At 42.4% G+C, this 125,338-nt stretch overlaps 4 protein-coding genes across 5 annotated transcripts; 2 read left to right on the forward strand and 2 right to left on the reverse strand.

Moving 5' to 3' along the window:
* Positions 1-10,415: 10,415 nt before the first annotated feature.
* Positions 10,416-56,632, reverse strand: poc1b (POC1 centriolar protein B). Its single transcript, XM_069686689.1, has 12 exons — positions 56,546-56,632; positions 55,874-55,958; positions 55,347-55,518; positions 54,911-55,090; positions 54,370-54,477; positions 53,818-53,933; positions 53,437-53,570; positions 53,215-53,283; positions 52,921-53,073; positions 51,836-51,913; positions 12,903-13,208; positions 10,416-11,172 (listed from the first exon to the last, which is right to left on the reverse strand). Exons 1-12 carry the CDS (start codon positions 56,558-56,560, stop codon positions 11,014-11,016), a joined length of 1,575 nt encoding a protein of 524 aa, XP_069542790.1. The 5' UTR covers positions 56,561-56,632; the 3' UTR covers positions 10,416-11,013.
* Positions 56,633-57,463: 831 nt separating this feature from the next.
* On the forward strand, positions 57,464-64,855 carry cep41 (centrosomal protein 41). Its single transcript, XM_069686668.1, has 11 exons — positions 57,464-57,504; positions 57,849-57,912; positions 58,013-58,060; positions 59,193-59,254; positions 59,432-59,501; positions 59,635-59,779; positions 61,232-61,398; positions 61,468-61,535; positions 61,641-61,755; positions 62,003-62,221; positions 63,478-64,855. Exons 1-11 carry the CDS (start codon positions 57,472-57,474, stop codon positions 63,603-63,605), a joined length of 1,119 nt encoding a protein of 372 aa, XP_069542769.1. The 5' UTR covers positions 57,464-57,471; the 3' UTR covers positions 63,606-64,855.
* A 1,080-nt stretch (positions 64,856-65,935) lies between these two features.
* cpa5 (carboxypeptidase A5) lies at positions 65,936-72,869 on the reverse strand. 2 transcript variants are annotated; one of them, XM_069685899.1, is made up of 12 exons: positions 72,720-72,869; positions 71,625-71,708; positions 71,015-71,096; positions 70,698-70,832; positions 70,468-70,572; positions 68,903-69,004; positions 68,707-68,808; positions 68,501-68,611; positions 67,768-67,858; positions 67,250-67,449; positions 66,976-67,060; positions 65,936-66,311 (listed from the first exon to the last, which is right to left on the reverse strand). In XM_069685899.1, the coding sequence occupies exons 1-12, from the start codon at positions 72,746-72,748 to the stop codon at positions 66,124-66,126; spliced, it is 1,314 nt and encodes a 437-aa protein (XP_069542000.1). In that variant the 5' UTR covers positions 72,749-72,869; the 3' UTR covers positions 65,936-66,123. The 2 variants fall into 2 exon arrangements, with proteins under 2 accessions (XP_069542000.1, XP_069542001.1); XM_069685900.1 differs by having other exon boundaries at positions 71,625-71,825.
* A 2,581-nt stretch (positions 72,870-75,450) lies between these two features.
* tes (testis derived transcript (3 LIM domains)) lies at positions 75,451-88,982 on the forward strand. The gene is made up of 7 exons (XM_069686325.1): positions 75,451-75,630; positions 81,329-81,414; positions 82,675-83,296; positions 83,619-84,392; positions 86,214-86,429; positions 86,568-86,726; positions 87,407-88,982. Exons 1-7 carry the CDS (start codon positions 75,604-75,606, stop codon positions 87,596-87,598), a joined length of 2,076 nt encoding a protein of 691 aa, XP_069542426.1. The 5' UTR covers positions 75,451-75,603; the 3' UTR covers positions 87,599-88,982.
* Positions 88,983-125,338: the final 36,356 nt, after the last annotated feature.

Genomic DNA, 125,338 nt, shown 5'->3' on the forward strand with positions numbered 1-125,338 from the left:
CATTGCAGTTAACAGTTAAAGATTCACTGAGTCTCGCACTGTCCGCAGCCTGCCTGCTTGGACCAAATCAACACTGTTTTGCATGATGCACCCATGTTTTGTGTCGTTGTTTATCATTTTAATTGGAGGATGCACACCCACATAGACCTCTCCAAAAACACACCAAATTGCACAGGGGAAATGACAGCTGTACTTTTGGTTATGGCCAGGATGTACAGTAGGGTTGTTTGGGCATGTAAAACCACTAAGAACAACATCCTTTCCCTCTCCTTACAACAGTGAGCAAAGTGTATTAAAGAGTGGAAACAGTGTGAGAGAGATCAGCAGGTAAGGACTTTAGTGAAAGCGCTTCACAAACAGCAGAATGAAAGCAGGCAGGTGTCCTGTCAATCCAATCAGTGAGGGTAAGGATAAGAGAAGGTGAAAGAAACGAGGGATCAGTGCAGTGTGGTGGCAGGAGACACTCCTGTCACGTACAGGGAAGTGGGCTACACCACAGGTGCATTGTGGGAGGTGACCCAGAGCTGAATAGAGGACTTTAGCTTAGTGCGGTGCTGAAAGTACTAGAATGGACAAAGTGAACTGCAGCATCCATTCAGATTTATCAACAACCACAGAGTGCTGTTATAAGGTATTATTGGATCATATAAACTGTATAACGCAAAACATCTCTTCACATGTCATTCATTACTATTTAAATAAGATTATTGTAGGCTGTAATTTTGTATCCAATGGGCTTAAAGTTAGAGATGTTCTGTCATATTTTGTATCTTTAAAGGAAAGTCTTATTGTCAAAGAGTCTGATTAAAACAGTTAGGAGAGAGGCGGGGTGCACCCTGCACCGGTCGCTAGTCGATCACAGGGATGGGTGGTTTAGTTCGACGACAGTGTATCTTCTTCGCCATGGAGTTAAGATTAAGACACCTTTTTAGAAAGGTATTATTTGTTTTGTTTAAACATTTTTTTTGTTTATGTTTTTGTTTTGTTTTACATATACACAAACAAACAATATATGCATACATGTCTACATACATATTCTACATACATTTGCATACATACAAAAAAAATACAAATACAAATATGAATAAATAAAAATAAATATTTTGTATATGTATGTATGTATTTTGAGTCTAAAGTTTATTCACTCTTTGAACATCAGAAAAAAATACACTGGAATTAGTGGAGACAAAAAGAGAAATTAAAAAGTGTATATTAGACTTAAATTGAATAAGGAGTCGGTTTTAAGTGGTTCTGAGTTTTATTTTTTTTTAAAGTGTTACATTTTTTTTCTCAATCATATTAAAAGTTACCTTTTTATTATTTTATTTAAGTTATATAATTTGTTTTTGTGTTGTATTTTTGAAATGACCGCATCTCCATATCCTGTATTCTTTTCAGATGTGCCAGTAAAGCTATTTTAATATAGATGTAGCTTTACCCTCAGAGTGCCTTTATATATTTTTTTCAAATTTCTTCTTATTAAACTTCCATTTGTAGTGCACGTCAACAGGAACGACATTGATTTAAGTTGTCTCCATCTCACTGCTCTAAAACCTATAATTTCACACATTTTGACATGATGAAAAGTTGCAAAAATGCTTCATTTTCAGCCCTTTTTTGCACTTTGACTCATTAAACATCTCTGACTCCTCACCACGCAGGTAAAGCAGAGGAGTGTGTGGGAAAAAACTTTACCGGCAGCATGTTTATCCCCTCCTATCCTCACTGAGAGGTGGACCCACTCAGGGACAGACGGTGACAGCAGGCTTAGAGGAAAAACCATTAACCAGGAGAGGATCCTCGAGTCGGGAGCCAAACACATGACTGAGCAGACACATGGAGGCCTGACGAGAGGGGGAGGAAGGGGTTAGGAGACGGCAAAGAGGGGACACAGGGACGGAGGTGATCCAAGTGACACAGTTACTCACATGAGGAGAGAGAGGATCTCAGGATCTGTCAGGCCGTCTGTCAATCACAGCGTAAGACAATGTTTGAGTGAGAGGTCTGTTGTTGACATCCAGAAGCAAGCTCAGGCAAATGGTTTCATATTGGACTAGTTCATAACATCATCAGCCAGGACCATAAAAATATGGTGTTTTTCAGACCATTTCTCCTTCTGGCACAGGGCCTACATGTACCAGCATGCATTGTGTTTGAGATTATCAATGGAAAGCCGGTGAGCATGTTTACCTGACTGAGTAAGCTTCTTAACACAACTGCCAAGGGAAGGAAAGTCTAGTATAGAGTAGTATGTTTAACATTACAGCATAATAACAAGTTGTGTAAACTGAAACAGAAAACTCCTGAGATAAGGCATGGTCAGAGGAAACAAGGATTTTGTACATAAATCAGCGATGATGAGCATTAAATTGACCGTGTGTGAATTAGGCATAGTGTGTGTGCATGTGTGTGTGAAGGGTAAATAGTGCCAGTCACATCAGCCACCCACAATCCAGATGGCACTTCCTGTAAATCTGTGTTCATCAGAATCCACTGGAGCCAAAACACACACTTCTGAGAACGCCTCGGACACGCACATCTCCGGCTGTGCGCTGGACCATGTCAGGACCTGATCAGAGGGACGTTTTCTAGAGTTCTATGTGAAAACGGCTTAGTACTATTGCCTTATATGCTTCATAACAAAAAATACATTTCACTTTCTTCATTATGTGTCCTTTAAGGTCCAATTCTCAAACTTTGAAAGTGAACACACTTCAAAAACAAGGATTAGAGCTACGATATTACTGAACCTGCCCAAACAGGTTGTGGAGGGCCAGGAAGGAAGGATGTGTGATCCACCGGAGTGACCTTCCACCTAAATGGCTCTGGACCAAAGCACACCAAAATGTCAGGAAGTCCAGCACTTCCTTATCTGAGGAACAGAGACCATTCCCACGTTTGGTCTCCTATTCCAGAGAAAGAGGAACCAGAAAGAACAACTGAAAACGGAGCCATGTCGGAAGCAGGGCAACATTTATGGGAAGGGAGTCGGAGGGATTTGCGATGTTTTTTAGTTTCTAGGAATAAGTCATTAAGTGATTGACTCAGTCTTAGTCTTTGAACATTACACAGAATATAATGGCATTGGAACATTTTCCTTTCAAAGCTTTGTTTATAAGGATTTTACAGAACTAAAACCCGGCCTTTAAATGCACTTTACTTATTAATGTTTTAAGTATGTAGATGTGCAAGTCTTACAAGTTATTTTTTTTTAATAGTTGTTGGATTTAACTTGGTCAAAACTTTAGGCTCCACTGCTAATAACGATGTCTTACCACTCCCTTCAGCGCTGCAGCCAGAGTTGAACTGCCAGCCTTGTTGATGTGTGCACCTCAGCCTCCCCCCCTGAAAGTGGTTGTGGTTTAATTTAAATGTTATTTCAAAGCCTCAGTAATGTGGTGTGAAAGCTTCAAACAAAGCCAGCAGTTAAGCGTGTCTTTGTATCCAGATCTCAGCTGTTCACCATCATGTCGCACAGTAAATACTGCGAATGGCTTCATGTTCATCTAAGAATTTAAATGAAAATTGTCCAAAACAGTTGATCTAAATTAGAACTACATTTAAGTTCTGCTCATTTACAGTTGTTCCAAGATCATGGTTGATTTCCCAACACTTAAAGCTCCTGTGAGGAACTTTTGGTTTTGATTTTGGCGCCCCCTGTGGCCAAAGCTGCACCTCTTATCTCTTTGCTGATTTTGTCCTGTACATGCTTAAGTGGTGGTTTTTAACAAAAAATACACATCCTGCTTTCTTTAACAGTCACATGTATCACTCACTTTTTTGCCTTGAAAAATGTAAACAAAGTTGATCGCTTCGTCTGACACCTAGGGGACACCAACCCCCCCCCATCAGCTGTTTCAGGCATTAAAAATAACTATATAGAAATAATCTATCTTGTCGCTGATTGTCTGGTTTGTTTTCGTCGGTCATATAGAGTCATCAGAGTTACGTTCAGTCTGTTTCATAACCGCAGAAACACTCCTCACAGGAGCTGATGATGATGTTATGTTGAGTTTAAGGTCAAAGGTCATTAAGGTTTAAATAAAAGTGAAAGTTTCTGAGCCATTTTCGGTGAAACAATGGCCATTTTCAAACAGATTTAACCAGTACATAAACATGACATGCAAATCAAGCACTATGGGTAGCTAAGTTAGCTGTTTGCTCTCTGCAGTAGCATGAACTGTTTGCTGACATTGCAGAAAGCAACCAGCATTCAGGAAGCTTCTCATGGTCACTGGACGTCTTATGTAAATATCTTAAAGAAAGGAATGTAAGTAGGAAAAAGGCATTCAGCGATTATTGCAGTTAATTACTTTTTCCTAGAAAATGACCAGGATTGGAATTAGTTAAACTCTTTTTGTGGCTTACTGGACTGTAAGTCGGTTATGGACATTAGCCGGTTATATGTCGTGGAAGTAGAACTATTTGGGGTTCAGTGCACTGTGTGTCCAGGATACAGGAAGTTTGAGGGGAAACAAATAACACTTTATTGGCCCACAAAGGAAGGGAGAAGGGTGAACCTGCAGCCAGAGGCCTTGTGTACATGCATCCCTCTGTTTCCTGTGAGTGAAAGAGAGGAACAGGAAGGCCGAAAGAGACACAGAGAGAAAATCAACTCAGGGATCAAATGACAACAAACAGATCACGCAGGAGCGGAGTTCCCTTTGAACCTTCCCCGTGCGGAAGTCAGCTTTTTTTTCCCCCTGTCCTCGCTCTCTCTTTCCCCTCACTTTTTTTTTTTTTCATCCAGCGCTCCCCCCTTTCCACCGGAGATGAGCTTTCAACACGCTAAGCCTTGTAAAAACAGGCCACGAGTGTTTAAGCTGAGACCAGTCTGCAAAGATGTCCCAACATGCTACGCTGCATCAGGCTGCTGCTGCTCAGGGCCGCGTGTGCCTGAAATAATGTGCTTCCTTTGGCAGCAGTCCTGGATTTGGCTTCATTGTGTGCAGCAGATATTGTGGGGGGAAAGCAGACGTCAGAGTCTAACATGTTCTATCAAAAGTCATATTTTGCCAAGACAAGTGTATGGATGCTGCTCACAGGTGACTGGGTGGGTTTAGTTCTCGATGCATACCAGAAAATGCTGTTTTAATCGTTACAATTTGCGCCATAAGATGTGTGCACTTTTGCTCATTGTTTCTTCGGTTTTAAATGTTAACATTTGCTGTGCATATTTCTCTCCCGTTGGAAAAACAGGGATGTTGTTTTACCAGATCAGCAGTAAGAGCTTTAACGATAATGTAAAAATGAAAACCTGTTGGGTTGTTTTATGAGCGAGGCAACGGAAGCAGGTAGTTAAACCCTTCTGGCAAACAGGAGGCTTTTTATCCAGGCGAGGAAAAATCAAACAGAGACATAAAAAACAAACAGAGGAGCCACTAGTTGAACAATATTTACCTGTCCTCCTCTGCACCTATTTGAACAGGTGTCGCTGTGTTTGAGTGTGTGACTAGATGTGCACATTAGATAACCTACAATCAATTATTGCTCAGGCCATATCCTGAGCTCAGAGTGAGACTCACTGTAACTCAATAGGCGTGGGTGCCGGGTCTTCCTCTCCTCCTGCCTGTCTTCCTCCTCTCCTCCTTTCTCTCTCTCCACTCCCTGCTCCTTTGTCCCTGGTCTCCGTTTATCGCATCATCCCCTGAAGGGGGTTAAGGGGGAATTTCCGAAAAGATAATCCTCCTGTTTTTCAGAGACAGGCAGGAAGCAGCAGAGAGGAGGAGAGGAGGGGGAGAAGGAGAGAGTCTGTTGATTCAGTTGGGAGCGAGAGATAATGTTTACCTTCTGTCTTGTGCCGGCTATGAGGCCTTCATTTTACCATGTGGGATAAAATGATGCTATAAAAGCTGTGGCTGGATTAGATTCTGGATTCAGAGAGAAATATATTTTTATAGAAACAGTTAGAAACCTTCTTCTAGTCAAGGTCTAAAAACCTCTAAAACCGAGTCCAGAACCCTGAGGGACACCACCACTTTCCACTGAAAGTCAGACTCATAAAATTAATCTGTTGGCAGTTAAAGGCCCATAATGTTGTTTTCAAATGTCATGTTCAAAGCCACAAGCATCATAAACAATTTTCTAAGTGCCTCCATTGTTCAGTGTGTAAGCTGAAATCCTGGACGAATAAAACCGATATCTGCTTGGCTAGAGACCGCTGGTTGAGCTGACACATGAAGTGAACAAAACAAAGCTGAGACAGATTAAAATTCCCAGGCTAATCTTAACTTTGTTTTCCGTCTCTTTCATGAACATCCATCACAACAGCTGCAGACAAGGGCCAGCAGATAACTCATACCTGATAAAAGGGCAATAACAGTAACTAAAGCCAACAGATATCAGAGCATTGCTTCCGCAGCCTGTAAACTGAAGGGCAAACATATAAATACGAACACACACAGTTCAGCAGTAATCTGTGGGCATGCGCTCGCCCGGCGGCAGGAGCTCCTTCCTCAATATCAACAGGAAGCCCCTCCTCCAGGAAGCTATTAACAGCTTATGGGATCATGTTCACAACACATAAAAGACACGCACACACACAAAGAGGAATTTACACCATACTGGTGTGCGTGCACTGTAAAACAACGCCTGTGTGCACTTAATGAGATGGAAGTGGAAGTGAGGCTGGAAATTGGTCGTTTGCTCGTGCCTCTTTCTCCTGCTTTTTGTACACAAACGGTTTTACAGCCGAGTTTGTTTGTCTGTTCTTGTGTTGTCACTTGAGTTTGAGGCCTTCAGGGGATGTCTGCACAGTGAGGTCACCTTCTCATTTCTTCAAGGAGTCACTTCAGTTCACTTTTACATAACCAATCCACAAACATGTGCCTAACATACACAAGACTCTGACACCCTCTGACATCTTTAGACATTTCCTTCACAGACTAAGATTTTGCAGTCGCTGTAGCTGTGTCCCGATTCAGGAGCTGCAGCCGTCGAAGGCCGTATTTGGAGGCTGACTGCGTCACAGCGGCGTGTCGAAGACTGTCCCATTTCAAAGGCTCCTTCAGATGCAGTCGACAAATGCGTCCTCCTTATCCCGGGCCATGAAGGATCCCGAGATTCATTGGGCGCCAATTCAAATGAGATTGCAGACTCTCGTGTGGCCGAGGAATAAAATTTTAAATGTAAAATGTTTTGGTTTCAACTCAATCGAATAGCTCGCGACATAAATGTGACAAAAACAAAGGGTGCCTTAAAACAAATTCTCTTTAAAATAATAGGTTACGTGACATTAGTTATGATAGCTAGTTAGCCTGCTAGCTACCTGTTGTTAGGCAGCCGGAGCTGCGTTTGGTGACTCAAGGTTAAGGGCGGGAACAGCTGGTGATGCAAACAGGAAATCCTCCGTAGATCAGACCGTCTCATTTCAGTTCGGCTTTAGTGTCTACACAGGCTACCAATGGCACACCCTCCGTAGACCGCGGCCTTCGTAGGATGCAGCCCATGAATTGAGACACAGCTTGTGTTTCGTGCTATTTACAAGACCACAGCTAAATTCCTGTTGAGATTCTGTCCCATCATGCTGCTGATGGAAATTTCACAGAAAACAATTGAAAAGAAACAGAAGCAGCTTTTGGCCTAGCTGCCCTTGTGTTCTGCAGTGATTAAGGCCGTAATGTTAGCCGGGTTAGCAGTAGTGCTAGCAGTCCACGAGCAAGTGATTTCCTTCCTCGATACTTAAACTTTTACTCGTTCACTGGAGCTAACTGCTGTTTTGCTAACACCATACCTTAACAGCAAGTGAGTATTTAACTATTCAGTGAGGTAACAGCGACAGCAGCCCTGTCTGTGAAGAGGGCAACACCTCCACAGAGTCCCCTCCATGTCTAACCTGTTTGGTTCTTCCTGTAGGGAACCCACCTATTGGTCATTGAACTTCACTGTTTGCATGATAACACCGACAAAAAGGCAAAAATATTATGCATCAAACACTACTAGAGCCTTAGATTAAGTTCCTGAGTCTTTTGTTAGTATTGAAAAAATGGTGCCTGTGAGGAGTCATAAGTTATTTGGACTTTAGGAATTGTGTTTTTGTACTTCACCCATTCCTGCATCGTGTCTTTTTATTACCGAATGAAGCCCCAGGTCTTCCACCATTCCAACAGAATCCCCTCTCTGAGCAGGCCGCACAGCTTTATGTAACTGGCAGAGAGTAAAAAAAAAAAGAGGCAGGAGGAGGAAAACCAGTAAAGCCAGAGAGGAAGCGAAGGATGTGGTGGGGAGAGCAAACAGCAGCCAGCGGAGAGCTCCCCCTTTGTGTGGCTTTTTTACTGCTTCCTCCCGACCCGGCCGCATCGCTCACCACATGTCCGCCGCTGGAAAAACATAAACAGCTAAAGTCTCCACGCTGGGCGAGAGCAAGACAAAACATATCACAGTCAATGGTGGAGACAAGAGGCATAATGATACGGGTCACGTGAACAAGCTTTTACAGGATAACACCCAAAAGTCACATGGCTGTATTGAAGCTCATGACCACCCACAAACTGAAAACTACAGACTAGTTAGGGATGAAGGAAACCTAACTTGAGTCAAAAGCACTGTAACCTTGTTACCTCTGGCGCCCCAAAATTGTTCATGTACTTGGCCTTGGCATTGCCTTATATCTTTCTGATCACCTGCCAAACGAAGTGCATTTTGGGGGTAAAAAGTATCATCAGCATGCATGACTTTGGGTATAAAAATGACCTTATCAATACACAAATGAGGAATTACACTCTGTGAAAAAGAAGTGGAGAGAGGTCACTCTCATGGCTGCGTCAATGTTGTGGGATAAGTTTGAATTATTTAGATTTTTTTTCATTTGCTGGACTCACTTTGTAAAGTAAACAACAGAGGATAATGTCTGCTTTAGGGAGCAGGAAAGCTAATGCGAGCCAAGGATGACATGTTAATGTCATCATTACTTACCATCTCTGTATTTCTTGTCAGTGTCTGTTCTGACATCCTCTTTCCCTGGGTAATACCACTTTAAACAGATCTGTGAGGTAAGATGTGTCGAGAGGGCAGAAGCAGACCACAGAAACTACACTTTAGCCCACTGACACCCAGCCTTTTTGCTTAATGGGAAAGGTTACAATCGGCATTCACACCCGGGTCAAATGACTATGCAATAGACCCGGGTAATTATCGCCTTGGCTCCGATCGGCATTGATGGGAACACAAAACCTGTGTCAACACGCTAATCTCCTTCCCCTTTCCAGTGTGATGCTATGCTCCGTGAGTAACTTCTGCGACTCCTCGTCATCTCAGCTACAAATTCCGCCCGTCTCCGTCTGAGCAGCACTCAAACATCGTTCCAAATTTTTCGGCGCCGAGTTTGATAAACAGACTGAATGAGTAATAGATACAATAAAGTCCTAACCAGCGCAACATCTTCACTGTTTACTAACCCTGTTTCGGGCGTGTTTGTGATGTCAGACGGTGAGGCAGCAGAAAAGGAGTACACTCCACTGGCAATGGGAACAGAGACAATTGGCATCTATAAGCTGGTTTTCCTGGGTCTGAAAAACTTGTGTCAACGCGCTAATTTAGGTGGGAAAGGGGTATTACTGTGGCCTGCTGAGGATCAGAGTCAGATTTATATTAACTACAGTTATCACAGTGGATACTCAAATACTAAAATGTGATGGAGAAGGGGTGTCGTGGCCTGGGGATGCATTGTGTATTTCTTAATGTCAAGTCTGATGTGCAATCGGGTTAAGGTGCTCTTTTAATGTCTAGTTCTGTGTGTGATCTCGTGTGTGTTTGGGGGGTGGGGGATGTACTTTGTTCTCTTTTAATGTCTAGTCTTCTTATAATGTCTGTGCCTTCCTATTATTTTATTATTTTACTGAGTGGAAAGTACCATTTTGCTAAAACCTGGTGCAACACATCTCTCCTTGTTTTCTTAAAGGTTAATGTTCTTTGTACATCGTCCCTGCTGAAATAAAGAAACATAACATAACATACAGTTACTTCTTTATAACAAAGCAAAATGAAACTCTTTCACAAGTTAAAACTGATTCTTAGTTATAACTAAATTTTGACCAAATTGTAGTTACTGCAGTTCGCCCTTTGGACAGAGGAAGTCATAATGAATAAAGTATATTTTATGAGATACTGGGCCCTAACTATCTCACAAGATAGAAACTTAATATTAGAGTTCCCTAATCCCTTTAAACTGGCGTGACCAGCTAATGTTGCATTTGACCATAAAAGAGATTTAAATAGTAAGATTAGATTTCAATGTGCTTAAAATTAAAGAGCCGAGACATTAATTTTTATCAAGTGAAGCCCTGTGTGTACGTGGTTCTTTGCTGGACAGACAAAGAGACAAAACTAATAACATCAGTGCAATATAGTATATCATTTATTCATATACATATTATTAATATGATGCATATTCGAGGCTAAATTTAGCACAACTCGGTTTTAAAATGACAACAAAGATGCAAACAGATCACAATTAAAGATTGCAAGAGCAACCAGCGGCTAAAATATGTGCTAATACACAAATGTACACATGTAAACACACACGCACGCACACACGGGCACGCACACACACACATACAGAGGTCATACAGCAGACAAGCACCGTCTGTTTTCATAGCTGCAGCTGTCCTCATTGGATGTAACACCCATATCGAGACACACACAGAAAACAGGCACACATGCACGCACACACACACACACACAAACACACATACACATACAGACAGACAGACAGACGCACACACACACAAGTGGAATGTCCCAGCCAGACAGAGCTTGGCTGTTCATCTGGATATCTTTAAGAGGTGGAGAAGGACATAGAGAAAAAATGTCAGTATCGCACACATACACACACACACACACTCATTTCAAGCCCTGCCCCAATCCTGATTAACCCACTGACCCCTGAGAGAGACCACCAAGGTGGACATTGAGAATCACAGACATATGTACATAAACACACATACACACACACACACTGCAGTCTTTGGGTTAAGCAGTACAAACACGTGTCTGTGCTGCAGTCTGAGGGAGCCCTCAACTGAAATCCTCCGGTGATCCGTCCGTCCCCTCGCTGTCCGTCCTCCGCCTCTCCTCCGACGATCGCACGTCTTGAAGAATCTGGGACTGGTTGAGGAGACACTCCTTCAGCTTGTCCTCAGTCAGGGTGAGGCGCTCCTCCAGCACTGAAACGGTCTGTGTGTTTGAGGAGGTGGGGAGGTAAAAGGGGGTTGCAGGAATTATAAAGCAGAATAATTACTGAAGTAGAAATTCAGGAGAGCAGCAATCAGCCCGAGTGCCTTGAAATCAATCCTGACGGCATCATAAAAACATAACGTAAGAGCTAAGGAGAGACAGAGGAGCCTTGTAGTTCTTTTAGCTTTTTCAGGGCAGCAAACTTTGACCTTGTTGAGGTCATCAGCGAGGTTGTATTAGGTTGAGGAGTTAAGTGTATCATTCTACCAACGGTTCTACCAAGCCTTTGCTTTTAATGAAACAGAGTGTCTGTACATTTTATTAATTTTTATGAATTATCACCTTTTTTTTAAAGATGAAATACAGATATTTTATATGGTTGGTAAAAGTTGCCTCCTTGTCACTTTCATCTGCTAATAACAGACAATGATGTGTGTCGAGAAGCTGCTGTGTGGTGGAATATAAAATAACCCAGAACTGAGTTTTTATAAGAACCAGAACAAAAGAGTTAACCCTTAAGAGGACAAAAACTGATAAAGGCAAAAATACATGAGGCATTAACAGGAAGGATGTGTTAACTGTAGGATCCCAACACTTGGTCAGACAAACTGTAGAGGTTTAAACTAACTAAGCTACAAAAGGCCTGGTTTTGATCTCTGTTAGGTTAAATGAGCATCTCACCTGGTGGTTAATTTAAATAGTTGTAAATATTAAAGTATTTCATTCAACAGGATCAATCAAGAATAACAGCTGAATTACAAACTGAAATCTTGTGTTTGAGCTAGCTACAGTCATTCTGATAGGGCGTTTTCCCCCTCTCCTCTCCCCCGCTGGTCAGCTTTAACATTAATAATTTTGTTCCGACCCGAGTACACTTGCGGTAGGACTCCGAAGCAGAAGGTGGCGGTAATGCACCTCGAAAACAAGGAGACGAAGAAGAGAATCATCAACTACAGAACATTGTTTATGTTGTAATTCCAGTGTAGGAAAGCGTGCGAATCACATGATCCCAAGCCCATACAACTGAGCCGACCTTCGCACTATGCGAAAACATTAGTTATGTTTTGAATAAAATCTCAAGAACGACCCACTCATCTACACTCCTACTGTATCAGCCGTGGCCGTGCAGTTCAGAGGATGAGATCGGCGGTGCTGCGCTCATACGTGGATTTCAGAGGAGACATTATAAAAAGCTTTCACATCTGATGCGCACCCTATCCGAGAACACATGACCCGTACTTGAGACCACCTTTTCAAAGTGGACCCGGGTACGGATCAAAGAACCGTGCCCGAGTACGGAACACAGTGTTCACACTATTCAAACGAACTGGACTTTGGGGTCAAGAGTACTCACATCCGGGCCCGGGTCCCTAATGTGAAAGCCCCCATAGACTTTCAACAAGACAGTTGTTTTCGCTCCTGTGGGCGTGGCTTTCAGGTCATGACGCCTTTTGCTCAGTCAATCAATTCAATCAGAATAATTCTAATTAACAGTTCTAATTATATAGCGGCAAATCATAACCAAGGTTATCTCAAGACACTTTACAGACAAAGCAGGTCTAGACTGTACTCTTTGTTATATCATAAAGAAAGAGAGCCGACACTGATGGAGGATTATTAACTCTCAACATCAACCTGTTACTTTCAAAATAAGCTCCCAGTCTTTAGGATGTTTTTAGACGTCACACTGTGCCAATGTTTGCCTTGACAGAACTTCATTAGCAACTGACCTGTGTGAGAATATCCAGCTGTTGAACAATGTGCCGCAGGGTCGAGTCCAGACTCGATGGATGACCTGAGCGGACTTCTAGTGGTTGCGTCTGCGCTCTCCCCTCTTCATCTTCCTCTCTCCATCCTCTCCCTCCCCCGCCGGCTCCGGTCTGGCTCCCAGCAGTCGCACCTGCCCTGCCGACACTTTCGTCTTCCATCCATCCCTCTAATCTTGAACTGGACATGTGACTCGCAGGCAAACCATTAGAGTGCTGACAGTTGGTGGCTTTCTGCGTGGGCATCGAGTGTGTCTGACCGTTGAAGAGCTGCAGATAAGAGCAGAGAGAGAGAGAAAGCCCGATGCTCAGCTGATTGATTTACAGTGCATTGTTCTCTCTTTACATTCAGTGAATTTTAACCTCATGAATTACGAAGCCAACGTTACATCAATTCTTCACTGAGACACATTAGTATTTGTTGAGAACATGACACAGAAAATAGTTGGTTCTCAAAATAATACCCAATTATTGGTGCCCCTTAGTGCCCAGCCTGCGTCTACACCCTGCTGTAAATGCACAGGAAGCAAAGAAAGAGTGAGTGAGAGAGAGAGAGAGAGAGAGAGAGAGAGAGAGAGAATATACTAGAAATGTCCGTGTGTGAGTTGACTTGTTGTCAAAACATTTGCAAAACCTGAAATGTCTTAAAATGTAGAATATTTTTAGCTTTCACAATCTGTTTAACAACTGAATTCATAAAAGAAAATGAAGCAAATATTTTAGTCAAAGTGTTGAATGTATTTAAAGTTTCAGTTGAGATGTAAGTGCTGAAAGGAGTTGAAGGGTCACTCTCATATTAAAGTGGTAATCTTGAAAAGATCTCAGTTCGGTTCTCTTTGGCGGCACCTGTGTCGATAAACGGTAACTGCAGGAGCACACTTCCCAGATATCCAGACAGTGCTGCATATGTGACGTCCACGGTTGGCTCCGGTTGTAACTCTTGATTTTCCTGGCTGACGGTCACTTTCCTTTTCAGACTGTTTGCTTCATCTGAGCGTCGAGTTTGTTTCTTTTTCTTTGGATTTTCACTTATTGTTGAAGTTGTATCTGTAGTCATCCATCTTTTCTTTGTTTGTTCAGCCATAGTAGATTACTGTTTACTCGCAACACTTGCAGAGAGCGGAAAAGCAGCCGCTTAGCTCCGCCTACCCTCTCTGGCAGACCAACCACTGCTGGCTGATGGAAAACGCGTCACTAACTGGGCGCTGCTTGTGATTTTTTCCATGAAATTCAAACCCAGTCTGTAATACTGCAAATACACATGCTTTCATCAGTAGGCCATCGGCTCAATCACCATTGTGCAAAGGAAGAGATTTGATCACTAAAAGGAGTTTAATTACACTTTAAGTGCGAGGACTGAGTGAACCAGCTGACTACAGCGGTATTAACTCAGATTAACAGATTTACCTGATTTAATTTGCTTTAAGTGAAAAACAATATTATGAAAGAAACATTAACTTCATCATGATGCAGGCTTTTGGTTTGCTTGTTGTTTTTGAACGGACTCTGGAGGGACCGTTTCTCAAAAACCTCAAAAACATCTGAACAAAGACGGGCTTTCACGATGCAAAGTTGCGGCTCAAATGAAAAAGTCACCCACTGTAAAAAAAAAAGAGTATTTTTGTGCCCTTACACTGATCATGTATCTAATCGCTCCTTGCTGAATTTCTCTTGTCCTTTCTGTGTGAACACACCTTCAGTCTAAATGAAGTGAAGTCAAAGTGTAAACACTGGATGGAGTTAAAAGATAAATTGAAGTGTAGCCCTAACTCGAGTTAACGCTTCAGTTGCTTATAGTCATCACCATAAATGGAGCCCTAAACATACAGCATTTAATTACTTCCATTTTTAAGGTATACAGGGATCAAAGTGGAAGGTTGAATAAAGCAAATTTTAATGATAACATGGCAGGAGTGATACATAATGCTCTGCAGGGTGAGCCAGCAAAACATTCCTCCTGTCTCATTGTTGTGTGGAGTAGGCCTTGAGCCTGTTCTAACTTGGCAGACTGAAGGATGTGGATGACTCACGCTGCTGGATTACTGACTTAACGGCTGGCTCTGTGAACGACTGACTAACCTGCTGGCTAAACACAAGTTCACAAGGTTATTTACACTCCAAGGCAGAGGCAGAGCTGAAGGAAGACTTTTTATTTTATTTGATCAATACTTTTGTGCTTTTTCATGAGTGAGAAAAAGACAGATGGTAAAGGACACTGAACAAAGAGAGAGAACATAGCGTTCAGTTTAACCAGGGACAAATTCTTTGTTCATCATTCCTCCAGGCTCCGGAGACAACTGAGCATGACTTCACATTTATACACTCTCACACATGCACAGCAGGAGCTTCACCATCGAGGAACAGAATCATACTGGGGGTATTGTTGCTTGAGAATGTCACAACATTTTGTGTTTGCCATTCAAACCGCTGTCTGAAGTTTTATGCTCCAAATTGGACCGACTTGAGTTTTCTTACTTTTGAGCCAACTATGGCAAGAAACCCCAAACAAATCTAAAAGTTTTTCAAACGCTTTTTAAGTTTATTCATTTATTGATAAAACAAGGGACAAATAAAATAGTAAACCAAACACTGAAATATACTTCTTTAGATTTCAAAGTCAGGTCCCTTTTTGTTTTAACTGAACTGTATCCTTCAACTGGAGATCGATGAAATCAGAGAAAGACGCTGAGCTACAGTAAGTGCCAACTTCGCCTGAAGCCCCACCGAGGGCTGTCTTTACCAATCTAAACGACAGGGTTCGTTTATTGTGGAGAGACAGTTGGCTCCTTGGGCTGCACGGTGGTGCAGTGGTTAGCGCTTTGGTCTCACAGCTAGAAGGTTCCTATTTCAAATCCCAGTTCGGACGTAGGGAGCCTTTCTGTGTGGAGCTTGCATGTTCTCCCCGTGCTCTCCGGCTTCCTCCCACGGTCTAAAGACACGTTCGTTATGTTCATTGGTGACTCTGAATTGTCTGTAGGTGTAAGCGTGAAAGGTTGTCTGTCTCTGTGTGTCAGCCCTGTGATTGACTAGCGATCAGTCCAGGGTGTAACCCCGCCTCTCGCCCAATGACAGCTGGGATAGACGTCAGCCCCCCCAACGAACAGGATAAGCGGTATACACAATGGATGGATGGACGGATGGAGTTGGCTCCTTATAAAAATCTTAAGACAAGGAACAAATGCTTCTCACCTAAATACAAGCTGAGCACAGAGAAAAGCTTCAGCTTCAAAAAATGTTTTTACTGGTTTTAATGTGTGTTTGTTCTGGAGAGGAGGAGACCTCTGCGGATAATTCAGCTCCTCGTAAAAGTGTAATAAACAGTGAACACTGAAGAGTAATTTTAAGAGTTTGTGGCATGCTGTTGTTCTTGCATAACTCTGTTAACAATGCTGCAGCTAAGAGCTTGAGATCTGGTCTGGATGATTTGAAGCAAACTCACTAGAATTGTGTTTTTATTCAACTTTGAATTCAGATTAAAAGTAAAGAATAATTTCCTTTAATCTATAAATCTGTTTTTGATTAATCACTTATTTTTTTGGTCTAAAAAACAGAAGAAAGCTGTTTCTGTGTACAAGCTGTATCTCGTGGAAATGAAAATAAAGACAGTCTAAGCCAATTACTGTTTTCCAGGGCCAACAGAGACGTCTTCCAATCTCTTGTTTTGTCTGATCAGTGTCTAGACACCAAGAGATGAAAAGTTGGGGTTTCAACAATGTGTGTGAAAACTTGTGTGAAAGGTGGAGAGTAGCAGGTGGGGTCTGGAAAAAAGGAGAAAAAGGAGGGGAAATAAATGAGGGATGTGTCAGGAGGATGGAGGAGGAAGGAAGAGGAGGCTGAAGAGGAGGAGGGTGTCACACATTCCTGGCCTAATGCATGGAGCAATCGATTCCGGCCTGCTTCCTGCGCACTGTCCTCACTTCAAAGGGAGCTCGGAGGGAGGCAGGAGAGGAAGGAGGGATGGCGGGAGGAGGAGAGGAGGAGTATGTGTGTGTAAAGAAAGGAAGGGGGAGGGAGGGGTGACGCTTAACTCCTGAGTTGAGGTGAACAAAGCTGTCAGTGTGTGGCTGGCGAGTCTCTCTCGCTATCTGTGTTCATTGCTCTCTTTATTTCCCCCTCTCTTTATGCCTCCACATCGCTCCTCCTTCACGACATCTGGCAAACATCTGCTCAGCTCATTTACGCTCCGCAGATCCAGACCTCCATCCCTCTGCATCCCCCCCCTCCGCCAGGAAGTTTGGGTGCAATCAGACATTAACAGGCAGGATACCCTGGCTGGCCTGAGAGTCAATAAATGCAAACATATAAGCTTAGTCAAAGACATTAAAGCACACGCCGTAGATTATATGAAACTATTGAAAGGCTTTCCTGAATACTCCATTCTGATCATATCAGTCAAAGGAGAAAGAAGTGTGGTACGTTAAATGTTAGTGTGAGGGCACTCAACCTTTCGGCCCTGTGAGAGTGGTGAAAGAATCAACTCACTGCAATCAGGTGTGTGTGGCACTGATTGGCTTTGATTAGGCCCAGGTGTGGGGAGTCTTCATATACCCTGAGTCTCCAGTGCCCTGTGCTGACTCATTATCTCACCTTCAGAGGTAGTGAGAGGTTCTCCATGTGGCTTCTCTAGTTGTCGGGGTATCTGCAAACACCAACTCAGAACTTTGCGTGTATTTGTGGTCAATTGTTTCCCAGGGAATAATTTGGGGTGCTGGAGGGTTTGTGTGACTCCAGCCTTTTGGGTTATCAAAGGCCTCCCGGGCAGCCTTTGCCTTCAGCTTCGAGTTTTCTGGGTCTCCTGGACAATTGTGGTTTTGAGTCAGCGGCTTGGCAGCGGTGATTTAGTTAATCATTTTAGTGCTTTATTTCATTAAGGAAGCCTGTAGCGGCTCTATACAGTTTCGCTGTCTTTTTCCTCCCCTTTCCAATCTATCGCTACTGCGATTTTGTGGTTATCCCTCTGGGATAACTTTGAGACACCCCTCTGTCTGCACCTGCGTCCCACCCCCCCCTTTCCTGACAGTAAGTTTATTGACAGTTTGTAGAAAAGTAAAAAGTTGTTATGCGCCATGGTCGTGTTAATCGAAACAGAAAATATCAGAGGACTTTGACAGTTACAAGGCAGAGACCTTGATCTAGTGCTGAGGTGATCCATGCTGTCCAAGTCACTTTGTGTTACTTCAACATCAAAGGAAATGTTCAGTTTGATGTGAATTATTAACCTAGGTGGGCTTATTTTGAAGGGGCCATATCTTTGAATGGATATTCTCATATTTTCATGGCTTTCACATGTTTGGGTGTTTATTGTTCACAGTGAAAAAGTGAAAACAGCATAATTCTGTGTTTTTCCAGACTGACATGTTTAAAAAGGTCGCCTCTGAAATGGGCCGTTCAGAACAGCTGCAGGTTTCTACGTAGAACCTCGCTTTTGCTTAAATTGACCAATCGTCATTCACCGTCGTTCACTCCAGACTGCCTTCTTGCACGAGCTTGTAGTCAAGTCGTTCTCAAGATTTCAAGATTTCGTACATATAAGGTCGAATAACCGATCCTAGAGCAGCCATGTTTCTACAACTTTGGAGTGACAGTGCAGTCGCACAAACGTGTGGGAGGGGCTACGTGGTCACTCCAAATACTTTCAGCCAATCATGGCTAAGGTCTGACCTTTGAATGGCAGAACGGCTTGTTCGCTTCAGGAGGAAGGAAAAATAATTAAATTAAAATATGTATACAATATTTAAAAACGAAACACATGTTTGCTGTATGGATGCAGTTTCATTCAACAGAAAATTCTTTTGGTAGAAGAAAAAAAATCAAATCAAAATTAAACTAATAAAATGATTTCCAAATTAATATTTTTATATTTGTAATAGTAGCCATGTTGTTAGCTGTTTGAGACACTTCTTTACTTCTGCAATAATGACCCGTGCGCTGTATACTATCCCTGACTTATTACCTATTAACCTATTCCTTATATATTCACTGGTGTTGTTACACGTCATAACAGCAACATTTTGAGAATTATCCAACAAATAGATTAAAATAAAACATCTAAGATATTCACAGATTAGAAGTACCTATATGGAAGCTAAACAAACGAAAGTGCTGAACCCTGAGAAAGTCCACTTAATCAAATGTACTGGCTAAAGCCGACATGTCCATGTGACACTATGCTTCTTATGCAAGACAAGTGTAATAGGAAGTAAATTAGAATACCATACGCACATAGAGTAACAGTATCTATCTATGTAAAACAGAAACCTCAGTATTATAATCTCTGCTAAACTCCGTGGAATGTCAGGGGTCACGGCTCGCTGTAACCGCGGTCAGCAGTGACGGGAATGTAGCGATGGCGCTCTGCCAGCCAGGGGTTTATGTGCGATGGGAGAGGAGTGGGTGGTGAGGCTTGGGTGGCGGAGCACAGCGGAGCAGAAAGTATCCGCTGTGATAATTGGAGGGCGGTGGGAGTGACGTGACAGAGCCCCACTGACGGCTCCGAGCACACAATGTCCGCGTTGTCTCTGCGTGACGATGTGACGTTGGGAACTAAAGGCTGTTGTATATTCCTTTGGATACAGAGGTTTAGTGCAGAATGTTTGGTGATAGGTTACCAGGTCAAGAGTGAAGCTCTCTTCTGCTCTCCGCTTCTAGTCTATCTCCCTCTGAGGTGCTGCTGCTCAGATCAGTTGTAGGCTCCATCCCATATATTTTAAGGGAGGTTGGAGAAGTCAAATCTCGCTCTCCCAGATGGCAGCCCAATGGCCAATCCTACGTCTGTTAATTGCTTCATATTTCTTAGGTCATTTGTTTTGAGGATAGAGATGTGGCAGTCTAGTTTTCACAGCTTTGTTTCTTAGATTAGCTTCTCCGCACTCTTGATATTCTAGAGGTGAGGAATACTTGGTCCAACCAATGGTCTCTTTGGGGGCTAGCCCAGAGTTTCGCCATTGTTTCTTCTGTTTGGTCAGACCTCCAAACCATCATAGTTTTAGTTTATTCATTGGCAGTTTGTGAATAAAATTGCTTGAAACTGACACTTGGGTACGACCTCCTCTGAATATGTTGCCGCTAAGGAGGTTCAGCCAAGTGGTCCTGTTGTGGTGGCCATCAGAGACTCATGATCGCATGCAAAGTGAGAGAGGCACGACTGCAGCAGATTTACCCAACATGGCGATGTCTTTAGAAGAGCAGCCCATGTAAGAATGTGAACAGTAGCTGTGATGTTTGGGATCAAAAGGACCCTCCAAAGAAAACGGATCAAAACTAGCCCTTCCTTCATTTCTAAATCAAACCACAGATGTCTGATCAAATACATGATTACCATCAGCTCCAGAATTGGCTTCCTCTCTCTCTTGGCAGGAAACCTCTCGCACTGTGACCCTCACATAAAGAAGCTGTTTGATCTTAATTGAAGGGCCTCTCTGATGTTGCGCCTTCCCACTCCACCTCCCCTGCTCTACCTGACATCCATACTCATCTTCAAAAAAACGACCTCGTGATTATTACTTAGAACTGAACATCCTCCGTAAGATCAGGCTGTTCTCATCCACTGTTCCTACTCCTACGTGCAAAAAGGACTATATAACTCACCTCTAAGCCATGCTCTGGGTGAATATTTGATACTGACTGGCTGCAGGGTGGCAACAAATCCCTGACAATTTAAAAGTTCCATATTTACTTTCAGCCAAAGTATAAAATGTTATCGACTTTGAATCTTGCTCGCATTACGTTCACTTTCCGGCTCATAGCTGACCCAAAACGCTCAATGAGCCACGCTGTATCTAACATTCGTTCTATTTACTCCATTAGTCAACAATGTTTCCACTCAGAAGAACCTTACGGGGTGGTGATAACTTGTCAAACCCTCAGGCCTTTAAGGGAAACTGAGTTACTACTTGTGACGTAGGACTTTGTCCCAGTAGACGTAGCAATTTTGATGAAATATGAGAAAGAAGAAGCCTTCCACTTTCTCTGTGTGGGAATGTGATGCTCTTACAGCACAGATGACTAAGAAAGACATTAGTACATGGTAAAACAAAACACTCATGTAGGCTGACATAGTTGTAAAGTGTGTGGAGTAGAGTGTTTAAATAAATAACAGAAACAGTGCCAGATAGGGGCGGTAAACTCAAAATGGTAGACGGTAGAGGACTGCAAGAGTATCATCAGTTGGCCCAACCCTAGTTTGAGGTGAGCAAACTTAAACTACACTTCACATTATCATCAGTAAACAAAGTGTCTGATCTTGTTTTGGAACTTTTAGCACTCATGTATTTTGCATACTCAACCACATACATGCAAACTATTATCAGGGGATGTGACTCTTATGCTCCGTGCTTCTTGCTAGAGATTGCTTACCTTTTCAGTGAAACTAAAAGGCTGAAATCTGAATTGTAAATATAAATCAGCACGGTAACCACAGCTCACAAGGTGGCCTGTCACGTTGGTCAGAGCATCCCGGGGGAAACAGATGGGATCTCAAGCCTCGTGATGTTTAGTATTCACACTGCCTGCCTCTCCTATTGCCGAGCACTGACTGTGTTTACATATTATGCGATATTATGGCAGCGTGACTGCACTGGGTGGCACTTATCAAATGATCTATGTGACACGGGGTTAATGGATAAATTCAAATGGAAATGATGGACAAAATAGCCTCTAGCTGCAAGAGCTGTTCAAGGCTAACGCAGGCTGTTCTTAATCACTTTTTATACATATATCGCAGAAAGGTTATGCACTAGAAGTCCAACATAACCCACATAGTTGTGAGGCAGTTTGGACCAATCTGCTGAGATATTAGACAATCAAAGCAACTGCTCCAGATATTCAGAATGTAGTAGGTGACATAAGATAGCAGACAGACCATATAGTCGGCTGTAGAAGGAAGGCGATGGATTTAATTGGTCCAACAACGCAGGACTTTCAGGAGACTCAAGTTTGAGTCCTGTGTGACACTAAAAGTCAAGGTTGAGATATTATTTAAACAAATAATATGTTTCCTAACATGAACCAAGCTAAGGCCTAACCAAACCAACCATTTCACATCAACCATGTGAAGTGAAGAAAAACGACCTTGGAACGCTGAGGGTACCTCGAAACAGACGCTCAACAGATGCTTCCTTCTGCGTTGGTATGAGACACCAAAGGCTTGCCGGGAGAAAGTATCTGTATTTGATCAGAACCCATTGGATATTTATAGCATGGCACGCCACGATGGACGCCATGAAAGTGCCCTCATCGGATGCCCCTGTCGTAGATTAAAAAATGATAAAGTGCCCCCATGGATGCCCTTGCAATAGATAAATGATACACACACTCATCTGCACACTCCTACGTGAGACAATGTGCCCTCATGGTATGCCTCCATAGTTAAAAAACACCCACGTTGTTTCACATCACAACTTTCTGCGTTTAGAGATTGATACTTTAGCAGTATAACCAATGAAATGATTGGATGAGAAACCTATTGTTGCTTGCTGCACTCAGGAATCACACTGTTGGTAGCTTTCATCTCCTCCTGTTAATAGAGTGGTAAATAAACCACTGCTTTCCTTTCTCCTGAGCTTTTTATCCAGAATGTCTTGATGACATGTCAACATGCCTTTCAAAAATTATTTATTTGAGAGTATAATGGTGAGAAGTCTTTATAGGAATGTTCTGGCAAGAAAAATATTTTAAAAAGAATATATTTGGACACAGAATATCCGGATCTGCCTTTGAAACTTCTTTTAAACTCCTGTGTGAAACCATCAGTTGACCTCGGCTCCTTTCCTGTATGAAATGTTGTGATGAACTGAAATGTGATGGCTGGGGGTGGCGGGGGTTTCCTGGTCACAGGATGCCATGTAATGCTGTTAATAAAGCAGGCTTCATGGACGGAGGAAATCCTTGTTAAAAAAAAATCAAAGGAGCGCTGGCCCTGACCCTCCACCCTAGTTTTACTCTTCTATTTTTGAAGACACACGCAAATGGCTGCCCTCTGGACACACACACTGTTGGCTGCCATCTGTACCAAAAGCCACACACACACAAACAGTTAATCTTTCAACAATTACCACCACACACCACCAAACAACTGCTGGAGTCACTCTCCAGGATCCTTCCCTTGATTATTAACAGGAGGCAGGAAACTACTTTTCTTAGCGATTTCAAAAAGGAACATCTCCAACTCCCATACTTGTTCCGGCGACTTACCCGGGGAAGTACCTGTCAAAAAAGTCAGCTATTGTAAGCCGGGGTCAGTTTGCCAAGGTCCCTGCCTTTGAGAGCGCTGCTGGGGCCCACATTGCCCACAGAGGACACAGGAAGTAGGAAATAATCCTCCGTCATGTCTGTTTACAACAACAATTCTATGCAGCAGATCTTTAAAGCACGACAAACTGCATTACAGATGTGGAAGAAAAACGATCCCTTCAGGCAACATGGCGGCATGTAATTACAAGAAAATTGTGGTCAGGTTGTCGTTGTCGTTGCAGAGGCAGCAGCGGCAGTTCTAGGCCAATGTTCAGACCGTAATTTGGGGCCCAAGTAATCAATTCAACTCCTTCTTTTTTTATCTGCAGTGCTGTTTTTGATCTTTGTTGTAGCTTAATCATTCATACTACTACTACCAAGATTAGTAGTTATGGTAAAATCACCAGTAGCAGTAACAGTTTAACTTGCAGAAGTAATATGTAGTAATAGCAGCAGCAGAAACGAACACTAGTAGGCTAGTAGTGTAGCTGCATTATACTCCATGTACAGGCTGACTGCTAAAAGTGGAGTCAAATATAAAAGGAAACACGCCTCCAACCTGAACAGAAAATACTCAACATCCTCCTCCCCTCCCATCCGCCCATGGCCTTTAACCTTTGTCAGGTGGCAGGTAGAACTGGCATGAGATCTGAGGCGTCTGAAGGTTGCTTCCTGTCGGTATTGCCAAGACACCACATCAGAGGATTCATTTTCCATTCATCTCTGTCACACCTAATTGTCATGTACCCAGGTGCTCTGTCCACACCCGCACTGTGGCACTGTAGCTGCTCAAATAAAAACGCACATTAACGATGTTCTCACCCACATACAGTACAAACACACAAACCGAAACATCAGACAGGTAAGCACACAGTCACATAAACGCACAGATAGAAGTCATGTAACTATAACTCAGCTGGAACCGCTGATCTGATCTAACCGTATCTTTGTCAGAGCAGCAGGACCGCTGATGTTTTTTTAAAGGCCTGGGCTGAAAGACGAGCAGGAAACAGAGAAGAGGTTCATGTGGCTTTGAGGAAGTGGATACATCCTCTTTATTTCTCACCCTACCTTCCTCCTTCCCTCACTCCCTCCCTCCCTCCCTCCTTCCTATCTGTCTGTCTCCGACATCCGCACAGCAGCCACCCACACACTGAGACGAAAATATCCTGCTTGGCGGCGGATTGCTATTAAATACAGTGTGTTTTTGACCGCATCACACACACACACACACACACACACACACACACACACACACACACACACACACACACACACACACACACACACACACACACACACACACACACACACACACACACACACACACACACACACACACACACAGGACGGGAGACAATAAACACCTCGACCATGGGTGAAGATAAAAACACAAACCTCCTGCATGATTCAATGTCAGCTGAGCCAAATATTAAAAGCACTGGTGTTCACACATGCAGACACAGAAACAGGATAAAAGCACAAAAACACGCACTCAAGATTTCCTAAAAAAAACACTCATTTGGGCTTTAAAACGCACACGTACAACATAAAACGGACGGTTAAATATATAATACCTTAAGAGAAACACACACAAGTTACTCACACACGCACACACAATTCAACCCAAGATGGTGTGTTTCTTACACATCTCAAGGACACATGCAAGAAAGCAACACCATCAATACACACTCTATTGCATGAAGCCAAAGCCATTCATGACAAATTATCCTCACTTTGAATGTTTATGTAAAATAGGCCCTCGTTGACTCTGCAGTTGTTAATTGCATAATTGCTGCTTCTGGGCAGAAGGTGTGCATTCAATCAATCCAAAGAGCAAAGCAGCATTTTTGAAAATGTGTGAAAACTGGCAGAAACATTGAGAGTTTAAGGAATGCAGATGTTTCATTATAAATGGGAGGTAACTCCCATCGTAAAACCATCCAGTCGGCCATTTTGCTTCGCTTATCTGTGGTCAGGTTGCGTTGGAAGCAAGCTAAGCAAGTTAGTCCAGACATCCCTCCCACCAGCAACATTTTCAAGTTCCTCCAGGTGTTCCTCAGGTGTTTCAAAGCCACATGATATATAATCCCTCCATCAACCTCTGGGCTTTCTCCCCAGTCTCCTGCCAACTGGATGTGGCCCGAAAACATCCACAGGGAGGTGTGAAGGAGGCATCCTAAGTCCTGATGTCGGAGTTCTCTATGTATGAGCCCAGCCATCCTGCAAAGCGAACACATATTCGCGATATCATCCTTTTGGTCACTACCCTTCCCTACTTCCCTATCAGCTACTTCTTTACCAACACATTTCTGTCCTACAAAAACAAATAATAAGGACAGGTGGATTGCTGCAGCTTCAACAGTAATGCCTGTCGATGTACTTTCCAACCCTAAGTCATACGTTTTATATGGTGTGATAAGTTTGTTTCACAGGCGGGCTGGGATCAGCCTCAGAGGTAGAGTGAGGAGCTCAGACATCAGGAGGGAGCTCAGGGTACAGCCAGTGTTCCTAAGCATTGAAAGGTCCCAGCGTCTCATTAGGAAGCCTTCTCAGAGCCTTTCTCCAGAGCCTTTCCCGCCTCGTCTAACTGGTATGAGGCCCAGAGGCAGACCCAGAACATGCAGGAGGAAATGTGAATCTAGCTTGGAAATGCCTCAGAAGAAGAAGCTCAAAATGTTGCAGGAGAGAGAGACCTCTTGACTAACATAACATATAGTACAGCATGTTGCATTAACTGGGGTAAACATGCGCTGCTGACCAAATAATGGAGTGGAATCACCGTGGTCCAATAAAATGCAATGAGGAGATGGGGGATAGAACTGTAATCCATTTTTACTGGTTGTCTAGTGGAATATAAAATACTGGAGACAGAAAAAGAAACAAAAAGAATCTGAGTGAAAGAGAGAACAGTCTGACAGGATGGAGGTATAAATGAGATTGAATAAGAGAAAGAAAAAGAGAGGACGGCTGTATATTAGCGTACATGAACTCGGCACCCTGACCCACTTCTGCAGGATGAATGAGTTAGCATCTGTCGCCAGATACCACCAAGACTGACGATGACTCATCGCCTGGCTCTGCTTAGCTCACAGAAAGAACCGGGTGGTGAGTGGTCAGAAAGACATCGAGAGAGAGAGAGAGGCGCGACATCGTCATCTAATCAAGAGTTTTTCGCTTATATTCAAGATCCAAGATAACTATCAGAAGAAATGATGAACGTATGGAAAGATGTGGCCCTTTGTACAGTCTGATTCTACTACAACATCACTTACTTCATTCATGACTGAAGACCTCCTGATATGAACCAAAAATGCTCCGATATGATTTTTTCCTTCCCAATACCGATTCCATTACCTATCGTAGGCCTAAACCGATTCTGGTAACACATTTTGGGCTGTATCATTGACTTATACTGATACTGTTTATCACATCAGAACAACTCTAGTTTATTATGACCTATTTTAAATAAAACAGTACATCTTACACTGTGTCCTAACAGCAAGGAACCATCCAACTATTGCGCTGCATCACATAACATTGGATACTCCGTGTCCAAACTGAATCCATTGGATAATTTTCATGCAAACAAACCACATACCGGAGACTAGAGGTCTTCACGGGTCTACTGGAACAACCCGGGTCAAATAATAGATGGATCCGGGTCCCAGCTTTCAAATAATAGACGGCTGCGGTTCGGTTCGGGGTCGCACAATTACGGGTCTCTGAGGGTTCAGGCCCGAAATTTTGGACCTGTGAAAACCTCTACCGCAGATATGAGCAATCAAGTAAAAATGGGTCAGTTTGCTATCATTCACTGCTTTCTCCTTAAACAGAAAACAAGGTTATATACTGTCTGGTGACATTTACCACTTGATGTTGTTTGATGCTTTCACTGCAGGCTATAGGAGTAAATAGAAGTGACCATGAGCATGACTCAGAATGAATGCTTACGTTCATCTGTGCATGCAGTAATTGTATATAGGCAACTCATTTCTAACATGTTCGCTATATCAACTTTAAAAAGGAGGTACTACTACTACTTAATATTAAAGCTTAAGAGTGTTCTCTGGAGCCTATCCCAGCTGTCATTGGGCGAGAGGCGGGGGAACACAAGGCTGACACAGAGACAGACAACCTTCCACGCTCACTGTCACACCTAAGGGCAATTTAAAATCGCCAGTTAACCTAATGAGCATGTCTTTGGACTGTGGGAGGATGCACGGGGAGAAAGGCCCCCAAAGTCTGAACCGGGATTCGAACCAGGAACCACAGAATTTGAAACCCCTCCGGATATTAAGACCACCAAAGGTTGGGTCTAACTAATGGAACTATATCTCATCTAACAGATGAGCAAAGTATTAAATACTCATGATGATGTAGTTTTGCTTCTAACTATCAGGGGCAGCTGACGGTTTTAGCTAAAATTAAATGTACTTTAGGTTTCCTGTTGTAGCATAATGTATTTTATATTTTTAGATAAGATAATAGAGCAGCAGTGTTACATAACATATGATGTATTCAGTCTTTTGTGGCCTAATGAGTAAACACAGTACTTACATTGACCGGGTTACAGGTTCCCACTCATGCTAAAAATGAATGCACCGTTAACACTGGAGGACTTTGGATGAAAGGATCCTCCCGAAAGGTTTCCCTGTGTCCATTTATTATGGTCGAGCACTTGCAGCGTTGGCTTGGAAACAGGCTTTGTTGACCATGAATTGGATTGTTTTGGGACCACAAGAAGCCCACCCTCTCTTCATTTCCCATTTCTGGTCTTAAGACGCCCACAATTTATCTGCTCCCATTTAAGAGGAATGAGTCACACCAGAGCACAAGTCGTGATCTGGACCACTGCCTGTTTAAAAGCTCTCATTATAAACAGTTGTCTAGCTCAGAAGAAAAAAACAACACACTTATGTTTATGATTGATTAGCTCAATTCACGGCACGATCTAAAGGAGAGGGTTGATTAACAGTTTCAAACGGCTGCAAATGTCCAAATATGGAGATGAAATGTGTGAAAGTGTTTATCAGTGTCATTGGTTAGCTGTAGCCACTGACACTGCCAAGCTCATGACTCAAATGCATTATATAAAAAATAATTGTACGCAGCACAGATTGCAACTGGAATACGATCCAAACTGACAGACCATATGTGCAGGTGGTCTGGTGAATATGTAATCAGATCTCAGTAATTCAGCCAGGTGCAAGTAGTCCAGCTCGTCTGCCTTCATTAAAAAAGCGTCCGCCTATGACCTGGTGTCCCTGTGCCCAGTTTTAAGAGAACACTCCATCCGCTTATATAATAACACCATGCCAAAGATGAGTCATCGTCATGGGACACAGAGGTTAAGCTTCCTGCAGCTCCAATGTGAAGAGCACTGATACTTTCATTTAAGGGATGCAACAGGAAAACGTTCACAGATACAAGGACGCAGAACAACGTATGCAGGCACACCTGCAAAGAAAAGCACAGGTCCACAGACATACGATAAGAAGCAGCAGTGACGTCCACATTAATTGCTTCATAACAGCAGTTAACCCACTTACTGAGTTTCTGTGTCAAATTCCCAACCACTAATGGTGCTACAGTGCAATGCTGTGATAAGATTGTCGTAAGTCTGTTTGTATGTTGTAACACACATTCCAGAGAAGCCGGGAGTCATGTCGATAAGTTACAGTGGCATTTACCTTTTTAAAGGCCGACCATGTTTACAAGGAAAGAGAGACAATATGACATTGGTTTCACACCATTAGAGTTGGTGCTTCTGGATCTACTTCTGGATTCTTAAAGACTTAAAGTCCAGAAACACCTGTTGTGTTATCAACAGATTGACCCTTTTGGCTGCCAATCAAATGGAAGTGTTGCTGGAGTTATTACTCTACAAGTCAGTTGCACACTATTCTTGCAGATGACTGTAGCGGTTGCAACGTGCCGAGAAATGGTGAAATATGCCAGCAATGGAAAGGAAGAGGGCTGAGAGCCATTATAAACTAGGCCTGCAACTAACCACTAGTTTCATTTCACTTAATCACCTGGTTATATTCTCGATTTTCTCATGAGTTGCTTGGTTCATAAAATGTCTTAAAAGCTGTTAAAAATGTTGATCAGTGTCTCCGAAAGCACAAGATGATGCATTTAAAGGCTTGTTTTGTCAACAACCCAAAGATACGGTTGATGATGCAGATGGTTCATTGTCATACAGAAGGAAAGAAAATCTTTACACTGAAGAAGCTGGAAATTTACTTAAAAGAAAATTCTCAAATTGATTTGTCCATTAGCAAAATAGTTGGTGAATTATTTAATAGTTAAAAGCTAGTTGATAAATAGTTGCAGCTCAAGTGTAAATGATGCACTCTTTGAATATATGTTAAAATCTGTCTTTGTAAATGTTTCATGAGGAAGAAAACTGCAAACACACAACAATATGAAGAACAGAAGTAGATTTTAATAAGTCGATAGTTTCATGTTTACCTCTTAGTCAACATAAGTGTAAATAATTGTCTTCTTCACGTCATTTTGTAAATATATAATTTTGTCAATGACTACATCTGAATTAAATGAACTATGTATTGCATGTTTGTTTGTATGCACATGTCACAAATGAGAAAGGTCATTCATGTAACCTAGGGGTTAGGCATGCAGGCTGTGGCGGAAACAAACAAGCACGTGTGGCAGTATGGCTATATTACATGAGAGCAGGAAGTTATTAACATGGCATTACCAGACCAACGAGGGGCAGGAAATTTAATTTGACGGCCTCTGCAAAGGTTATGTCCCAGCCCTCCCCCCGTGGAGGGTAATTGATTATTATGGCTTACAGCTCCCGTGCTCCTACATATCCACTCAAAGCGTCCATATAATCTACATTGTGAGACAGCACAGACTCATCACCATCTCTTTTTGGAAATTAAACCAACTGACTGACCTGGTCAAGCACTTGACATAAAGGTCAAATAGTCTGACAGCTGAAAAGGAGGAGGACATACACTTTTAAACATAACGACAGTCATAAAATTTATTATAAGTTAGATGTGTGGTCCTGTCTATGAACGGGGAAACAGGAAGCCAAAGTTAAATGATATGGTTGATTAGATTGGATGATTTCACACATAAGTAGAGCTGTAACTTCTCTGAATTTTGTCTAAGGAATCAGATTTGGCTTTTTAATGTGAGTCTTCAACTATTTGATCCTTTCAACATTGTGACTGATGTACACTGAAGGGTCATTTTGACATTCAGTTTGAAGAGTTTGCTGCCAAACAAAAGTGCAGATATTACTGACAAAATCCAATCGACTCAGGGTCTCCTTGACTGATGATTCAAATCATCATTTTTCAGGGGGCAGCCCTCCACATAAGTAAGTATTATTAGGTTTTTATAATTTGGTTTCACAATAATGTTACTCAGAACAACTCTTGAGTCAACTCTTGGGACAATGAAACTGCTACAGGTGTAATGCATATTAGCACAGAGCAGTAAATTCACTTTTCTCCTGAAATCATAAACGCTGAATTACATAATGATGCTCAGTCTACCTCTGACTATCTATCAAGCTGCAATTATGCTGCTCCAGCAAAGGTCAGACGTACTTTACAGCAATTCTCCTAAAAAAAAAGATGTTGTAAATATTACCTGGCACAAAGCTTGTTGATGATTAACACAGCCCCAGTCGTGTCACGACTTTCTTCACACCAAGATAATGAGAAAAAGTAAACACAACATACAGCTAGCTGGATTCTAAACTTGATCCAAAAGGCACCTGGAGTCAGTTTCACCTCTCATTCGACAGACTCATTCGAAAAGGATGCAAAAAAGTGCATTTCTATATCAAATATGATGTTGGTTTTATGTAACATTACAGTAACGGAGTCAAGGACATTACAAGATAAATAAGGTAGGTCAGAGGTGTCTTTGGAAGGGGCATGAAATGAAACTTCACTTCAAGTTAAATCCTACAATCAAAACAAAGATGGATGTCGACAATGAAACAAAAGGTAAAGGTAAGAGATAGAAAGGAGGCCTACTATTTAACAAGAGTACTATAGTTGAGGTGGCGTGCTTTCCTGAGTAGACTGTATTATACTCTACAAACACCCACAAAGCAAACACACTCACTGCACTTTGGACGCTCGGATGGATGCACACAAACGCTGTCACACCTGGCACATCGGTGCACACACTCATACACGATCACACCCTTGCAAATACACCCACACACCAATTGTAGCCGTTGTCCTGATGCTGTTAATTGTGTTTACCGAGAGATACAGAGCCTCTGTTTTAATGTGTTTAACTTATACCAGGTTTTTTTTATTTGCCTACTTCCCCTCACCTGTGACATTGGACTGTTGCCACGATGAAGACAAATGGCCTGTGCCTTTAATATGTTTTTATGTCAGAGTCTGGAGTCCCGTTTAGCCTCTGGCAGTCTGGTCATTACATATCAGTTTCTATCCAGAGTAATAACTACTAACCTCCTGTATCAGGGCCCTGACATACAGACTAAGTAAAAAATTAAGCTGTTTGGCCTACCAACCAAATGTTTTTGTCACATCCCATCTTTATTTAAATGTTATCCAATGAACACTAGATGAGGGCTACAGCCAGCATCCAGCTGATGAGTGAATACTGCATGTTGTGTGCCTGAATAAGAGGAAATAACAAGTTTATAGTCTGTGTTGGTGAGCTAAAAATAAAACTAGAATGGGCACCATCACAAACAAAGTCTAACCATCAGCTCTAATGTGCTGCTCATCTGATGGAAAGGTTTTGAATTAAAGCATCAGCTCCAACAGTCAATAAAAGCAGTGAATAACATAATGTTTATTTCATTTCTCTATACTCATACTATTCGTTTAAAAAAGGTTGCGCAGATGGTAAACCGCATAAGAAAAATAATTCTGTTTTGAAAGGGAACATCCTCTTATTTCTTGCAACTGCTCCTCAGGGAGGTCAAAGGTCAGGGTCGGCAGCAGAACAGTACCACTGGAATAATCGCTCAAGGACATTTGTGCAGGATGTTTACTGTCACGCGGATTTAAACATGAAACATGACTCTCCATGTTCGCTCGTTATCAGTCAGTGTTGCACATGTGGTCAGGATTTAAAGGTAACCTCTCTGCCAAAACATGGACCCCACACGGGGCAAAGCCCGACTTCATCACACACGATTAACAAAAGTAACACCAACAATTTGTGTCATCAACGCAGACACCAGAGAACAGGGTTCTTTTTAGACCTTATCGTTGAAACTTTCGGTTCCTTTCTTCCTTTGGCTCTTTCCTTCTTTGTACATCCTATGAGTCAGTCAGCAACTCTGGTTCCTCGTATTTCGTCAGTCCCTATTTTTTTTCTCCCCCCGTGTCTAGCTCACTTCTTTTTTATACTTCCACTTTCCTCTCTGTTACGTGCCAAGTGGCATGAGCTCGTAGGTTATTATCTGATTTCCAGTATGAATGGGTACACCCTACAGTCTTTGTTGGGTAATCATCAATGAGGGACACTTAAATGTTTGTGATTAATGACTGTTGTTGGTCATTGTCATCGCAACAAAGTAAAACCATATTTAGAAAGCTGCTGTGAGTCACATTAAAAGCTACATTTTGGGCTTCCTCGTAGGCTTCTTGCCGTTTTTAATGATTCTGCAAACTTGTTACATTTTTTGTATTTGTCTTGGTTTTAAGTTTTATGTATTCTTTAAAGTAGGCATCAAAATCTTTCAGCATGTGTTCATAAAAAAGTCTGAGTGGTTAAACGGTCTCCTGAAAGGAATCCGTGATTACTCTGACACTTGATGCATTAGCTTATACAGTAGTTAAGGACAAACACAGCGAAAACTACGTTGTGTGTTACTTTTACCCCTTTTCCACAAATATTAGCGCGTTGACGCAGGTTTTTCAGACTCGGGAAGACCCACGAATAAATGTTGATTGTCTCTGTTCCCATTGCCAGTGGAGTATACCCCCTTCGGTCACAAACGCACTGGAAACAGGTGAGGTGTTACGGTGGTTAGGTCTTTATTGTATCTATTACTTATTCAGTCTGTGTATCAAACTCGGCGCAGACAAATTTGGAACGATGTTCGAGCGCTGCTTGGATGGAGACGGGTGCATCACGCCGGAAAGGGGGCGGAGATTAGTGTGTCGTTTTGTGTTCCCATCAATACCGATTCGGAGCCGAGGCGATAATTATCTGGGTCTACGGCAGAGTCATTTGACCCGGGTCTGAATGCCGATTGGGTGTAAGCAGGTTTTTTGACCAGTGGGAAAGGGGCTCTATTGTAGACGTTCAGTTGTTGATGCTAGGCCATTAGCTTTAGCATTCTTTCAAATGAGCCTTGAATAGACTGACATCATCCAGCAGAGTTCCCTGAGAAAACTCTCGTTAGAGAGGAAATTAGGCTTTCGGTAACTTATATCCCAACCTGAGGTTTTTCTTCAGCTTCTTTCCCACCAAAGTCTCAAGTGGAGGTGAATTCATTCACAGTGAGCAAGTGAATGAGCTTCATTGTGGCTTTGCATGGGATTAGCCCATTTTAAAGCCCCTTAGTAAGATTTACCCACATTATTCACATTTTAATGGACATTCCCTCCCACACGTACGCATGATGCCGAAAATCGTTGCAAAGAATAAAGCTGCTGGAGGCTTATTGCAGGGGAAGAAATTTCAAGGTTCATTGACCTCACTCAAGTCGTGTGCAGAAACAATGAGAGTATTGAGATTATTACAATGAGGCGAAACAAATGCAGGCATTGCACCTGTTTGGATGAGCATGCAAAAGTATGTTGAAGTGTGTAGGAAATATAGCACGACGTGTCAGGTGCAACCAGCCTTTCTTTCAGGACTTTTCCCCGTGGAGACACATGGAAACATTACTGCCAATCCATCACACCTGGACACCTGTCCCTATTCCTCCCCTCTGGTAGGTGCTACACAGCACCGTACGCCAAAGCAAGCACACACAAGAACAGTTTCTTCCCACAGATTATCACTCTGATAATTACGTACAGAAGTCATACATAGTGTCAATAAAGCCACCCTCTTAATAAGTGATTACACAGAAGCCGATAATTGAAGCAATAAAGTGAAAGCTATCTTCATTGTGGCGCAAAATTACATATTGGGCTTGCTAACTGAAATGTCAACAACAATCCAAAGACAGCTCTAACTCCCTCCAGCCCCCCTCCAAAATGCCAACCTGCGGGGGAACACAGATAGCGGGTGGCTAAATGAATGACAAGAAAGGCCAGCTGATTGGCCTACAGAGGCCTTTCATAGAGGAAGTAGCTAGCAGTGCAGCATCAAAGGGAGCACAAGAAGAGAGAAGGGAGGGGGGTTACTCGGCTGATTGGCAGCTGGAGCAGTGGGGGGTTAGAGGTCATGCTGTGCCTTTGCCCTTCACAGTACAGGCAGGAGGGAGCAGAGGAAGCTGCAGGCCCTGGCAGCCACAGGTGGGCTTTGTGGTCTGTCATCATGGGCCCTGTAGCACCAAGCTGCTTCTCAGCCCTCTACCAGATAGACAAACAACACGCAGGCTTATCTGTCCACATGAGAGTCCACATATTTCCATATGTATGTCTGCATGTGTGCATCTTCCCAGTTGTGCTCCAAATCAATAAGAAATTGCTTTTGTATCCATCTGTAACAGTTCTTTTTAAAGTTGGATGGAGCTGCAATGCTCATGATGGTTTGTCTGTGAGAAGCTTTGGATATTTTGTTCCTCGTCCTCATTTGGTGCATCATCTTTTTGAAAACGGCCTTCTCTGCTGGCAGCAATGAGGGGTCAGATTTGACCTCGGCTTGAAGAGCATAATTAGGCTGACATCTGCTGCTAAGAACTTACACATCAAATATTGGGATGCATTAGGACTGTGTGTGTGTGTGTGTGTAAGCTAGTATTCTATGACAAATCAGAAACAATGTGACCTAAAATCATTCCCAGAAACCTTTAAGCTGCAGATCTCAGTTCAGACCTCCTCTTCTGAGATGTTTGAAACATTCAAGATTTTTCTTCCTAATTAATTCCTCTGCAGTTTAAAAGGAAGTCCTGTCTGGACGATGGTAAGCCTGTATACTATGTGCTTCACAAGATTACCAAAAACAAAGAGATTAGCAATTTAGTGGTGTTTCCAAAGCTGATTAATCCAAATGGTAAAAGCCACGTTCAGCCCGTTAATCAAAGCAGACCATTGCCACCATCTAGAGTGGGACTAGCAAAGCTGAACGTGGGTGGTGGAGGTGGGTGTCTCTGAGGAGGAGGACTCTACTTTATGAATTGCTGGAGACGTGATGAGATTAGCTGGCAGAAGAGGCATTCTTTTTGGTAACGCCATTGACTTTCCTGCGCTCACCCACATCCTCCTTCGACCAAGTCAGGTTTCTATGTCCAGTCTACCTCGCACAAGGGATGGTTACGCAAGATTACATTCTGTGTGTATTAGTCATTCACTTCTGCCTCCAAGCCTGGACAAGCTCGCTTTGCCTTATTACTTTCATTTATATTGTTTAACAGGCTAAACTGCTCCTTTAAGGTGTCTGATCAAAGTTAATCAGAGCAACACACAAACAACAGTTCAGTTTGCACCTGCGAGGTTGATTATCTGCTCATTTGGAGATTATTCTGTGATTTTTGTGCTTCTACCATGGATGAGTACACTACTTAATTAAAAGTTCTTTTTCAAGATTTCAATGTGTTGTTGTTATGAAAACGGAAAAAAACGGGAGTCTGTACCGGTCTGAACATGGTGTTTTATTTTGAAATGACCGGATGCTGTATGCTGCTTTCATGTGTGACTTCCTGTTTGGAACGATTTGCTGTGTTCAGCTTGACGCGTGCTTGAAGCGGCCTCCGTCAAAAATAAACCCGGCGCGTATCTTTAGCGGAGCAGAGCGGAGAGACGCTTCTGGGACGCGCCGGAGACGGACCGTGGCGCGTGCTTTGGAATCACGAGCATTGACTTGAATGGGCGCGATCGACTCTGGAGGTCGCGGCGCACACGGAACGCGCTGGAGACGGATCCTGTGGAATTTGAGGGTAAAGGTACAAAAGCTCAGGAACTTGCTGTCTTGGAGCGCCGTTCGTTCGTTAGCATGCGCCTGTTGACTCCAGGCATTATCAATCAGCTGTACAATCAAGTGCTTACACTAGCATAACGGGTAAGGAAGAATAAAAAACTAATGTAGTTGACAAAGACTTGAATATAATAAAAATACATCTCTTAATACAATACCTCTCCTTGACTTTCATCACAATGATCATCTGAAAATGCAGGAATTCAACAGGAACGTGTCACTTCCTGGTTACCGTTGTTCATGTAGCCTTGACAAACGCCCAGTGACTACACCCACATGCATCAAGAGACATAGAGTATGACCACGGGTCTGCATGTAGTTCCTCAGGAAGGTCAAGTTAAGTCAGCCTGGAAAAGTTCAAGAAGTGGGAAGACATAAGGAGATGGTGTGCACTCGAGCACAACCTGGAAAAACAACTCCAGCTGCACTCAGGTGCGTTGGTGTGTTTGTGTTAGTGGGGGAAGCTGCACAAGGCAACATACAGACCGGTAATCTATGTCATATTGTATTCATTTGTTATTTTAAGGAGGGAGAAATGCAGACCACAGCTTTAAAGACGACTTTGCAGAGGAGGGGAAAGACTCCAGAGGTAGAGGTCCTACTGGGCAATCTTGTGAGAAAAATGTGAGCGAAAAGGAAAACATTTCAGACAGTGGATGCCTTTTTGTCATTTACATTGTACCACCTCCACAAGGGCGAGGGGTTAACGTGGAAGGAGCCAAACCTTCCAGCCCGCTCATTTCGAAACAGGTGGATCAACAGACTGCTAAATGTTTCCTCCTGGGTGCTGCTAAACACCAGGGCTATTGTGCTCTATAATGAGTGTGGAAGAAACAGGAAATGGAGTCTACTGTCAAGGCAGCGAATTCCTACTACCTCAGACCATAGACAGCAGGAGGGCTGTTTTAACAGAGCTCTGAAGAGAACAATAAAGACGAAGATAACTGGTGTATGTACTGTAGGAGCAGTAAGATTTCTGGTTTGGGAAGCCATATTGTTACAGGAAGTATTCTTGCTTGAGCATTCAGTTGGTTTTGCTGCTACTCCTTCGCAGCCAAAGGAACCAGATGGGATGGTTTGGGTATTTAATTACGATGCTACCCCAATGCTACACATGATGTTCTGCCATGCTTCAGGAAGTATAGGAAGTATTAAAGCATATGCACTAAATAAATTCAAGGGGGAATGTAAGAGTAATTGGATTCATGAAACCTAATTCAATTGATCTATGTAAAAATTCAGAGACATTGATGTGTCAGCCAGATTACTGGACACTTCTTCTCAAAGGCCACGGCCGTCAGTTCAGGCCGAGGCCTTTGAAGTAGTGCAACTGATTTATCGGAGCAGCAAAGGGACTTATCTAAGAATAACTGAGGGAAATAAATGAGTGACTTCCTCTCATTAGGCTCACTTAAGTGTTCCAATATAGCTGGTCACAAGGGGACTCGCTGCACAAAGGTGGCATGTGGACACTTTGAAAAAGAAAGCAGTGTGTGTGAGCGAGGATGGTTAGGATGAGTTTGTTCCATTTGTGCGGTTTATTCCCCAAAAAATGACTACAGCACTTAGTCACAGTTTATTCATAGTTCAATAGTTCCTGCTTACACCCAGCTTTTTTGCTTAGTGGGAAAGGCTACAATCGGCATCTATGAGCGGGTCTTCCCTGGTCTGAAAAACCTGCATCAACACGCTTATTTTGGTGGTAATTTCGGTATCTGACTCTAGGGTATTATCACTACGACAACACAAATGCTGTAGTATTGTACCATGCAGCTAAAGGCTTTGTCATGTAAGAGGTATTGCCAACATTTCTTTTGGTAAAAATGAGAGAAGAAAGATTGCTGCATAACTAGTGTGACAGTTCAGGCCCAATTTTTAACTTTCCTTAATTAGTACGTGGAAACCAAAAGAACATTTCCTAACAAGTCCTGATATTATAAAAACAATTCAGATATTAATTCAGATCCAACTCTAGAAAGCCAACCCAGTGAGGCCCTTCTATTTCTGGTGAATTAAACTCCACCCACCACTGAAGGAACAAGCAGCCAACCGTAACACAGTCCATTCACAAGTTGTACTGTTCCTCTGACAGGCAGTTACATAACACTGTTCTGCTAGACTGAGAGTTAATACTTAAACAACTGAGTTGTGACTGAACAATAAACATGAGAGGAAGAATGGATGCCGGGATAAGACAGGAATAGCTGAGAAGAAAGTGAACACTAAAATTTTAAAGATGATTTATTTTTATCTTTAGAGATGGGAATAGTTTTGGTACCTGCTAAAATGTCGGTGCATATTTAATCCCCCCTTCCCCTTGTAGTTCATTTAACATCTACACAAAGACAATCAGGATTTCTGTTTAAGGAATAACTGTGTTAGATGCATGTTGGATAGTAGGAGGTTAATCTTTTCGACTCATATCAACCTGGAGATTACTGTCAACTCAGAGACAGAGTGAAAGAGAGGATGGACAAAAAACAGACGTGGTGAATGAAGGTGTCACTGAAAATCCTGTTCTTTGAGGTTCATCTGCCAAGAAAGGTAGAGCATGAAAGAACAAATCCAATATGAACTAAAGCAGCTATTAACCTCTTTATCCTAACTGCTCACATGGGTGGGCGGGTCGTAGCTGTGAAGCCAAGCTAATCCAAAGAGCTCCATTGTAAATTGCAGTGGAGATCCCAAATATGTTCTTCTGTATTATATAGAACGATGCGCAAGACATCTACATCTTTGGTGTTTGATGTAAGCCATAAAAAATGGCATCTCGACTTTGACTGCTTTACTCAATGTACGTGTAAGGTAGCATTTCAAAGGCAGAGGCTCTTGCAGGAAATAGCAACAAAATAGCAAGTATCCATAAAGAAGATTAGATTGAGCTGCATTGCCACACAAATACCTGCTAATCACCTTCAGCACTTAAGCTAATACCAAACGGACAGCAAAGTACCTGTGGGAAACTCATTTGCCATTCAGAATAACCCCACTGCTAATTGCTAATTGTCCCACCGAAAGACAATGCGAGCTCAAGGCTAGCCCTGATCCCCCTCTCAGACTATGCTAGCAAGCTAACCTTTCCCACGTTCCCACACATGCCGGGCTCGCAGCCACCGCAAAACCCTTAAGCGTCTTTTACCAAGAGCATTACATCGGATATTTAACAAACTGTCAAACAATAATAATGCAACAAAAAAGTATTGAATCAAACAATATGAACGTTTTTGTTTGGACACCATAATCACAACTTTTTGGCATAAAAATCGCATTCTTTGCAAGCCAAGGTTTTATCTGATTAAGACGAGATTTTCTCTAAAGATCAAAAGGCTTTAGCAAAGAAAGTCACAAACAATCTTAAGCTGTGTGAAAAGTGTTTACTGTATACAAATCGTCAAGATGGATTGAAAGAGGTTTCAACAAAAGGGTCAATTAGATTGGCATGGGTAGCCCTTTAATGGTCCAGAGAGTACCTGGGAATGTGAATGTATCTGACTCACCAATGAAGTGCTGGGCAACCCTGGGTTTTAGCCAGAGTCCTCTGCATGTGTGCCAATTGTAGTGGTCTATGTGTGGTGAACGAGGATTTAGCATACTTGAAATGCATAGTAAGGGACTGTGCAATGAAGTTGCAGATGCTGGAAAGGTTTCGGGAAAGATGTTTGGAGTTGCAGGGTTTCATCAGCTGTGCTAAAGTTCAACCATGAGTCTGCGGTTTCTGAAGTCTGACTTCATGTGCTTCTTACATTTCCAGGCATGCACCAGCTAAAATAGTTCCAATGTAGGCATAAGTCTTTTTTCCCCCCAACACTAATTCATTCTGTGTCCCTGGATTATTTTAAGAGCCTCTCAGTCATTGTACTTTATGAAGTGGCTTGTTTTAAGGATGCTTAAAGAATATCTTCTCTTTTAGTGATTGGATTGGTTGTTGTTAGCTTCAAGGTCTGAGAACACCCTTGACCCAAGACTCCTATTTATTGCTGCAACAGATTCATGCTCCATTGTATTGCTACATTATGTGAAACGGAAATGGAAGTTAAGTTATGAGGTAAGTCTTGAGCAGAGTAAAGAGAGCGGATTAGATTTGGTAAAGAAAGAGGAAGCGAGTGGATACATCAAACAATAAACTCCCATTAAAGCCGTCCATCAGTGCGGCTGTGGTCAGAGGTGGGGGATCCAGTTATCCCTCTCCGGGGAACAGAGAGATGAATGACTTCCTAACAGGTGGACTATGAGCTTAACACGAGAGGGGGGGGCAGCAGTGAGAGGAGGTGAGGTTTAACCTGGGACTGAGGGAGTGTTGGGTTACAGCTGCACCTCCGGAAAGAAACCGTGACCCCATGGCTTTCTCAACTCACAGGAAATGGATTTGTTTTCCAAGCCCTTTCCCAGTAATCCCGCCTTCACTGACACACGTAAGGGTGTGTAGACACAAGTCTGACAGAGGGGCGCACACATTTTACACGTGTGTGCAAAGGAGACAAATGTACTGCTGCTTTCAAAGGAGAATAAATAGGGGTTCATATAAGGAGACGTGACAGTAATCTGCAGAAGAGCTGTTCCACAAACAGCTTAAACACAGCTTAACAGAAAAATGAGACAGCACTACTCCCTATGGCAAACAAATGAGACAGACACGACTTTCTCAACCCACCACCCACCTAAAAAATGGCATTAAAAATCCATTCCTATATGTGCTAAAAGTCTACTCAATGCATTGTTCTGTCTCAGCTAACCTTGGGCCCAATCCTTCAAGGTCTTCGAGGGAAAAAAAAGGCATAAAAAAAAATCAATAACTTGTTTTTCTGCAACCGTGATGAGCTGTACAGAAATAAGCCCGGCCCGCAACAGAGCCATGAGGCGTCTGATCTGCCTACGCGGTTCACCGGGCCACATCCTCTCAGCCTCCACTCGGGGAGAAAATAGCATCAGCGAGCAACACTGCCAGATACTGAGGTAGCCTGTTATTTCCACAGACACACATACACACCAGTGGTTTGCAAATGTTGTTGTTGCAGCAGTTGTCTAGCACATTTAGAGGATCTTTAATACAGTGGATTAATCGTTTCTACAATCTACAACGGTCTTTAGTCTTCGAGTAACTATCCAGTAAGAAAACATCCTTTCTAACTGGAGCATCTAATGAGGCTCCGACTGAAATTCTCAAACTGGCGGTGAAAAACAGCGAGAAATTTCAACTTGGATTTTCAGTCAGAGAAGCAAGTCTGTTTTCTCAGCATTTTCTCATCCAAGGTCGCCAAAGAACGATGCTCTGAGACACGTGACACTTGTGTGTCCCTCCCGAGGTTGTGTCTGTTGAGCATCTGGTTCAAGGTACCCTTTAGCAAGGTCTGTTTTCTTCTTTTCTAATATGCAGTTAGGACTGTTTTAAGGTACCATTTATCATCCGTGATCTTTCTTACTTAAAGAACACCTTTAAGCAGACCTAACCATGTTTAACGCCTGTTTTCTCCCTTCCTAAACCTGGTTGGGTCTCTTCTACAGTACCTTTTACCTTCTGTTTTCTTCCTTACCAACATGAAGTTAACGAGATTAGGTTAACGCACACACACTACTTGTTATGTTTAAGAAACACATCACAGTTTGGGTTAAAATTAGAACTAACTTTGCACTTTTTGTTTAACACAGGACTCCATGACCATGACCATAAGCGTTGGGTTGTGACCGAAAGAATGAGATTGCGGACACAAGCGGATGAAATGAGTGCCCAGACACGGGGTGTCTGGGCTCAGCCTTAGAGATAGGGAAAGGAGCTCAGACACCCGGAGGGAGCTCGGAGTAGAGCCACCGCTCCTTCGCATAGAACAGAGCCAGTCGAGGTGGTTCGGGCATCTGAATAGGATGCCTCGTGGGCGCCTCTCATGGAGGTTTCCCGGGCATGTCAAACTGGGAGGAAACCCCGGGGTAGACCCAGAGCCAGCTGGAGGGATTATGTATCCCACCTAGACTAACTTGCTTAGCTGGCTGCCACCGCGACCTGACCACGGGTAAGTGGAAGAAAATGGATGGATGGATGGACAGGACTCCAACCCCGTCTCCAGGGTGCACAGAATATGATGTAAGAGGTTTTTCTTAGGCACATTTGCAGGGATGCTAGTCAGCAAAGTCTAGTTTTTTAGTATTAGTAGTATTTAAGAGTATATTCAGGTTGAGTCCAATGCATTGTCATTGTAGTTTGTTTAAAAGCAGCATTAATCTTGCACTAAAGACAATAAAATAATGTTTTTCATCAGTTTTCAAGACCTTCGTTAGGTTTAAAGCTTAAAAACGAGAGAATAAAAAAGGAAAATAAAGTCTGAAAACTCAAAGAGGAGACCACAAATTCAACAAACAAGCTCGGAATCATCAAATAACATGATGACAAGTGGAAGGCAAAGTACAAAGGATATTTTAGCTTCTCTCTCTCTCTCACGCTCTCCCTCTCTCTCTCTGTCTCTCTCTCTCATAATCAAATCTTGCGTCTTTTTTTATCTTCTCAGACTTCTATTTTTAGCTTGCATCCCAGCCTCATCCCATTTCTCCGGGCAGGGATAACGGCAAGCAGGGAAGATAACACAACACATCATCATTTGCCTTTCAGGTGTCCCTACTACCTGTTGTAGAGCTGCCAGTCTATTTTTAGCCCCCTGCACGGACCGACTGTCAGCACGTTCCCACTCGAGGCCCCTGAGGACAGGAGCTGTACCCTTGAGAGGGCACTGTCAGAGGGCTGAGGGGAGGGCGGATGTAAGGATGGTGACATGGAGGGAGGGAAGCCCTTAGGAGTATGGGAATGGAGGTAAACAGCTTGTGTTGTTTATGAAGAATACTTTCAACTATATGATGGCATGCTCATTACTGACATTATATTAAATTGCCGATCAAAGAGATGTAACACCAAATGACCCCTGAGGTATCAGGGGCATGACTAGCTGCAAACCAAAAACTTACTCATGATATTAACGTTCTTGTTGGTATATACCCCTTTAAGAACAATAATCCAGTTCTTACTGGTACCCTGATCATTCAGCCACACACATCCACGTCTCACCTTTGTTTTATATTTTTACACATTTAGAACCAATCAGGTTCTTTAAAATGACAACATCTAAAGGGACTCCAATGTCATTGAACACTGTAAAATACAGTGAAACAAACCTATGAAATAATATGGTGCAGAGTATCCATCCATCCATCCATCCATCCATCCATCCATCCATCCATCTATATCGCTTATCCTGTTCAGGGTCACAGGGGGGCTGGAACCTATCCTGGCTGTCATTGGACGAGAGGCGGGGTACACCCTGGACAGGTCACCAGCCAATCACAGGGCTTATTTTTGTCTGCAATAAATTATAATTTTCCGATTCATTTTCAATGACTGTTTTTTATGAACCAATTAATTATGTTGTTTTTTAATCATACAAAAGAAAAGGTTTCCCTCTCACATCAACTCAGATTTTAGATGGCATTTCCAAGTGTTCATTCTGTCCATCCTACTGTACGAAACCAAAAAATAATCATTAACAGTTGTCTAAAACGTAGAAGTGCCTACACACTATACAACAAGTTGCTGTAAATGGTAAATAGACAGTACTTATATTACACTACGTAAAGTGCCCAACTGTCAATCAGTAATCATTCACACCACGGGGAGCAATTTGGGGTTCAGGGTCTTGCCCAAGGACACTTCGACATGTGTCTGAGGGAGCTGGGGATCAAACCGCCAACCTTTCGATTGAAAGACAACCGACCCTACCACTGAGCCACAGCCACCCTGCCCTGCACTGATCACATAACATGACTCTCTGTCTTGTTATGACTTCTCTTGTTGGCAACAGGAGGTCACTCATTAAAACATTTGACTTGGGGGAATTCATATACAGTAAGTCTTTCTGGTTTGAAACCATGTGACCACACGTGAAGGATGATACGGGAAAAGACACAAGATGACGCACAAGACCGGAATTCCCTCAGCGAGAAGCTAGCGGTCAGCGCAGTTTGTGCGCTGATTTGTAGGCAAGAACCAAGAAATAAATGAAGTACTTGATGTGCTGTGGCAGGTGTTGAGTATCCTCCTCGTGACATTTCCCTTGCCCCTGGATCTCATGCTCTCATTGGCTTTAGGTTATTGCTGCTGCCATTGTTAGTAAAAGAAAAACTAAACTACTGGATTTGGACTCATTCTGGACTCCAATATGTAACCTGTTAGATGTGTCTTGGGCCTTTGCACTCTTTCTGTACATTTCTCATGATGTGTCTTAAAATTCAAAAACACCGGTTAGTCTCCGATATGGGGCTTTTGTTGGCAATCTCCAAAAACTGTCGGTGTGTGGACAAATCAAAAAGTAATATTGAAAAGCTGCGTCTCGAGATGAAAAAGCATCTAACCCTAAAAATGGAGATGAAGCCCAGTTTTAATACCCAAAAATCCAGGGTGGAATAAAATCTTCTCCCTGATGAGCAGAGAATCACAAAGTGCACACCACAGCCCTCAAAGAACCAGCTGCATCCTATAAGCGAGTGTTGCGTAAGGTTCAGATGAAAGCCCTGAGTTACAGGAGGAGAGAAAGGGGAGAAACAGGATGGACGAGAGAGGTGAGGCAGGGGAGGGCATGGGAATCCGAAGAGAGAATCCTCTTGAATTAGTGATAAGGCTTGCCCTCCTCGTGTATCTTTGATGAGGAAGATCAAGTTTTTGAACACTTGCATCCAGCGCCAAGAAGCCTGGAAGCTGCCACAGAGGGAGTCACACAGCAAAGAGGAGCATAACAGGAGGTACGACGTGTCCCGAGACGGGTTTCCACTTCGACTCCGCTGTCACTGTGGTGATCGATGGGTCAGGAGGTGTCGTGTCATGTTTGGGTTACACAAGGTCACATCAAAACATCATCGCAACACTCACAGCTGCACCGACCATTTTCTGCCCATTAAAGTGAGGAACTAACGCGGCAGTTGCAGCACCCAATTAAATACTTGCTGGTGCGTTCCAACACCAGTGTCAGAAATGTCTAAGATACCTAATCCCACATTTTAGGCTTATCAATTAGTGTTAGTGTTCAGTGTTCATGAGGACGCAGAATCATCTGCAGCGGTCTCCCTCTCTCCAAAACATCACACCCAATCATTAAAAGTGATAAAAACACAATAAAAAAAGTTTCACATTAAAAAATCAGCATCACTTCAGCGGACACAACACAGAGAAATATATTAACATTGACCGTCGGTCCTCATTCAGAGCGCTTCTCGCAGCGCTTACTGTTGCTAGGTTACGAAAGTTGTCAGGCGGCACTTTCTTCTTCCCTTGGTGCTGATCGTTAGGTTTGTTTGAAATTGCTCTGTATGCTTAATAATTGCTTTTGTTCCAGGAAATGAAGGAATCGTGTCCTGGCATCAGCAGCAGCTCTACACCTGGAAAATGATACCCTTGAAAAAAACAAAAGGATTAGCTTCTCCTCCGCCATTGTTGCAGACAAAGTTGATATTGGAAGTCTTGATTTTGATTGGTGAGGGAGAAGCGACAGTGGCGAGCGTAGCGGTGTTCCAAAACTATTTTCAACTGAGAGGCTGTGAGCGACAAAAAAAGGGTGTATTGGTATTGGAATGTCAACCATGTCAGTGATTTGCCAAATCAAATGATGAAATTATTTTTGCTTTAACTTCCTTGTGTTATAAAATCCTGCATTGTTGTTAACAATCCACTGTGCAGTGTCTGAAAGGCTTTGAATGGATCACTCTAACTGGTGATGATGGATTGTTTTCCAGTTGTTTTACCAATAAGTTTGAGCATCACTTCACAGCAAGTTGGGAATCAAAACAATGAGCTAAGAGGCCAAAAGCTAAGTTGACTCTCAGTGTGTCCAGCGCTGTGACTGATCCCCTCAGATTACATGAAGCCATTTGATTCGGTATTAAAATATAATTCTGTTGTAATGTCCATATAAGGTGCAAACATGTTGATGTTCTGTATGGCTGCATGTTTATCAGCTCTGTGAACAGTGACTAGTGGGAGTCTAACAGAGACCACAGTATGAATGAGTGTGTGTGCCCGTGTGTACCAGTGTACTTTGGTGTGTGGGCATGTGTGTGTGAGTGTGAGGGTGTTATGCAGCCTCTGGGAGCCCTTGTCCTGGTAGAAAGTGAATCCCTCCCCTCCCCCCCGGAGCTGTTACTATCTTTAGCTCATTTCCGTCGTGTCTTGTCACTCGTGTTCTCCTCAACAGCACTTAAATGTGGTATCTGAACCTCCGGGCCATCCAATATCCTGTACTTCCCCTGAACAGGAAGCTCGAGAGGACTGGGGCCGCGCCAGTCCGTGTAAATGGAGACACGTACACACTGCAGTTTCACAAACATGCATGGCTTTACCTATTCACTGGTGATGGATGCACCTGAGCAGAGTCACTAAAACAATTTTGCTCTCATCTTCACACATGATGGAAGGACAAGAAATGTACACACAGAGGTCTGTGGCAGGGGACCTGTCAGCAGAGGACACCTTGTCTGGTCAAACTGGCGTCACAGCTAACGTCTGCAGAGACACGAGAGATGGAGCAAGTAACCAAATCTAACCTTCTGCTATCTAATCACCTCTTAAATGCGTGCACGCATGCACACACACACACGTGCACTGCTTAAGCTTTGAGGACTGTTTTTATCTGCAGAATTATTAAAAAACCCTGAGCCTGAAATCTTTATTCAGTAACTAACCTTCACTTCAAACCTGCCCTTTGCAGAAGTTACATCTAGAAACCTGCTCTGCTACATTTCAGTCCTTATAAAGATAGGCACACCATGCACACACACATTAGGACGCTCTGCTGTCTTCCTTGGCCTCATTTCACGCTTGCCATTCTTCATGTGTTTCACAGCTGACTTGATATCTGTCCGGTGCAATGGGTTTGACACTACGCGCGCCGTCGCCTACTCTCTGCTGCCACTCATCTACAGGAGAGGCTCAAGCAGCCGGCGAGACCGTAATACATGTTGAGAGACGTCCAGTCACACAATTCAACAAACGTATACATCAGTGAAAAATAAACTATGTCAGAGTTTGAGCCTCGCTTGAGAAAAAACTGAACAATGCCACATGCTATAATTAGATATTAATGCTTGTGGATCGATCTGTTATCCAGAGTAGATTCTAAAGACAGCATGAAACGTTTCCGTGCTCAAGGACACACAGACAGCAGCTCCGACTGTTTGAGATACGTCATCTCGTGGCTGCTGGTGTGTCTGTCAAAGCTCTGTCAATGTCAATGGAGAGTGAGGGCACCACCCTGGGCCTCTGTGTGCTCTGTAATGACACAGTGTTTGCTGATAGCACTCCATTCAGAAGCACTGAGCCCTGCCAGTGCCGCTAGCTAACTGCAGAGCTGAATGGCTAATGTGGAGAGAGCGAGCGAGACAGAGAGAGAAAGAGAGAGAGGACAAAGCCACAGCTGATGCCACATCAGTGTCATCGTGTCATTACTGACATCACCTGTCCGTTTAAACTTCCTGTTATATGCACAGGGCAGTGTGATAACAGGTTTGTTATTTCAGTCGACACCTCAAAGACAATCTGAACTGTATGACACTGACAGCGCTCTGGATGTTGTGAGAAATGGAACATTTAGTGCCGGTAAAGTAAAAAGAAACAATGCATAAGTGATAACAGGAGAGGGCCTAAATTAGGTACACAAAGGTCACCGATGGGAGCAGGAAGTAACTTTGTGTGCAGGAACCACCCCATCCAGCCGCCCACGTAGCCCCTCGGGCCATTTGCATCTCCCGTCCCTTCCTTCTCTTAGTTTCCGCCTACGCTCGGGCCCATTAGGGCAATGGGGGGGAAACACGGATGCAGGGGCGGAAGGGAAAGCTCTTAGAGGACATCAACAACGATGGAGGGAGGAGGAGGAACGTGTAGGAAATGACCGGAGGGGAAGAGGAGAGGAAGGAAGAGGAGAGCTCCTCGGTGATGGGAATCAGAGCTGACAGGAGGAGTAGCACTGGGGGGGCTCCATGCTCCGAACCGACCTCAACAGGGATGACTCTCACACGCACATTCACACTCCAAAACTCAGTGACTCATGTATACACACACTCATGCACATAACCTGGCACTTCAGCACATGTGTTTAAATGGACACACATGCAGGCTCGTTCACTCATTCACAACCGTGTACACAGAGGCTGCAGGAGGCATGTATAAGAGATGGACGTGCATGAATGAATCAGGAGCTCTGGGTGTGTATTTTTAATTTCAGTGCATTTCATTTATCTGATGCACTCCGAGTAGGCATGTTAGTGCCGAGCATTCGTGTTGCTATTTTTGGCGTAGCTAAAAATGATGTATATGTATTAAATGCGCGTGACACCAGGGTGCAGCGAGTTGTTCAGTAAGTTAAACAGGCAGGCACAGCTCCAGCTAGTCTATTATTAGAGCTGCGGCTGCTGCGGCGGCTGCTCCCCGGTTGGGGCCCCCCTCGAGGGCCCGTGCACCGGCACGTGGATTTTGGCACACTCCCCCCCCCCCCATCTCTCTGATCTCTATTCCTCCCCATCTCTCTCTCTCTCTCTCCCTCTCTGATCTCCCAGGGGTCTTTCCATTCAGGCATTCTCAATGCGATTCATGTAGGGAGCGAGGACGAGCTGCTTCAGCAACACAGAGAAGCGTGAGGAGAGAAGGAGGAGGAGGAAGAGGCGGAGAGGACGAATGAGAGATGGAGGCTAATCTGAGAGAGACTCTGCTGTTTACAAAGCAGCAGTGAAAGAATTACAATATTTACTTGCTGAATAAAATGCTTTTGCAATTACAGGCGTCCGAACGGTTTTTCAATGACTCTGTTGTCTTCATCTGGAAATCTCTCAGTTTCATTTCGGCTCCATTTTAGATGCTAACTACTAAATACTGCAGGCTTTTAAAGCGGAGTAGCACCTTACTATTCAGTATGTTGCAGCACATTTTCCTAAAATAGACACATTTATATTTTATATTAAAGCTTTGGCATTAGATCCACATGATCCATAAAAGCATTCATGAACTGTGAACTCTTTAATGACCTTCCTTTATTTGATATTTTACCTGAAATGATTCCAAACTGTAACTCATCCACCTGACACTCCAAACCCTCCCTGACACTGTCCATTCATCTACACACTGCCATGTTAACATCAGAACAATCCAAGTTATGAATGGCCGCTCTGCACGCCAGTGTTTACTGGAGTCCTGACCAGAACAACTTATCTGACTTGGCCATCCTGACGCTAAATGACTTCCACTTGGCTTGGTCCATTCATGGCTTTTCCTCCTACACAGCGGCCAGCGGCAGAGAAGGACACACTAACAGAAATAGCGCAGCATGCTAGGCCATTTGAGCTATAATTCATGTAGACTCAATTTTTCAACAGTTTTCAGGGATGAATAAGAGAGGAGACTATTAAAAGTTCTTACTTTTGTATCCAAGAATAAATGTTATATTTCTCCGGCCAGCATAACAAAGAACACAAAAACCTTCACACGGCCTTTCTGTTAGTTTCCAAACAGTCACGGCCCGAAAGAAAAATAACAGCGTTCAACATTTCACTTCAGAAATTAGAAGTTGACCTTCTACTACCACTGTCGTGTGCCTGCTGAGGGTTTGGCTGTAAAATACAAACATTACAATGACTCATCGAAACTGCTTTGATTATTACATTTGCAATAAACCACTAATCACAGAGATATAATTGCCTCAATTTCCTCATAATTCATTGTTATGATTGTTGCACGGTGTGCAGTAAGAGTGAATAGAGGTTTAAAGCTATTTAAATACATGTCCACAGTTCATGTCTAAATAATTAGCCAGTTATTTGCACTGCCATCATCTTGCACAAACCTGCACAGCTCTTTAATTACACCTGGTGTAGATATTTTGTATTATATTGCTTTTTTATATCTTATAGTCTATTGTGTAATAGCCTTTTACTTATCTTTATTCTCCTTCTGTGTCAAGTCAAATTCCTTGTATGTGTGAACCTACTTGGTAATAAACTTTATTCTGATGAACATCAATAAATCATGTTGGACAGGCAGATAAGGGACCAGAGTAGAGCAAACCTTTATCTTAATAAAACCTTATTTTTCAACCCTCAGACCGACAATTTAATGTGATTCTTTTATAAAGCAGTAGGGGGCACTGTTACATGTAACCTTTCTGGGATGCTGTGTAAAAGGGGGCAGGCTTCTGTTGCAGCTCCTTCTGCTACAAAGGGATGACACGAGGGACCTGAAGCATCTTAACTGTGATGCTGTAATGAATGCATTTTAAATCGAGGCAATGCATTCAAATGATTCAAGATGATAAGCTACAATAAGAGAAACAAAAAACGGTTTGTGTTTTGACCATGTTTTCCTAATACATATTAAATCCCTGCATTAATACCCACCTGTATTAATCTCATGTTTCCACACGTTTATCAAGGATCAGTGTTTGTGGAGTAAGCGGATAGCACTAATTCACATCCAGGATTTTACCTTGCAACATATCGTGAACTTGGCAGCTACTTAAGTTCAAGGCCGGGTCACTGCCCTGCAGCCCAAGATTGGCCCTGCTGAGCAACAAGAAGAACTACAGAGAGAAGAAGCATGGCATTTACAAGGTGGTTGGGTGGGAGGAAAAAAAAGCAAAAGGGCAGCTGAAAAAGTTGGAGAAAAAGGTTTGTATATCCCTCCTGCTGCTCTGATGGAGCCTGGACGAATGTTAAAAAGAGACATTTCAACCTGACCCAAGAGTTTCCCTCTTGCTGAAGTCAAGTAAAAATAGATACCTAAACCATATTCATATTATAAATGTAATCTCTGAACTGTTGTGATGCTCTGCAGCACCAGTGTGTAAAGTGCAAAATTTTAGGATTAGATTATAATTAGTGTATTTGTAAACATGACGCTGAACAGAGTGTTTTAAGGATAAACACAAATGAAAGAGCAAACACAGACAGCAGAGTGTTCCTTTCTGCTGGCATTACAGTTTCTGAGACACGTGAATGTGCTGTTGTGCTTTAAGGCAGATACATGTGCTGCAGAGCGCGGGAAAGACTGGTCTGCACTGCCACCTGCTGGTCATGCACCACCCCCCAAATAAATACAACTATATGACGTGTTCCATGAATAATAACAAAGTGTTTTCAACAGACACAAACTTTTAATTTCAGCCTGTAAATATAGGAACAATCTAATTCTTTGATTTCCTCATCTTGAGAAAAGTGACGTTTGTTTTTGTACAGATAAAAACGAAGAGACGGAAAGATAGAGCGGTTACAATATTCTTACATGTTTTTTATATGTAGGACTTTTTAAGTAGCTAAACTGTGTTTCTCGTTACCCTGTGTATAGCAGTACGTAGCTTAGCTTCTGTGTTGGTGCTCCAGCCTGCTTCTCCAAACAGGCCATGCTGACCGTCATCTACTGTGTGTAGTACACTTACTATTAATAAGTACCTCATACAATCCCACTTAAAAAAAATAAAACGAACTATCCCTTTAACTAACATGTTCACATATCCTAAGTGTGCTTTGGGATGTTTCTTGCTCTCATGCAGCTGTTTGACAGTGGATGTGTTTTGCCAGCTTACCGTGGTGTTGTGACCAGCTTGGCCCAGCTCTATGACATGTGGATCAGTGGACTGAGTGTCTGCTACTGTTGGACTGATCTGTGAAGAGAAAGAAAAGAGGATGGTTTTAATGTTTGTGGTATTGCTAATTTTACTGCTTTCATGTTTGGCCAAATATTTTGGCATTTTTTTACTTGAATGCTTTGGCAAAATTGTTCTTTAAACTTAAATGCCAATACATCCTTTGAAGTGAATTAAGAAGTCACATAGAGCTGCTCTGTTTATAACCTTTTAAACACGTGCTGATTTCTCACCTGTAACATTTAATGTTCAAACAGATTTTACTAACTCAGTGTCAAGCAACCTGTTTGCTTGTCTGCGTGTAAAGGAACGTGAAGTAAGGCTTGGACAGTGGTCCGTTACAATAAAACAAGAGATTCTGATTGTTTGTAGGCCAGGGAACTGTCCATCATTTGTTAGCCTTATGTGGTGCTTTTGTGCCATGATCATTTTTTGATTGTATTCCTGGATTGCACAAGTTGTACCTTATTCCTAGTTGTTTCTGTGGCTCTGTAGATGTTGTAAAAATACAACACTTTGTTTACTATGGTTTTTAAAATACTAAACTAGCAGAATATAAAGCAGAATTCAGTATAAGCTTAAAGGTATCTTGATTTTCATATTTAAATAAATGTCTGTAAAGTCACTATCTGTCACTGAATGAGGTAACACAATGATGAAAGCCTTTGCATTTGCAGTATTACACCCTGGGTGTCTGTGGCGACTTTTGCAGAAAAAAATCACAAGCGGCGCCCAGTTAGTGACACGTTTTCCATCAGCCAGCAGTGGTTGGTCTGCCAGAGAGGGTAGGCGGAGCTAAGCGGCTGCTTTTCCGGTCTCTGCAAGTGTTGCGAGTAAACAGTAATCTACTATGGCTGAACAAACAAAGACTGACTACAGATACAACTTCAAAAATAAGTGAAAATCCAAAGAAAAAGAAATAAATTCATCGCTCAGATGAAGGCTGAATTTTATCACCAAAAGGTGCTACCAAATAGAACGGAACTGCCATCTTCGAGATTATCACTTTAAGAAGCTGAACTGACCTGGATGGCTCTGGGCTTCGGGTGGTGAAGGTGGGGTCCTCTGGGGTGGATATCAGAAACATGGGGAGGGGGATCAGGGGTTGACCTCCGGCTGTGCTGCTGCAGGATGTCCCGGTAAGATTTGGTGTCAAAGTTTGTCCTCCACATTAGCACCTAGGGGATCGAGGGAACAGCACATTTTCAATGACCCACATTCCTAATTTTTTTTACAACAGAAAGTAAAGTATGACCTTAAAGTTAAAAGTTAGTGAGCGTGTGGGGAAGCAGGGTCATTATTTTTAGTGGAACACCAACCTGACTATCAGCTCCCCCCGAGGCAAAGAGATCTCCAGCTCTAGAAAAGGCTACGGTGATTACAGCGCCCTGAAAAAGTACATAACACAGCAGAGACTCCTCAAGGCATAATTCAGGGAAAAACTGAAGCTTGAATTTTGCTCCTAAGACTGACGATGATGTCGGACGTTGTGTGAAGATGTCTGGTGTCTGTTGGTGAAGTGAGCTCTGCTGCTGCCTCACCTTGTGTCCATGGAGGGTGTAGATGAGGCGTCCCTCCAGCAGGTCCAGGATCTTAACAGTGCTGTCACTGGAGCCACTGATCAGGTAGTTATTGGATGGATGAAAGGAAAAGCTGTTGATTCCTGCACTGTGGACTGATCAAAGGCAGAAAAGGAAGTCAGACACACACTTAATAATATTAACTACAATTCTCACTAAGTCAGGAGAAAGTCAAATATGTCAGTAGTTTTAACATCTTACAGGATTATAACAGGCTTATTCCTTAGCTGACAAACTGGGAAAACAATTATATCAATCAATTATAGAGACATTGGCAAGGATTTTCAGGTAATTGGTTAAAATTCGAAACTAAATATATGGCAATCTAAAATTCTGACATACCTTGATAATGCTGAATGAGCTTGTTGGTCCGTAGATCCCAGATTTTGAGTGTATGGTCAGCTCCTGAGGATGCTATACAGGTGCCGCTTGAATTGAAATCAACAAATGTCGCTGATCTGGAAGAACGAGTGGAAGTCAGTGACCGGCATCAGTTAACGCTTGGTGTGTAAATAATACAGAGCAATGCAATCATGGCAGAGCCAAAGCAATGACTCAACTTAATTGATTTAATTTTAGATCAATTTTGAAAGCCTGTTTTAAAAAATCCAATTATCTTAAGTGATGTGTTGCCCTTCCATCTAAAAACAGAATCTACATTCTCCACCTGCTGCAACCTTCTGTTTGGAGTTATATTGGTTCTTACATTACAAAAGGGAAAAATATAATACCCAGAGATTGTTACAAAAAATTACACAAAAAAAGATATTTTGATGAAATTACTAACACATAAGTTTAGTCGCCATGATGTAATTAAAACAAAACCCAATGTAATGGCAAATTTAGAGCAGAGGAGAAGTACAGGACACCAAGCCAGGTTGTTTAAGCTCTTACTCTGCATAGTCAGTGAAACAGTTGATGCAGTGTTTGGTGGACGTGTCCCACAGTCGGACTGTTCGGTCGTCTCCGCAGGAAGCTATCAGCCGCCCATCTGGAGAAAACCTGAAATAGGAAAAGACAAATCATGCTAGTTATTCCAGCTGAGCAGACATCTGTCTGCATGAGAATTGGCTGACACTGTAAAATATTGTAAAATATTCTTTAAATAAGTTATTTGTTTAAGAAAGCAACTCTCTTTGCATGGTCATAATGGTGCAAGATCCACATAAAAAAGTTCAAATTCACTCCAGTTAAAAAATGTCTATATTCAATTTTGTTCTATAAAACCGTATTGGTCTCACAGATCCTATATTGGACTGGCTATATTTAAAATAACAATAATAATAGTTTCGCTTATATTTGGAAAAATCCTTTGCAAATAGGACAAAAACTCTTTCTGAAGTGGTAAAGCTACTTTTTAGGTAAACTATAAGACACACACACAACGATACACAACAACATGAGAAGTTATTGCGAGCTTGGCGCTGCTCAGTACCTGGCACAGCGCACCCAGTTGGTGTGCTGACTCAAGGAGTAGATGAAGCACTGTCTCTGAACACTCCACACTTTGACAGACTTGTCATCAGACGCTGTCACCAGTCTCTGGCCGTCCTGGGAGAAGGCAACACTTCTTACAGCGGCAGTGTGAGCTTTGAACACTGTTGACTCTCCTTTCCTATGACACACAGACACATCAAAACAGATGAGAAACGGGTTCAAGCCTCAACCAGCAGATACCACTTACACCATGCAGCCTCGGCCTAATTTATATGTGTGACCATCTTGCCAGTTTACAGTGTTAGAATTTCCACTATAGTGAAAGATCAATCTGAGCATCAGACCAATTTAATACATTTAATATCAAGGTCCACATATTTTGCTTGGTAAACAAAGAGGTCCTGATTAAAGTGGAAAAGGTGACTTGGACCTACATGGAAGGTGTCCACAGTCGAACTGTTCTGTCCCTGGAGGAAGTGGCCACCAGGTTACCAAAGGGGGAGAACTGCACCCCAGTGATGACGTCTTGGTGGCCAACAAAGCGGAAAGCCCTCGCCTTAGGAGCAAGATTCCAGATCATCAGGCTCTTATCCACTGAACCCGAGGCTAGTGGAAGACAAAAGAAAGATGAGCTTAGAAAATCATGACTTACACAAAAGACAAAAGTTCCTGCTGGAGAAGAGCATAGATTCAATAACTGGGATTTCAACAGTGAATATGTGATTGGTGATGATTAAACTTAACTGCTTTTTAAAATACGCCAGTCATGCTTGCTATACAACATACTTTAAGATCAACTGAAGTGTTTGGGGTTAAAGCTAGAGGGAAAATAAATGTTTCAACAATCATATTAAATCTATATTGTATGCATTCTGAGAGCCAAAAGAATGATGTGTGATTACAGACTAAAACTGAATTGTATCTGTGAATTTGTGATTCATGTAATGACTGCAGAATTTACCCAATTGTTTGCAGTTCGGATTGAAGTCTGTGCAGGTGACAGCATCTTTATGCCCTTTGAAGTGTCGCTCTAGAGTTGGATCCTCCTGCAATGACAATGCACAGTCCATTAGGAAAACTTTGCATTTCCTCTTCAGTTTTAATAAAGCAAAAGTTTGCACAAAAATCAGACGCATTAATAGTATGGAAAAGTAGTGGTCATAGAGGTCTTACCACGGCTAGCATAACCATGAAAAATTAGCACTAAGACTAGATCTGTGTGTATTCGATGGAAACTCTGTTACGTTTTTGTTAAGCATTGTGCAGTAAACACTTAAAGAGTTAATACACGTCCGCCTAGACTGAGGAAAACTGCATGTTGTGTTTTTAAATAGTGGAGGGCTATGCAGGAAAGTCCCATGTGATACAGCCTGCCTGCCTGAACTGACCCAAAATAGTTGCGTTTAACTTGAAGAGCTAAAATACCTTTTCTACCAACAAGCGGGTCTACAACGTTGAAGGGATTTAGCAGAGAGGACCATAAATGTTTTTGACAGACCCCTCAGCAAATCCTATTAGTAGAGCTGCAGCTAGCAAACTCGCCGACTCAGCTACTATTAGCACCAGTAAGCGTTATCAAACTACAAACACTTTTGCTCATGAGCTTTACTAACGTATTGAACAATATACTTACCAAAACAGACGCCATTATGGGCGTTTAATAAAAGAGTCAATGTTGTCAGAGAGAAAGTTGAACCGCTGTTCTGCTCTGTAACGTTACCTCCATGGCTGTCAAACAGTGCGCCTTCAACTGACTCAGACCTGACCAGTCGAACTCAGATGATTCATGTTCCACAGTCTTTTAGCAACCTTTGTTGACTTTTCATTTGATGTACTCTCAGTGAAAACTGAGTTGTTTGCCTGCTTTAGCCACCTTTCACTTACCTAGCACCTAGCAGCTGAACAACTGCCTCTATCTATCTTTCAACCGCTACATAACTAGCCACCTGTGGCTTGATTTTGTGTCAACGTAGAGAGAGTGGTGCCGCATTCAGGAACCATAGGAAAACATGTAGATAACATAATCCTATATGAAAACCCCATTCACAATTAAGAAATAACATCCGTAATAAGCTATTGGGACATTCTGAGAATGAATCAATGCTGTTTTATATTATTGCTGCTTACTGACCTGAAGGCAAAAGCTCACTGCATAATACAGTTTTTATTTAATAAAAAACAATACACAGACCATGGCATGAATATTAAGTAAGTGTTTTGTTTACGGGAATCGATCAGTGGTAGAGTGAATGGACATCCTCAAGGCACTAGTGACAGGTCAGGAACGTTATTTTTTTTTTTACTTTGCATTGTTATTATTATTATTATTATTATTATTCAAAAACATTAGTTCTTTTTCTTTGTGACCTGAATGCAACACGTCATTAGGTGGAGCGTCTTCCGCTGCTAAGCAACTAGCCAGCCATATCACATGAAGCTGCTCTGAGGGAGAAGTGGCTCAGTATCGGCTCCTCTGATTGGCTATTGGAACAGCAGTGACAAATCAGCACCGAGATTGTTAAACTTGGAATTCAATGTTTGGTATCTCAGTTTGAAAAGATGTCGTTAAATCGAGGCATCGGCGGTGTGGAGGTAACGTTAGTTTAATGACAGTATTACTGATTTTAGTGACCCGCTAACTTGTATTATTGCAGTATCCATAAATGTATGTAGATAAATGTATGTACTGTGAATACGGCCTTGGCCAACAAAAACAAACGTAGCAGTCCCAACAAGCTAGCTAGTTAGCTACGGTAAGGGTTAAGTTACCATATCAACCACAGTGCACCTTTAACAATCAGTATTTTGTCAGGGCTAACGGTAGCTCTTTCTATATGCTTCCAGGCTAACTTATAAATCGTCAGATTTTGATATTCAATTTGTTTTGGCCATACAGCTAGCTTAACAAAAAAAAATATTGTTGTTTTTCTCTGTAGTACCTGAAAAAAAGGATACCGAAAAACGCTAAGTACCAACATGTCAAAACAAGGCTGGATACAGGTATGTTGTTCATTGCCTCAATGTTGTAAACTAGGGAAATAAAATAATTAATGCTCGTTTTGACTGTTGACTGTCCCCTGACTGTGTTTTCATGTTATAGGATGCAGTCTCACAAAGTATATGGAAAAACTGGAAGAGATTAAAAAAAGTGAGTAACTCATTTGTAGAGGAACCTGAGCTGGCAAGTAATTGTACATACTGGTGGGTTCATAGATATAATGGTTGATCTTTCTACTTCATTTGTTTGTACTCTTCTGAAGAAGAAATACTTCATTTCAAGTGTGATCATAAACTTTTAGATTGACTCAGGAGGAGATGTTTGTTTATGGGGTGCCTTTGAAAAAGTTGTCTTAAGATGACTGGATATTTAACATTATTAAACAAGTCGTCATATTTTAATTTCTAACTCACAGGGTTACTCAACAATAGAGGCAGATTTGATCTCTACCTAAAGGACACATCACAAGGACACAATAGTTTTAACCACAGTTTTTACTCAGTACAGTATAGTCCATCTCTCTGTTTAATGTGCTGCCCTTGACTGTTGGATCCATGACATTTCTGCATGCTCAGTCCATTGGTGCATATAAACACCTTTCATTCTGCCTAAATGTGAACATGTGTATTTAGTAAAACTCAGAGGTTATCCAATTGTGGTCTTTTCTGAGAGTAATGTCGATGTACACTTTAGCTAAGATTTGCCAGGACTTTTTTCACTATTTTTTCTTTGTCTGTCCATGTACAACAAGGTGTAAACCGTAGAGGCTTTTACCCACTGATATTTACAGTTGAATAAGTTCTTGGTCATTTTTTGTTGACCCATTCTTTTGATTTCTCAGTGATAAGTGATGGAGATTCCTTCACTCTCTGTTGGAGGATTACTCTGCCGTCCACAATAATTCCTCCGTGTGACTGTACACAGATTATAAGGACATGCTGGTCAGGTGCCAGCAGGGGTTTTGAGCTGGTGAGGTCACGCTGTGGATAATACCAGTATCACTAGCACAGATAAAACCAAGCAGCCTGGTTTGGGTATATTAGTGGCAGCTTTGGCTTGAAGGTAGCATGGGAATGGACAGAATAGAGCTGAGGTTCAGTGAAGCATTAGACAGGGATGAGGAGAAAGAGGATGTGAAATACTCAGTTGATCGTGTGTCCAGCTGCATGGAATGGCTAAAGAAATAATCCTGTTTTGCTATGTTTTGCAATTATCAGTCAAAGTGATTAGACCAGCGGCTACAGCTTAGACAAAAGTTTTTTTTGTTCTTCTTTTTTTCCAGATTACAGATATCGAAAAGATGAAATCTTCAAGCGGTTGAAGGTCACAACGTTTGCACAATTGGTACGTATTAATTTAGTTTATTTACTGGCAGAACCATAATGTCCTGCAAGATTGAAGGCTGGTAATAACATTAGCTTGATGTGTTCCCTTCATATACAAACTCCAGGATACAATTCTCTTTGCACTTTTACATACAATTTACAACATAACAACATGAGCATCTTGTTTTTTAACCAGATACTTCAGGTCGCCTCTGTATCAGAACTGAATGAAAGTGAGAATGACGGCGAATCCCTTGTACCAGAAGGTAACCTAACAAAAGGCAAAATGACTTAACATTGTAAAACTTTATTCGTATTTGTTTACTGTCTATACTGTGATGGATGGTATTTATTTGACTATATGTCTTTAACAGTACTGTTGTTGACCATCTGTTGCAGACGGTGTGTCAGTGGTGTCTGATGCAGACCTGGAGTGTCTCTCTGAACGCACAAACGGCTCCACTGAGGCGTCACCACTGTCAGATCGTCAGGACGCAGAAGACAGCAGGGAAATCTGCCACACTGCCAGGTCGACACTGCTAAGGTACTGTACAGCTCAGCACTCTGTAAAGGCTTTACTGAAGAACTCCTACTGTAGATAACAAACCATATTACTCTTTGTTAGATGGACAATCTCATAAAGGCCACTTGGTCAAAAGCCTGTTTGTTTGACATAACCAGAATAAAGACAAGATAGAACTTTATTTATTTAAAAATGATAGTGCCAGAAAAATACAGTACAAAATTAGAGAAATACAAAAAACAACTCATATGTAAGTGAAAATATAAAGTGTATGGGTCAGTGCAAAAGAAAAACAATATTACAATAGTCATCTACAAAAGTACTAAAGTAATTTCATATAAATGGATGAAAGTGAGATTAGTAAATCTGAAGGTCTGTGCTACCTTTTACCTTCTGGTATTCATCGTTTAAATGATGTGACTTTGGTTTATCACCACAAACAAAATACTAAGATCCTTGTGAAGATCTAACGACTTTCTGTGCATGGTGGTAACTGTACTTCTGTCTCTCACGCTCTGTCTTTTATACTTTGTATATTCAGTAACCTATTATGCAGCTGGTTGTGTCCTGGAGTTACAATAGTAGGTGGGCTATTAAATACACGTCATTTTTACAATTATATAGGCCCGAAAACAAAATTAGTCTGTTATCTCTGTTGATGTCCGTTTATATTTCAGATGTAGCAGAAGAGGTTGAGAAGATTGTTTTATGCAATTTATGTGAGCTGACCCTTTAACTTGTGTTCTGTGCACCCTTTGCAGATAGATTCATAAATGTCCAGCCTTAAGTCACAGAGTTTACGAAGGTCCAGTGTTTTAAACTTGCCACCACAGCTCGCCATGTTGCTAACGTTTCTCCTTCTTTAAGTTACAGTCAGATTCTATTTTGTATCGTCTCCACTATTCTATCCATAGCAATACGCGCACAACATCATCCCACACCCAACAGTCACACCTGTAACCCAACACCCAACATATTTGTATCTGCGCTGGAACAATCCGGACTTCCCCTTTTTGTCCCTAAAGCCACCTGCCACGCCCCCATCACCCCCATCTCCTCACAATAACCTCCCTCAATCTGTTCTAAGCGTCTTCTCCCCTCACCTGCGTCCTCTTCCCCTCTTTCAGCTTGAACAGGAACCCCAGGAGTGTAACTCTATCTTCCCTCTATGGTCCCTCCAGGGGGGCACAGCCTGGGCCTCTGTGATGACTGAGCTTTTCGGTTACTCTCACCTTGTGGGGAGGACAGGTAGACAGAAAGAAGTGCTGGGGTAAACGTACACAAGGGGAAAGCACTCTGCCTACACAGTTTTCATTTGGCTCAGCAGCATAAATTACTGACGCCAAAGAGCTATACAAAAAGCTGTAAAGGCTAAACACAGAATGTAAAGATATCGAGGTATATAACTCAATGTAAACATAATCTTGTATTTCTGATAGGTACTGCAGCCTCTAACCTTTTTATCTCTTACAGTGTCATTAGCGGCGTTGGAGAGCTGAACCTGGACAGGACCAATCAGAAGACGCAGAATGACTCTGTGTTCAGCTCCGAGCTGGCTGACAGGCCGTACCCCGACTGCCCCTACCTGCTGCTGGACGTACGGGACCGCGACTTATACGACCGCTGCCACATCATCAGCGGTAGGTGCATCAATATGTAGCTAGGTCCATAGATCCAGCATTTTTTTCAATCGTCTCTTTCTCCCACAGCACACAGTTTCCCCATCTCCTTGCTATCCCGAACAATGAACCCCTACACCAGAGACGTGCTGCAATATGTATCCTTTAACACAAACTACACAAAACGTTACCTGTCCTGTTTTTTTGTTTTTTGCAATTACAGTTTTCTTTTCAATTGTCTAAACTTAACCAATAAACTGTAGAAAAATGCAGCAGGGAAGATCATCATTGTGTACGACGAGGACGAGAGAATAGCCAGCCAGGCAGCCACCACCATGTGTGAACGAGGATTTGAGAATCTGTTTATGCTGTCTGGAGGTGAGCAAACCCTCATGTCCAGTCTACTTCATTTAAAAGGATTCAAAAGAAGTTAATATGACATCTTTTATAGAAAAGTGATTTTATTTCAGATATAATTTAAAGTTTGTCTCATTTGGCAACATGTATTTCACTTGTCTACATTGTCACACTAATCTAAAAAGGATAATAAAACACCCCAAACCAGCTCTGCTGCTGGTCCTGTGTAAGAAAAGGTTTATCGTGTTACTCTGCTGCCCTCTCCCAGGTCTGAAGGTAATCGCTCAGAAATTTCCAGAAAGCATGACGACAGGCTCCATCCCGACATCGTGTCTGTCCTCTCCGACATCATCGAGGAGGAAGAAGAGCTCTGTGCAGCCGCAGTCGTTGCAGCAGGCGGCAGAGAAAAGGTGGAGGTTTACATCAGACGAGCTGGCCAAGCTTCAGGAGCAGCTGGAGGAGGTCCTCATCCCCAGTAACTCCAACAGTAAGACCACACTCTCAGAAACGCAACGTTTCATTTTCCAATTGAAAATTGCAGCATTATACTATAGGTGTCTCAAATATCATAACACAATAGTGACGTTTTAAGAAACTTTCCATGGGAAGATCTATGCAATATGGCAGAGCCCGACTGACCAATTGGTCAGCCAGTACTATGAGCCTATCACAGTTTTCTGATATGTCTTAAACTTAATTTACAAAAAAAATAATTTAGACAACAATGCTGGGGTTGACTTTTACTCCTTCTAAAATCCCATATCAGTTGGTTGCTACAGTTGGCAAGTATTGCCAAACTTTAAGTTTAACAGAGGAACTTCCATGAAAAACTGTGTATTATCCACATACTGTTCAAACCTTTATTGTTCACATGTGAAGGATTGTATGCTTTAGCTGGCCAACTGTTCACTTACTGGCTCTTGCTCTATGCAAAAAATATATAAATATCCGCACACCAGGAAGCTCCCGTAGAGGGTTTTATTCAGCACAGAGTGACGTTTCGAGCCAACATGCTCTTCCTCAGACTTCTGAAGGCATTTGTGAGTCGCCATCTTAAATACATACAGACATCCACTTGATAAGATACAGCTGACATCCATAATTTATTAGGTAACATATTAGATGATTTTTTAAATTACATACAAAAATATTGCACACAAAAAATCTACCCTGAGAAAAATATATAAGTAGAACACGTACCACAAAAGCGTGCATGTCATGCGTATGCACGGAAAATGTAAATAGCAACACATTTTTATAAACACAACTGTGACAAATACCAGTGTACCAAGATATGTACACAAAGTATACATGCAAATATGTATAAAGAAACGTATAACTATTTACACGGCGATCTTATTGTAGTTCTGTTTGTATACATACCATGCAACCCCACAAAAAGACGTGTGCATGTCTTGCTCTATGCAAACAATTCATTGAAATAACATAGTTATTATTCCAGAATATTTTTTATGAATTAGAAGTTGCATGTCATGTCCTTTCAAGGAATTTATTGGAGAATATTTGACCAGTAAAATAAAGAAATACAGACCAGTCATAGTTCTCAAAACATGGGGCTCTAATTTTTCAGTGGCTCCTTCTATCTCATTTTATTATTCTATAATCTGACAGATTGAAGAGCATAAACTCAACTTGCACCAAGAAACGAATAGTCTCAAACATGTCACTTTTGATCTGTTCAGTGGCTTTCCTCGCCCTCACAATTATTTGTGTTCACTGCAGGTCGCATGTCCAGCCGCATGTCAACCAGCAGCGCCCAGTCTAAAGCGTCCAGCACTCAGAGCCGTCAGAGTTCTGGCAAAGGTGGGAGAGACAGCGCCAGAGTTCAGAGCAGCAGGCCCTGGAAATAACCCCCCCCCCCAAAAACGTCCATTTATTTCAGTTTCATTTACATTTCTCCGCTCCATCACTGGTCCCAGTCTGAACATTATCATCCACCATACTGCTGCACAGTCACAAGTGGGATAAATAACACCACAACTCATGTATGTGCACAAACATGTGTTTGTAGTGCCCTCTGCAACCTTTCCTTCAGAATTTTATCAGACACACTTCCTGAATGTGAATTCTTAGCTTCTGCATTTTCAGTTTCAGAAATTACACAAGCCTCGGTAAAATTCAACTCACAAAGCAACTACCCAAAAACAACTATACTCAAAGGCCTTGTTATAACCGGTGTTTCACTGCACTCCTCATCTTCTTTGGAGATTAATGTCAGACTTTAGCATTTTCCCTTTTATGTTTTTCTTTAATATATTTAATAAATGTTATATCTGAATGTTTGCACAGAGTCTCATCTGTGAACCTTATTGCACTCTGTTTAATTGTTCACGCAACACTATTCTCACTACTAGCACTCAATTCTAGGAATTATCTGTATTGTCTGTTTGATTATGTCCTTATAGGCCACGTGTGCTGCACAGCTCCATCAGTATATACCACCCACTAAATGTCATTCCACAAACCTTTTTTTCCTGGACACAGAATAGCTGAATGTTGACATGACATGAAGGAAGTATTACATGAAATGTAATTTATATGACTCATGTTCCAGATGTTGTTTTATTTTGTTAAATGAAGAAAAGCTGTGCTGTATGTTTGGAAGTTTCTCCACTTTGTCACAATATCTTATTGTGAACCTTGATAGAAAGTGCAACAGCCTTTTTGTGCAACTATTTCTGTCCACTTATGCTGTTACTTGACTGTGATCATTTGTTGTGTAAGCGTGTGTGTGTGTGTGTGTGTGGACAAATTAAGGGATTTATTTAAGCCCATATTATCATAAAAGTTGCAGTTTTTAATTTCTGTTACAAAATAAGTCGCTGACTTGATACCAACAGATGCATTTGTAAAACAGTATTGCTAATTAGTGGCCTTTTGATGCTTTGGCGTGGTTGTGACTCGTTGCATAGTTCTTGGTCATCTTTCCCTTGTTACACTCACACGTCTCATTTGAAGTGCACATATTTAAATAATGGACTCCTCGGCTGGCCTTGTTTGTGATTTGTTTTCACCATCAGTCTTAACTAACACTAATGATCCGATCCCATGATTTTGATTGTAAATTAATGTTAAATAAAGTGTGTAATTGTTTGCTGTATCGGAGTTGTTGCCTTGTCTTCACATATACAGTGTATCTTCTGTTTAGAGAGGACCTGACCTCATGTATGAGTTTTGAGATGAAAACTGGGACCAATCCTGCCTCCATGCTGGCCACATTCGGGTACATTTTAGAAGAAAAACATTTATTATATAATCATTTGTTGTTGATCAGATACATTTTTAGTATCATGTGTTAACTAAGATTAGTATAAAAAGTTGCAGGATCAGGACAAGGTGATATAGGAAGCAATAAATTGTTATAGTACAGTGGAAACTGGGCCTGTGTAAGCGCCAAAACGCCCTCACCATCAGCTGTTTCTTGTTGAGCGCAGCGGCAAATAGTTCAACTTTTGGAACATGGCCACGCTCGTCAATGTCACCTCTCCCTCACCGACCAATCAAATTCAAGAAGGGTATTCTGATATCAACTTTGTCAACAACAATGGTGGGGAGAAGCTAATCCTTTCGTTTTTTAAGGGTACAATTTCCAGGTAAAGTGCCAGGACACGACTCACGACTTTTATGTTTTCTTTGTAAAATTTCCTTGGAATAAAAGCAAATATTAAGCATACGGAGCAATTTGAAACACACAATTTTCGTAACCTGGCAACACTAAGTGCCAGAGAGAAGCGTGCTGACATTGAGGTTGTGGGCGCTGCCAGCGCAAAAAACTCTGTTAGTGGACACAGGCCATAAAGGTTCATATTTGTCACACCCAAATTTAAACTGTGTTTTGTAATTGGTTTCCTTTTCGGTCTTTGACATCTCTGGCTCTATTTTATACTTTTCATAAGCTTGTAATAGTTGCTTATCCTGTTCAGGTGTCCCTCGAAAAAGACATTTTAATATCAAGGGACTTCCTGGTTGAATTAAAGTTAAATGAATATATATATATATATGTACTCTAAAAGCTGATAAAGATTAATGATGTTAGTAATGAGATGTATAGAGGATGTGGAAATAATGCACACAGATGTGTGAAATGCAGAGGAGAAACTGTGCATAACAGTGTGTGAAACATTCAACTAAAGCTTTAAAGCTTTAAAATCATAAAAAAAATGACACCTCACTTTTCCAGTGTGCTTATTTATTGGTCTGTTTGTGGTATTCATTATGTCCAGAGTGAGTCATGATGATGGTGATGGTGGTGGTATGAGTTTTAAAGATAACAATTTAGACATGACATTCACATAAATGTCCTCTCTGTAGTGACTTTCACTTGTACACACACACGCACACACACACACACACACACACACACACAGTTTAGTAGGGGTTCTTGAAGGTGTGATCCATGATGGCCATCAGAGCCAGCCAAGTCTCCTTGGCGGTTGGGATGATCTGATTGGCAGGCAGGATGAAGCCGTAACGGCCGGTGTCCCTCAGCTCGAAGGTGTAGGAGTACTTGATGCCCTGGTTGTAGGTCCAGTCAATGGTGCCGCCGCTAGCTTGGTCTGCAATATAAAGAGGTATTGCTCAGGGTCTTGTTGTCTCTAGTTGTCTATGTGGCAACTAATTTCTTGATATACAATGTAGTTTTCTTTATTGTTTTTCTTACCACCAATGGCAGCTCCCAATGGTGGTATGAAAGAAGACACATTGTAGCATTGGCATTACAAGATATCCAGCTAGCTATTGAGTGTTTTCTAGCTCCATTAATCAATTAATGTATGTTTTTAAGACTGAGTTTTCGTAGCCTGCTGGCCAATGAAGAACTGCCCTAAACCTGTATTCTGTCTCATAGCCAGCAGGGAGCGACCCTCATGGTTGCAAAAAAGTTATGCAAGTTCACCAGAAATTGACCCTACTTCCTGCTTGATTTATTACCCCCGTAAACATTTCATAATGACTTTATGCTCTCCATTGCTAGCGTCAGGTCAAAAGACGGAGCAATGCATCCACTCTCTAATCCAAATGTGGTCATTTTTGGCTGAAAAAACCAAGATGGCGACCAGAGTACCGAACACAAGGCTTCAAAACAGTCCACAAACCAATGGGTAACGTCAAGGTGGCTACGTTCAACTTCTTATTTCGTGCAAGTAAGAGAGAATAATATTTCTTGATAGTCAGCATTAAGAGAGAAAAGTTAAAGAGAAATGGATTGTAATTGAAACTTACAGATGGTGTTGATGATGCTGCCGTATCTGTATCTAGTACCGTACAGAGAGGCCAGGTCAGTGATAGCCTTCTTAGCCAGGTCGTGCTGTCAGAAGAGAATGCTATGGTCACGTATCTATTTTTATATTGCTGTTGCATGTTTTACATTTCTAACATGACAGGCAAACCTTGACAGAGACTGCAATACAAATGAGACTACAGAAGAGATCTATAATCAGTTTTCTCAGTTTGATCTGGTAAATCAGTAATAAAAGGCAAGGAGTGTGATTTTTACCAGCTCCGCCTGGTCCTTGACTGGAGTCCTGGTGTAGCCGTAGGGGTACAGGAGCATCTGGGAGTAGGAATGGATGGAGATGAATGCCTTGAGGTTACCATGGGCCTTCACAAAGTCAACAATGGACTTGACCTCAGACTCGGAGTGAGCACTAGGTCCATGGTAGGTCTCTGAGCAGGGGTTGTTACTGGCACCAGATCCTGCGCAGGGATAACAACAGTGTCAGAGAAACTGCTAGTACATGGGAGCCACCATCTGTCCATTAACACCTTCTCAACACTTGGTTCCATACAAATACTAATTGTACAAGTGTGGTGGTTAAACAATATCCTGTTGTAACTGCAGCATACCATCCTGTTTAAAGCTGCTGTATGTAGGAATTAAATATTGGGACTTTAGCACCATCTTGTGGTAATATTAAGCATGACACTGGCAGAGGGTAATGCACATCACTAAATTCATGATCCAGTTATACATGTGGTGCCTTGGTAAATTTCAGCTGCTAGAGAAAATGTTACCTCCAAAACCAGCATCCCAGTTCCTGTTGGGATCGACTCCAACACAGCTAGAGCCGGGGTTGGGCTTCCTGGTCTTACGCCACATACGGTTCTGAAATGATCAGCGCAACATGTCACTTTTATGTTATAGATTCATACATTTGATTTGTTTATCTACGGTTCCTTTGATTGATACAGGAACAACACACAATTATAAAAATGCATGAGTGCAGAATCGGTAAGCAATGACAAGATTTTTGCTTTCAGAACCATTGTTGTTTCCATGCGAGCAGTGTTGACCAATCATGTAGCTTTGGAAGATGCTGGACAACCGCCCATGTGGAGAGCAAAAGACGCAGAACTAATTGGTCAAAATGCAATCTTAGCTAGCAATCTTTAGCTTGATGTTGATGTCTCTCAGCTCCATTATTGCGTCTAAAGTTGTGAGTTGGAATGTAATCTATGGTTAGTGCACAAAAAAGGAAGATTCTGCCTGGATACCCATCATCTGTTGTCTGGATATATTTGTCTACATCGGAAGCCCCAAAAGATTGGCCTTTGTCCTCAAAGGCTGAACGGTTGTTGGCCAGTAACAAATGTGTTCCCAGTTGGGGTCAGCCGCTTGGGTTCAAAGCAGCTTTGAGATATTTTGTGTAAGTTAAAAGTAGTATGTACAAAAATGGTCAAACAAAAACCTGAATGTGCCAGGAAGTAATTGTAAGTCAGTAAGAAATTCTAACTGTAGGAGACTCACGCTGTTGTGGGTGTAGTAAAAACCATCAGGGTTGGTCACAATCTCCAGGTAGATGTCCATCTTGTTGAGGATGGCGGTGAGGGCGGCGTCAGTTCCATAATCAGTCACAATCTACCCACAGACATATAAAGAACACAATATTCAGTGCGTCCTGGAAGTGGTCAGAAAAAGCAGAGACAAGAACAGTATGAGAATCATCAAAGCACCTTCTTGGCGAACCAGGTCCCGCTGGCCTGAGTGACCCACTCTCTGGAATGGATTCCAGTGTCGATCCAGATGGCAGGACGGTTGGTTCCTCCGGTGCTGAACTAAGACACACGAAAGAAAAGGAGCAGTCAAACAAAGATCCAGTAAAAGAAGATAAAAATAAACATACTCTAATAACATGTTGGTTATATTTACCTTGAGAATATTCAGGGGACGACCCTGGTAGCTCTGACCGATGACGATCTTGCTGACGAAGTTAGGGTTCTCAGCCACCAGCATGTCCTGGAAACTGTAGATCTAAACAGAAAGACAAAACTATGTCTTTATTATGTGAGTATCATCTGAGTGTGACATACTTCTGTAAAGCACTGTCTGGTGTTCACTGATTTGAAATATGTCATTGAGGTGCTATCATTTTGGGCCACAGGGGCTGTAGCAAAGACCTTGGTACCGAAGGAGAAAGTAACAGGACTTTTGGTTGGACTCAAGGCAGTTCTGGCAAATTGTCTGACAAGACAAGTCAGGAAGGGAGAACAGGATGCGACCAGCTATGTTTAATAGGGGAGGAGAACCCCTGAACACTGACTCAAGGGAACCTATGTCCTTAGCAGAGGTCTCTGAGGAAGTTAAGAGACACCTCAGCAGTAAGCCGTCAGGTGAAATTGGAATCTCAGATGGTGAAGGTTGTAGATATTGTTGGGCTGACTTGGCCATCTTTATTGTTGCTACGAGATTGGGGACAGTCCCTACAGAATGGCAGATGGTTCCTATTATTAAAAATAGAGACCAAAGGTGGTGCTTAAATAATGGGGGTTTCACACTGCTCTGCCTGCCTGGGAAAGCATATGCCAAGGTTTGATCAATTGTCGAAACTCCAGGAGGAGCTATGCAGATTCTTTGGTCTTGGTATTAATCCTTTCAGGGTCACAAGAGACTTGTGGTGGGTACTGTAGGACCACCAAGGGCTTTTACCTTATATAACCAGTCCAAATTTTCAGCAAGAAATCAAACACATCTTTGGTGGGTGTTGGGCTCCACCAAGATTGTCTCCCTATAGGAACAGGTGAGGGGAGGAGAGTGTCCATTTTGGGGACATCAAAATTTGTCATCTGCTCTTTGCAGATGATGTTGCTCTTCATCAGAAGTTGACATTCAGCGTCCACTGGTGTGGTAGAGATTAGAGTTAATACGTCCAAGTCTGAGGCTTTGGTTTTATCCACTGGACAGTGGATAGACAAATTGCAGTATTTGTACCAGACTGCTAAAGACTGGTGAAGATGGAGCTGAGCTGGAAAGCAAAGCTTTTGTTTTCACCTATGGTCATGAGTTTTGTGCAGAGGCCAAACAAATGAGATCAAGTGGAGTAGCTGGCCCTTCTCATCATAAGGAGCCATATGGGGTGGTTCAGGCATCTGATCAAAAGTGGATTGCCAGGAGAGGCTGGGGAAATTGTTCAACTACATTTGTCCTGGGAATTCCTCAAGATTCTCCAGGAGCACCTCTAAAACACTGCTGGCAAGAAGAATAAATGGACATAGCCCGCTGCCATGACAACCAGGCTCGAAATAAGCTAAAGAAATTTGAGACTTTGGATTTATATGTTCCCCAGAATGGACTATATACTGTACATGTGACTATTGCCACAATTTAGAAAAAACTACTTTTTTCTGATACAATACTGATGTTTAAGTCGAAAGTGTTTACTTAATGTTGTCTGTAGTAATGATTATTGTGCAGACAGAGTGAGTGCGTGTACTGACCTCTTCGATGGTGTGGTACCTTGAGAAGTCGAAGCTGTCAGTGTTTCTGGGCTGAGCAACACGAGCACCAGACTCCATCTGCTGCTGCTCCTGGTCCAGCATCAGCTGCAGGATAATAACATTGTTCATATTTGAACTTTTGCTCAAAATCAACCGATACTTCTGTTAAATTCTGTTTTGTTTCTATCAACGCCCAGAAAAGATGATACAGACTTTTTGTCGTTTTTTACCTGCAGATCTTCAATCATGATGGAGTACTCAACGTCCTGAGTCTCCAGGTAAATTTTGACGGACTGCAGGCTTTCGAAGGGAACTCTGATATCCACAGGGGAGGCAACATCGGTGACGCCCATCCAGAAGTCGACCTTAAAGTAAACACAGATATCATACATCAAATTAAGTCTTATTAAATGTCAAATTATTCCCTAAAAAGTGGTTATGAAAGAAGAAATACAGTTAATAAAGAGAGGAGTGTCTCTTAGATTAAGCTTTGATCTTTCATTATTAAGTTTCCATTTTTATTTTCTGTGTGTGGCTTTTAACTTACATCAAACTCAATCATGTCCTCCAGGTCTTTGATAAGAGCCAGCTGGGCTTCATCCTTTGCAACAATGCGAAGCACCTGATGCCTGCAAAGAGAGAACCACCATGCTTTACATCCTTTTACTCAACTGTGACGTTGGCACACACAAGGTGAAGTAAGATTCCTCGGGGCTGGTTGGTTCAGCTTGTGCAGAAGTTGTAAAGACAAGTGCTAATGTATGGTGTTGTTAATATGTGTTAAGCTTGCAGAGGTTTTACTTTTTCAGCGGAAACAAAGCTGACTTAAAGTTGCATTTATGACCTTGTTATAACACAGTAATAAAGAGCGTATACATGCAAAATGATTAATTTTCCAGCTATTTTGGAGTTAAAATTTCCAACTTTGTTAAATGCCTTACACCATAAATAAATTGGTTAATTAAACAGATGTAAGCTGGCCTTTGCATTTGTTGTTAAAGAGGAATTGTTACCATGCACATAATAACTAGTTTGTACCAGCAGGCATTAAATTAAGAAAAAAGGGACATTTAACAGAGATTTGTTAAACTCATTACAAATGGCTTCATTATATTTTCACATGAATGCATACACATGGCTCTGACAGCCTGACTTACCCCTCAAACGTCTCCTTGCCGAGAACGGCCACAAACAGCGCGGTGAGTGCGAGCAGCCCCCTCATCATGACCAACAGTGTGAACCTGGCGGGGCCGAACACACGCTTTTATGGCTGAGTGTGAAAGGTCACGTGTCCAAAACCACAACCTTGCCTATGATGATGGAGGCGTGTCAACGGCTGGTACCTTTCCCACACCCGCCTGGAGATACCAGACCAGAAGTTGCACCATGCACACGTGTGTTTTTGACATAACTGAAGATGTGTTCAGGTTCAAGAGCAAGGGAAGGTTGTTAAAGGGCTGCTGGGTCTGGTTTTGGTTCTGTTGTAGGATCCAGTCTGGTTCTTTAAGGGTTATGTATGGGCCCATTAGAGCATAATAAAGGAAGAATGAAGAGTAACAATTTGAGCTTGAAACATTGAAACCCTACAGGAGGTCATTGTATACAATCAGCTGGTCTGAATTCTGTTTACAGCTCATGATGGAATCACCCTGCTCAACAGGAAGCCGCGGCCTTCATCTGTTTGCTTCAGTTTCCTCTTTGTTACTGTCGGAGTAAGAATTAGCAACGAGCTAAATTTAAACCAGCTGCTTGGACACATGTACTGTTAGCAGAGAAACGCCAGACAGGGGGCAACTTCAGATGTCAGTGTGCAAAAATTCACATCTGGTGCTTTCACAGCGTTTCACTGCAACATGAGATATCCACCAAAACATGACGCCAGCACTAACAAACAGAAAACAGCATCAAAGCAGCACCCAGAACATGAAGTGCCAGGTTTTGCCTTGACTTCAGTTATATTTCTGTGGCTATAGTCATGAATACTGAGCAAAGGACATCAGATAACTTTTTTAGCATAATCACAAAACATTAGCCACAAATTTAAGAATTAAATATTTTAAAGCTTATTCATATCACACACAAGTAAAATCCTCAACATTACTCACTAAATCGGCTCCTCTCCTCTGCACATTCCCCAGAATCTGCAGGTTATGTAACCCGGCTGATAACATTGCAGAGGAAAAGTAAAGAGACAGGAGCCAGTCAGGTGTGGAAAACACCTGCTGCAGACTTTCTGATTCACAGAGACTTACAGCAAAGCGAGCAGAGTTTTTGTCCCCATCCATGCGTCCTGCTGAAGTGCCTTTAAGCAAGACACTGCTACTACTCCTGCTTGCTGGGTTTAGGCGACGAGTAAATGCAGGTGGCACAGACGGGTCTGTATTCAGTTTTGGCCACAATGAAGCTGCATTTAGTGTGTAAGAAATAAAGGACTTCCCTATTTTGATGTATTTATGCTGGAAGATGTAAGAAACGGTTGCACAAGATAAGATAAGATAAGAAAATACTTGATTGATCAACCGAGAGGAGGAGTTTGGGTGTGTACAGTGAAATGCATCACTCTTGATAGACACTAAGGTATTTGTACAGTGTTTTCATGGAGGTAAAAATAACAGGATTTCAACAGAAATGCAGTTAACATATGTGTATGAAGGGATGAGCGACATGTTTGATGTTCTTTGGTTCAAAGATGTCTATGCTGATGTTAACATAATGACATTCAGCTGGATAAACAATGGTGGCAAATAGAGCCCAGCTTTAAAGTAACCACAGTTATGCCTTAAAGCTGCAAACCACAACTTTTGCTCATTAAAACCATGACGAAATATGTTGGAGAATCTAATGACCATTTGGGAAAGTATTTATTCCTGTTGTTGTTGTTGTTATGCAGTAAAACTGTGTCAAAATAATTGCCTATTATAAGTGCACAAAGTCTCTGCTGTGACACGACCTGGCTACATGTACCATGGCAGGTACATTTTCAGATCTGGCCTTGGGTGCCACCTACAGTCTCAAGTTAACACTGAGCATTGCAAACTGACAGAAAACTTCATTAACATTTCCATATCAGCCTTTGTCATGCTGTACTGACAAAAAAAATAATAAAGTTTCATCATTTTTAAAAATATGACGACTGTCTGACTGCACAGACCAAAGGTCAAATGGTAGAAATACACCCTGTCTGCAGTCTCACGCTGTTGCAGACATGCAAGCTGATAAGGTGGGTTTATTTTTATGCATCATATCATTGTTGTTAACGTTGCTGTTGATTCATTCGTCTATTTCATAAACCTGCGTATTTTTGTTCACGGTCACATGAGGTTACATCAACACCCATATTTTTAAAGCACATACTTTCTAAACATTACAGGCTTAGTGTCATGGTATCATACAGTCGCACAACACACATTGAGGTTGTATTAGGCTTGAAATAAACAACTATCTTAGAGATCAAAGAGGCTAAAACACTTAAAGAAATGTTGATTTACAGATGTTGATACGACACAGCATAGATCAGACATCACAGTGAAGCAGGTTGTAGCTGAAACATAGCAACCACATCACAGTAACACTGTTCCTTGACAGATAGGCTAAAACCCTCTGCCCTGTCAGGGTGTCACAGTGTTGTTTCCTGTGAAATGTGAAAAGGCCAGCAGCAGTTCACAAGGGAAGCTGCAAACCGCATTGTTTCCTGTCACTGAGGAACGCTGCAGCTGTTAGATGGTTCAGCATCGGATCACAAAAGAAACCAGATGTGGTGTGTGGTCTGTGTCCCTGTGTGTGTTTCAAAGTCTCATTCCAGTGTGAATACTTCATTCAGAAATGAGGGTTGTTTTAAAAAACAGGAAAATGACTTTCTTTTTTCACAAAAAGACCTTATAAACCTTAAAACATAATGATCTTTAAAGTAAACTCTCTGAAAAATAAAGGCAGAACATTAAACATTAGGATTACAGCAGATTGAATGTGTCAAAATACGGTAATATCCTTTGTTATGACAAGAACCCGCCCATGCAGCTCTCTGATTGGTGCTCCTGAGCTCTATCGCCCACTATCTCTATTCCTATTGGTCAAGATGAAAATCTATCAATGCGGAAGTGCCGCCTTGAAAATCAATGAAAAGTGAACGGGACCTCCAGAGTGAAAGCCACGTCAAGCTTGAGAAAGGACGCAAACATTTATCCGGAAGTAGGGAAATGTTATCTACAAAATAAAAGGTCTACATATAACGACCAACACAACTGTGTTTCTGCTTCACCATAATAATTTCTTATTTTTTTAAAAAGCTGACTCCTGTTTGTGACTAGTCAGGAGCAGTGATGTATTATGTTCTGGTAGATGTACATATAACAATACATGTCTTCAAAATAATTGACTATTTTTCTGCAAAGGCTTGAAATTATAATTTTAGTAACTGTTTGATTACTATAGGTGTGGGTGGCTTATAATTGCTTTTATGTGCACATTTGAAATCTGCCTAAACTATAACAGCAATCTTCATTGATTTTTTCTTTTACTTTTCCTTATTTTTTTGTTTTTACAAAGGTTTTTTGTATTTTTGAGCAGTTTAAAATGAATTAGGCTACCATATTTTGCTCCTCTGGAACGACTACATGCTGTTAATTCGTACGTGTTACCCTTACTCCTGTATTTGTGTGAAATTAATTTGTCATGTTAATGTCAAAATACATATTTAACTTTTTATTTCTTGACATACAGGACAAACATTCGTGCGTACTCTTTTTCTCCTTCAATTTAACTTTTGTCCAAGTATAATCTTATTTATTCATCTTTTTTCAAATACGTGTTACTCTTGATTTGTTTGTGTTCGCTTGTTGCCAGTTAATACGTTACATCAACTGTCTGTACAATCTAGCTACAGTACAGTTAAACCCTAAGAAAATTTTTAAAGTTTTATTTTGAAAGCTCTGACCGGAAACCTTTTTTCCTTATTCTGTTCAACTTGACACTGTGCGGAGCAGGACCTCCGAGGAGTGAACAGCGAGGGTACCGGTCTGTTGTTTTATGTTGTCTGGTTCGCTTGCTATCAGTTTCTGGTTTTGACAGCTTTTTCAGCAGCGGCTGGCCTGTTTCCTTCGTCTGGACCGAGTTAAACCCGCGTTGACAAACACAAACATGGAGATAGAAAAGGAAGTAAAGAAGGTAAGCTTTCTCCCCAATGTACTTGGTATCTCAGACTGACCGGGGAACGCCCTGAAAAGGTGTGCTGAACACAGGGCAGGTGGCGAGAAAAGTACAAGTATTGCTCACAGACTTTCTTCTCTGCTCTTCTGCTTTTACTTCAAACGAGTTTCAGAGTTTTTGCGTTTTCATTGAGGAAATGGCAAGCATTCTTAGCGAGATTACTTTCCTTTGAGAATTGTCCCGATCGGAAATAGCCAACACCAAACTGCATTTGAAATTTTAAAAACATACAGTTACCCTCCCTATCAACAAAAGTAACGAGCTGTATAACATTTTACCAATTATTTATCAAAACAGTAGAAGTCATTGCAAAGTTCGGCTTTGATATTGAACACAAAACATTTATAGTGTATCCAATATTAATGTTTTAGTATCGGTGCGCATTGCTGTATCTAGAAAAGAACTCTATTTTCGCGTTCTAATATCATGGTAGTATTTCGTTAACCTGTTGTAAAAGTTCATCCACAAAAGAGTGAGTGTTGCTCTTTAAATTACACAGCTGCCGAATTGTAGAGCTGCTTTTAGTAGTGCTTATAAGTTATTAAGTTATGTAAATGTCCATATGTACTTGCATTTACGCAAGATGCTATAAAATTAAGAGATATTTAAAGGGGCTTTGGTCATGGAAGGGAGGAGGAAAGGTTATTTAGTCTGCCATTAGATTTAAATTGTTTAAGTGGTTTCCTGAAAGTGTAGGTTTTACTGCCCAAGTGCCCAGACATAGATTACATGTAGAATAGACAACATAATATGTTAATTCAATTAAGATGCAGGGATCATGTTGCATTCAGTGGATTACTTGCATTCATTGCATTCCTTCTGCTCAGTCTACTTATAACTCTTGGATTTTTACATTAAGAAGTTATTGCCAGAGGATACCATTAGATCAGATATTAATTGTCTGTTTGTAAAACATACTAAAACAAAATTACCTGCTGAGTGGTTTATAAGACATTGTTGGAATTGTTCAGTACAGACTTCTATTATATCATAAAGGTCAATCTCAACCCAAATCGCTGCCCTAGTTTGTCATTTCTTTGGCGTCAGTGAAATGTAGTGTACAAGTAACTTTAATTTAATGTATATTTTGTTCCTACAGTGTGTTCTGTTTCACTGAGGATTCACCAGCCACTGTGTCCGAAATGATTTCACCAACCTGTAATAGAGCCTAAATGTACTCTTAATTCAGCCCCATTAAAGCACAGGCAACTCAAACAGTATATACAGTAAGCTGCTGCTGGAAAGTGGGTCTGTGCAGCTGGGTGACCCAGACAGACCCGGTCTGACATCTGCTTTTAATCCCTGGAGGAGATAAGTCCTCAGCGGCTGCGGGGTCTCCGGCTGCGGCGGCTGCAGGTCGCTGGGAGCGCCTCAGTCAGCGAGAAGCTGCTGTAATTACTGTCAAACTGTTACTGCCCTTTTCAAGAAAAGCAACCTGTGCGTTTGGGTCATATCGTGCTCAATTAAGCTCCTGCAGTCTCCCAAAAAAGGCTGAGGTATTAAGTTATGACTATGAGCACACTGTGTGCAGGGTTTGAAATCATCTGTGATCACTGTAATTCTGCTCACTTTCTGTTGTTTCTGGTGATCCTGCTTTGAGGCTCTGACCTCATCCTGAGTCATGATCTTCTCTGGTTGTTAAAGTTGACATGGGCATAAATTCTGAGGGAAGGTTTGGAACAGGGAAGAGTGACGCAATCCTCTGTCTGCTGAAATACACTTAAGATCTGTTTGGGATTGATCCAAAAGCTGTCAGATGTGCGGAAAAGAAAAAGAAAAGTCGACTGGAAAGAAGGCGTTCGTGTCGGCAACAGGATTATGTTGGTTGTAGGTTGTCTGTCTGTCGTTGATTATGACACAATTTCTCACAAATGTCTAATAGGATAAAATTTAAGATATTTTTTTAACCCCAAGGGTCAAAGGTCACCTTAAGTTTGATATCCTAACATCCTGGGAAACGTCTTTTCTTTTCCTTTCTTGTGAACGCATATTTCAGGAACCCCTCGAGGAAATATCTTCAAATTTAACAGACACGTCCACTTAGAGTCAAAGATGACGTGATCACAGTTTGGTAGTCAAACAACAGCATCGTCGCTCGATCTCCCCTGACTCTACCTGTCGCAAACCTGTCCTTAGAGGAATCAGCTGATGCTCCGCAGGGAAACACAGAGAGACGTTCTCTGTAATTATGTCCCTTTGTAAATGACTGTGGTGCGACCTCCCCTGTACAATGAAGGCCTACTTATGCCATTGTAATTAAATTCTTTAAATACTTACAATATATAAATACATCCCCTCTTCCAGCCACAGTTTCATGTGGTCGGCAGCTGATGAACGTAAACTGCATCTTGACTGATTGGAAGAGGCACAAACAAGTTGATAACTAAGATGGCCGATTATATTTATCATCTTCAACCAAGCGAATTAGAAAAAGGACATTTTGGTCGGAGGAGTGTGTGTGTTATTGTGTTACATGATGTACACTGTTGTGAAACTGCTGCTACAGTGTCATTTAGGGAAGTGCTGCTTAAATATAGTAGAGGCAGTTTGTGAATCTTTAGGGACCGGCTTATTTTTCTGCATGGAAACAAAGCCAGTAACAAATAAGTTTGATTTAGAACCTGCTGAATGTGTGTTTAGACTTTGTACTGATGCTGCAGGAACAAAACGTGACCGTCTGCAGGTGGTCTGCTGAATTTGAAGCGGTGTCTCTGGTCATTCCAGCTGCCACCGTCTGCTGCAACAAAATGACTCATGAAAATGACTCATCAGGCCAGAGCTGTAAACTCTGTGTCTGAACAACCTCTTTGCTTAGTTTGTCACCAGAATTAATCAGCCTGTTGGCTTAGTCACTCATCAACATCCGCTGTGCAGTCTCCACTGTGTTACAAGGAGAGACACGCTGAGTGACCTCTGCTAAAGATGGCCCGTGCTCCTCACTGTGCCCAAGACAAATATTTAGACTTCCACGTGTAGTCAGCACTTGGCTCGAGTCCCCTTTAATCCCAACACTTACTTTTCTTCAGGTTTTAGCTCATGCTTTCATTCAGAGAGCCTTTAAAGGGCCAGTTCGCAGATTTTCAACCTCAGTCCTATCATGCTATTATGAGGCGCTAATGCCGTTATGGTAGGTAAAAAAAATGCAGTTAGGCTCTGTGCCTTTGGAGGACGCTATCCTGAAGATATTTTAGACGATCCACCGATATGTTCTCGTCGTATTTCAGATTCTGCCATTGCCTGCAGTGAAACGGGAGTATTTTCACTCCAGCGTCTCTCTCTGGTCCGTTCCATTCAGAGGGAGGGGCACAATGCATGCTGGGTGTTGCAGGAATGTAGAGTGGGTGAAACCACAAGCTGTTTGTACAACTTTCTCCACAGCTATGGCGCCAATTTCAAATATTATTGCTTCTATCGATTACAGAGAACACCAGCTTTGACTGACTGTGGCTTTTTCCAGGAGCGAACTGCTCCTGTAAGTTAAAACAGTACATTCTCTGAAATTGACTGATCGCAAACTTTACAGGCAAGATGGAGTGTGTAGTTTGGGGGGCGGTGGGAAAAAATATCGATTCGGCAATATATCGATGTCCTGACTCGTGCAGTACAATTCTTGTTGTACTGGCGCCAGATATCTATTTACTTTACAGATAAATGGCACTCTAAACAGATTTCCCTGCGATTGTGACTCACCGCATCGCTACTTCATGACGCCTCGCGGTGGTGCTCATGACATGAATGAGGGTAATGTGAATGGAAATAAAGTTAATCAGATATCGTGACATCTCATTTTAAGATTGTCTTGCAATATAGCAATTAGCGCAGAATTGCTGATATTATCGTTCTTGGGCCACCGAAAAGCGTCTTAAACAGAAAGGTGGCGTTGAATGTCTGCTGCGGTTCAAATGAAGTTTCCAGTTTTACACAAGTTCTTGAATTGTAAATTGAGTGAAGGCAACATGTAAAAAAATGGCGGCTTATTTGTCAAATAAAAAATACACTTTTGTTTAACAGGCTTTAATATTGTACTTACAGCAAGAAGTATTGTTTGGGAATAAAGTATCAGATCGCTCTGTTACCAACCATATTCCTACAGTCATCACAATACAGCTCAAGTGCATGACGGAGAATTTAAAGGAAAAGCATTAGAGAATTGATGGTACAGAAAAAAGATTAACAAGCACATCAGAAAACACATGATCACAAACATACAGAAGCACATTAGTAAAGGATGTAAGTAAAAAAGGAATGTTGTCTAAAAGCTGAAACAGAATTTAGTGAAATAAGTAAATAAAAAGTTTTCCTCTTGTTTGCAGTTTTTTTCTGCTGCCTGTGAAAGTGAAAGTGTAAGAATCCGAATGGGAAGCTTCACTGAGCTCTTCTGATTTGTTTGACACTTTAATTATCGTAACAAATCACGCTGCAAAACTCCGTTCTTTCCTCCTCACAGCTCCCATGGGAGGGAACTCTCACTACTAAAGAAGGTGTAATGGAAGCTAACGTTTTGTCATCTTGGCTCTGCTGTTCAAAACAGGAGTCACTGTCTGCATTCTTCAGTCGTTCTTCGTCTCTTTTGGGTCAAAAACATCTCTGACAAAAGAGCTGCCTGCTGGGCTCCCACAAGGCTTTCAACGTCATTGAATAGTTGCCCTTATATGGTCATAAACAGCAGTAATGGCTTAAGGCTGACAGGGGGATTGTTTGATGCAGAGGCCAAGGGAGGATGCAGACGATTGGGCGAGAAGAGCAGCGAAGAGTCACGCGCCAGGAGTTAGAGAGAGAAGAATTTAGAAGAAACGTCAGTAAATATTTAGGCAAAAGAAAAATTTTATCAGAAATCATCTGAACTCGGTTAAGAAACCTTAACATCACTTTAAAAAACAGAAGACTATAATAAGAAGTGGACGTAGAAGTGAAGCTAATGCACTAGTGCTTTAAACCTGTATTTTCTCTATTGGCCAGCAGGGGGCGACGGGTTATCAAAGTCAGATTGTAGTCCACCAGAAAATGACCCTTCTTCTACTTCTTCTAAACATTTTCTTAATGAGTTTATTGTCACAATCTCAAGTGTCAATCCTTCTTTACTACAACATGGTGTTTATTTAGTAAATTATGGTCAAATAGACAAGAAATCATGGTATTGTCTCGGGTGTGGCCTCCTTTGTGATTGACAAGTCATTACCATGGTGACCTATCAATCAGGATAGAGGCATTACAATACTTATCCACACTCCAAATATGGTCTCTTCTGACCCCAAAAAAGTAAAAAGAAATCCACGGGCGACGTCACAGTGATTATTTTCCCTTCTTAAATACAATTTATGTGTTTGAAACAATGTACTGTTTATCCTGAATTGTGCGTTATGGACCTGTGACTTTTGTTGTTTCTACTTCTGTCCCTTTTCTTGATGTCATGTAACCTCTGAAACATTTTCAGTCAAGAGTAAATCTGTGTCCCCTGAGGAATCCAGGTGTTAGAGGAATTACCAACTGCAATCTGCACAAGTTAAACTAAGATAATAGCAGACTAATGACATTTGTAGTACTCATTTTATGTCCCTACTACTTGCCCTGCTCTCAGGAAGCATTAACTGTCAGTGTAAGCAGTCGGACCAAACTGCCACAGCATTGTAACCTTTGTTATGTTCTCTGTTTCCAGATGACCCTCGGGCACGAGTTTGGCGCCGGAGCGGCCTGTTTGAAATGCAAAGACAAGTGCGAAGGCTTCGAGCTGCACTTCTGGAGGTTTGTACAGCATCTTTCAAGCAGCATAGAACCACCACAGAAACAAGTGCGGCCGTGGAAAGTCGGTCTCAGTCTCTATATGAAAATACACATACACATAAAATGTTTACATTAGGAGCATAATACCCGAAACTCATAATGAACATACAGACAGAACAGGCAGTAAGAGTACCAAGTGTTCATGGTCTTACTTCCCCTGTCTGTAACAATATGTACATTTGTTTGAACCAGCGACTCATTAAACACTGTTCTGTCTGGACAATTATCCACACCTGACGTCTGAGTCTGTGGTGGTGGTTTTACTGTGTCTGACGTACAACCTGGAATGTTGTCCTGTAACAGTCACACAGTGGCCTTACTTAACCCACCATGTTGCACCTGTGGGGATCTACAGAATTTGTAGTCGTCTACTGAATACAAATGCAGTTTTTTCTCACCTGTACAAATCAAACAGCTTTACTCTGCACAGAGAAATCTGATGAGGGTCATGCTGAAGCTTGCCTGGCAGTCATAAATTATGTCATAGTTGCTTCTGAAATATGAAGCAAGTTGTGTTGAGGCATGTGAAAAGTGCAGGTATTTAAATGTAACACTGAGCGTGTTGTATTGGGAAAGTGTTGTAGGAAAGATAGCAGATTGTTTTAGTTTAGTGAGTTAGAAAAATTCCAAAAGAAAAGTTTGTTTAAACAAGACAAAAGCTAGCATGAGGCTGACCGCATCAGGTCAGTGTGCGTTTTTGTGGGCTGTGTGTTACAAGCACTGTCCTTATGAGGCTGATGACAACGTGTTTGAAAGCAGGTGGGCACTGCAGACGTAGGTGAGGACAGCGGACGAACAAAGTATCCAGAGCCGTATAGACAGAGAGTCGCATCAGTGGAGGTCCAGCATGCTCCATGATCCGCCATTGCGATGTCGCAACTCTCTCTCTATGGCTGTGAAAATACCGTCACTCACTCACTCAGTCAGTCAGTCACATATAGACCCGTGTGTAGGGCTGATGCCGGCGATCGGCCAAAGATATGATACATTGCTGTCAAGGGACCGCAAGGGATTAAAGGTTTATTCAAGATTCTTCCAGAAATGTTAAGACATTGTTCCACAGTGAAATAAATAACTAAATTACACCAAATCACTTGTGCATGTACAACACATACATGCTCAAGTAGAGCAAAACAATCTCCCCCCTTCTCTCTCTCTGAAAACGTTAGTGATGTTTATAAAGCGATGAATAATCCTGACTGTTCTCTTCGTCCTCTGCAGAAAGATCTGCAGGAACTGTAAATGTGGCCTCACAGAGCACAACGTGCAGATGAACTCGGAGGAGAACAAGAAGGTGGGCAAGCTGTTCGAGGACACAAAGTACACCGGCCTCATCGCCAAGCTGAAGAAGGACGGCGTCCCCAGCTACAAGGGCAACATGGTGACCATCACTCTGCCCAGCTCCTCCACTGCCTACGCTGTACCGCCAAGTGCTTCTTCCACCATCGTGCCCCCCTCTGCAGCAGCTGGTTCGGTTCAGCCTGCTGGAGCTGCTGCTGCTGCTGCTGGTACAGCACCCAGTGGTGCTCCGGGTCAAGCTCCGGGTCAGGCTCCAGGTCAAGCTCCGGGTCAGGCTCCAGGTCAAGCTTTGGGTCAGGCTCCAGGTCTGGCTCCAGGTCAGGCTCCAGGTCAAGCTTTGGGTCAGGCTCCAGGTCTGGCTCCAGGTCAGGCTCCCTCTCGGGTTCCAGGACAGTCTCTACCCGCCGGTGTCACACCTGTCAAGGCTAACAAACTGCCGGTTTCTGTCAGCGCAGTATCAGCCAGCGCACTCCCAGTGCCCAAAGATGTGCCGATGAAGTCTGTCACCTATGAGTGGGCTCCACCAGTGGCCAATAAATATCTGGTAAGAGTTCAAACCAGTGCTTAAGTCATAGTGGGCATGAAAGAAGATCTAATTTAAAGTCCTGTTTGGACTTAATTCCAGAGTTATAACGTTCTGGAAGTCATGTATCTGTTTGTTTAGTCTAGAAGTGTATCTCTGGGACTCTTGTTTTTCATGTCTGTCCCACCACACGCCTCTGTTTTTTAAACTATTTCCTGGTTCCTCTTTCTGATTGGCTCTTAGCATCTCTCTGTGCACTCTTCTCCTCTCTGTCCTTCACACAATCTTTCTCTACCCCCATTCAAGCTAAACAGTTTCTTCTTATTTTGCCTCTGACTTTCAGGCGGTGCGTTACATCGAGCTGCTCCCACCGGAGAAGCGTCCGGTGGCCGGTACAGAGGGAGCTGCCTACCGCCGCCAGCAGATGGCCTGCCAGCTGCCCGAGCACGACCAGGACCCGACCAAGTGCCACGAGCTGAGCCCCGCCGAGGTCAAACAAATGCAGCAGTTCGTCCGCAAGTACAAGGACGAGGCCCTGGGGGTGGGAGACGTCATGCTGCCCGAAGAGATGGCTCTGATTCAGGCACGAGGGCAGGGTGGAGTTGCGGCTGGAGGTGCACCTGGTGCTGGAGGAGCAGGGTTTGGACCTGGAAGTGCTGTTGGCGGTGGAGCTGGTGGTGGAGCTGGAGGAGCTGGGTTTAGACAGGGTGTTGGAGCGGGTGCCGGTAGTGGGCCTGGGTTTGCAGGTCCTGGTGCTGGGCCTATGGTTGGGGCAGGAGTCGGGGCTGGCTTTGGACCTGGAGCTGGTGGTAGTGGAGTTGGAGGCGGCATTGGAGCTGGAGCCGATGGTAGCAGAAATGGAATTGGAGCTGGAGCTGGAGCTGGAGCTGGAGCTGGAGTTGGAGTTGGAGCTGGTGGTGCTGGAGCTGGAGTTGGAGCTGGAGTTGGAGTTGGAGCTGGTGGTGCTGGAGCTGGAGTTGGAGCTGGTGGTAATGGAGCACTTTCAGGTCCTGGAGCTGGTTTTGGGCCAGCTGGAGGAGCTGTGGGTACTGCTGCCACTGCAGGAGCCATGGGTGTCCCTGGAGCTCAACAAGCTGGACTACCACAACAGAGCTTTGTAAGCACTTTATATTTATTTATCAATCTATCGGTCTGATATGATAATAAATCACTATTTTCCATGTAGCAATGTGGCAAACGCATGCAAAAAAAACACCAACATTTTCAAGGAACTTTGGTTTAAAACAACAACAAAAAACCTGAATTGTTTCATGTTGTGCGGAGTCTTTAATTGGACAATGTTAATTTGTTAAATTATACAATTATATGGTTTTATCGTCAGAGTTGATCCTAATATTAACAGCCTTAATATCGTATTGTCTGTGTGGCCATCCCTCACATAGTTATGTGCAGTTCATACTGAAGGTGGTTTAAGAAGTGCCAGGAGAAAGTGATGCCTGTCTTTCATTGCTACCTTCTCAGTCGTCTGTTATGTGCTGTGTTTTAACCAAATATATTTGAACACAGCTTAACAGACTGTTAAACTCTTTCTGCAAGCAAAGTGGAATAGTTGATGCAGACACTGTTACCTACAGCTTACAATTTTATTTTATTGCATTCATTTATTTTCTAACAGGGTATGAACAGTACTTCCTTTGTACTTCTCACTTTTCTGTTCTTGCATCAGGGCCAGAGATAATCACAGAGATACAGAGTGTTGCTTTAATGTGTTGAAACAAGGATATTGCTTTAAACCATTTAGGCTTGTGATGCCTTCAAATTAGTTTGTTGCAATCAAAAGGAAAGAACGTTAATAAGGCAGGAGACAAATTATCATCGAACGATCCCTCAGATTCATCTGGCGTTCTCCACTTTGGGAATCATGTTTGTAAAGTGATCCTTAACATCTGAGATAAATTCAAGATTAAATCCTGTCATATTTAATTTAAGTAATTACAACCTTATTATCGTTATTACATAGATTTAACCTGTTACATTACTGCCAGTCATAATTATAATAATAGTTTTAGTCCCTCTCCGGACACTAGGTGGCGACATAAGACCAACTTTGAGGATGAGGATGCACAGTGAGTTAATTATGGCTCATGAGTCACAACTGCAGTTTTTTTAAGATCTCATTATTACCATGTGCAGTCGGCTTCCTCTTGCAGTTGGAGCCTTACGATTTATTCCTGCTTTACTGTGACGCACATATTAAGGAGGTAAAAAGAAGCAGCAGGAATAACGCAAGGAAGACCAACTTCTTTCTATCCTTATATTCACTTCCTCCCTCTCATCGCTTTCTCCTCCCTAATTCCTCGCAGTACTCACGACTGCACAATATCAAGAACACACCCTTCCCTCCTTTGCAGGGAGTGTCCCAACAACTTTGTATTTACTTATCTACCTTCTACCTTCGCCTAAACTCCACCAGCAGTTTATCATCAACACCAGGGTCATGTCAGAGTGCGCCTCCGTGTTTTGGAGGGGGATTTCCAGCCATTTTAGGCAGTAAAATGTTCCATTCTCTTCCATTCAGGGAGTAATAAATGTCCCCAGATAAAATGAGCATATTGTTAGATGAAAGGACGCCTGTTTGCTTTGAAATGGACTCAAAGAGAAATATATTTGTGGTAGATTGTGTAAAAACCGAATGAAACATTGTTGAAGTGCACCGTAATTCTTCGTTATCACTAATGGGACAGGATGCAGGACGTTCCTAACACAGTATCACATTAAGAACATTCCACGCATTGTGTGTCATAACCATGAAAACAAAAGAGTAATTTAGTCCAACAGGAACAAACTCGTGCTGGAACAAGTTGTAGATTAAATACTAAAGTGATTCTACATAATGACTCTTTACATCACCCATCGCATCTACTGATCTAAACCTCCTCCTTACCAACCATCTCTTCTTGTCTCCTCTCCCTCCCAGTCGTGCCGTCACTGCCAGCAGCCGATGGGTCGGGGCGAGCCGGCCGTCTACGCCGAGCGTGCCGGTTATGACAAGCTGTGGCACCCGGCGTGCTTCGTGTGTTGCACCTGCAACGAGCTGCTGGTGGACATGATCTACTTCTGGAAGAAAGGGAAGCTGTACTGCGGACGCCACTACGGAGACAGCGAGAAGCCGCGCTGTGGAGGCTGTGATGAGGTGAGAGAGGATGTGATCGTTTGAATAGTTTGACTGTTAATTGCAATATTTAGTTGTTATTCTACAACACAGGGATGCACAATGAAAATGTTATAGTCCATTTCTGCCTCACAATAAAAGCTGTTTGTGTGTCCACAGCTGATCTTCAGTAACGAGTACACCCAGGCGGAGGGCCAGAACTGGCATCTGAAGCACTTCTGCTGTTTTGACTGTGATTGCATCCTGGCCGGAGAGACGTACGTCATGGAGAATGACAAGCCGGTGTGCAAGCCGTGCTACATGAAGAACTATGCCTCGGTGAGACGGACCCTCTTTCTCTCAGCTTCTGTTTGTTTAGATTTCAATTGCTGTGTTTATTTTTTGGAAGCTGTTATTCAAACCCAGTTCAGGTAGTTTGGGGCTCACATTGCACTCACCCTATTGAGAGTCACATCCCAACCCTAGAAATGCAACTCCTGTTTGGACCTGAGAGAGTGGGAAAATAAAGTCTGAAGTACATTTCAAACATTTCTGACTTTAGCCATTACGTTGAACAACAAACCTCGGTGTAAAATCAGAGCATGGCTGTAAATGAACGTCAAGAATGTGAAGCACTCAGCATGTGTTACATGATTTATCGGACATAATCCCCAACAAAGGCACTGGTTTTATTATGATACCTGCCTTCACCTGTGGCTCCATCACTCTACCCATTAAGAACTATGTTGATTTAAGTATTTAAAGATGGACATTGCACTGAGGCAAAAATTTGACAATAGATCAACTATTTCATACTCATTACTTGTTTTCAAGTGCCTAAAAAGTTTTTGAATCACACACCTTGCTTTGTGACTGGGTTTTTGCTTCGTTGTCATACTTTATTAATCTAACTACAGAGAACGTTATGAAAATGAGTGGAGGAAAGTACAGAGATGTAAAATATCCAAGTAAAAAAACAACCATGTGACTTGACGTCATTGTATCCTCCATCATCACAGAATTGCTCCGCTTGCAAGAAAGCCGTGGAGCCCGAGGACCAGCGGGTTTCCTACGGCGAGCACCACTGGCACGCCGCGCCTGACTGCTTCAAGTGCTCCGGCTGCGCCAAGTGCCTGATGGGCCAGCGCTTCATGGCGGTGCAGGGCCACCTCTTCTGCTCCGTGGAGTGCAAGAAGAAAATCATGGCTTAGAGGGGCCAAACCATCAACCCTCCATCTTCTCCACAACCACTTGTGAAACCAGGACAGACTGAGCTGCGACGAGAACCAGAGCAGGGAAAACAAACACTGGTGCAGCTGATGGACGTGTCAGCGAGAAACTAGAGTGCCTGATGCCTCTCACATAGAGACGCACAATAATAATGAGTCCTTTTCATGTGGGCGCTCTCTGTCAGTAATTCTGTCTCATCTAGATACCAAAACTTCTGCCTTCTTGTTTGTCCTCTGCCTTAAAATCAGCCGTCTTTTTTCAACAAGTACATTTTTTCTTGCACTGTTTTTTTCTTGCACTGTTTTTTTCTTACTGATGAGATTAGTTTTGTATTGGATGCCTTAAACTCGTCTGTTTAATGCTTTTGACGCAGATTTAAGAATCTACTGTTGATATAATGTGGCTCCCTTTAACTGCTCCCTTTATACAAAAAACTACTGATCTTCTGTCTCCTCTGTGCAGCAATATGATGAGCAATATGAGCAGGAAGTTGGCTTAATTTGCTTCCTGTGCACTGTATTCCAGATCAGTCATTTGACTTCAATTGAACAATAATATTACTACATCATGCAGCAGTTTTAAGTTTAATTGCTAAATATGACTTCCTGCATTTACAATGGGATGTTTGGAAGTCCTCTCCCGAACTGTAATCGCAGTATTTTTTCAGCCACAAGCAGCAACTTCCTGTAGCTGTTTTATTCTAATTAAACAATGAGGTGTGCTATTGTGTTTTCATTCATAATATTTTACCAAAACAATGTGAACACCTTCCTGTATGCAGCACCAGTTAGAGCTTTATAAGGCAAACCTGTGCAAACAATTGCTGTCCACACAACAGCTGTGCAATTAAGTGGTGGAATAAAGGTGAGTGTATGACAGGTATTTCCCCTCGTGTGCATGTTTATGTGGATGAAGAATGCAAAGAGAATATGGATGTAGGATTGAATTAGATCGTATTGAATGACCTAATGACACTGTACTGCTGTTCAATCCACAAACATCCAGCTACTGTATTAAATAGAATTTAACTGTACAGCTGCTTATTTGAAAGTTTGGGTTCACTTAACAAATATTGTGATTATTACAATTAAATAAAACATTTATATTCCAATAGAATTAAAAGTAAAAATAGTAACAAACCCATCACAAAGTGCAGAAAGAAGAAAAGACATAAAAGTACGTCCAGGGTTTACTGGGATCATCCACTGGGATCCTGCTGGATGTAAACACTGTAAACGTGTTGTATAGGAGTAACTGCAGGTTTGCCTCGTTACCCAGGAGACACTGGAAACTGCTTTGGGTCCTTTTTGTTCTGTAGGAGCGCTGTACTTCCATTTCAAGCAATAAACTGCACTTTTAATCTTTTTTTTATCTCCAATCATTTGACTGAAATCGACTCTTGCAGGTGTTTTCACTTATACCGGACTCTACTCTGTGTGTGTGAGAGTGTAAAGACAGCTTCATTGACATCCATCTTTTCTCGTAAAGTTCTTTGCACCTGTTGCAGCATTATCTCCATGACTCTGCAAACATATGCAGAATCTGTTAATTATTGCATGCAAAGTAAATGGACTGATAAATACGGTGGCCGAGAAGTTTCGAAAGAACAAATTCAAGACAATACAAAAGTTGCAACACAAATACAATAACCCAAAACACAATTACAAAAGCCACAACAGAAGTGAGCAAAAACGGACAAAATAGTGTCTCGTTGCACAAACTTACACATGTGGGAGACGGAGGTACCTGTCTGTCTGACAAGTAAGTGAAACCTTGTTTGCTGGCTAATTTTTTAGTACTTGTAACAAGTACATAGCGCCAGTAATAATTGATAAAAATGAACCCACACGTATAAGTTTGTGCAACAGTCTGGAGACACTAATCTGCCCCTTCTCGCTTCCGTTGTGGCTTTTTTTTTTGTGTTGCAGCTTTTGCACATGGAGATCGTTTGAAACCTCTCAGCCACCGTAACTAAATGGTAAATGGACTGCACTTCTACACCGCTTTTCTAGTCCTCTGACTACTCAAAGCACTTTTACACTACATGTCACATTCACCCTTTCACACACAGCTGGCAGAGGCTGCTATGCAAAGTGCCAATCTTCAATCAGAGTCTAACCATTCCACGCACACACAGCGATGGCTGTGCCTTCTGGAGCAATTTGGGGTTCAGTGTCCCACCCAAGGGCAATGTAGACTGCAGTAGCGGGGGATCAACCTTGCCATTGAAGGATGACCGACTCTACCACTTAGCCACAGCCGCCCAAATACTTCATAAGGGTAGCTGCTAGGTACTGTAAAAAATAATGTAATTTGGATAAATGCACACAAACTTTTGTGCAACTGTGAGGAGCTGCTCTATTCTCTTTGTGCATTGAATTGTGGGTTAATAGCATTTCACATCACCTTCTCCTCATACAAAGGCTTCACCTTTAGTTAAAAGTACAGCTCAGGGTGAGCCCTCTCTGACGTATCAGCGGTTCCTGTTCCTCGGATGGGAACTCTGCAGCAGGCGAGCCATGATGGAAAAACCACCTCCGAGGGGCTCGTGTTTTCATTCACTCCGTGGAAACAGTTCACAATTCAAGGAAGCTCCATCTCCTAGAAGCCCCATTGTCTGAAGTGGCACTCAGCCCAAAGCTTTGCTGTTGTTTCCCCTCTTTCAGCCCCAACCACACCAGGCCTGATGTGACCGACTCGCCCGGCCTGCTCCACGATCACCCAGTTGTAACCTCTCTACCTCCAACCCGCCTGTGTCCTTTCTTTGAATATATTGGGTCAGTAATTCCGTGCTTTTCCAGTTCTATCATCACAGGAACCCTGGGCATATTTGGCATGACTCTTCCAGTGCTGTTTTGAGAATTTAGTTTCTTTTGTTAACTGAATACAGAGACGCAGGTTCAATACTTTAATAGACGTGAGGTCCAGGGCGGGGGCTTCTTCCTGTGATATTGTGTGCTCATTGGAATTTGCATGTGATTTGTTTCAGAGTAGAATTTGCATTGTGCTGCTGTTTAACGCAGGAATTTACATTGTGATTCATTTCTCAATGGAATTTACATGAATCCTGCGTCGACTCCATCGAACACACCACCTCCTGTGCTCCTCGGTGGAGTTGATCTCATTCTGCTCTTCATGCTTGCTCATGGAGAAATGGAGCTGAGATAGTGCAGTGTTGATTGGCCTGTGGTTTGCCTCCCTAACACTAACACAGTGATTAATGTTTGTGGTTCTCCTGAGGGATCCGGACGATGCTGATGTGAAGCAGAGATCTGATAGGCGAGGATGACAGACAGAAGCAGCATTCTCTTCTTACCACGTATCCTCCTCTGAAAGGCCTTAAAGACGGTTGAATCGATTGTATTAGACATGGCTCACTCTATGGCGTACTTACTGTTAAAAAGAAAGATTTCAGTGAAATCTGTCGGCCAAAGAAGAACTAATTCGATTTTGTTGCAGAGCGTCGCCTTGTGACTCTTTTTAAATCACGATTACGCACACGCCACTCAAACAGGGAATAGTTGATGCAATGACTGTCCTCGTTTCAAGACATTTTACTTCATCTTTACCACATGACAGCTGACTTATGATACCATGTACATTTGCTCAGCTACAGTAATTACACTAATAGTTTTGGTGTAATTAAAAAAATGGAGAGTGTCTGAGGTGATTAGGGAAGGGAGTTCCAGAGGGAGGGGGCAACAATAGAGAAGGCTCTGTCCCCCCAGGTCCGGCGCTTGGATCGGGTGAGAGGGGTGGGGAGGTTGCTCTTGCAGTAGTCCAGTCGTGAGGTGATGAATGCGTGAATGAGTGTTGCGGCTGCTGAGAACGAGAGGGAGGGGTGAAGACGGGCAATGTTTCTGAGATGGAAAAAAATACTATCAGGGTGCTACAGCTTGTCGACCTTTAAGAGATGGATTAAATGTAATAATTTTTTGTTAATACTATCCAGAGAGCTGTGCATTCATAGGAAGGTACCTCACTCTCTGAGTCAAGTCTCTGAGACAAGTGTCTTGTGTGACGTCCCCTTACTGTGTCAGTGCTCCTCCTGCTGTCTTGTGTTTTCCTTGCAGGTGGAGATAGGCAGAGTTACTTACCCTGATGTCTTTCACCTGGACAGGCTGAGGCCTGGTGTATTTAAGCTGCCATCACAGCCTCGTTCTCTCTCTGCTGCCATCACCGTTTGTTGTCTTTGTTTTGCCTGTACAGCACCACACATACAATCATTACTGCAGATACATTTCTTAGGTTGTTTAATTTACTTTAAAACTCTGTGTTCTCCCTCTTTATCCAGCTCACTGAGCCCAAGCTTCACATCCAACCAAACTGTAGATGCAGCTGTATGCCGACTGTTTACCAATGTTGCATATCGCTCTAGGCAACTTTTTCCAACTTGTAAAGTTGGGAAAAAAAGTTGACAGACGCTCTCTGAGTTTAGTCTGTAGAAGCCTGATCTTCATAAAGAGGTTGCACTCAGAGTAATAAATCACAGTCATAAAGTGAATGAACGAGGAGCAGCATCTACGCAAACTGTAACCAATGTGTAAACAGTGAGTCAGAGTCACACGAGGAGGGATAGGAGATTAAATCAAGATGAGATTTTGTTAGTTATTTGGAATTTCCACAGCCTTCAGCGTCAGCGAGATAGAGCGGAGACGCCACATCAAACACTGGCTTTTTTCAACAAGTCTGTTTCTGCTCACATTGCAACACAGTAAACGGTTTGTAATGCACTTTTTTTTATATATAAGCATCTATAAATGATCAGTTTATCATAAAATATTGTATTTCCTGTGACAAAGACGACTAAAAGGCCACTAAACAGCACCTTGGCTGTAATTCCAGAGATCTCTGTAGAATTTTACACATTGAACTGACTTAAGCCCAGTTCAGATCAAAGAATCGCAACGCAACAAAACAGTTTAAGAAGGTTGCAGAGAAAATTGCAGCGGTGTGAGCTGGTTAGAGCGTCTGAAGCCGTTGCGTGGAGTTGCAGAAGATTTGACTTGTCAAACCTCCAAATGCAGTTTTAGAACTGAATGCTGTACCTGTTTCGTTTCAGCCAATCAGGAAACAGCATAAGTTGGCGTAGGCGCCCTGTCTCTGGTGCTGCAGTAGCCAAAGACGGCTCCAGATCCTCTCTTTCCAAACTCTCTGTCATCGACGTTTATTAATCAATGTTACAGCTAACATTGTGAGCATGTCACTGTCACTGTCATCCACTTCTTTTTATAACGTAGTAGTAGAAGTAGTGGTGAATGTCAGTGCGTCGTTGCTATGGAGACGGTCAGTTGTGTCTGTGTGCGTTGCTTTGATGTGAACGGCCCAGTTTTAGAACGTTTACGATCAGATGTCGAGGGATTCTTTTGGCAGTTGCATCGAGTCTCGTTGCGAATCACTGACCTGAACTGACCTTTTGGGTGTGACTTTTTAAAAAACACTGAACTAATAATGTTTTTGTTCTTTGGTCTCCCAAGCAGCGGATTAGAAGATAGTCCCAAAGGAGCCAGGTGCAATCATGTAAAGATAATCTCTTATCGCGTTCCTTAGTTCCTGTCCCGGCTCCAAAGCAAAAAGCAGTTATTATACTTAACTTAAGAATTTGTTTCAGCTGCTTGAAAAGAACAAAGAGTACAGAGACAAAGAGTGCTGGCTACATACCTGCAACACAAGAAACATAAAGTTAGAGAGCAGTTCAGGCATGCAAAGAAATATCTTTTATATCGCTTCGATAAGAGCGGATCAGAGAGGTTCAGCATGAATTATGATGCTGGGAGGAGAAACTGATATACAGACTGATTAAAAAGGAATTAATTACGTTTGGTGAGAAACTGCAAACATTCAGATCCGGTTCTGACGCCTCAGATTCAAACCTTAAAGTCTTAAAAAGGATGAAGTTCATTCAAACATTTCAACACAACCGCTATATATGCCAGCTCCCTGAATCCCTGCTATCTCACCACCCACATTCCTGCAGAGAGGGAGGAGGCCGTGAGCAGGAGAGATTCATTTTTATGGAATTCATTATAAAGGAGGTCGGTATTACAGGCTGTGATCCAAACAACAGGAGCGATCATGTCCGATGATACAGTCAGACAATCTGTGTGCATGGGTGGCATCTCAGCCAGAGTATCTGCTGTACTTTTCCAGCACTACAGTGGACGACTGTCAAGCCTCTTTACAGGTTAAAGGGTCGGGTCACCCGAAAAACTAAAATGTCAAAAATTGTCCATCATCTCTGTTAAAATGTAGCAATGCATCAGGTTTTGGTCTTATTGCTCCAGGTATTGAGATATTCGTTAATGTCTTGATAAATCTGGATAATCGAGAGGCCACGCTGTAAACAGTTTTCATTGGAAAGACCGTCACAAAGAGTCAACTGTACTGAATGGATCCTTGATAGAAAGCACCTGTGAGCACCGTCACCACACTCACTGTCTTAAGGAGAGGAGACTTAAAATATAAGAGACACTGTCCCAAATTAATTGCTACTCAAACCAAAGCTATCGACAGGCTATCACTGATTAGCTTAGCTCACCACAAGGACTGGCAACAAGGAAACAGCTAGCCTGGCTTCTTCCAAAGGTAATTAAAACCACGCCAGTGTCAGTGCTATATGTATATCCCATTCAAGTAAACTGTTAAACTAGACAGTTACAAACATCTGACCAATTAAAAACCTGAATTAAGGTTGGAGACACTTTAGAAATGCAGATGCTTTCATACAGGGCACAAAGGCTCACTGAATGGTTTGATGTAAATAAGTTAAACTTGATCTAAATCAGTGTTTCACAACTGGTGGGTCGGGACCCAAAAGTGGGTCTCAGAGCAGTTTTCAGTGGGTCGCGGACGTGTGCTTGAAAAAAGTTGGGGCAAAAAGTCGATGGTGTGCTTTTATTTTGAAGGACATGGGTTTCCTATCACGCCAGTTGAGAACCACTCATCTATGTTGCGCCTTTTAATCATCCAATGGATTCCTCTCTCTGTGGACTTTAACGTTCCCTCAAAATGCCACACATCTACATGAGTGAAAACTCCTATAGTCTCTAGAGGCCTTTGTCACTTGAATGTGATAGTTTTGGGCATTTGCGAGTTCAACTGATGATGTAATTTGTCTTTGGAGGAAGGTCTCAATCTAAACTCAGTTGAACACCTAAAATTTTGAAGCATCAATGCTCTTCCTCATCAAAACACCAAACAGTGGGACATCTTTTGGAAGAATTATCTTTCATGCATCCAGTACAACTCTTTGAAATTTAAGGAACAGTGAAGCTTCTTTTGAAGGCCAAACACTTAACCAAGACTTGGCAAAAGAACTCGAATCAGGTAGAGGAAGATTCTTGCTAAAGAGGCACCCTTGCCCTCATTTTTAGATAAGTGCAGCTATAATTCTTTACTGACGTTAGTCTCTCAATCATCCTCCTCTTCCTTCTTGGCTATGGTTTACTCCTCCTACTCTTCCATGTCAGAGATGCTCTTCTTAAACCCTAATCCGCTCTTCACCCTCCCTATTCGCCCCTTGCCATCCTCATCCCTACACCTTTTTATGACCATCCCTCTCATCCTCTTCTTTCCGAACACTGTGATCCTCACCAGAGCGCTTTGATGTGAGTTACAGCTACCATGTGTAACTTTCTACAACCCTGATCCGTCTCTCTGTGTGTCAGTGCCCGAAGACTGGAATGAAAGGATTGAGGTGCCAGAAACCTGCTGATATGTGGATCATGTGGCAACCAGAACTTTCTGCTGCATGTTGAAATTATCCAGAAGAGAGGCCAATAGAACATACTGATCCAAGTTTTGACATCACGGTCCGTCTTTCATTATTTGACCGGCAAATTTGATACTTTACTTTTGTTAGCTGTAAGAAAGTTCAAACAAAGCAGAAGTCTCACCTTTGCAAGTCATTTTTTGGATGCCCCTGGTGGCCTACATGAAAAAGACACCCACTATAACTGTACATCTATAAGTAAAACATAAAGTATTACCATGGTTTACTGGTACTGGTTCTGGACCATCAAAGAAAAACCTTTGAAACTCCAGTAGGAGTGACTCTTCCCTACAGACATGTGCTTTACAAATTAGACTTTGGTTTGGACTAAATGGGCTTTTAAAGTCTGCAGGAAGACCTGGAGGGTTTACAATCTGCTGCCTGACAGTGTGGAAGCACCTGTTGAACAAATGTCGAACAGATCTCCATCTTTACAGCTCTGGCTATAATCCTGCCGGTCTGGCCAACATTTTTTCTTGCACTGACTTAGGGCTTTCTGTGTCCACTTAGAGAAGAGAAAAATATTTTCATAGCTCACGTTTCATAAAAGGGCAGATTGAAACAACATGAAAATCTAAATCAAGCATGGTAGCAGGCTCTGTTACAAGGCTGTTGTCTCAACCAGAACTAATATCAGCTTAGGAAGAGCAGTGGCCCTAATGTCGTTACATTTTTGGAAACACTTGTATAAGTATTTGTTAGCATTCCTCAATTAGTCAGCACCCTGGAATAAAGAGTCCAGACTGTACTAGTTGCCAGGAAGCTGTTGTTGCCATAGCAGCTCAGACAGGCCCAGACATCTTGATTGTGTTTACTTCTGAAAGGGAAGATTAGAGGTTCGAGAACATTCAGTTACTGAAGGATGTTATGTTCGATCCCTGCAGCAACGTGGTCAAGTCAAGTCATGTTTTATCTGTTTAAAACCAAATACTAATCAAATACTATGTCTCATTGGGCTTTAAAGAGCCGTGCATTTGTAAACACTACAGACGTAGCAGGCTAACCTCGTAGGCTATTACAACCTGTTCACTATAGTTCATCAGATGGTCCTAACTGCATAGGCTTGTGTACATGGATACAAATTCTCTCTTTGTGCCTGACAGCATGACTTTCAGCATGAAGGCAGTGCCAAGATGCTTGGGTGAATGGATGGAACAAAGCAACACATGACCCAGGAGAACATGGGTTTGCATCCCCCGTGAGAATTAAACTCAAAGTTGAGTTATATTATCTGATGAAGTTGAATCAGTTAATGACTTAATTTCTTTCTTTTATATTTACCTTCAATATCTGTATTTAAATGGAAACCAGGATCTTTATACTAAATAACCAAGATGTTTTGGTGCCCAAACTTAACCAAACTGCATCTGTTTCACGAAACACTTTGAAAATAAAACAGGTGAAGTTTTGTTATATCAAGGCACCAAAAACTACTGAAATAGGTTTGGGTATAGATCATTATTTGACCTAAAAAAAAAGCTACTTCTAGTTACTACTTCCACTTCTAGTCTACTTATATTGTTTATGGCTAAAAGTTAGCTTTAAACCCTCTGATGTATTTAACAAAACAATAGCAGAGAACATTTTCTGTCTGATAAAGTATTAATGCGCTAGCCTGTGGCGATCTGCGCCTTTAAGCACGCACCTCCCCTACGTCAAACGCTGAGCGTTTAAAAGAATATGGCGCGAACTCACCTCTGACTCACACAGTAGGAAGAGGCAGCTACAGTCCGTCTGTCCGTCTAGTTAGCCAGCCCTTGGTAACGAAAAAAAGCCAACCATTTTCTTAATTAGTCTGTCCCTTAAAACCGGATTCATCTTATCTACCCCACAAATCTCCAGTCCAATCTTTCACCGGCATCTCAACTGCACCAGGGCACAGACGGAAGTGAAGGTAACGCTAGTGTGACCGGCTTTAGTTTGCAAAGAGGCCCCGAAAAACAGGAGGTCTCACTCTGATCAGCGAGCTTTGTATATACTGACTCTTTGATGCTGACTATAGGAGACTGAGAAATTGACTCCGGGGGGTTTGGGGTTGTTATTATTTTCACTGTGTGTTGAATGTTGTTTGCACTTGCACTGCTGTGTGATACACTATGGGGAGGCTTTGCATGGCCACCAATGTTGTATTTGTTTGTCTTTGGCTTAATGGCGCCCATGAAAACAGCAGAAATGATGACGGATTGTCATCTAAAAGCTTCAAAATATTTACATGTAGCTTAAAGTTGTCAATAACAGATCCTCAGCGCTTTTAGCACTATGTTATTGACTTTAACCTGCTTTATATTGACTTTAGGTTTCATGTTTGCACTTCATGATAAATTCCCCAGTTAATGACCCTGTGTTACAGATGGCAGTGCTTGTTTCAGTTAGACATGCTGGCACTGCTGCATGATGTTTCTTAGACTGGAAGTCATGTGACCTTAGCGTGTTGTAAAAAAGGTTTTAACAGGTTGCCCAGGAAACTATTTACACAGGATGAGGATGTTGACATAGATGGATGTACTTAAAAAAGAAAGTAATAGAAGTGCATTCATAATATTTTAGTTATTGTTTTTCTCACGTCTTTATTAACAGGATAATACAGAGTAAATGGTAGACTTTGGGCCATTGTGAACAAGACTAAATAAGAATCAACTAAAATGAAAGATACCTGCAGAAACAGCATAAATGCAGCATAAACAACCTGGAATATAATTAGACATAATACTTACTTAAGACATAAATTATAACTATTCCCAGCAGCACAATGCTGTGCAAATGTTTAGTGTTATTCAGAACAAAACTGAACTTCTAGAATTCCCTTCTTCCACTGCAAATTCCCGGCTGCTAACATCGTCACTACAGCCAAGCTTCTCATTACAAGTTTCCCTTTCCTCCCATTGTCAGCCACATTCTTCCTCTTTCCAATGCTGTAACCTGGAAAAAGCTGCAGCTGAGTTATCTTGCTAAGGTATTTAGAGCAACACTCAAGGTTACACAGTATGAAATGATTACATGATGATGGTGATTTTTGTATCTGAATTAAAGGGCGCACAACAAAATGATTATTTAAAAGGTTTAATTATAGAGCGTAATATATGTTTTGTTCCACAACTACAGTTTTCTTTCATGCACTTTGAAGATGAAATGCTAAATGTCATTGTGGATTTTTAATGTGTTTTGAGAACATTCTTGGAACAACGATAATAGAAACCGTCCCTGAATGCGTCATTACTTTATGTGCATGACTCATTTCAACCATTTACACATTTGATGTCCTTTTGTTCCTCTAGCATTGAATTTTCATGTAGTTTTGTTTCCGTGTTTGATTATGTGGAACCTAAATACCAATAAGTAAACCGAGGAGTAAGTGGAAGAACGGTATGATAATTACATCACGCAAACAAGAACCAAAAACAGAAAGACAGACAATGCATTGTTCCGTCATTTGTAAAGAACTTCAGGCATGCACACGATTTACTTAAATTTACTAGGATGCAACAAGTAGTGTTTGTGGGCTTCTCTTTCCCTTGTTCAGATCCTTAAAGCCTTTGTATTTGCAGTATTACAGACTGGGTGTCTGGTGCAACCTTCGCCGAAAAAAATCACAAGCGGCGCCCGGTTAGTGACGCGTTTTCCATCAGCCAGCAGTGGTTGGTCTGCCAGAGAGGGTAGGCGGAGCTTAGCAGCTGCTTTTCTGATCTCTGCAAGTGTTGCGAGTAAACAGTAATCTACTATGGCTGAACAAACAAAGGAAAGATGGATGACTACAGATACAACTTCAAAAATAAGTGAAAATCCAAAGAAAAAGAAACAAACTCGATGCTCAGATGAAGCCAACAGTCTGAAAAGGAAAGCGACCGTCAGCCAGGAAAATCAAGAGTTACAACCGGAGCCAACCGTGGACGTCACACATGCAGCACTGTCTGGATATCTGGGAAGTGTGCTCCTGCAATTACCGTTTATCACCATAGGTGCCGCCAAAGAGAACAAAATCTTTGAGATTATATCTTTAAATCTAAGTAAAATACACTGGACACATAAGCGCTGGACAGTCTATTCTAGCCTGTGAGGCAAAATGCCAGCAACATAATAAAAACCATCAGAAGTTTGTTTTCAATATAGCTTTATGACCCGTGAGTAATATTTGGCTACTTTGCTGATGGTCAACAAACTTGTCAGCTGAGAGAATCTGGCCAAGACTCAACATTCTTTGGTCATCAGCCTCCCAACATCTAATCATCTCTGTGCATCTTCATTTCCTCTACGGTGTGCTTTTTCCTTTTTGCTGAACGTTAGCTTTGGTTTAGTCAAGACACCCGCGCCAAGGTTAAAATATATTGTAACAATTATTTACATGGGTTTTATTCTATTGGCCACTTGGGGGCAGACCAAGTTTACAACAAGCTGATAGACACAAACCTTAGAAATACCATTGTTTTAGTTAGTTAGTTAAAGCAGCTGTTGATAATACTTTTATAATAACAATTTAGCAAATGCTAATGTGAAGAAAAACTGTTTAGCTGTGCTGCTGACTTTAAGACTCTTACGCTCTAATAGTGTCGTTTCCCCACACAGCAGGAGCTGTTCTTTCATGGAAAAGGTGAAATAGATGATAATATTGGTTCAGCAGCAACCATTTGCCAACAAATTCACAGTATAAACCTAAATGGTGATGATATGTCATTGTGGTGTCATCAAGTTCTTTTTACTGCCACCAAGTGGCCCAAAACGTTACTGCAATTTAAACATTGTGTTGTCATGCAGTATGATTAAATATTTAAACGGACACAGAGACAGAGAGCAACATTATTTGCGTTTCTGTCCACAGTACCAGTAAGTTTTCCCTCTCCTCTTAGCGCTAGTTCGATCCTAACTATTGTGAAAAATATCTGGCTTTATAACTGCAGACCTTTTATTTATTTTGCTAAAGATCGGCTGTTTATGGGGGTTTAGTCACTGCTTGAGGAGGAACTTAAAAAAAAGAATAAAACATATTATGAAAAAGTTTTTTTCACATACTGCTAGCACAGGGTCACCTCGGGGGTCAGAGGTAGTCAAATTTAATGGGAGGCTGTGGTGTAGCACAATCTGCTGTCTTTAATAGTAAGCTCAGATTTTTGTATGTAAAGGTTCTACATAAAGGGTTTACACTATGTTTTCTATTATATAAAGTCACTGAAGGAGAATGACAAGGGACGTAAATTGTCTTGCCGGAACAGGTGCAGAGATAAGACCTGAGAGGTAAAGCGAGCCTGTACACGCACATACACACACACACACACACTCCTTAAAATAGGTCTAGTCAGACATTTATGGTCAATGGTAAAGATGTTCTTGCCCGCGTGCATGCTAGCATACATATAAGAGTGTGTGTGAGTGTGTGTGTGTGTGTGTGTGTGAGAGAGAGAGAGCGATAGTATAAGCCTGCTGGATTTGTCTCTTTTTACATCTGGTTTTAATGAGGGGATCCACTGCTGTGCCAGGCAGAGCAGAACAGAGCAGTGAAAAGAGAATCCACACACACACACACGTACACACTCTTGACTCATGACACGGAACAGCCGTCTGATTCTGAAGAGGTGGACAGTATAAGAGTGTGTTTGTAGGTGTGTGGGAGTTAAAGCTGACATGCCGATGTCTCCCTCAAACTAACATGGATTAACCCACTGACCTGCATGTTAATGAAATCATGACCTTTTTGACATCATTTAAGAAGAATTACCACCTTGTGCTTGTCAGGTTGCAGTTTACATCCATCAGTGTCTCCATCTGTGGGCTGGACAGGTGAAATATACTGTACGACAGAATAACTACGACAAAAGAAGACCCGCGTTTCACACGAGTGGCTGCACCATAATCATCAAGAGAACATTTCTTTCTCTCTCTCTCTCTCTCTCTCTCTCTCTCTCTCTCTCTCTCTCTCTCTCTCTCTCTCTCTCTCTCTCTCTGAGGTTGACCTTTGACCTTTTGGGTCATCCCTTTATTATTATTATATCCTAATAAATCATGGTATGGAACTGTATCAAAATTTGCATTTGAACTCTTAAGCAATGGCCAGCAACATTTTTTGATGGACTACAGTAACCTTGACCTTTGACCTTCATGAACCAAATTCTAATCGGTTCATCCTTGAATCCAAGTGGACATTTGTGCCATGTTTGAAAACATTCCCTTCAGACATTTCTGAGATATTGGGGCTGCACGGTGGTGCAGTGGTTAGCGCTGTCACCTCACAGCTAGAAGAATCCAGGTTCGGACGAAGTGGGCCTTTCTGTGTGGAGTTTGCATATTCTCCTCGTGCATGAGTGGGTTCCCTCCGGGTACTCCGGCTTCCTCCCACAGTCCAAAGACATGCTCGCTAGGTTCATTGGTGAATCTAAATTGCCCATAAGAGTGTGGAAGGTTGTCTCTCTCTGTGTGTCAGCCCTGTGATTAACTGGCGATCAGTCTAGGTTGTACCCCGCCTCTCGCCCAATGACAGCTGGGATAGGTTCTAGCCCCTGCGACATGAACAGGATAAGCAGTATAGAAAATGGATGGATGGATGGAAGAATGGGATGGAAGAGTGGACAAATGTACAGAAGGTTGGACAGACATACCAAAGACATAATGCCTCTGTTGACTTTTTATGTGTTTACACTATTTATACCAAAAATCCCCACTGTGCATGTTCTTGGTTTTCTGCAGACCTTTGAGACGATACTTCTCCAAAACCAGATTCCCACAATAATTATATTATGTTTCCAAGGATACGTATCATCCTCTACACATGCAGCATGTTTCCACTGAATCTAATTAGTCACTCCGAGTCAGTCGGGCCTTCAAGAGGAAACTTTTCATTCCACATTTACACTCCCATACATCTATTTGATCTCATTATCCCTCCACCCTTATTTGTTCTCATTAACCTTTTCACATAAACGCACTCCTCCTTCCACCATTCATCATGCTCCCATAACTCCCTCCATACAGTATAAAATAAATAAATGTCTCCTGAACTGCAGCTAGATAAGAAGTCCTCCCCAGAGTTTTGGCAAGCACCAGGAACAGAGTTTAAGAGCCTGTAAATGTCCAGGGCAGGAATGTGAGGCGGCCTTGTATGGTCATAAGAATTGACTGCTGGTTCTTTTTTTATACTCACTTAAGTCTTTTTTTCCCTGAGAGGATCTAGGCTGATTTTGATACACTCTAACAGAAGAGTACAGAAGGAGGGTGGAGGCAGGGAGGTGGAGAAGGAGGAAAAGATATCAGGGGGATCCCTGACTACTTCAATATGGATATGGAAATGTGACATGGAGGATAAACCATTCTTCATTTTTATCATGTGTCTGTCGGCACCAGTATCCGGTCGCACTTAAAGTTTTTGTTGACGTTAACTTACTGATGTTGTAAAGCCACGTATTTAGCAAAAGAAACCTGGCTGTCAGAGCTCCGCTGCTTCAACCCTCTGCGCAAATAATCGGCGCAGACGAGCCTGTGCGCAGTCTCCGCTACAACAACAACAACAACTACCATCGGGCAGCTGTGGCACAGTGGTAGAGTCGGTCGTCTCTCAATCGGAAGGTTGGGGCTTCGATCCCTGATTGCTACAGTCACATGTGGAAGTGTCCTTGGGCGAGACACTGAACCCCGAATTGCTCTAAATGGGCATAGCTCTGATTGGAGATTGGCACTTATAGGCCTTTGACTTCAGTGCGTGAATGGTTGAATGTGACGTAGTGTAAAAGTAGCGTTGAGTGGTCAGAAGACTGGAATAGCGCTATATAAGTACAGTTTACCATAGCCCTAATTGAATCCTAGGGAATGGCAATGCTTTTGCTGTTTGGCAACAATGGCATTTCAGGAGCTGCCAGAACAAATTTGCCATAGGGACACCTGATTTTACCTCAGGGTTCACTTTCAAAGCCTTTTACTGTGAATGGGTATATACACAAGGCATTGGAGGCTATGAGCTGCCTTCTTAGGCTGACAAGTCCCATTTACCAAGCTAAAAGACGCATACTGAATCTTCAGTGTAACTTCATGGCAGTTACATTTTTGGCCTTTATTGATTTATTTCACTAAATTTGTAACATTCAGTGGTTCAGTTGCTTGGTCAAAGTACATTCCTGCTAATTGCTTTAATTGTGGTGAACTCCTATGGGGACAAGCAGTTTTGTGCTGTTGACCAATAAACAACCTTCTGCGAACCTACCAATAGCTAGCACATTTACGGCCCGGTCTTACTCATAAACCATCGTATATTTCAGCCCTGCTTCTTTCAGTTTCACTCACCCGACTGTTCTCACTTGTATGTCTGTTGTTTTTCTAATGTTTGAAGGACTGACTACCTGACAACAGTAGTAGCACTGCTCTTCAATCAGGAAGCAAACACCACACATGGGAAGAGTAGTACACAAAAGCAGAGCAGAGGGATTATAAAGAAGCTTGACAGTCTGGTTTGGACTCAAACAAACATGGCCAGTGTGAATAATCTCAAATATACACTACATATAGGCCGATTCAGGAACCCTCCCATGGACACAAACACACTCTTCCTCTCCTGTACTCTGAGCCTGAGTCTTCACACGCCTCGTCAACCCTCCCACAGCTTCTGGTTGGAGTCCAAAGCCTTTTAACCCAAAGTATGTGTAGTATGTGTGTGTGTGTGTGTGTGCAGCGAGCCGGGTGGTAAGAAGGGTGTGATGTTTACCGATCTGTCCTGGATCATCGCTCTCTAACTCTCCTCCTTCTCCGCTTTCCTGCTTTCTCTTCTCTGTTTTCCCACCATGCAACACACATTTACACACGCTCGTCTTGCTGTTATTATGGGGACCATATTAATTCCCTAGACTCTTTAATTAAACTGCCATATCCATTTTCCCCTTTCATGACAACTGTATGCAATTTTTTACAAGTAACCTGTTAACATTGAGGAGGATTGTGGGAGCATCCATTACACCCTCCTTGCTTTCATTACTCACAGACATAAACATCCATCTCTTTGTTTAAGTCCTCTTCTGACGGCAGACATGGAGCAAAAACAGAAAAGAGAAAGGTGAAACTTCCTCTCATCCATCCACACTCTCACAAATTCCATGAGTGAACGGCAAGGTTTGGCGTCGGCCCTGGCCCGGCTATCACCTCGTGAACTTTGACCCATGACCAAACCCAGCCTCCTAGCCGCTGGTTGGTGCCAAAATCCACACTTCTCCCTGTTTGAACGAGGCAACGTTTCCATGGACAGCCCAGCATCGCTGCCTTTGATGGATAGCTGCAGGAAACTCACGTAAATATACACGAGGAAGGAAAGTGAATGTTTCATTTTTAGATGTAGATTCAACTTTAATCTTAATCAAACCTTAATGGAAACTCTTTGACCTTAATAACTTCACATATCCCTGTAGGTCAAGTTGTTTCTTGGTATTAGTACAGACTCTCAACAATTGCCGTGATCAGCTTGTTTCACTGTAACTCTTTCGGACTTTGCACCCAAAGTCTGGATCCGGCTGCTCTATTTGTTGATTTTACTTGTTGAAAGAATGTGTTAATGGGAATTGTGTTATTGCACACGCCGGCCTTTCCTTTCATAGAAAATATCCAGAAAACAGGGACCTAGGGGCGCCGGTTTGGATCAGCAGTTAAATCAGCGGCCCATGTACATGTTGAACTCTGGCCCTCGTCCCTTTGCTACTTTCTCTTCCCTCATTTCCAACTCTATCCAGCGTTCTCCTTCTGTTGCTGTAACACCATCATCCAACCCATTTTACTGTACTGCTCCACCTGCTTTTACAACATGCTCTCTGTTAGACACCGGACTAAATTAACACGCTTCACCAACACTGCTGCAAAAATCATTGGTTTACCCACACCCAACCTCACAGAGTGCAATAACAGGGCCATTACACGCATTGCAAACACAATAGAACAGGACTTTACACATCCACTGCACGACCACCTCACCCCGCTGCCCTCAAAGACCAGGTACCGGACTTTAAGGTGCAGGAAAGCTCGGTTTGGGAAAAGCTTGATTCCTGCAGTGACAGCGGCCCTGAACAACAGGCCCCGCTGAGAGTGTCATGTCTTGTTTTTGTTATGCCTTGTTCTGCACAGTGGTTGTATACTTTGTCAATGTTTATTTGGAGTCTATGTATGTTTGTACAGTCTGTGAAAAAGAATTTCCCCTCTGGGAGAATAAAGTTTAAAGTTCTAAACACAAAAGAACAACAACAAAAAAAACAGGGACATAAAGCCATAAAAGTAAAAAAAAAAGATGTTTGAACTTTGACTCTCACTGACTTTGACTACTGTAGAAGTCTCGATGTCACAGCTGATCTTTTCCTGACTGTAGCAGAAGTCAGTGTGGCTTTCTATTCCCTTATCTACTGTTGTGTGCGTGATGAAAATTCAGGATGGTTTGCAGAGACCAGAAAAGCAGCCGCTTAGCTCCGCCTACCCTCTCTGGCAGACCAACCACTGCTGGGTGATATAAAACGCGTCACTAACTGGGCGCTGCTTGTGATTTTTTTCCGCAAAGTCGCATCAGACACCCAGTCTGTAATACTGCAAATACAAAGGCTTTCATCAGTGAGCCATAGGCTCAATCACCACTGTGTTACCTCATTCGGCGATAGATAGTGACTTAACAGACATTTATCTAATTAAAAATCCTCTAGATTATCACTTTAAGGTATTAAAAAGACTGTGTAAAATTAACGGACTGTGCAGAACTTGTTTTCCACAGCTCCCATTCCTTGCATGCCTCTCGTGTTTACAATATGTCTTACATTTCCCTGTGATGAGCTCTGGCTGTCTGTACGTGCATCTGGACCAACCTGCTCTGCATCATCTGTCAGCGCTGCGATGCCAAACACCAGCTTCCCTTTGCATAACTTTCATACTCGAGAGGTGAAGGAAGAGCAGCTGAGCTGTCTGGATGAAAGCAGGTTTTTGTAAAGGCGTGATGTAAAGCCGAGTTTGACCTTTGACCTGCCAGCAAAGGGGCAACACAAATCAGGAGTGTATATTTTAGTTTTTAGCTCAAACAAAAAACCTCTGACGTCACAGTTTGTAAGCCGGGGCCAAATATGTGAGAAAATCGCAGGTTAATCCTTGAGGCTGTGCTGAGACCTGGCCGGCTTTGATCTCTCTGACAGAGTCTTTATAGAGGTTGTTTTTCTGATACAGGTGAGACGTATCAAAAGCTTTCTCTTGGCAGCCTCTTGTATCCTTTCTCTCGTTCTTTGTGAGTTAGGTAATCATCAGGACACATTCAGGCTTGATGGGCAGAACTGAGCTTGTCTCTTCTTTTCAGTTTTGTCTGCTGCATAACTTCCTGAAGGCATCGAGAGTACCGCACAATCAGCTTTAACTACTCATTTAGTAAGAATGCTGACAAGGAACACGGATCATACTTCTTCTCTTATGCATCCCTGAGCACAAAAGGTGAACAGATGATGCTTTTTGTATAACATTATAAAATACTGTTTTAGGTTCCCAGTATGTTACTACAGATTATTAAGTACAAATACATTTTACTATCATTTATCAACAATAGCTGCTACAATATCACTTTAGCAATAAGGCCACAGAACAGCCCTTTCTCACGCCTAACTCGTCAGATTCAGCAGTTTGGTCAGTGGCCCATCAATGACGCTGTAGTTACCCCTCTAGCTTAATGTTTTGATGTTCCCCTGAAGTCAGGCGATGACGTCTGAAGAGCACAAAAAGTCTGCTTGGGATGGTGTTTTCAGTGTTGGTTTCACACAGGAACGGGGAACCAATTACAAATGTTGTGATGTTTTTAAAGTTGACTTCTGTAAGTACCAACATATGTTAGCCTTAGTTATATTAGTTACAGCACAGGGTCATGAGTTATCTAAAGTATAGGAATTTAACTACAGCAGAGCCATTCCTTTTTTACTTTTACCGCTCTCCACCACAGACTGTATAAAAAGATGGAGGACGTGACAGCGCCCTAAAAGTGAAGCCAAACCCTCTCTGTCGCCCCCTGCTGACTGTATAGGTCATAAAGCCCGCCTCCTCCATGTTGACAGATGGGACCTGAGTCAAACTATAAAATCAAGTTTTCTCAAACATGGTTTCTGTCATTATAGCTAGTTATTATCATGCTGATTTATGTCCAAGTGTTTTTCTGACAAGTTTACGTTAAATTAGTTACTTGACACCGAAAAAATGATGATTAACAGCTCTGTTGACAAAGCCGTTCAGTTTCGGATTAGCAGAGTAGAGGAGGAATGACGAGAGGAGACGTAACTAAAACAATCACTACAGTCATTGATGTTTCAATATCTGTGAACGTCTGCTTCAGACCAACACAAGAAGCTGTTCTGCTGTTAAACAAGGAGGTGTGCTGGATCCTTGCTGGGGATTATTTTCCGGTAAGTTAAGTGTGTGTTTTGGTTTGTGGCTCCACCCGCCGATCTCTACTGCGTAACTCTGGCTCCAAATGACGTCACCATCGCAAGATGGCAGTGCCTATCACGGGGGCTATTTCGGCTTTAATTTCGTACAGTGAGAGCAGATGGAGACACGTCGTCCATCTTTATGTACAGTCATTGGCTCAGACATCATCAAGTTGTTTTGATGCCTGAATATAAAAAAGAGTAACTGTTTCACAATGTTTACCACACATTTTAAATGTTTGTCAGCAAGCTGTATTTGGAAAGTCTTACCCATATGTTCTTTTTTATTGACTTTATTGATTTACTCACAAGGTTCAGTGTGTGATGCCCGAAGGAGAGCAACACGAGCAGTATGACAAGTTCCTCAGTTTAAATATTTAATTTAATGCACTTAAACTGTCTATGAACCAAAACTTATTAACTTTATTTATAACTCACTGCCGTGGTCGTGCTCTAATGCAGTTTAAATATGTAGTGGATGATTTTAATAGGCCATTGGTGTGCACAGGCTGTTTTTTCACTTTCACATGTGGTTACGATAATTGGGTTCAACTGGAAATTTGTTTAAAAGGGTAAGACTTTTGGTTAAAACTGCACATGAAATAAAAATAAATACCCGAGCTACACATACAAAATGTTCCCTAATGATGTGTTTGCACTCCTTTTATATTTATGTCCTTGATTGCAAAAGCACTTTGCAAAAAAAAAACGTTTCCTCTTTCTAAATAGATCTCACTCAACTGGACAAATTGCTTCATGTGTTGATCTGCAGCCCAGATCTGCATTACAAGCGACCCTGGTAGTCTCAGGCACTGACTGGGTCATGTGTTTCCCTCCCAGCCGTCCAGACAGACAGGCAGACGGTGCTCTGAGGCCTGTTACAACCCCCCCGGTGTCCCCGAAAACAGGCGTCTATTGAGCCAACCAACACACTTTCCACAATGTCATGGACTTATTCATGTCAAAGTGGGGCTCTCCCTCCATGATTGGACTCAATTAAAGCCACTGAGGCGTGAAAGCACAGCCCCAGGAGCATGGAAATCACACATGTGCACCTATGGTAGTACGAGTCCTTTTTGGTCCATTACAGGAACATACAGTTTGGCTCCGTAGAAGTGGTGGAAAAATATGTTTTTCTCCTCATGTGGCCGTATGACACACCCACTGATTCATACACAAGTAGTGTTTTTATGCTGAAATAGTTCAACACATACTAAACCAGGAATTCCCTCCATAATCTTTCTGACTAAGGTGTTCCCCAGATGTAATCATCCATCCAATCCATACACAAACAGAATATCATCAGTACCAAGGAATTTAACACCCCCACAGTGCCACTTGATTTCACCCCTATGCCTCCTCCCCTGTCTCCAGGTGGTACGTCCTGGTTGAGGGAAGGTCTGGGCAGATTAGGGCACGTACTAACATATCATTATCAGTAGGTGGACAGCTGTGGTAATAAGGCGATGCAGCTGTTGTTTAACAGTGTGGACTAATGAGCAGCATATTGAACTGAGCCCTCCCCTCCCTCCACGAACTTTTGGTTGAAAAAATGTATGGAATAAGAAATAATATAAACATTTGGAGACATCCATCTGACTTATTTATATATGTATAAACATACATATAATCATATTATAAATTACGTAATGATATTCCATTGAGGCGAGTGATGACGCATTGACCTTTGCTGATGGTTGTTGTGCAGTTGGATTGGTTGGTTCGTAATAATGCAAGTGTGATTGGATGTGTGCGACAACATAAACACACTGTAGCGTTGCAGGGCAGTTAGACGGATGGAGGAAGAACAGGGTAGAGGCGTTGTTAGCTCAACAGAGCCAAGATTTCCTTGCTGCAGCACAGCTAACCCGAGGTTGAGGTGTCCCTGGAAAACAACATAACAGTTGGCTCAGTCCTTTAACACAAGCTCTCCCTAGCTCAACATGCAACAACACTTCTCAGCCAATTACCAACTACGGTGGACACCTCCCTCAATAAACAACTGCAGCACAACAGCAACAAAAATACGTTACTCTTTCAGTTTCTTGTCTATTAGTTACTTTAAGGGTTAAATCATGCCTGTGAAATACAATACCTGTGTGTGAATCAGCTGGTTGTGGAACGCGGTACTTTTGTTACTGATAAGAAACAAGGGAAAGTGGAAGATGTTGACGAGCACAGACTGCTAATTCCACCAATGAGGATGCTAACTGCTAACGGGCTGGAGACATCCGGTTGCCTCAGACGGAGGATAATGAGTAAGACGAGGAAGACGGTGAAGAACAGGACTGTCTGAAAGAGCTGCATTAATACTGTAAGCAATGTGAGCTGAAAGTAAGCTACTTTAATCGGGCTAACTTTAGCTAACACTGGCAGGCAGCCGCTAGCTAGCAGGAGTTGTGTTTTGCTTTTTATTTCAAAGAATCTGCTTTATTTTTGGTCACAGAAGCTTGACTTATTGAGTACATCCACAGCTGCTTTTTGTGGTGGCTATGACCTGGATTTTAATCGTCTATAGTTGTTGTTGTGTACTTTTTATATGCATTTGAATGGTGATGGTCCCTCTTCTGTGTTTTTCCCACGGTGATGGGATTATTAGCTCCACTGTAAAGGTCCTGTAATTTCTCTTCAAACAGGACACATGAACAGGAGCCTCACTGTTTCTGTGTGGCTTTTGGAAGAATACACTCGGCCCCTCTCGCTGTAATAAATCCTATCTGCTCACAATGTGCGGCTCCATGGAGCTGTGGATGGAATTAACACTTGTCGCGGTCACAGAGGCCGTGGTGCTCGGGCTGCTCAGACACATCACTCCATTGTCAGTGTCTGGACCTGCAGAAGTGAATCATGTGTAGCCTACGTGTCTTTGTTCCTGTTCACGTATCCTGAACGTGTGTATGCTTGTGTGTGTAAAAGATTTGCCTATTGTGAAGGTATTGTGTGTGTTTGTGCCACACCCGCGGCACAAGCCTTTTCAGATGAACCCAGCAGACTGAATCTGTTAACCGTGTCCTCCCTGATATTATCTCCACTCTTTTGTCTCAGCTGTTTATACTTCCACCAGTTGAGGGCATTCTCTGCATTCCAGCACTTGAGGTTGGTGTCAGGTACATTTGCTCATCTAACATGGAAAGTTTACACAGTCTGTCAGCTGCTCCGCTGCCCCCCACCTATTGGACTCCTTGCATGTGTATAATAGTGTCATAACATATCATAGATCCGTGACAAAGATCAGTCCCAGGACAGATATCATTGATGTGGATGTTTTACTGTACTGCCATTGAATGGTATAGAGGTAGTTTATTTGGATTATGCTAGAGGGTCAAGGTTGTTTGGGATGAGATAATTGGCATGAGGCGTCGAGGAAAGGTGGGGTGAGAGAACGTCAAGTTAAGGCAGGATGAGAGGGTGTCAGGGTAAGGTGGGATGAGATGGGGTCGAGGTAAGGTGGGATGAGATGGGGTCGAGGTAAGGTGGGATGAGATGGGGTCGAGGTAAGGTAGCATCAGAGGGCGTCGGGGTAAGGTGGGATGAGAGGGTGTCGGGGTAAGGTGGGATGAGAGGGCATCGGGGTAAGGTGGGATGAGATGGGGTCGAGGTAAGGTGGGATGAGATGGCGTCGGGCTAAGGTGGGATGAGATGGGGTCGAGGTAAGGTGGGATGAGATGGGGTCGAGGTAAGGTGGGATGAGATGGCATTGAGGTAAGGTGCGATGACAGGGCGTCGGGGTAAGGTGGCATGAGAGGGCGTCAGGGTAACGTGGGATGAGATGGCGTCGGGGTAAGGTAGCATCAGAGGGCGTCGGGGTAAGGTAGCATCAGAGGGCGTCGGGGTAAGGTGGGATGAGAGGGTGTCGGGGTAAGGTGGGATGAGGGGCATCGGGGTAAGGTGGGATGAGAGGGCGTCGGGGTAAGGTGGGATGACAGGGCGTCGGGGTAAGGTGGGATGAGAGGGCGTCGGGGTAAGGTGGGATAAGAGGGCGTCGGGGTAAGGTGGGATGACAGGGCGTCGGGGTAAGGTGGGATGAGAGGGCGTCGGGGTAAGGTGGGATGAGAGGGCATCGGGGTAAGGTGGGATGAGAGTGGGTCGAATGTGTTTGAGTTAGCTAGGGTCCTCAGGAACCCGGGAGTCAAAACTCAGGGTGGGGCACGTTTTGATGAGCTTTCTGACTCAGCATCCCCCAGTGGTTCCTGTGTTGATATAGGAGAGAGGAGAGGAACAGGGTTTGGGGGGAGGTTTATGATAACTTTGCCCGTGTTTCCACGTACACGGGTATTTTTTAAAACGGTAAAACAATAAAAGATATGTTTCAATTGTCGTTTGAAAATGGTCACAGTGTTTGCTTCTCTAACAACCTTGAGTTGTGATTCCCATCACTATCTCCACTGACTTACTGACCTTTTAGCCATAAATGTGAAAAACAATGCATATGTCCTTATTTGGACAGGAAAAAACACATCTTAACTTATGGTTTAACTCATGGTAGCAGAAAGGCAATGCTTGTAATTTCCGATCCCCTGCACTTATGCATAAGGAAAAGCAGAGCCGGCAATGGAAACCTCCAAATTAACTCCAGACGCTTCGATCGTTAGCTGTGGAGGAACATTTGGTGAATGAGCAGGTCAACCGGGGACAGCAGGCCACACTTTGATCATAAGCAGAACAAGATTAACCCTGTAAGTGAATTAATTAGAAACCAAGGCTGATCTGGGCCTGAGGCCAGCTACCCCACTAACAAGAGAAAGAGAGAAGACTTATACCACATGTGGATACACCCACATTTGATGCTGCCATATTATGCACTGCCTCCCAACTGTTGTTTTTATCCTTGGTTTTTCAAGCCAAAATTGCTGTACTGCGTGCACGTATAGCATCCTTTTAATTTATTCACCAGCCATCTTCCCTCACAGTAACTTCGAGCCACGCCATTTCGAGCCACGCTTTCCTCATTGCTGTTATAATCACTCATTCTGATTTTCTTGTGTTGTCCTCCATAAGTGGCACGCCCAAACAGCTGAATGGTTGCATCAATAGGATTTCAGAGGTACTACAGTTCAGCCAATGGACAGCAGCCTAGAGAAATGGTGAAAATATTCTGGATACACTTTTACGGTGGGTCTTTTGAGGTGGCTAAAATGCATTTTGCTTCAGTACCTGAAACATTTGCTGGTACTGGCAGATTTGAACCCAAAAGTACAACAATAAAACAGTCAGAGTTGTAAGGAGAGTTCGGTGTACTTGGGCAAAGTTCAGGAGAGGTCAAAACCTTTTGGTTTAGCAGTAATGCACAAGACAATCTGTCAGGGACCAAGTGAAAGTGCACTGAGTATATGCTGATGGACTAATGAGGGAATGAGCTGCAGGTGAGGAGATGGATCAGGTGAGGGGAATGAGCTGATTGCCAGGCCTGAGAAAGTGGCAGGACCTGAAACAACAGTGAGTTACTGATGATGCAGAACCAAATGCAAACAGATCTCAGAGTTGGTGGCATTCGTGACAGTACCCATCCACAGCAGCACATTGCTTAGCTTCTGCGTCGGCCTCTAACAACAGATCAACAGCAGATTATACTTTTTCTATTGAAAAGTACCTCATACAACCTTATTCCAAGCTAACCCTTTGAGGTGTCAGTACGAACCAACAGAAGTGCTTGTTGGTTGGCCAAACAGCTGAAACAACCTCCCTGACCCCTTTTTAATTATCAGATTTTGGTCGGCTTTGGAAAACCGAGTATCTGACAAAGTTTGAACTTCTCTCTCAAGTTGACTTTTGTTGTCATCTTTATCATTTTCCATGTGTGCAACCGAGTCCAAAACATTAATGGTTTCCAGGAAAGGCAGCCAAATATGTGCACCATTATTCCCATATTTAGACGACTATTGTAACTTTCTCCGCAAGTATGGCAATTTGAAACGGCTATAAAATGTTTTGCCTTTCCACATGGTTGGCAAACACATCCAACAAACTTAATTTTCAATCATACCCATGCATTACAAATTTGACATGCAGCCGTGTCCTCTCAAGCTCTTTCTTGAATAGTTTTGACTCTGCAAAACCTGAAAATGATGAGCCTTACACTGAATGAACCCTGCAGGGATGGCACCCAAACCAAAAGGTTAAATTAACCGCTGCATCTACAGAACCCGTCAGAGGAAACCCTGCAAGAAATCAGCTATGCCATTAGGAAACAGATTGTTCTACAATGACTGTTTTCAGGCGCAAGGAAACCCTGTCCAATCACATCAGGCCTTTCCTTAGCTCTCCATGACACAGCTTCCCCTGTCAGCTCAAAGGAAAAAGCACACAGTGTAGTTCACGCCCTCTGGGATCATTGCTCCCAACATGTTTTGATATTTCCCCTCCTGATTAAGTTGTTTAAGAGAATCCATTGGGGGAGACCTTGCCAAGCCTTTCTACTGTATCCCCCTTGTCTTCCCCACCCCCCAGTTGTGACAATACACGGAAGCAGCCAGCTGAGGCCTATTTAGGTAACAAGAGAACATTCTCTGGGGTATCGTTTTCACATCCAGAGCTCCAAAACATGCCGTCATATCCTCACTGCTACCAGACGGCATACAATACTCTGACACGGGACACTGTGAGCCAGAGGAACAGGGCGTGTGCCGGCATGGCCGGGCTCATGGACAGATTTACACACATCAACTGAAGCCCCATTAGCAAAGCAACGTTCCACTAACAGACTGAGGAAATCCCTGCTCCCGACCCCTACGTGTCCAGCCACACAGAATATATTACAACACAGCTCGGTCGCCCATCTGGACTGCACCACGTGGCTGAAGGGGTGTCCTCCGACATGCAGGGATGCTGACGTTCCCATTTGTCAAACAGCTCTTTTTTCCATTGGCTCTCCCTCCTTACATCTTCTGTCTCTCATGTGGTTCATTTGAAGTCTATTGTGTGGACGTGTAAGAGTGTGTGAGCATGTGCGAGAGTACGTGTGAGGCCTTTTTGAATGCATATCTTTGTACGTTTCAGTGTGTGAGTGTGTGTATGCCTGTGTGTGTGTGTTTGTGGTGGGAGGTTTTGGAAGGAATTTCATGGGATGATAGGGTTTCCCTGTCAGGCTTTTGACAAACTCCCCTACATCCTACGGAATTCCCTCACATGTGGCAGACGACAGCGCTAGTCTTTCCCCACTCATGCCTCTTTCCTGCCGAGTTCCTGACATACAGGGTCCTGAATTCTTTCCTTCTGACTGTTGACTAGAGACTAAAAGATTTCTTAAAATAATGACCATACAGTTTAAAATATTATAAAGTCTCACACATTTAACTGAGTTCTGTTAGAAGTCTTGACAGTTGGTCTTTTTGTATGTTAGAACAGTAGTTCCATACAGATATGAGCCAGTGAGTTCAGTTCAAATTTGGAATTATTGTCTTTATATTGTAGGACATACCTTCCAGCTGCAATGCTGTCCTTTTTTTGAAGTCAAATCTTGCAAGATTGAGGAATTCTCTTAAAGGCAAACACGCTGTTGTAAAACTTTGGTCTCTTTACCACAGCTTGCAAACTGCTCCTTTGTTACTCGTCTCTCTGTCACATCACTTTTCCAAAACACATATTTCTCTTTGGGATAAAAATACAGTTAAGGCCAGTTTAAACCAAGCATATAAAAACAGCTTGTCATTTACTCCCGCTTTGGAACCCTCTTTTTTCCCCTCTGATGTCTTATTTTGGAACACAACCTTTCCCGCCTGGCGAGACTCGGCCATGTTGTCCCAGAGCCCAGTACAGTATCCAAACCCATCCTGCCTCCAAAGCCACAGAACCAGCAGGGAGGGGGAGGAAGAGCCAGTCATCCCTCTCTTATGTAACCTGTTGCCATGGAAATCTAGTTTTGTCAGAGCAACTTGCCGCCAAAAGTTACAACTGGAGGAAAAAGGGAGACACCAGCGTTGACAGGAAAGGAGCTTAGCCGGGTAGTCATGGCAGGAGAGGACGTACGTCATCTGCACTCAGCATTGTGGTTTTACAGTCATTGTGTCAGTATGTCTGTGTTGGTGAGTCAGTGAGCGTCTTATTTGAGTGTTGATTTAAACAGACTTGCTATTTACTTTCTGTCCTTGTGTCTTCGTGTGTGTGAGTCTCTCAAAGATGGTTTGGATCAAGTGTGGCCTTGTGGTTCCATGGCGTGCTGAGTGAGGAAACCCAGTTGGCATCAGAGAGGCAAGAAAAGCCAAAGATGGCCGCTGCTGGATGCCTAGTTTAAAGGCACTTCCAGTAACCAGCACCACTATAGCTTTCCCTGTTCAAAACAAAGCTATAATATTTCAAGTCATGTAGCCAGAGTTTTTGTTCTGCAACAGGCTCCATGCATGCAGGATCCATTCCTTAGCAGCTAGCATACCCGATGAGCTACTGTATCTTACCATGATGATGATACATTGTGTTTTCAATGTCACTTCCCCACCAACCACCAGAATCATAAGCACATTCAGAAAAAGACATTTGCTAGTATGTTCTGTCAATAAAGTAACTGTTTAGGTTAAGTTGTTATAGGCATACTACTGCTAAAATTAGTGGTAGCACCTCCTAGAGAAGCGATGTAAAAGTAATAATTTCAGATGACCAAGGATCCCAAATAAAAAATAGTATTCATTTAGGTGACTTGATAGTGAGGTGACAAGATAAACTCTCTCATTAGTACAAAGAAGAGCATGTTGGCTAATCTGTGGTGCGAGCAGAGTAACATTATAAATCTTTATACATTGCACAACACTCTGTTGTTTCTGTTTTCTGCACAGTATTTGTAAAGTTAAGTCTCTGTTACATATTGTCCTTTGGGTTATTTGTTGAAGGGATCTGGAATTAGCGTGTGCACACACTGAGAGAGCACATACTGTATTGGCCAGCTTATACAGAGAGGAAGAAGGGAACTCTGTTATTCAGAGGCAAGACTGAGTCACCAGGAAATGAGGAACACCAGAGAGGAAAAACACCATTCCTCCTTGAGTTAGGAAGTTAGACAGAGAAAGAGAAGAGAGACACATAGACAGTTAACATAAAAAGATATAAGTTGTAACAGGTAGGTGAGGGTAGAAGATAGCGTCACGATACTAGAATTTTAAACTTTGATACTCCACTCATAAAAAAAAACATACTCACTACCTTTTTCGATACCACGCCAACAAGACAAGAAGTTCCAGGCACATAAAATGAGGTAATTTCCTTGTTTTTAATCACCAACTTGCAAACAGTGCTGGTTCAGAAAAAGTCGCTGCACACGTACCAACACATTTGACATTAATGAAGTTTGATGTTTACAGAAATGAAAGGAATAATGAGTATAAAAAAATATTGTAAAGACCAATGACTGTATACAGTAGATTGACGACGTGTCTCCATCTGCTGTCAGTTTACAAATTTAAAGCCAAATAATCCCGCGACAGACACTGCCATCTTGTGCTGGTGACGTCATTTGGAGCCAGGGCTGTGCAGTAGAGATCGGCAGGTGGAGCCGCCGTAGCCACTTCTGCTAACCAAAAGACACACTTAACTATTGAAAAGAAACAGCAAAGATCCCGCACGCCGCCATGTTTAAAAGCAGAACAGCTTCTTTGTGTTGGTCTGAAGCAGACGATAGAGAAACTTCAGTGACTGTAGTGATTGTTTTAGTTCTGTTTTCTCTTAGCCGTATTTGTCAGCAGAGCTGTCAATCATCCTTTTTACAGTATCAAATAACAAATTAAAAATAAACTTGTCAGAAAAATGAACACTTGGACATAAATCACCCTGATAAGAACTAGCTTTAATGACAGAAACCATGTTTGACAAAAATGTATTTGGCGTGTATTTTGATTTTATAGTTTGACTCACGTCCCATCTGTTAAAATGGAGGAGGCAGGCTTTATGAACTATTCCGCTGCCAGCCAGCAGGGGTCGAAATAGATATTTTAGCTTCACTTTTAGGGAGCTGTCATGTCGTCCATCTTTTTATACAGTCTATGGTATGGACTCATATGAAAATATTCCCTCTCAAAGATCACTTATAATCCAGTAGAAGTGTGTGGTGTTGTATGTATCTGGATCTGCTTTCTGTCTTTCTTTTGTGGAAGAATTATAGGTGTCAATCATTGCGCAGTGGGGCCTTAAAACAATTAGAATAAGTGAGTTACATAGAATTCTCCCCCCACACAGCGTCTCGAATGAGTAAATAAGCTACAGAGACAAATAACGTTGTTTGTACCGGCACTGTAAACATGTTTCATTCTGCTGTAATGTTGGGCATTTTAACATGGGGCCTAATGGGGATTGACTCACTGCTGGAGCCAGCCTCAAGTGGCCAGTCGAGGAACTGTAGCTTTTGATACTTCTTTATTGGCTTCAATTTTTCATCCAAGGAGGTTGCTGCTTGATTGTTTGGCCAAAAACTAATTTTATATAAGTAGAAAAAGCAAGAATTAGAAAAGAAAGCAAGAAAATAACAAAGTAAAGAAGAGAGAAAAAGAAAGAATAGCAGAGAAAAGTCTTTATTTTCCCACATGATGTCCCGATAACAAAGGCATCCTGAGAGTTTACCAGATTACAAAGGCAGGCAGTGTGCATTCTCTCTTTCACTCTCTGAATGTGTGCGAATGATTGTGTGTTTGTGTGTGTTTTATTATCGTATCCAAGGCAAAGCAGCCGTCTCTAAGTTTCCATCCTCCTCCACCTCCTCCTTTTCCTCCTCCTTCTTTGGAGCGGCAATTTCCTGAACCGAGGCCAGGAAACTCTGCGTCGGTCTGTTGGGCAGAGAGGATTGTGGGAAGAAGGGGGGGGGAGCGGTTGAGTGAGGGGTGAGGGAGGCTACAGAAGGCACTTCAATGCAGCTATACCTTAAAGCGTACAGGGCGTGTAAAGACAGAAAAGGAGATATTTTTAAAACGCGGGGAAGAAGAAAAAAGGGAGACAAACAGGAGTGCAGAAACAAGTGGGTGAGAAATGGTGTGATGAGAGATTGAAATGCAGAGGTGAAAGGGTGAAGAGCAGAGCAGTGAGGCTTAACAATGATGGAAGAACAAAAGTGCAGCGAAAGACTGACAGTTTACGAAGCACAGACCGACAGGCTGCACCGAGAAAAACAAGGACCATGGCCATTAGTGTCCCTCAGCCACCTATGGGTGACTGAGACCACCTGCCCCCCCACAACCCACCACCATAGCTCAGTGAAGAGGCCAGCTTTATTTGACCACCCATGTCTTCAAACAACCACATTTTTGCACAGATTTGATCTGTTTTGTTCATAGACTATATATAAAAAGTGGTTATAGGAACTATGATGACTGTGTTGAGGTTTGGATTTTTACCATTTTGGCCGTCGCCATCTTGTTTTTGTGCAGCCAGAAGTGACCATATTTGGATAAGACTCAAATTAAACCATAAACTCATTTCAGCCTGACAACTCGCGTTTGAAATGTTTATTGCAGCAGCAGAATATTGTTTAAGTTTGGCCTCCGGGCTCCGACCTCATCACTCCCTGTGGAATTGTTTTACAAGCAGAAATTTGAGGAGTGATGAGATGATATCTTAAACCCCCCTAGTCGGAGCCCTCAGGTGGATGCTGGGGTGGTGCTGGGGCTGAAAGACTGAGCGCAGTGCTGGTACAGGGCAGCTGTGGCAATGACAGAGCAGAGGGAGAGATGGGAAATCTTGCAGCTTAAATAGCCCGCACAATTGGGAGGAAGTATAGCTTGAGTTGACTGCCTGACCTGTCTCGCTACATTAAAAAATTGTGTGCAACTGAGGAAGTAGGGTCAGACGTACATACCATCCAATGTCTCCTGCTGGCCATTAGGAAGAAGGCAGGTTTAAGATACTTTTGCATGGGGCTTCGCTTTTGAAACCAAGAGATGACCCAGCTAGAAATGTTTTGTTCTGAAAACATTCAGCGAATGTTAAATGCGATGTTCTGGTGATGTTTTGAGTGGGACGTTTTTATTTGGTTCCCAGAATGTTCCTTTTAATAGTCGGAGAACATTCGCTGAAAATATTTTCAGGACGTTGCAGTGAGAATGTTCAAATCACATTTCAGGACCGTTTTATAAATCACGTTCTGATAGTTCAGGCCACACTAACATCCTGAAAAGATCCTCAGGATGTTGCAGTCAGCATGTTCTACCTTTGTTTTTACGTAACATTGAGCAAATGTTTTATAAAAGGCGGTCTGACATCCCAGGCCTCAATAATAAAATATCTTCAGAACGTTGCAGTTAAAACGTTTTGTCTTCGTTCAAGTTTTGACGTTACAAGAACTTTATTTGAAACGAGAAACATCCTTAAAACGTTCTTTAAATATTAGATTAAAACGTTTTCTTTTGTAGACATGGCAGTTATGGGTCGTCATCTTCAAATCTCGCTCAGATGCAAGATTAGTCCATGAGACTCTACACCAAATCTTTCAGTGACGTTTCCAGTTTACCCGCAACGACAAAGAAACAACTCAGTCACTCCTTCCTCACTCTCACTTGTTTATGAACGATGACGGCTCCCATTGCATTCGCTGGTCTTCTTTTCTACTTAGCCCAAATTGTCCATTACAAAACCCTCTGACGTTATAATGTCTGAATGAATAAACACAGTTTAGTTTGTGTTCATCTGTCAGTGGTTGGAGTCATGTTTCTAGCCATGTGATGAATGCTGCCAATACTAGCTCTGGTGTTGCCTGAAATATTTGATCATTTAGATACTAGTAGTTTGACTTTCTTGGTCACTAACTTTGCCAGAGTGGTTGAGAATCGAGAGTTTTTATTTATGGCAGGCCCTCATCAAAGTGTATCTTTGTTGAGCTCTTCTACGATATCAGTATGTCAAAAGGCTCGATAGCTCGCTAAGTTGTAAGATGACCCAATTTTCCTGCCAACAAAGCTGTTGCTGGTCTTTGACAGATTCGAACATCTAAACAAATCTGACATGTGTTTTGTGACTCTTCCAACAACTTTGAATTAGTTTTTTGCCCTTTTCAATGCCTTCCAACTGTTCACTTCCCCACCCTACTAAAGACCCCTTCATCAAGACATCTACACTCTCTATAGCTGTTGTTCCACAGCCCGACCTCTGACCTGACTTTTCCTACAGGGATCAATTAAAAGATGGTGACCGGGGGCCTGAGGGCTCGAGATAACGGCTCTAATTTCATGTTCAGCTGCACAAAGAAAACAAATCTCACACTTCCTGGTTTTTATTAATTAGCCATAGCTTGGCCACTTGTGTTGCTTATCCAAGATTTTATGGCTGAGGTGCACGCAGACACAAATGCATGCACACTCAACTACACACCGCTCTCCCTTCCCATTTGCTCGTTATCTGCCTTACACCACTTCCTGAGTGGTTGTTGAGGAAGGCTTGTCTCACTCTGGCACATTGTTGACATCCCTGGCACAGTGAGACGTGTTGTGTGTGTGCGTGTGTGTGTGTGTGTGTGTGTCTGTTTGAGAGTGAGACAGAGAGAAGAGAAGAGGTGAGATTCCAGAGGAGTGAGATCATCCGAGGCTGAACTGTAGCTAATTAGCGCTGTGCGAGTCACTGTGTACAGTGGTTACTGAGCCACAGGCTGGCATTGGTTTAAAATGATGACAGACAAAATGGCCTGTGAGAGAGCAATGAGAAATTAATATATATGTTTTTTGACAAAGGAATGTTTAAAACAACATTACAGACGAGAAGGAACAACACATGTGGATCTCCCTGGTTCACTTCAGTTTGTGATTCACAGGATGTAGCCTGTGCCATGTGGCGCCTCTTTCAGACAGAGATCTCCTCCCCTTGCACTATCTACATTTACCATTTTCATAATCCCCATCAATACCTTTGAGCCAGCAACCTGCACATTATAATGGCAATCATGATAAAGATTTGCATTGTTCAATGAGGCCAGCCTGCTTAGTTCTTTTGCAAGGATTTTAATAGTTCAGATTAAGTCTTTGCAGAACTGTGCTGAGGCCTTCTCCTTCTACCTCTGTTCTGTCAGATTCTCTGTGTAAAAAGAGTCACTCAGTGATACAGGGTCAATACAGCCAAGTTTTGGTGAAACAAAGGTCATCACTCCTCCCAGTAAGCTGCTGGACACTGATGTAAGCATGGAGACGGTCCCTTCCACCATCCAATGCCTGCAGGCTCACAATATGCTTACCAGAGAAGATCCATGTAGCAAAGACTGCAGCCAATGTATCATTTAAATAAATGGTCTAATATTGGGCTGCATCTCCTAAACTCTCTCTCTCTCTCTTGAGCCCTGGATCGGACGTAGGAGGCCTTTCTGTGTGGAGTTTGCATGTTCTCCCTGTGCATGCGTGAGTACTCGGGCTTCCTCCCACAGTCCAAAGACATGCTCGTTAGGTTCAATGGTGCCTTTAAATTGCCCATAAGAGTGTGGAAGGTTGTCTGTCTTTAAGTGTCAGCCCTCTGATTGACTGGCGATCAGTCCAGGGTGTAACCCCGCCTCTTGCCCAACGACAGCTGGCTGCCAGCATCACTAAAGCTAATGTTAACAGTCTTCTTTTTCCTTCTCATACCTGATTTACCTGATGTGAACCTGCAGAATCAGACAACCATATTTGTATTTAGACTTGGATCAGTTAAACTAATAGCACAAGCGCCAGGCTATTTATCTCAGCCTCAGTGTAGCTGTACCAGTGATTCAGTGTTGAGAATTCTTAGTCTCCATGATAGAAGCAGAAGGAATCTCACTGAAATGGACTGAACCAAAATTAACTGTGACTATAATCAAACTTTTTCAGTCCTATCAGCTTCATATTAGGTTGTACCACTCATGTATGGGGGGCGGCTGTGGCTCAGTGGTAGAGTCCCTCAATCGTAAAGTTGGGGGTTCGATCCCTGACTGCTACAGTCACATGTCAAAGTGTCCTTGGGCGAGACACTGAACCCCAGATTGCTCCCAAAAGCATATCGGGTTTGAATGTGCATTAATAATTAGATCCACTTTACATAGCAGCCTTTGCCATCGGTGTATGAATGTGTGAAAGGGTGAATGTGAGATGTAGTGTAAAAGCGCTTTGAGTGGTCGAGGACTAGAAAAGCGATCCACCATTACCATTACCATGTAATCATGTTTTGGCATTCAACTCAGAAGTGGCGTCATCGCTGACTCTTTCATTATACGCAGCAGGACAGCCTTGTAGAGTCTGTCTGACTGCAATGTCTAACATTCAGTCCCTACAATCACAAATAGTCCTGCCTGTGATTTCAGAAGTAACACAGTTTGTCTTTATAATGTGTCTACTGGGAGCGATTTAGCCAAACATAATAGCCTAGTTGCAGACAGGCCCAAAGTGCCGTGAGAAAAGGTGGACCAATCACATCCGGGCAAAAACCTGGAGACAGTTGGTTTGATGTGTAATTTAGTTTGTTGGTGACTAACATCAAACCGATTCGCTGGATTCTTATAAACAAATTAAAAGCTCAGATTGTGAAACACTCTCAGAGGTTGTTATCCTTTGATCTGGAATGCCTAAAATGTGGAAGAAAATCATCAATTTATACACAAAGAATTCAGATTGACAGTCTGTCTGTGACCCAGAGTGTTTGCTGCAGTCTGCCCAGAAAATGACAGATGATGTTTATTCTCCCAGCTCCGCCCGATCCCACGAGGAGCCCAGATTTTTCTCTCAACCCATACTGTTTCGACCTTTTGGGTTAAATGTGAAGCCTAACTTAAAACATTTGTGTGCAGACATTTGGTCTAAAAATAGCTGACACTTAAAATAAACACGCGCACTATTTGAAGTAGAATGTCAGAGTCCATGTGCAGCATGGAGTTAATTTTTGTATGACGAAGACATAAAGAATGTTTTCTATAAAAGGAGCCGAGTGTTTTAGTTTGCTGCCATTTTAAATCTGCAGTTATCCCTTTGATCAATGACTCACCTACTTCCTCACAAAACACTTTCAAAGTAGGAGTTTCAAAAAGTTAAAACTGAACTGTTTTCAAAAAAGCCGACAGAGACAAGTCGGCTTCTGGCTTTGCACGCACCCAAATGTAAACACTAAATGTCAACATGCACAAAAACTTGCATGTACAATTTGTAAGGTGCTACTCTGTCAGGACAAACGGCTACATCTAATCAGTTTGACAGTTTCTGGGTGTCAGAGATGTTGCACAGCGAGGCAGAGCTGCACAGCTCCAGTAAACACTGACACACAGAGCAGAGATAAACAACATGGAAGACAAAGCTGTGAGTCAAGACGAGCCAGGCTGCTGTGGTGGAAGAAGCAGCTGCACTCCTTTGTCGCTCTGAATTCTGTGAATGCAAATGCAAACAACTGCAACATGCTGTCATTCTATTGGCGAGTTTTCATCAGCAAATAACCAGTAGCAGTAACTGCAGGCCTGCTAGACTATGTGTTCTGTAAACACAAGGAACTGCTGAGAAAAGTGTCAATCATGCTGCACCTGCAGCCGTGTCCCGCCCCAAGCTCTCAGGAGCCAATGATTGCCTGACCTACTGACACTGTCTTGTGGCACACTTTCTACCTGAGGCATGCTTCTCTTCATCTCTAGTCATTTAAAATGATGTGCATAAGCAAAGGCATTAAACAGTTTAGGAGATTAAATATGATTATCGTGATAATAGCTGTTCATCGTCATGATGAAAATATGTGGAAACAGGTTCTTATAGTTCTTTTGCAGACCTATTTGGTGCAGTTTTTGCACATGGATGTACAGCATTGGCGACAGGAATTTACACCAGCGTTGCATGAGACTATTTGCATTATGTATTTGGCATATCTGCTTTTGTCTGTTGTTGCTTGTATGATACTTTGCAATTTAAAGGCCGGCATAATTGTTGTTAGCCTACGGTGTTAAACGATGATGCCGCCCTGGCTGTACTTTATATTACTGTGTCATTATCTGTGTGTTTTCTGCCCGGTTGATGCTGTTTTTAAATGTATGAGAAAACTTGATTTCTGTCGTATTTTCTGGTTTAGTTTAGAGAAGTAATACGTATTAAGTCTGTGTGTATTTAATCAGTAGTATGCATCAGCTGCATAGCGCCAGTCCACACAAAGTAAATCATCTGGTTTGGTGGATATAAGAGCCTGGTGGGACAGCTCACACCCCAACGAAATATAACGGGCCTTGTCCTTTAAGCCCCCTCACCCTTACCTAACTTATCTCAACTCACTCAAAAGTCATTCAGACATAAACATACACAAACACACAAGGATGAACGTTACTGCGAGTCTTTAAGGGAAACTAATGTTTCTCTCTCTTCTCTCCCAGCAGAAGATTCTTTCTAGTTTCTCCACTAGAGGCGCTGTTCACATCACATTCAGACCTCTGAGTGAGAGTCATTCTCACCGCCTCCTGATAACCTCAGATGATGGGATGGGTTATCATTACAACCAGAAATTACCCCCAGCCTCCAGACTTTATACTCCATTTACCAGAGATTAGATTTTTCCAGCAGCTGTGTGTGTGGTATAGATGTGGGTTTCTTCTATTTGTTCAGAGTCTAGCCACATAGTTTCCACAGTAGACCCGGATGATGTCATGCAAAATCTATATTAAGCAAATGTATATTACACATGGGAGTGTGGGGGGG

The sequence above is a fragment of the Semicossyphus pulcher genome, unplaced genomic scaffold (genome assembly GCF_022749685.1).
Source record: "Semicossyphus pulcher isolate SPU_LCO1_2020_fin unplaced genomic scaffold, fSemPul1.0.p SCAF_8, whole genome shotgun sequence".
NCBI lineage: Eukaryota > Metazoa > Chordata > Actinopteri > Labriformes > Labridae > Semicossyphus > Semicossyphus pulcher.

Excerpts from the sequence above, each read along its gene's own strand:
- poc1b (XM_069686689.1), bottom strand. Across the intron at positions 54,478-54,910 it reads AACTGGGTGCGCTGTGCCAG|GTTTTCTCCAGATGGGCGGC; the intron begins GTACTGAGCAGC and ends TTCCTATTTCAG. Across the intron at positions 53,284-53,436 it reads ACACCCTCCATGGACACAAG|GGCGCTGTAATCACCGTAGC; the intron begins GTGAGGCAGCAG and ends GTACTTTTTCAG.
- cep41 (XM_069686668.1), top strand. The coding sequence starts at position 57,472 with ATGTCGTTAAATCGAGGCATCGGCGGTGTGGAG. Across the intron at positions 57,505-57,848 it reads GAGGCATCGGCGGTGTGGAG|TACCTGAAAAAAAGGATACC; the intron begins GTAACGTTAGTT and ends TTTTCTCTGTAG. Across the intron at positions 59,780-61,231 it reads GCCAGGTCGACACTGCTAAG|TGTCATTAGCGGCGTTGGAG; the intron begins GTACTGTACAGC and ends TATCTCTTACAG.
- cpa5 (XM_069685899.1), bottom strand. The coding sequence starts at position 72,748 with ATGGGGACAAAAACTCTGCTCGCTTTGCT. Across the intron at positions 67,859-68,500 it reads TTTACTACACCCACAACAGC|AACCGTATGTGGCGTAAGAC; the intron begins GTGAGTCTCCTA and ends TGATCATTTCAG. Across the intron at positions 67,450-67,767 it reads CTGGGATGCTGGTTTTGGAG|GATCTGGTGCCAGTAACAAC; the intron begins GTAACATTTTCT and ends ATCCCTGCGCAG.
- tes (XM_069686325.1), top strand. The coding sequence starts at position 75,604 with ATGGAGATAGAAAAGGAAGTAAAGAAG. Across the intron at positions 75,631-81,328 it reads TAGAAAAGGAAGTAAAGAAG|ATGACCCTCGGGCACGAGTT; the intron begins GTAAGCTTTCTC and ends CTCTGTTTCCAG. Across the intron at positions 86,727-87,406 it reads ACATGAAGAACTATGCCTCG|AATTGCTCCGCTTGCAAGAA; the intron begins GTGAGACGGACC and ends CCATCATCACAG.